This window comes from Bos grunniens, chromosome 17 (assembly GCF_055505025.1).
Source record: "Bos grunniens cultivar Pamir isolate PY7600 chromosome 17, Bosgru_T2T1.0, whole genome shotgun sequence".
In the NCBI taxonomy this organism is placed as follows: domain Eukaryota; kingdom Metazoa; phylum Chordata; class Mammalia; order Artiodactyla; family Bovidae; genus Bos; species Bos grunniens.
The window spans coordinates 44537469-44681647 of NC_141181.1; the positions used below are offsets into that span (position 1 = coordinate 44537469).

Here is a 144179-nt window from a genome sequence, read left to right on the forward strand (position 1 = left end):
TTGTAGAAATTGACAAATTAGGGGACAGTCCTAAGATGGTGGAGGAATAGGATGGGGAGACCACTTTTTCCCCCACAAATTCATCAACGTTTGAACACTGAGTAAATTCCACAAAATAACTTCTGAATGCTGGCAGAGGACATCAGACACCCAGAAAAGCAGCCCATTGTCTTCGAAAGGAGGTAGGAAAAAATGTAAAAGATAAAAAGACAAAAGAGGTAGGGACGGAGATCTGTCCTGGAAAGGGAGTCTTAAAAAACAGAGAAGTTTCCAAACACCAGGAAACACTCTCACTGGCGAGTCTGTGGCAAGCCTTGGAACCTCAGAGGGCAACATAACCAGGAGGAAAAATAAATAAATAATTAAAACCCACAGATTGCATGCCTAATGGCAACTCCCTGCGGAGAAACAGTGCAGACGCTAGCATCCGCCACTAGCAAGCAGGGGCTGGACCGGAGGCGTGGGTTGCATTGATTATGGTGAGGACCGGGCCTGAATACCCCGAGGGCAATCTGAGGGAAGTAACTTGAGATAGCAACCCAGACTGTGGAATAGCTATCCTGCAAAAAGGCCTAACCTAAGACTGCCAGGCCTGCTCACAGAACAAAGGACTGAGCAAAGCTAGCTGGCTGCGGACCGGCCCATCCCCTGCTGGAGACAGGCAGGTGAGGGCAGCCAGAGCCGGAAGGGGGCAATTGCGGCCACAGAGAGGCATCCTCTACAAGCAGGCTTCATTGCTAACCAAGACTTCTTGGGATTCTGGACGGTCAACATCCGCTGGAAGGGTCACATCCAGAGATCAGCTATCCAGAAGAGACACACAGCACATCTGAGAAGGTGCGTCAGTTGTACACCCAGAAAACCAAGTGGCAGGGATGGGGGAGGCGACAAGTCGCAGCCCCCACGTGGGGGCAACTGCGCTTGCCAAGCACCTGGTCACCTGAGCTGCTCGGACTGGGGAAGGGCACAAAACGCAGTCCCAACCAAGTCTGCGCCTCTGTGGAGTATCCAAGAACCTGAACCTGAGCAGCTTAGACCTGGGAAGTGCATAGAACTCAGGGCCCGCCTCAGACAGTTCCCGGCAGAGCAACCTAGAGCCTGAGCAGGGTAGACGGAAAGCACACACGCTGTGAGCGGGGTCAAACCCAGTGGGGCCGAGACACTGCAAGCACACGCCAGTGTTATTTGTTTGCAGTGTTCCTCCTCCCCACAGCACGACCGAACAAGTGAGCCTAAAAAAGTGACCACCACCGCACCCTTTTGTCAGGGTGGAAATTAGACACTGAAGAGACCAGCAAACAGAAGAAGCTAAAACAAACAGAGGGAACCGCCTTGGAAGTGACAGATGTAATAGATTAAAACCCTGTAGTTAGCACCAACTACATAGGAAGGGGCCTATAGATCTTGAGAAGTATAAGCCGGATCAAGGAACTATCTGAAAATGAACTGACCCCACATTGTCCGCAACACCACCAGAGAAAGTCCTAGATATATTTTTACCATTATCATTTTTTAAATTAAATTTTTTTTTAAATTTTAAGTCCTCTATTACTCCTTTAATTTTCATTTTTATAACCTACTATTACTTTGCAAAAAAAAAAAGACCCTTTTTTTAAAAGCAAACTTCATATATATATATTTTATAATTTTTGTGACTTTGTTTTTTTCTTTAATATTGTATTTTTGAGAATCCAACCTTTACTCCAGATTTTTAATCTTTACTCTTTGTTATTTGTTATCAATTTTGTACCTTTAAGAACCCAATCTTCACTACCCATTTTTACTTGGGAGCAAGATTACTGACTTGACTGCTGTCTCCCCCTTTGGACTCTCATTTTTCTCCACCAGGTTGCCTCTATCTCCTCCCTCCCCATTCTCTTCTCTGCCCAACTCTGTGAATCTCTTTGTGTGTTCTGGGTTGTGGAGAACACTTAGGGAACTGATTACTGGCTGGATCTGTCTCTCTCATTTTGATTCCCCCTTTTATCTTCCTGGCCACCTCTGTCCCTTTCCTCCCTCTTCTCTTCTCTGTGTAACACCATAAACACCTCTGAGGGATCCAGACTGTGGAGAGCACATAGGGAATTGATTACTAGCTAGCTTGCTCTCTCCTCTTTTGATTTCCCCTCTTCTCCTCCTGGTCACCTCTATCTCCCTCCTCCCTCTTCTCTTCTCCATGTAACTCTGTGTACCTCTCTAGGTGTCCCTCACTGTGGAGAAACTTTTCATCTTTAACCTAGATGTTTTATCATTGGTGCTGTATAGATGGAGAAGTCTTGAGGCTACTGTAAGAATAAGGCTGAAAACCAGAGGCAGGAGGCTTAAGTCCAAATCCTGAGAACACCAAAGAACTCCTGACTCCAGGGAACATTAATTGATAGGAGCTCATCAAATGCCTTCATACCTACACTGAAACCAAGCGCCACCCAAGGGCCAACAAGCTCCAGAGCAAGACATAACCACACAAGTTCTCCAGCAACACAGGAAAATAGCCCTGAGCTTCAATATACAGGCTGCCCAAAGTCAAACCAAACCCAATGACATCTCAAAACTCATTACTGGACATTTCATTGCAATCCAGAGAGAAGAAATCCAGCTGCACCCACCAGAACACCGACACAAGCTTCCCTAACCAGGAAACCTTGACAAGCCACCCATCCAACCCCACCCACAGCAAGAAACCTCCACAATAAAGAGGAACCACAAACTGCCAGAATATGGAAAGGCCACCCCAAACACAGCAATATAAACAAGATGAAAAGGCAGAGAAATACCCAGCAGGTAAAGGAACAGGATAAATGCCCACCAAACCAAACAAAAGAGGAAGAGATAGGGAATCTACCTGATAAAGAATTCCGACTAATGATAATGAAAATGATCCAAAATCTTGAAAACAAAATGGAGTTATAGATAAATAGCCTGGAGAAGGCAATGGCACCCCACTCCAGTACTCTTGCCTGGAAAATCCCATGGATGCAGGAGCCTGGTGGGCTGCAGTCCATGGGGTCGCTGAGGGTCGGACACGACTGAGCGACTTCACTTTCACTTTTCACTTTCATGCATTGGAGAAGGAAATGGCAACCCACTCCAGTGTTCTTGCCTGGAGAATCCCAGGGACAGGGGAGCCTAGTGGGCTGCTGTCTATGGGGTCGCACAGAGTTGGACACGACTGAAGTGACTTAGCAGTAGCAGTAGCAGCCTGGAGACAAGGATCAAGAAGATGCAAGAAAGGTTTAACAAGGACCTAGAAGAAGTAAAAAAAGAGTCAAAATATAATGAATAATCCAAAAAATGAGATCAAAAACACTCTGGAGGAAACCAACAGTAGAATAACGGAGGCAGAAGATAGGATATGTGAGGCAGAAGATAGAATGGTAGAAATAAATGAAACAGAGAGGAAAAAAGAAAAACGAATTAAAAGAAATGAGGACAACCTCAGAGACCTCTGGGACAATGTTAAATGCCCCAACATTCAAATCATAGGAGTCCCAGAAAAAGAAGACAAAAAGAAAGACCATGAGAAAATACTTGAGATAATAGTTGAAAAATTCCCTAAAATGGGGAAGGAAATAATCACCCAAGTCCAAGAAACCCAGAGAATCCCAAACAGGATAAACCCAAAGCAAAACACCCCAAGATACATATTAATCAAATTAACAAAGATCAAACACAAAGAACACATATCAAAAGCAGCAAGGGAAAAACAACAAATAACACACAAGGGGATTCCCATAAGGATAACAGCTAATCTTTCAATAGAAACTCTTCAGGCCAGGAGGGAATGGCAGGATATACTTAAAGTGATGAAAGAAAATAACCTACAGCCCAGATTACTGTACCCAGCAAGGATCTCATTCAAATATGAAGGAGAAATCAAAAGCTTTACAGACAAGCAAAAGCTGAGAGAATTCAGCACCATCAAACCAGCTCTCCAACAAATGCTAAAGGATCTTCTCTAGACAGGAAACACAAAAAGGGTGTATAAACTCGAACCCAAAACAATAAAGTAAATGACAATGGGATCATACTTATCAATAATTACCTTAAACGTAAATGGGTTGAATGCCCCAACCAAAAGACAAAGACTGGCTGAATGGATACAAAAACACGACTCCTATATATGTTGTCTACAAGAGACCCACCTCGAAACAAGGGACACATACGACTGAAAGTGAAGGGCTGGAAAAAAGATATTCCATGCAAATAGAGACCAAAAAAAACCAGGAGTAGCAATACTCATATCAGATAAAATAGACTTTAAAACCAAGGCTGTGAAAAGAGACAAAGACACTACATAATGATCAAAGGATCAATCCAAGAAGAAGATATAACAATTATAAATATATATGCACCCAACATAGGAGCACTGCAATATGTAAGGCAAATGCTAACAAGTATGAAAGGGGAAATTAACAATAACACAATAATAGTGGGAGACTTTAATACCTCACTCACACCCATGGATAGATCAACTAAACAGAAAATTAATAAGGAAACACAAACTTTAAATGATACAATAGATGGTTTAGACCTAATTGATATCTATAGGACATTTCACCCCAAAACAATCAATTTCACCTTTTTCTCAAGCGCACATGGAACCTTCTCCAGGATAGATCACATCCTGGGCCATAAATCTAGCCTTGGTAAATTAAAAAAAAAAAAAAAAGAAATCATTCCAAGCATCTTTTCTGACCACAATGCAGTAAGATTAGATCTCAATTACAGGAGAAAAACTGTTAAAAATTCCAACATATGGAGGCTAAACAACACACTGCTGAATAACCAAAAAATCACAGAAGAAATCAAAAAAGAAATCAAAATATGCATAGAAATGAATGAAAATGAAAACAACCCAAAACCTGTGGGAAACTGTAAAAGCAGTGCTAAGGGGAAGGTTCATAGCATTACAGGCATACCTCAAGAAACAAGAAAAAAGTCAAATAAATAACCTAAGTCTACACCTAAAGCAACTAGAAAAGGAAGAAATGAAGAACCCCAGGGTTAGAAGAAGGAAAGAAATCTTTAAAATTAGGGTAGAAATAAATGCAAAAGAAACAAGACCATAGCAAAAATCAACAAAAACAAAAGCTTTGTTGGTTCTTTGAGAAGATTTATTGGTTTGAGAAGTTTTGTTGGTTGTTTGCTGGTTCTTTGAGAAGATAAATAAAATTGACAAACCATTAGCCAGACTCATCAAGAAACAAAGGGAGAAAAATCAAATCAATAAAATTAGAAATGAAAATGGAGAGATCACAAAAGACACCCCAGAAATACAATGGATAGTAAGAGACTACTATCAGCAAATATATGCCAATAAAATGGACAACCTGGAAGAAATGGACAAATTCTTAGAAAAGTACAACTTTCCAAAACTGAACCAGGAAGAAATAGAAAATCTTAACAGACCCATCACAAGCATGGAAATTGAAACTGTAATTAGAAATCTTCCAGCAGACAAAAGCCCAGGACCAGACAGCTTCACAGCTGAATTCTACCAAAAATTTAGAGAAGAGCTAACACCTATCCAGACCACCTGATCTGCCTCTTGAGAAATTTGTATGCAGGTCAGGAAGCAACAGGTAGAACTGGACATGGAACAACAGACTGGTTCCAAATAGGAAAAGGAGTTCATCAGGGCTGTATATTGTCACCCTGTTTATTTAACTTATATGCAGAGTACATCATGAGAAACGCTGGACTGGAAGAAACACAAGCTGGAATCAAGATTGCTGGGAGAAATATCAATAACCTCAGATATGCAGATGACACCACCCTTATGGCAGAAAGTGAAGAGGAACTAAAAAGCCTCTTGATGAAAGTGAAAGTGGAGAGTGAAAAAGTTGGCTTAAAGCTCAACATTCAGAAAACAAAGATCATGGCAACCGGTCCCACCACTTCATGGGAAATAGATGGGGAAACAGTGGAAACAGTGTCAGACTTTATTTTTCTGGGCTCCAAAATCACTACAGATGGTGACTGCAGCCATGAAATTAAAAGATGCTTACTCCTTGGAAGGAAAGTTATGACCAACCTAGATAGCATATTCAAAAGCAGAGACATTACTTTGCCAACAAACGCTCGTCTAGTCAAGGCTTTGGTTTTTCCTGTGGTCATGTATGGATGTGAGAGTTGGACTGTGAAGAAGGCTGAGCGCTGAAGAATTGATGCTTTTGAACTGTGGTGTTGGAGAAGACTCTTGAGAGTCCCTTGGACTGCAAGGAGATCCAACCAGTCCATTCTGAAGATCAGCCCTGGGATTTCTTTGGAAGGAATGATGCTAAAGCTGAAACTCCAGTACTTTGGCCACCTCATGCGAAGAGTTGACTCATTGGAAAAGACTCTGATGCTGGGAGGGATTGGGGGCAGGAGGAGAAGGGGACGACAGAGGATGAGATGGCTGGATGGCATCACTGGCTCGATGGACGTGAGTCTCAGTGAACTCTGGGAGTTGGTGATGGACAGGGAGGCCTGGTGTGCTGCGATTCATGGGGTCGCACAGAGTCGGACACGACTGAGCGACTGATCTGATCTGATCTAAACACCTATCCTACTCAAACTTTTCCAGAAAATTACAGAAGAAAGTAAACTTTCCTCTAATACCAAACCTAATACCAAAACCTGACAAAGATGCCACAAAAAAAGAAAACTACAGGCCAATATCACTGATGAACATAGATGCAAAAATCCTTAACAAAATTCTAGCAAACAGAATCCAGCAACATATTTAAAAGATCATACATCATAACCAAGTGGGCTTTATCCCAGGGATGCAAGGATTCTTCAATATCTGCAAATCTATCAATGTAATACACCACATTAACAAATTGAAAAATAAAAACCATATGATTATCTCAGTAGATGCAGAGAAAGCCTTTGACAAAATTCAACACCTGTTTATGATAAAAACTCTCCAGAAAGCAGGAATAGAAGGAACATACCTCTACATAATAAAAGCTATATATGACAAACCCTCAGCAAACATTATCCTCAATGGCGAAAAATTGAAAGCATTCCCCCTAAAGTCAGGAACAAGACAAGGGTGCCAACTCTCACCACTACTATTCAACATAGTTCTAGAAGTTTTGGACACAGCAATCAGAGCAGAAAAAGAAATAAATCAAGTTTAGAAAAGAAGAAGTAAAACTCTCACTGTTTGCAGATGACATGATCCTCTACATAGAAAACCCTAAAGACTCCACCAGAAAATTACTGGAGCTAATCAATGAATATAGTGAAGTTGCAGGATATAAAATCAACACACAGAAATCCCTTGCATTCCTATACACTAATAATGAGAAAACAGAAAGAGAAATTAAGGAAACAATTCCATTCACTATTGCAACAAAAATAATAAAATACTTAGGAATATATCTACCTAAAGAAAGAAAAGACCTATATATAGAAAACTATAAACCACTGGTGAAAGAAGTCAGAGAGGACACAAATAGATGGAGAAATATACCGTGTTCATGGATTGGAAAAATCAATATAGTGAAAATGAGTATACTACCCAAAGCAATCTATAGATTCAATGCAATCCCTATCAAGCTACCAACAGTATTTTTCACAGAGCTAGAAAAAATAATTTCACAATTTGTATGAAAATACAAAAAATCTCAAATAGCCAAAGAAATCTTGAGAAAGAAGAATGGAACTGGAGGAATCAACCTGCTGACTTTAGGCTCTACTACAAAACCACAGTCATCAAGACAGTATGGTACTGGTACAAAGACAGAAATATAGATCAATGAAACCAAATATAAAGCCCAGAGATAAATCCATGCACCAATGGACACCTTATCTTTGACAAAGGAGGCAAGAATATACAATGGAGAAAAGACAATCTCTTTAACAAGTGGTGCTGGGAAAACTGGTCAACCACTTGTAAAAGAATGAAACTAGAAACTAGAACACCAGGGTTTCTCTGGCGGCTCAGATGGTAAAGTGACTGTCTGCAATGCAGGAGACACAGGTTCAATTCCTGGGTTGGGAAGATCCCCTGGAGAAGGAAATGGCAGCCCACTCCAGTATTCTTGCCTGGAAAATCCCATTGACAGTGGAGCCTGGTAAGCTACTGTCTATGGGGTCACAAAGAGTCAGACACGACTGAGTGACTTCACTTCACTTCACTTCAGAACACTTTCTAACACCATACACAAAAATAAACTCAAAATGGATTAAAGATCTAAACGTAAGACCAGAAACTATAAAACTCCTAGAGGAGAACATAGGCAAAACACTCCGACACAAATCACAGCAGGCTCCTCTATGACCCACCTCTCAGAATATTTGAAATAAAAGCAAAAATAAATAAATGGGACCTAATTAAAATTAAAAGCTTCTGCACAACAAAGGAAACTATAAGCAACGTGAAGAGACAGCCTTCAGAATGGGAGAAATAATAGCAAATGAAGCAACTGACAAAGAATTAATCTCAAAAATATACAAGCAACTCCTGCAGCTCAATTCCAGAAAAATAAACGACCCAATCAAAAAATGGGCCAAGGAACTAAACAGACGTTCCTCCAAAGAAGACATACACACGGCTAACAAACACATGAAAAGATGCTCAACATCACTCATTATCAGGGAAATGCAAATCAAAACCACAATGAGGTACCGTTTCACACCAGTCAGAATGGCTGCGATCCAAAAGTCTACAAGCAATAAATGCTGGAGAGGGTGTGGAGAAAAGGGAACCCTCTTACACTGTTGGTGGGAATGCAAACTAGTACAGCCACTATGGAGAACAGTGTGGAGATTCCTTAAAAAACTGGAAATAGAACTGCCTTATGACCCAGCAATCCCACTGCTGGGCATACACACCGAGGAAACCAGAATTGAAAGAGACACGTGTACCCCAATGTTCATCGCAGCACTGTTTATAATAGCCAGGACATGGAAGCAACCTAGATGTCCGTCAGCAGACAGAAAGATAAGAAAGCTGTGGTACATATACACAATGGAGTATTACTCAGCCATTAAAAAGAATACATTTGAATCAGTTCTAATGAGGTGGATGAAACTGGAGCCTATTATATAGAGTGAAGTAAGCCAGAGAGAAAAACACCAATACAGTATACTAACGCATATATATGGAATTTAGAAAGATGGTAACGATAACCCTTTAAATGATAATTTAAAAGTTATGTGCATCAAAAACTTCAAAATAAAATGAAAAGTCGAGTTATCTGCTAAAAAATAAATATGGGAAAATTATAACCAATAAAGAAGTAGTATCCAGAAAATATAAAAATGCCTGTATATGTCTTGCCTGTATGCGAGACAGCAAAAGAGACACAGATGTATAGAACAGTCTTTTGGACTCTGTGGGAGAGGGCGAGGGTGGGATGATTTGGGAGAATGGCATTGAAACATGTATATTATCTTAAGTGAAACGAATCACCAGTCCAGGTTTGAAGCATGATGCTCGGGGCTGGTGCACTGGGATGACCTAGAGGGATGGGATGAGGAGAGGAATGGGAGGGGTGTTCAGGATGGGGAACACATGTACACCCATGGCGGATTCATGTCAATGTATGGCACTGCAAGGAGATCCAACCAGTCCATTCTGAAGGAGATCAGCCCTGGGACTTCTTTGGAAGGAATGATGCTAAAGCTGAAACTCCAGTACTTTGGCCACCTCATGCAAAGAGTTGACTCATTGGAAAAGACTCTGATGCTGGGAGGGATTGGGGGCAGGAGGAGAAGGGGACGACAGAGGATGAGATGGCTGGATGGCATCACCGACTCGATGGACATGAGTCTGAGTGAATTCTGGGAGTTGATGATGGACAGGGAGGCCTGGCATGCTGCGATTCATGGGGTCGCAAAGAGTCGGACACGACTGAGCGACTGAACTGAACTGAACTGAACTGAACTGACAGGGTGCTCGGGGCTGGTGCACTGGGATGACCTAGAGGGATGTAATGGGGAGAGGGGTGGGAGGGGGGTTCAGGATGGGGAACACATGTACACCCATGGCAGATTCATGTCAATGTATGGCAAAACCAATACAATATTGTAAAGTAATTAGCCTCTATTTAAAATAAGTTTATATTTTAAAAAACACAAAACATAAATCATAAAGAAGACACTGACATAGTTAATTATATTAAAATTTAAAAATTATGTGCATCGAAAACTTCAAAATAAAATGAAAAGTCGAGTTATCTGCTAAAAAATAAATATGGGAAAATTATAACCAATAAAGAAGTAGTATCCAGAAAATATAAAAATGCCTGTATATGGATAAGAAACAGATACCTAAAAAGAATGGACATTTGACTCAAATGGAAATGCTAAACCTCATTAGTTTATATGGAAAATACAAATTTAATCTTAAAAACATTGAACTGATACATATATCTCTGGCTTTCTCATTTTACTTGCTGTGTAATAAAAACATTGACCAAAATAAAAACAAAAAAGAAAGAAATTGACAAGTTAATCGAGAATTTGTACAGAAATACAAAGGACCTAGAATAACCAAAGAAATTATTTAAAAAGAATGAGGTTAAACGGCCTACACTACCTAATTTCAAAGTGCACTACTATAGAAAAATACTAATAAAATTTTGGCATGAGGGTGGATATAAATCAATAAAACAGGATAGAGAATTCAGAAATCGACCTACAAAAATATTGTCAATTAATTTTTGACATGAGAACCAAAATAAATGTGGAAAAGACATTCTTTTAAGTGAAGGGTGGTGTAAAAACTTGGTATTTGTATGGAAAAAGTCCTCCCCTTACTTCACATCACATTGAGAAATAAAATGTATCACAAATTTAAAATAGAAAAGCTAGAACTTTTCAGTATCTGAAAGAAAACAAGGGAAAATGTTTATGACCCTTGGCTAAACCAAAATAGAACAAAATACATGAATAATGAAAGAAAAACTAAATTGGACATAATAAAACTTTAAAACTTCCACTCTTGGAAACACCATTAAGAACATAAAAAGGAAAAAAAAAAAAAAAAAACATAAAAAGGTAAGCCATAGACTAGTGTTAAGTAACAATATGTCTATCTGACAAAAACTTGTGTCCAAAATACAAAGAACCCATATAATTCATAAGTTATATAGTAAGAAGAAAAAATGTGCAAAATAATATGCCAGATGCTTCACAAAAGAATACATACAGGTAGCCAGTAAACTACTCTACACATGCACCAGACTCTACACATGGACATCACCAGATGGTTGACACCAAAATCAGATTGATTATATTCTTTGCAGCCAAAGATGGAGAAGCTCTATACAGTCAGCAAAAACAAGACCAGGAGCTGACTGTGGCTCATATCATGAACTCCTTATTGCCAAATTCAGACTGAAATTAAAGAAAGTAGAGAAAACCACTAGACCATTCAGGTATGACCTAAATCAAATCCCTTATGATTATACAGTGGAAGTGAGAAATAGATTTAAGGGACTAGATCTGATAGAGTGCCTGATGAACTATAGATGGAGGTTCATGACACTGTACAGGAGAGACAGGAATCAAGACCATCCCCAAGAAAAAGAAATGCAAAAAAGCAAAATGGTTGTCTGAGGAGGTCTTACAAATAGCTGTGAAAAGAAGGTAAGTGAAAAGCAAAAGGGAAAAGGAAAGATATAAGCATCTGAATGCAGAGTTCCAAAGAATAGCAGAGATAAGAAAGCCTTCCTCAGCAATCAATGCAAAGAAATAGAGGAAAACAATAGAATGGGAAAGACTAGAGATCTCTTCAAGAAAATTAGAGATACCAAGGGAACATTTTATGCAAAGATGGGCTCAATAAAGGAAAGAAATGGTAGGGACCTAACAGAAGCAGAAAATATTAAGAGGTGGCAAGAATACACAGAAGAACTGTACAAAAAAGATCTTCATGACCCAGATAATCACGATGGTGTGATCACTCACCTAGAGCCAGACATCCTAGAATGCGAAGTCAAGTGGGCCTTAGGAAGCATTACAATGAACAAAGCTAGTGGAGATGATGGAATTCCAGTTGAGCTATTTCAAATCCTGAAAGATGATGCTGTGAAAGTGCTACACTCAATATGCCAGCAAATTTGGAAAACTCAGCAGTGGCCACAGGACTGGAAAAGGTCAGTTTTCATTCCAATACCAAACAAAGGCAATGCCAAAGAATGCTCAAACAACCACACAATTGCACTCATCTCACACGCTAGTAAAGTAATGCTTAAAATTCTGCAAGCCAGGCTTCAGCAATACGTGAACTGTGAACTTCCAGATGTTCAAGCTGGTTTTCGAAAAGGCAGAGGAACCAGAGATCAAATTGCCAACATTCGTTGGATCATTGAAAAACCAAGAGAGTTCCAGAAAAACATCTATTTCTGCTTTGTTGACTATGCCAAAGCCTTTGACTGTGTGGATCACAATAAACTGTGGAAAATTCTTCAAGAGATGGGAATACCAGACCACTTGACTTGCCTCTGGAGAAACCTATATGCAGGTCAGGAAGCAACAGTTAGAACTGGACATGGAACAACAGACTGGTTCCAAATAGGAAAAGGAGTACGTCAAGGCTGTATATTGTCACCCTTCTTATTTAACTTATATGCAGAGTACATCATGAGAAACGCTGGGCTGGAAGAAGCACAAGCTAGAATTAAGATTGCTGGGAGAAATATCAATAACCTCAGATATGCAGATGACACCACCCTTATGGCAGAAAGTGAAGAGGAACTCAAAAGCCTCTGGATGAAAGTGAAAGTGGAGAGTGAAAAAGTTGGCTTAAAGCTCAACATCCAGAAAACTAAGATCATGGCATCCCCACCACTTCATAGGAAATAGATGGGGAAACAGTGGCTGACTATTTTTCTGGGCTCCAAAATCACTGCAGATGGTGATTTCAGCCATGAAATTAAAGGATGCTTACTCCTTGGAAGGAAAGTTATTACAACTAGACAGCATATTAAAAAGCAGGGACATTACTTTGCCAACAAAGGTCCATCTAGTCAAGGCTATGGTTTTTCCAGTGGTCATGTATGGATGTGAGAGTTCGACTATAAAGAAAGCTAAGCTCTGAAGAATTGATGCTTTTGAACTGTGGTGTTGGAGAAGACTCTTGAGCGTCCCTTGGACTGCAAAGAGATCCAACCAGTCCATCCTAAAGGAGATCAGTCCTGGGTGTTCATTTGAAAGACTGATGTTGAAGCTGAAACTCCATACTTCGGCCACCTGATGCGAAGAGCTACTCACTGGAAAAGACCCTGATGCTGGGAAAGATTGATGGCAGATGGAGAAGGGGACGCCAGAGGATGAGATGGCTGGATGGCATCACCGACTCAACGGACATGGTTTGGGTGGACTCCAGGAGTTGGTGATGGACAGGGAGACCTGGCGTGCTGCCACTCATGGGCTCGCAAAGAGTCGGACACGACTGAACGACTGAACTGAACTGAGGCAGTAAACCCATGCAAGGGCTTCACTGGTGGCTCAGTCAGTAAGGAAAGAAAGTGAAAAGTGTTAGTCACTCAGTCGTGTCTGACTCTTTGCAACACTATGCCAGTCTCCTCTGTTCACGGACTTCTCCAGGCAACAATACTGGAGTGGGTAGCTATTCCCTTCTTCAGGGGATCTTCCCCACCAAGACGTTGACCCTGGGTCTCTCACATTGGAGGCAGAATCTTTACCTTCTGAGCCACCAGGGAAGCCCCAGTGCAAGAGACCTGGGTTTAATCACTGGTGTGGGATGATCCCCTCGCGAAGGAAATGGCAACCCACACCAGTATTCTTACCTGGGAAATACCCTGGACAGAGGAGCCTGGCAGGCAACAGTCCATGGGATCGCAAAGAGTCAGACATGACTTGGCAACTAAACCAAACCCATGTAAAGATGCTCAATATCATCAGTCTTTAGAGAAATCCAAGTCAAAACCAGGAAATAGGACTTCACAGCTGGTAACATGACTAAGAAAAGATAATGCTAGTTATTGAGGATTGGAGAGATTGGAACCTCATAGGTTGCTGGGGTCGTTATAGAATAGTACAGCCGCCTTGAAGGAGGTGGCCATTATCTTCATTACCTCCAGGTAGTTTGGCCTCAGGTCAAACAACAAGGAGGGAACACAGCCCCACCTATCAACAGAAAATTAGATTAAAGATTTACTGAGCATGGCCCTGCCTATCAGAACAAGATCCAGTTTCCCCCTCAGTCAGTCTCTCCCATCAGGAAGCTTCCATAAGCCTCTTATCCTTCTCCATCAGAGGGCAGAAAGAATGAAAGCCACACTCACAAAAAGCTAACCAATCTGATTAGGCTCTTGGACCACAGCCTTGTCTAACTCAATGAAACTATGAGTCATGCCATATAGGGCCACCTAAGATGGATGGGTCATGATGGAGAGTTCAGACGAAACGTGGTCCACTAGAGAAAGAAATGGCAAACCACTTCAGTATTCTTGCCTTGAGAACTCTATGAACAGTATGAAAAGGCAAAAAGATAAGACACTGAAGAATGCATTTCCCAGGTTGGTAGGTACCCAATATGCTGCTGGAGATCAGTGGAGAAATAACTCCAGAAAGAATGAAGAGACGGAGCTAAAGCAAAAACAGCACACAGTTGTGGATGTGACTGGTGATGGAAGTAAAGTCTGTTGCTGTAAAGAGCAATATTGCATAGGAACCTGAAATGTTAGGTCCATGAATCAAAGCAAATTGGAAGTGGTCAAACAGGAGATGGCAATAGTGAACAACATTTTAGGAATCAGCGAACTAAAATGGACTGGACTGGGTGAATTTAACTCAGTTATATCTAACTATTGTGGGCAAGAATTGCTTAGAAGAAATGGGAGTAGTGATCATAGTCAACAAGAGTCCGAAATGCAGAACTTGGAAGCAATCTCAAAAAATGACAGAATGATCTCTGTTTCCAAGGCAAACCACTCAATATCACAGTAATCCAAGTCTATGCCCTGACCAGTAATGCTGAAGAAGCTGAAGTTGAAGGGTTCTATGAAGACCTACAAGACCTTTTAGAACTAACCCAAAAAAGATGTCCTTTTCATCATAGGGGACTGGAATGCAAAAGTAGGAAGTCAAGAGATACCTGGAGTTAACAGGCAAATTTGGCCTTGGAGTATAAAACGAAGCAAGTCAAAGGCTAATAGAGTTTTACCAAGAGAACTCACTGGTCATAGCAAACACCTTCTTCCAACAACACAAGAGAAGACTCTACACATGGACATCACCAGATGGTCAATATCAAAAGCAGATTGATTATATTCTTTGCAGCCAAAGATGGAGAAGCTCTATACAGTCAGCAAAAACAAGACTGGGAGCCGACTGTGGCTCAGGTCATGAACTCCCTTTTGCCAAATTCAGACTTAAATTGAAGAAAGTGGGGAAAACCACTAGACCATTCAGGTACGACCTAAATCAAATCCCTTATGATTATACAGATGGTTGGATGGCATCACCAAATCTATGGACATGAGTTTGGGTAAGCTCCAGGAGTTGACAATGGACAGAGAAGCCTGCCATGCTGCAGTCCATGAGGTCACAAAGAGTCGGACATGACTGACTGACTGACTGACTGAACTGAGCAGCCACTTTGGAGAACAGTTTGGCATGTCTTCAGAATGCTAAACTTACAGTTACTATGTGACCCATCAGTTCCACTCCTAGGTAAATAACCAAGAGAGTTGAAAACCTGTCCAGGCAAAAATGTATACCAAAATGCTCAGCATCATAATGGCCTAAAACTGGATGAAACACAGATATAGTAAACACAGGTATAGTAATTCACAACTTATGGGTAGATAAACACATTGTAGTCTAGCCCTACAAGTCTAGATGGTTAAACGAATTCAGACACAAAAGAGTACAGTCCACATTATAAGACTCCCACCTATAAAATTCTAGAAAGCGTAACATGTAAAGGAGAGAGTTAGGTGGTCACCTGTGGCCCAGGTGGGAGAGCAGTAGGCTACAGACAGGAGCACAAGGGAATCCCTGGGAATGACCCATGTCTTGGTTGTAGTGGTGGCTCCATGACTGTCTTCATTTGTTAAACTCATTGAACTGGACTCTTTAGCTGGATCCAGTTTGTTGTGTGTAAATTGAACCTCAATAAAGGTGTTTTAAGGAATTAGAAAACCAAGTATTTCTGGGAAACTAGAAAACCTGCAGCTCCAAGCAAATGCAAATAACAATAGTATAATGGTTCTTATTTTTTTGTAATTCATCTTCATTTATAGGGGCTTCCCTCATAGCTCAACTGGTAAAGAATCCACCTGCAATGCAGGAGACCCCGGTTCGATTCCTGGGTAGGAAGATCCGCTAGAGAAGGGATAGGCTACCCACTCCAGTATTCTTGGGCTTCCCTTGTGGCTCAGCTGGTAAAGAATCAGCCTGCATGCGGGAGACCTAGGTTCAATCCCTGAGTTTGGAAGATCACCTGAGGAAGAGAAAGGCTACCCACTCTGGTATTCTGGCCTGGAGAATCCCATGGACTGTATAGTCCATGGGGTCACAAAGAGTCAGAGCAACTTTCACTTCACTCACTTTACTTCATTTATAGACAGCTTAATACGAGATAGCCAGTCTGTGAAGCCCTTTAACACATTAGAATATTTCTATCCATAACCCTATGAGGAGCTTAATATCATTCACCCTACAGTTAAGGGAACTAGAGTTTGGAATTTTTAAGGAATTTGCTGCAAATCACATAGCTTGTAAATGGCAGAGCTTTGTACAACAGCTATCAAGTATGGCAGGCCTCAGATAAGATAAAGGCTGATGGGAGAAGTTTTTATAAAATCTGCTATTCTAATATAAAAAAATAAATATGCTCTGCTGTTGCTATTTCCTCTTGAGACAAGTTCACTTAGAACTCCATCAACAACATCCTCTAGATGTCTCCATCTTTGTATTATCATCGTGTTGGTGACTTGATACCGTTTGTTTGTTTGTTTGTTTGTCATATAGGCTGGGTTTGGTCTCTGTTGTTGCATACAGGCTTTCTCTAGTTGTGAAAGTGGAGGCCACTTTCTAGTTGGGGTGTGTGGGCTTCTCATTGCGGTGGCTTCTTCTTGTAGAGTATGGTCTCTAGACACTCAAGCTTCAGCAATTGTGGCACATGGACTTAGCTGTTCTATGACATGCGGGACCCTCCCCGACCAGGAGTCAAACCGATATCCCTTGCATTAGCAGGCAGATTCATAACCACTGGACCACAAGGAAAGCCCTGATTTCTTGGTATCTTAAAATGACACAGCTACTAAGTGGAAGCTAGGTTCTAACAGGAAGAAAGTGAGCTAATCATGTTAAAGTATCATGGAACACATGAGTTACAGCACATTTTGTCTGCACAGCAGTTTGTGTGTCCTTTTTATCTCATGAGTTCAGAGTGGCTTGTCCCCAGGGACCAGTAAGAAGTGGAGGCACCCAGATCACCTGGGCTCCAATATGTGCAGGTTTTCTGCCACTCCTTACTGCCTACACATCTGGCTGAGGGTCCTGGCATGCTCCTCAGGGTAATGGGAAAGCACTGAGTAATCCTAAGAAAGGCCCAGCATCTTGGCCTCCAATGCTGTAGGCACATGGGGAATCAGAAAATACTTTCTTTATACTCATCCATTATTGAAGCACACATTGATTTCATCTGTGGAATGGTTTTCTTGTTACATGGCAAGAAATGGAAAAAATTGATTTAGTTAACTTTGTCCTTAAACAAGTTGCAAGCTGGCTATGTGTCTAGTGTCTCAGCAGCTGTACTGGCCCTAGTTGAAAAAGCAATGGTGTATATAAACAGCTAGTAGTTTAGAGCGGCAGGATGTTCTAATAATGAGATAAATTCAAGTGCTAGAAGGGAATAGAGATTCCACAGATTTGGGGCCTTGGAGGGCTGGAAAAGCTAGCTGCTTTTGGCTCCATATATTAGGAATTAAGTTTTAGATATTTTTAGTGACAAAGCTCCCTTGTCACACAGCCCTGTGGAAGGAGATTGGATTGAATTGTGTCCTCCCCAAATTCATGTGTTGAAGTCATAACCCCTAGTATCAGAATGTGACCTTACTTGAAAGAAGGGTATTTATAGAGGTAATCAAGTTAAAGTGAGGTCCTTAGGATGACCCCTGAAGTAGTACCACTAGTGTCTTCAGTTTAAAGAAAAAGGAGGGGGTGGGATTTGGGCACAAAAATACAAACAGAAGTAAGATGGTAAGAGACACAGGTGACAGAGGGTCCACAAGTCCAGGAGGAAGGCTAAGACAGGCCCTTCCCTCACAGCCCTCAGAAGGAACCCCTCCCAGCCACACCTTGGTTTTGGACTTCCACCATCCCGAACTGGGAGACGATAAGTTTCTGTTGCTTAAGCTCACACTCCATGGTGCTTTGTTACAGCAGGTCTAAGAAACTAAATGCTGCTTTATTTGAAAGTACCACCCCACAGGCACTGCTAATCCCCTTTACCTGATTCTTTTTCATTTTTCCACAGTGCTTATTACCTTTTAATCTATCATTCTATCTACCTATCTATTATCTGTCTTCCCTGCCAGCATGAATGCTTCACTTTAATTACTCATGTACAGCTCAGAGTGGGTGTTCAGCAAATATTCATTCAATTAATTGAATGAATTGATGAAGAAGCCAACATCCATCCACTGAACCTGGAAAGGGGGCTGCCACAAATGTACAGCCAACCTGTACCTGAGCATACACAGTGTTCTTTCATCTGAGAAGGCAGGAGATTTGTTGGATAGTGACTTGGCTGTGCCTGCCGCATGGAGGTACATGCTAACAGCTGTCACTATTTATTATGGAGGCTTTACATGGAACTTGGCAAGCAAAGCCTAAAATGTACATGCAAGACCAAAGGAGGAAGAAGAACTGAGGCCCTGTTGAAGAACAACAATAAGAAAGGGCTTTGACCTACTGCTTGTTATGGCTTGCTGTAATGACATAATAACAAGACAATGATAAAGCATAGTGTGGAGCAAAAGTTGGCAAATAGCAGACCATAAGTCAAATCTGGCTGCTGTCACAGTTTTTCTGGCACACAGCCATATTCATTTTATGTAGTATCTGTAGCTGCTTTTGTGCCTCAGTGGCAGAATTCAGTAGTTACGATAGACGATGGCCTGCAAAGCCTAAAATATTTACTAACTGATTTTTAAAATTATTTATTTATTTATTTTCACTGCACTGGGTCTTCATTGCTGCCTGTGGGCTTTCTCTAGTTGTGGTGAGTGGGGACTACTCTTCATTGTGGTACACTGGCTTCTCTTGTTGGGGAACATGGGCTCTAGGCTCAAAGGCTTCAATAGTTGCAGCATGTGGGCTCAGTAGTTGTGGCTCAAGGTCTCAATGAGTGCAGATTCAGTAATCGTGGTGCTTGAGCTTAGCTGCTCCACATCATGTGGCATCTTCCTGGCCCAGGGATCGTACTCATACCCCCTGCATTGACAGATGGATGCTTATCTGCTGTACCACCAGGGAAATGCCCTAACTGTTATTGGCTGAATTGCGTTCCCCCCAAATTCCTGTGTTGAAGTCCTGATCCCCCATAATTCAGAATGTCCCTTCCTAGGATCTTTCAAGTTTAAACTTAAGTCAAAATGTGGATATTAGGTTGGGCCCTAATCCAATATGACTGGTGTCCTTACAAGAAGAGGAGATTAGGACCCAGAACTGCATGAGGGATGGCCTGTGTAGACAGGGGGAGAAGCTGGCAGCTACAAGCCAAGGAGAGAGACCTCAGCAAAAATCAACTCTGTCAATGCCTGTATCGCAGATGTTCAGCTCCAGAACTGTGAGAAAATTAATTTCTGTTATTTAAGCCACCTTCTGGTATTTTATTATGGAAGCTCTAGAAAACTAACACAGTGGCCTTCTATAAAGAAAGTTTGCAGACCCCTATTAGAGGCAAAAATATCAATGGAACAAAATAGAGACTAAGAAACAGAACAGCAGTGTCCAGCAGAACAGTAGTGGCCCCTGGAAGACGTCCACATCCCGATCCTGGAACCTATGAATATATTATCTTGCACAGCAAAGGGGAACTACGTTTGCTCTCAGCCCACCTTAAAATAGATTATCCTGGATTGTTGTGTGTGCCTCATGTGATCACATGAGTCCTTAAAGTGGAAGAGGCAGAAAATGAGCCAGAGTGATGCGGCGTGAGGAGGACTCTGTTGCTGGTTCTGAGAGATACTCACGGCCTTTATAACCTGGAAAAGGTAAGGAAAGGATTTTCCCCAAGAGCCTCCAGAAAGGAACGCAGCCCTGCTGTTACTGTTAGGTAGAAAGTTAGGCATGAGCAACTAGAGGTGGCTAGCTGGAAAGGATGCAAGCTGATCTCTAAACCCCACCCCAGGCACGCCCGGGAAAGCTCACAGATACGCTACCAAAATAACCACAGTGACTTTTCCAACTCCTGCACGTGTGCCCTAGGCACACAGTGGATACAAACTGACCATAGGGGCTTCTTCAATTCCGGCACATGCACCCTTGATGCATAACTGTGTCCTCAAGTAACCTTATGCAGCTAGGAGCCCTAAGCGTTCATAAATATTTTATACATATATACATCTGATATTAACAGACTGAATTATGGGAAAGACAAGCACTATAAAGTCTGTTGTTACGTAACTTGCAACTATCAAAACTTTCAGTCCACCCCCAGGTAGATGAATATGTAAAAACTCTAATGAATACGTAAAAACTGTATTTCACGTATGCTCCGACATGTCCCCTTACCTGATTGAGCATACACCCATTTGTATTTTGCATAGGGCAGAACCAAGAGGAGGAGAGGAGGAGACAGGGAGTATAAAAAGGGAAGCCAAGAGGGACTGTGGCCACTCTTTCGTTCTGTCCGCTGTTTAATAAAAGATCTATCTGCTTGAACTGTAAAGTGAAAGTGAAGTCACTCAATCGTGTCCGACTCTTTGTGACCCCATGGATGGTAGCCTACCAGGCTCCTCTGTCCATAGGATTTTCCAGGCAAGAGTAGTGGAGTGGGTTGCCATTTCCTTCTCCAGGAGATCTTCCCAACCCAAGGATCAAACCCAGGTCTGCCACATTGTAGGCAGATGCTTTACCATCTGAGCCACCAGGGAAGAGCCTGTAACTGAACTGTAATCAGTCTGTTGTTTTGAATCCTTGCTACAATGAGAGAGGGGTCAAGAAATCCTGCCTGAGCTGTAAGTAGTCTGTTGTTCCAAATCTTTGTTATAACAAGGCAAGAACGAAAGGAGAGAAGTAAAACAGACCTGACATTACCAACCAGGGTTTTTGGCCTCCGTAGTCAATAGAAATTGATCAGAGGCCAGACAAGGAATTCAGAACTTCTACTGCAGCAGGGAGGAGTGAGAACAGGTAATAGGTTCCCTTGCTCACTCCCTAAGGTGGGCATGAGCTGGTTCCTTATAGGGGGTGACAGTAGGAGTGTGACCAGGAGTCGGGCTGGAGGGCTGGCTTAGGTGTTTTGCCCACCCCTTAGGTGGTGTTGTGAACAAGGGGTCCAAGCAGTACCCTGCTTTTGCTCCCAGCTCTTCAAAAGTGGCATTTGGGTTTTTTGGTCTCCTTGTATCGTTTGTCTAGAATTTGCCCCAACTTCCCAGATGTGCAGTTGTTTTTAGTTCCATAGAGTTTCTTTGTACCTTGTTGCTTGAGGAGAGGTGTGTCCAAGTGCAAGCATTGCAGTTAAGGGTCCCAGGTCCCAGCCTGTCTCACTGTCAACACTTTGATTTAATCCAAAAGATCTCTGTTGGAACTTTGACCTTCAGAAGTGTGAGATAATAAATGTGTGTAGTTTTAAGGCACCAAGTTTGCGGTGATTTGTTATAGCACCACAGAAAACCAAGACAACACGAGAACTTAGTAGATTACAGAGATTGGTTAACAAACAAGTGGGCAAAGGATGCTAACTCCACATTTCAGCATAGAACTTGTTGTTCAGTCACTAAGCCGTGTCTTAGACTTTGCGATCCTATGAACTGCAGCATGCCAGGCTTCCCTGTCCTTCACTATCTCCCTTTGTTTGCTCAAACTCATGTCCTTCCTTTCAACATTTAATATTTAAAATTTAATTTAAATGTATTATGAGACAACAGTTTTTTCTATTCTTTTATAACTATCTCATTGTTCAAAAAGACCAATTCGCTTCTTGATGGAGCAGTGAAAAATATTTTTATTAAATCTCAACTCTTGAGTCCACATCTTTTTAGTATCTTTGCAACAAGTATTCTGTGCTGTATCCTGAAATTCCATAGTAGTCTCCAGGAAAATCACCTGTGTGATTATATGAATTGGGAGCTGAACTTTGATTGAAAGAAAAACTGAAAGATAAGGCAGACATGGGGATGTGGCAGACATCTCAACAGTCAACCAAATAAGCTGTCACTTAAAGGGAAACAAAGACAGCATTTTTTGCCAACATAAAACTAGAGTTTTCAAGTGAAAATGGAATTTTGGAAATCTTGTATCTGCCTCTGTAAACTTCACAGATTCTCAGTACTTTAACATCAGTGATCATATTGATGAATAGCAGCTTTCATATTGTACAATGAAAGGTGTCAACATCTGGAAGATATGCATTAGTCGATGAACCCATATTTTCCAAATGACCAGTGTATGATGTTACGAAATCATGCCTGATAAAACTAGCCATTCAAAGTCCAAGACAGACCAATGAGTTTTAATAGAGTAGAAAAAGTTTACCTATATGGTTTTAGATGGTATACTGCAACTGACCTATGCCTGTTCAGCTTTTACTAAGAAGTAAAATTATCTAAGTATATTAAAATACTGTCCTTTTCCAACGACATACCTATGTGAAGCCAGATGTTTTAATATACTTCCACAGAAGCAACATATACAACCAGAGTGAATGCAGAAGCACATATGAGAATCCAGCCGTTTTACATTAAGCCGGACAGTTAAAAGATTCTCCCATCCCCACCCCCAAAGGAAAACAATGCCATTCTGAATTTTTCTGGAAAATAAATTTAATTTACATAAAAATGTCCCTTATACAATGAAATGGATCTTTTTGTTATTAAACTTTAAATTAGTACTTCTGCCATCGGAAAGCAAGAATCAAAATATTTTAAAGTCAACGCACACCCCTACCCACTTTGCGCTATTGCCATCAATTCTTTTAATCCTCTGTATTATTGAAAGCCCCCAAACACCCGCCCAAGGATAGGGCCGGGAACCCCGCGATTCGCGGCTGCAGCGCCCCCTCCCGGCGGCCCTTGGCCGGAGCCACCCCCGGAGGAGGGATGACCGCGGAGGCTTCTGGGAGTTGTAGTTTGTCCTGCCCGTGGGTCTCACTGACGCAATTCCTGTGCGTCCCTAGCAGCCGCCATCCACTCGGCACCAGCCGGGGAGAGCCCTGTTCGGTGGGCCGAGTCCCATGCCGGTCGCGGTGACCTGAGCTGGTGCCGGCCGACCTCGGCTGCCCGAGGGCCGTCGCCGAAGCGCTCAGAGCGGGTGACTCAAAGTCGAGAGGGAGAACGAGCAGATCTGGTTGCAAGATCCAGGAGGTCAGCTGGGAGCGCGTCTCCCCCGCATTCCCGCGCTACCAGTTCAGGGCTCGGGGGAGCGGTGCGCGCCGATTCCCTCCAAAATCAAGGGGGCGGGACCGTGCAGACTAGTCTGGCCTCCCTTACGCCTGCCCTGGCCCAGTCGCGTGTGTGTAGGTGGGGACGAAGGTGGGGAACGCCGCGGCTGCGTGAGAGGAGAGAGGTGCGCGTCCTCAGGGATCTAGAGGGTCCCGCGTGGGCGCGGGCGCGGCGGAGAGATCTGTTCCCTGACGATTCTCTCGTCCCACAGCCATCGGGTTCTGCCACTCTCTTGCAGGGAACTCAAAACTGGCTGTGGGGATGGCCACCAGGGTCCGGACAGCTGCCATCTGGGTGAGTAGGGATTTTCTTTCGTTTCTGAAAAACTCCCTAAACACCGACATGTGCTCATCCGTCTCTTCCAGGGTTGGCGTTTGCATGGAGTTCCCTCTCCCCATCCCGCTGCCAAACCACTGGGCCTCCTTTAGGTAACGTTAGGCCGTCCAGAAGCGCTTCTTGTCATCAAACTGTTAATTTACTAACTTCAGTCTCTTTTCTGCCAATTCTGTACCTTGAACCTTGAGTTTAAAAGACGTAATCATCCATCTTCCAATTTCTTCGACACACATTTTCTTAGTTGTTACCTTCTGTGTCTAAGATTTCGGGACCTCATTTGGGAAATTACACGTTTGTCTCTTTATTCAACAGTTTTATTGTCTTTTGTTTGCCGGATCCTGGGGCAGGTGCTAAGGGTGCAGAGATAAGTCGTTCTTGCCTTGGAAGAGTCGTGATCTGGTAGGAATGATGGGCAAGAAAATGTACAAGCACAGTGACACCTTAGGGGTCCTCTGAAAACAAGCTGTGAAAATGTGTGGGGACCTACAGCACAGGGTCAGTTTTGGAAATAAGGACACTCCAAGAAGTGCCTCAGGGATTAATAAGGGAGTCTTAAACTGTGATTTGAAAGGTAAGTGAGGTGAACAAGGGACAGCCTAGGAAAAGGAAGGAGCTTGCAAATTTTAGAGGCTTCAAGTGATCTAATATGTTGGTGAACTTTGAACACTACAGTTGCTGAAATGTAGAGTTTAGGATTTTGCAGGGGATGGTGGTGATGGAGTGTAAGAAATGAGGCCAGAGCCATAGGTAGAGATTGGATCATAGAGGGCTTTGAGGGTCACATTAAAAACTTGAATTTGGGGACTTCCCTGGCAGTTCAGTGGTTAGGGCTCGGAACTTTCATCACTGTGACCCCAGGTTCAATCCCTGGTTGAGGAACTGAAATCCCGCAAGCCACAAGGTGCTGCCAAAAAAAAAATTAATAAACCTTGGATTTTATCCTCTAGTGGAGAAAGACTCACTGAAGTGTTTTCCAAAGGAATTTTGGATGGAGCAGTCAACATCAGGCAAGTGATGACGAGGCTTAAGTACACTAGTGGTTTTGAGAAAAGAGACACAGAGTCAGAAGCAAGTGGACTTGGTAACTAGTTGGATGTTGGTGAGGGAGCAAGAAGAGCCAGGCATAACTGCTGGAGGTCTACTCTGTGGGCCTGGGTTGGGAGGTACCATTTCCTGAGTCCACAAAGACTATCAGAGTTGTTCAGGAGAGCCAGGTGGACATTTCTGTTGGATATGGTGGTACCCTGCAGATGCTGGTGGACAGATGGGTAGGCATGTGTCTCAGTTCAAAGGTCTGGACAGGTTACAATGAATAGGTCCAGCTAGGTGAGCTCAAAGAGCAATTGTGCCCTTGGAAGAGGACCAAGGGCAGTGTGCACATGATGAACAAGTGAAGACAGTGGAGGAGGGGCTGAAGGTTGAGGAACCCATCAGAAATGAGAGAAATGGAGAGATTTGTGTTTCAGAATCAGAAAAAGAAACCTCAAAAATGGTTACCTATGAGGTGGCCCAGAGAGGTTAAGTAATGTTACATCAGAGAAGTTCAGGTTGGATATGGTGGTGATGGTAGTGCTGGGTTTTGCTATTTCCAGAGCAGAGTGTGAATGTAGATATGTGTTGGACAGAAGTGGAAGAAGTGGGGTGGAGGGAACAAGTTGGTTGCCAAAATGGGACTCATCAGTAGATAGCCAGGTAGGCTTCATCAGTGTGTCCTGTTGAGTGGGAAGAGAGTGGAGGCTTGAGGAGAATCCAGTGAGGTACCATGGTACAAAATCAGTCTAAAAATCAGTAGGCTTCCTGTTTATCAGTTTATCAGTTAGCTTATTTACAGTGGTGATAAAACAGTTCAATTACTATGAACCTAAGCAATGCAGGGTACTTACACAAAGAAAACTTTACAACTTCAGTAATATAGTGTCTGCACTTCCCAGCCATGGATCTCAGCACTTTACAGATACAAACTAATCCTCACAGCAACCTTATGAGGAAGACAGATGACACAAATGATGAAGAAATTGCTTAACAGGAAATGTCATTGTTATGTTATACATGGAATTAAAATTGGTTGATGTGAGATTGGGTGCTTGGGGAAGGCCTCATGGAGGAGGTGACGCCAGGTCTGTGGTACCAGAGCAGGCCAGCCTTGGGAGAAGCAAGTGAATGAACTTGCAGAGTGGGAACAGCCATGGCCTAGGCCGCGAGGTGGGGGAGGTTTGGTGCCTTTGTAAACAGGAAAGAAAGTCCCCTGTGGCTGTGGTTGTGGGGGAGGGGAGGGGAGGAGACAGACAAAAGGATGTCAGAGGCCCAGTCAGACTGGGAAGCTGAAAAAAGCACAACATGACTTAACTTGGTTTTTCAAAGCCCTTCTGGCTGCTAAGTAAAGTGTAGGTGAAGTAGGGCAGAGGTGACCGGGGGTCCAAATGAGAGGTGGCGGGTGTGCTGTCTAGGGCAGTAGAAATGGAGAACCTAGATAAAATTGAGGTGTGTTTCAAAGTCGAATCCTCTTTTCTGAGAATCAGCTTACGCTTGTCAACTAGTCCATCGTCCCCCTTTTTTGCTTTTTTTTAACTGCATTGTCTTTGTTGCTGCACATGGGCTTTCTTGAGTCTTGGTGAGCAGGGGCTACTCTCTAGTTGTAAGTGTTTGTGCTTCTCATTGCAGCAGCTTCTCTTGTTGTGAAACATGGGCTCTAGGGCCTGTGGCACACGGGCTTCGTTGCCCTGTAGCATGTAGAATCTTCCCAGAGCCCTGATCGGACAGTGTCCCCTGTATTGGCAGGCAGATTCTTAACCACTGGACTACCAGGGAAGACCTAGATGTGTCTCTTTTAAATAGCATCATTCTTTTTTTTTTTTATAAATCCGTCTGTCAGTCCTTTTACTTAACTGGACCACTTCTTGATCTTGATCACTAATCTAATTACTGATATGTTTGAGTTTAAATTACCGTCTTACTATATTTTTTTCTATTTATTATATCTGATGGTTTCTTTTTTGTTTCTTCTCTCTTGCCTTTTTTATACTGATAATTTTTTATTCTTTTTCTCTCTTTAAGCAGTTTGGAAATCAAACACATTCTTTCTTTCTTTTTTAAAAAATTGAATGTATTACTTTGTATTCAAGTATAACTGATAACAATGTTGTGATAGTTTTCAGGTGGACAGCAAAGGTTCTCAGCCATACATACACATGTATCCATTCTCCTCTAAACTCCCCATCCCATCCAGGCTGCCATGTAACATTGAACAGAGTTCCCTGTGCTATAGTAAGTTAAACACCGTTATTTCTTATTTAAAAGGTTTTTTAAATTTAAGTTTTTATTTTGACATAGTTTTAGATCTTAGAAATGTTGCAAGAATAATACAAAAGTTATTTTATACCCTTCATTCAGATTCCTCAATACTAAAATTTTACCGGACCTGCTTTATTTTCTCTCACTCTTCATTCCTGGCTCCTCTCCTCTTTTTCTCTCCACATACATACAGTTTTTTTGTTTTGTTTTGTTTTTTAACTGAAAGTCATTTGCAGGCATGATTTTCCTTTATCTATAAATATTGCAGTTCTTACCAATGAGAATAATATTTTACATAACCACTGGTTCAGGATATTAACATTAATACAATGTTGTTATTTCATTTACAGGTCTTATTTCAATTTTGCCAAATGTTCTTTATAGAAATGTTGGGAATACTGTCCTTGATAGGTAAAGAATAACTTAAAGTGTGCATTGCAGTGGGTTGTCCTAGATCTTTCATCTAACCTGGAAATGATAGCTTGCAGTGAATGGTATCGGATTCATGATCTCTGAAGAAGATTTAGCTTTGGGATCAGGGACCAGCCTTGATTACTCAGAGCTTTTGTGTGGCAGAAGTTTTATGACAGTGAAAGGAACAGAGAAAGCTTCTGACGTAGACATCAGAAGGGGGATGGAGAGTGCCCCCCTCGCTAATCTTAGCAAGGGAGTTATATACTTTTTCAATTGGTTATTACAGTAAATCAAAAGAATGTCTCAAGTTTGTAAAGGTCTTACCAGACCCACTCCCACAATTTACATTTTATGATAATGGGATTAGAACTAACAATAGAAAAATCTTACCAGACCCACTCCCACAACATACAGTTGCTTAACATTTTATGTGACTAAGATGAAGGAATGTAGAAAAAAATGTTTGTCCTTTTCTCCTTGAGAGCCCCAGACCCCTTTCTCTTCCCAAAGCACCCCAGACTTCTTATCAACCTACCTAAGAATTAACTCTCTCAGAAAGTTCCTCAGTCTTTCTTGTCAAGACATAATGGTTATGGACTCCAGGGCATTTTGTGGAATATTCCTCAGTTTGGGGTTGTCTGCTGCTGCTTCTGATTTGTTTCTGAAATGATGTGTTCTACTCTGTCGCATCAGGGCACTGGTGACTGCTGGTGTGAACTTGACTCACTTGGTGAAGGTGGTGTCTGTGCTTTCCTTGTAAAGTTACTCTCTCTTCCATTTGTAATTAAGTATCAGTTGGGAGATAATGAGACTAAATAAATATCTTCTTACTCCTCAAACTTTTGCCCACTCATTTAGCCCCCATGCATGATTCTTCAATGAAGTTTTGTTTTGTTTTGTTTTTTAAGAAGAAAAAGCTGTCTTTATTTGCTGGTAGTTTGTTATTATATACAGAAAATCCTAAAGACTCCACCAAAAGAGTGCTAGAGCTAATAAACAAATATATTAATTTGCAGGATACAAAATTAGTTTGCAAAAATCAGTTGAAGTTTATACACTGACAATAAAATATCAGAAAAAGAAATTTATAATTTCATCAAAAAGAATAAAGTAGGAATAAATTTAACCAGAAATTGAGAGATCTATACACTGAAAATTCTAAGGCATTAATTAAAAAAAAGAAGGCACAAACAATGGAAATAAATTTACCTTTGAACAACATGAGTCTGAATTGCAGGGAACCACTAATCTGTGGATTCTTTTTCAATAAATACATGTGCCAGTACTACCCAATCTTCAGTTGGTTGAATTTGTGGATGTAGAACTGCAGATACTCTGGGCCAGCTGTAATGTTACATGTGTGAATTTTCAACTACATGGGAGTTGATGCCTCTAACCCCCGTGTTAGTCAAGGGTCAACTACATATTCCATGCTCATTAATTGGAAGAATTAATACTATTAAAATGTCCATACTCCCCAAACAACCTACAGATTCAATGCAATCCTTATCAAAATTCTAATGACATTTTCACAGGGATATAAAAAAATTCCTAAAATCTATTTGGAACCACAAAAGACTACAAATAGCCAAAGCAATCTTGAGATAGAATAACAAAGCTGAAAGTATCATACTTCCTGATTTTAAACTGTATTACAGTGCTATAGTAATCAAAACAGTATAGTATTGGCATAAAAACAGACACATGGATCAGTATAACAGAATGTGTGTATGTGTGCTCAGTTGCTCAGTCATGTCTGACTCTTTGCAACCCTGTGGACTGTAGCTTGCCAGGCTCCTTCTGTCCGTGGGATTATCCCAAGAACATGAGTGGGTTGCCATTTCCTTCTTCAATATAACAGAATAGATAGTCCAGAAATAAATCCATGCATATATGATCAGTTTCCTACAGTGGAGCCAAGAATATATAATGAGAAAATAGGTTCTTCAATAAATGGGGTTGAAAAAACTGGACAGCCACATAACATAAACAGTGAAACTGGACTCCTATTTTATACCACAGACAAAAATCAATTCAAAATACATTGAAGTCTTCGATATAAGACTGAAATGGTAACACTAGAAGAAAAATAGGAATAAGCACCTTGATATTGGTCTTGACAGTATTTTGGATTTGAAACCAAAAGCAAACTTAACTAAATGTGAATCAGTTCAGTCGCTCAGTTGTGTCTGACTCTTTGCTACCCCGTGGACTGCAGCACACCAGGCTTCTCTGTCCATCACCAACTCCCGGAGTTTACCCAAACTCATGTCCATTGAGTTACTGACGCCATCCAAACATCTCATCCTCTGTCGTCCCCTTCTCCTCCCGCCCTCAATCTTTCCCAGCATCAGGGTCTTTTCCAATGAGTGAGTTTTTTGCATCAGGTGGCCAAAGTATTGGAGTTTCAGCTTCAACATCAGTCCTTCCAATGAACACTCAGGACTGCTCTTCTTTAGGATGAACTGGTTTGGTCTCCTTGCAGTCAAAGGGACTCTCAAAAGTCTTCTCCAACACCACAATTAATACATCAAACTAAAAAGCTTCTCCAAAGCACAGGAAACCATCAAAAATGAAAAGGCAATCAGTGGTGTGCATATATAGAGAGAAGGCCACATGAGGATGTGGTGAGGAGATAATGACTTTAACAAGCCAAGGAGAGGGGCCTCAGAAGAAACCAAATCTGTCACCTTGAACTTGGACTTCCAGCATCCAGAACATGATATCTGAATTAAGCTCTTAGAGACTTGACGCTTCCACTTCAGAGGGCACAATTTCCATCCCTTGTTGGGGAACTAAAATCCAGGCAGAAGCACCTCTGTGCTGCTGTCTCCAAGGGCTGCATCCCACCTTGGCCTAAGCCCAGCAGCCCCACAGTGCCCAGGAAGCCCCAGCAACAGCCCATCTCCTCTTGTGTGAGTTTTTTTGTACTAGTTGACAAATGAATTTAATTTCATTATTCTTTTACACTCATTAGATACCTACCTACTGTTGGAAAGCTGTGCCTCCCCTTCCCCTCATTTTTTAACCTGCTCTGCTGTTTCCTTTTAGACTCTAGTGCAGCTTATGGTAGACTTTCTTGGTCTGCGTGTCACCTACTTCTCACTTGCCCACCTGTCTCTCCACACTACTTGTAGAGAATTTCTTCCAGTTTGTCTTTTCATTTACTAATTCATCCTAGTGTTGGCTCCTTAGTCGTGTCCGACTCTTTGCGACCCCAGTGAACTATAGCACGCCAGGATCCTCTGTCCTTAGAATTCTCCTTAGTGGGTAGCCATTCCCTTCTCTAGGGGATCTTCCCAATCCAGGGGTTGAATCCAGGTCTCCTGCATTGCAGGCACAATCTTGACCGGCTGAGCCTCCAGGAAGCCCAGTTTATCCTAATTTGCTATTAAACAGATTTTGGTTAATGTGGTTTTTTCATTCCTGTAAGTTCTTTTTAGTTCTTTTCAAATGTGCTTGCTAGGTCATTGGTCCAAACCCTTGCCAAGTCATGCAGCTTGCCTTTATATCTTCAAATCTAATATTTGATTTATAACCAGCACCCTTCAGTTGGACTGTCTTTTGGCCCCGAGGTTTTCTGTTGTTTGTTGGTTCTTGTTCATGTCATTGTGTTTTCTGAAAGCTTTTCTTGTGGGCTGGTCATTTGTTCTTAAAAATATCTTCTAAGGAAAAATTTTAAATGTGGGATAAGGGTACCTTACTCCAAAATACTTTGAAATATTTTGAAGCAGTTTCAGTTATTTCATCTGTATGTACTTCACCAGGCATTAAAAAACCTATGTTTTCTTAAGTAATTATAATACTACTATTTCACCTAAGAAAATAATTCCCTGGTGTCATGTAATACCTGCTTTTTGTTCAGATTCCTGTTTCCCCTTTTAATGTTGCAGTTTTTCAAATCAAAATCCAAACAAGGTACACACTTCTTACTATTACTCACTTTAAGTCTCATTTATTCCAGAGTAGCCCATCATTCATTCTTTTCTCCCACCATTGTCGTTTTAAAGATGCTGAGCCATTAGTCCCATAGAATATCCTTCATTTTAGGTTTATCTTTGTTTTCTTATGGTCACTTTAACATATTTTCTGTCACCAGCATTTCTAGTAAACTGAAATTTAGCTTTAAAGACTTTTAGATTCATTTATTAATGTTTGGGGGCAAGGATTCTTGTTGATGCCTTGTTTTGTCACCTCAGGAAGCACGTTGTCTGGTTGACTCACTCTTGACGATGCAAAGATTGGTTGGTGGGGTCAGGGGGTGATGTTGTAGTGGTGGTGTTGGAAAGTGTCCCATCAACCTTTTCTCATAGTTTTCCTCCTTTAATGACCTTCCCTTCAGCCAGTTGTTTCACGGTATTTACAAAGTAGTGACTTGCTAACTCTATCATACTTTCCATATTAGTAGCAGAAGTTTTCTGAATTTACAACCCTTCTCTTAAAAAGAACATTCCTTCATTAATAGAACTATTCAGTAATCCAGAGACACAGTTTGGATAGGCTTGGCAGATACATGCTTAATTTTTTTTCCTTTAATTGCCAGTTTTCACTAAGGGGATGGTGCCCTAGTTACCTCCGTCAGTGACAACAGTGAGTTTTTTGTTTATTTATTTGCTTATTTTTGGCTGCACTGGGTCTTTGTTGCTGCACGTGGGCTTTCTCTAGTTGCAGAAAATGTGGGCTACTCCACTTGTGATGCTTGGGCTTCTCATTGTGGAACATGGGCTCAGTTGTGGTGCACGAGCTTAGCTGCCCCATGGCATGTGGGATCATCCTGAACCAGGGATGGAACCTCTGTCCTCTGCATTGACAGGAAGATTCTTAACCACTGGACCACCTTGGAAGCCCACTGATTTTTTTTTCTATTTTTTACATTTGAATATGATTAAGAAACTCATACATCTTAATACATTCGTTTAGTTTCAATCAGTTGCAGTCAGTATTCTTTTAGCAGGTTACACTGCCCCGGCATTAACCAAAGGGAGCCTTTTCAGCTTGACTCTGAGCCTTTTTTGAAAGACTGTTTGTCTTAGCTGGCTTTCTGGCTTTCCTGATTTTGGGCCCAAGAAGATGCTCAGGGCTCCTTTGAGTATTTCCTGTCCCAGATGTGGAATCAAGCTTTTATCCAGGAATCTATTCCTTTTAGTAGGGAATGTGCTTGGGGACCTCAACTGATACTGGAATGTCATTACCTCTAGGCTCTTTCAGTAAGGAGACCTAGGGATCTTTGGAAAGCAAAAAAATTACAGTTCATATTGATGTTTCCAATTCAAAGTATAGAGTTTTCCAATTTTTTTTTTAATTACTCTCTTTGGGGTGGAAGTAACCCAGTTGTTCACTGTGAGATGAATGGATAAACAATGGAGTGTGTATGTGTATATTCAACCTTAAAAAGAAATGAATTCTGACACATGCTACAATATGGATGAACATTGAGGACATTATTTTCAGTGAAATAAACCAGTCACAAAAGGACAGATACTACAACATTCTACTTACGTGAGGTTCTGTTACTGAACCAGGTTTGTTCACCTAACATGCAGTGAGCCAAATGCTGGGATGCTGAAGTTTGTAGCAGAGAGAGTTTATTCATGAGCCAGCCAAGTGAGGAGATGGGAGAACAGATGTCAGATCTCTCTCCTTGAAGGCGAGGGACTTGAAATATTTATGGGATAAAGAACTGGTGGTGGTGGTTTAGTTGCTAAGTTGTGTCCAACTCTGCAACCCCGTGGACTGTAGTCTGCCAGGCTCCTCTGTTCATGGGATTTTTCCAGGCAAAAATACTGGAGTGGGTTGCCATTTCCTTCTTCAAGGGATCATCTTGAAAGTACAGGGAAAGGTGATATTGGAGGTAGGGAAAAGATAGGCAGACCTATCTCAGTTACATGCTTCTTTATGGAATACGTGTTCAAAAATAGAAGCACTTGGCATGATTTGAGGTGGAATTTTTGACCCTCTGACATCAGAAGGTCATTCATTGGACATGTGTGCAGGACCAGTTTTTAGAGTTAGTGGTCCTAGCCAGTCTTGGCTGCCTTGAACTGGATGAGCGCTGACTCCAGGTTTCTGAAAAACATCTTAAGAGCTCATTACTATGACCCATGTATCAGAGGTGTTACCTAGGGGGCAGTTAGGGAATCAAGAGATAATTAAGGCAAACTTGGTCAGTGAGGGTGGCTTATAAGTAGAGGCGTTTTTAACAAGCTGTTCCCTTAGCTACTGTTCTGTAAGACAAGCTCAAGAATTTCTGTTGGTCATTTAATCCTTTCTGTTAATCCTATGGGGCATGGTTTCAGTTCCTAGAGGAGTCAGAATCAGAATGTATGATCCATGATGGTTGTCAGGGAGCCATGGTAGGAGGAGAATGGGAAGTTGTTGTTCAGAGGATGTAGTTTTGCAGGATGAAGAGTTCTGAAGATGAATGTGAATGCTGGTAATTGTTACACAGCACCATGAGTGTACTTCATTGCACTTAACTGTTTACTTAAAAGTGGTTAAGATCATAAGTTTTATATTATGTATTTTATGTTATCACAAGATGAGTTGTGACTCTTACCTCACCCAATACAAAAAATTTTTACTCAAAATAGAACATAGACTTAAATGTAAGAGCAAAAGCATAACATTTCTAGAAGAACTCACAGGGGAAAATATTCACACCTTTCTCTGAGGCTAAAGTTCTTAGAAAGCTCTTTTATAGACTGTGCTTTTGGAGTTACAAATGGACAACACCAGGATAAAAACTTTTGAACGTCAAAGTCACTATTTAGAAAATGAAAAGATAAGTCACAGACTGGGAGATAGTATTATATTTGCAAATCATGTTCCTAATAACGGATATGTCCAGAGTGTATGAAGAACACTTACAGTTCAATAAGAAGACATAACCCAGTTTAAAAAATGGGCAAATTATTTGAAACAGACACATCACCAGAGAAGATGAATAGATGGGAAGCACCTGGAAAGATGTTTAACATCATGAGTCATAAGGGAAATACAAATTATTATCATAATGAAGCTCCACTTTATACCCTCTAGAATAGCTGTAACCAAAAAGAAAGTGTTGACAATGATGCAGAAAAATTGGAACCACTACAGACTGCTGGTGGGAATATAAAATTGTGCAGTCGCTTTGTAAAGGTTAAATATAAAGTTAAATATAAACTTACTATACAATGCAGCAATTTTACTTCTTGGAATTTACCCACGGTAAAGGAAAACATGTTCACACAAAGATTTGTATAATAACTCAGGACTGTAATCTAAATGTGGATTAAGTCGTGAATGTACAGACAGAATGGAACACTATTCAGCAATAAAGGAGCAAACCGCTGGTGTGTCTGTAACATGAATAAACCTCCAGAGTGTTGTGCTGAGTGAAAGAAGGCAGGCACAGTGTCTAGTATGGTCCCTGTCATATGAAACGTCCAGATAATGCAGATCTGTGGACAGAAGCAAGGCAGTGATTGCCTGGGGATCAGAGGTGTGAGAATGACCTTGGTTTCAGAGGAATCCTTGAGACAGTAGGAATGCTACAAACCTGGATTAAAACTTCCACTTACTAAAAATCATTGAATTTAAAAAAATACTCGTTTATAAAAGCTTTATTGGGGTATGATTTATATACCATAAAACTCACCCTTTTTAAAAAATTAATTCATTTTTTGCTGCTACTGCTGCTGCTAAGTCACTTCAGTCGTGTCCGACTCTGTGCGACCCCATAGATGGCAGCCCATCAGGCTCCCCCATCCCTGGGATTCTCTAGGCAAGAACACTGGAGAGGGTTGCCATTTCCCTCTCCAATGCATGAAAGTGAAAGTGAAGTCGCTCAGTCGTGTCCGACTCTTAGCGACCCAATTGCTTTACAGAATTTTGCTGTTTTCTGTCAAACCTCAACATGAATCAGCCATAGGTATACATATATCCCCTCCCTTTTGAACCTCCCTCCCATCTCCCTCCCCATCCCACCCCTCTAGGTTGATACAGAGCCCCTGTTTGAGTTTCCTGAGCCATAGAGCAAATTCCCGTTGGCTATCTATTTTACATATGGTAATGAAAGTTTCCATATTACTCTTTCCATACATCTCACCCTCCCCTTCCCTCTCCCCATGTCCATAAGTCTGTTCTCTATGTCTGTTTCTCCATTGTTGTCCTGTAAATAAATTCTTCAGTACCATTTTTCTAGATTCCGTATATATGTGTTAGAATATGGTATTTATCTTTCTCTTTCTGACACATTTCACTCTGTATAATAGATTCTAGGTTCATCCACCTCATTAGAACTAACTCAAAAGCCTTCATTTTTATGGCTGAAAACTCACCCTTTTAAAGTGTACCTTCATTTTTAGTTTTCAGTTCAGTTCAGTTCAGTCGCTCAGTCATGTCCAACTCTTTGCCACCCCATGAATCGCAGCACACCAGGCCTCCCTGTCCATCACCAACTTCCAGAGTTCACTCAGACTCACGTCCATCAAGTCAGTGATGCCATCCAGCCATCTCATCCTCTGTCGTCCCCTTCTCCTCCTGCCCCCAATCCCTCCCAGCATCAGAGTTTTTTCTAATGAGTCAGCTCTTTGCACGAGGTGGCCAAAGGACTGGAGTTTCAGCTTTAGCATCATTCCTTCCAAAGAAATCCCAGGGCTGATCTCCTTCAGGATGGACTGGTTGGATCTCCTTGCAGTCCAAGGGACTCTTAAGAGTTTCTCCAACATCACAAAAGCATCAATTCTTCGGCACTCAGCTTTCTTCACAGTCCAACTCTCACATCCATACATGACCACTGGAAAAACTATAGCCTTGACTTAGTTTTCACAGTTGTCTAAATATTACCATCTCCAATTCCAGAACATTATCATTATTTCCAAAAGAAACCCTGTCCCTATTCAAAACACAAAAGAAACCCTGTCCCCATTCAAAACCCACTGTCCAAAAGAATCCAAAAGAAACCCTGTCCCCATTCAAAACCCACTGTGTATCCCCTCCTTCCCCTGTCCCCTTGTCAGCCATTTAGCCTACTTTGTGTTTTCATGAATTTCCCTTTTCTAGACATTGATATAAATAGAATCATATCACATGTGTGGCCTTGTGTATCTGGCTTCTTTCATTTAACAAGCGTTTTCAGGGTGGCTTTGTGTTGGTCTCAGCCTGTCAGTAATGATGCTGTGACTAGGAATGCCTTGGGCGGGGGCTCACCTGGGCCCCACTAGTCACAGCCCCCACAGACATTTCCCCAGTGAGCCAGTGCCATGGTTGGACCTGCCCTTGTGCTTCTTACTGTGATTACAAGATGCATCTCAGCAACAACCATCAGGGATCTTTAAAAACATAAAGTTTATTACTGAGCACCCTGGGAGTAGGTGGCACAACAGGGCCACACAGCAGAGAAAGAGCAAGAATGTGGACTTGGAGTTCTGCCTATATTTGCATCACTGGGGCTTGCCAGTTCATTATTTATTGGTGAATTTAAAATATAATTAAGAATTAAAGGCACAGGAAGGGAAGAGCGGGATCAATCACATGAGCAGTCATCCAGGTCACCCAGGGCTTTCTACAAGGGGACTGTCAAGGCGGGCAGCCTGGCTCTTTATCTAGTTGTGTGGCTGGAAATGAACTTACCCAAGACTGATGTCTCTGAAGTGGTACCTCAGAAATCAGAAGCTTTTGGTACAATCAGGCATTTGCATTATAGTCAAAAAAAGCTAATTGGCTAATTGTCAGGTACCTGTACAGTGTAGTACAGAAGTTCATCATATAGTAGCATTCTTCAGTGCTTTATTCCTTTTTATGGCTAAATAATGTGTAGATCACATTTGGTTTATCCATTCATCCATTGATAGGTATTTGACTGTTAGAGTCATGCCATTAAAAACATTTGTGTGCAAGCCTTTCTGTGGACATAGGCTTTTAATTCTCCTGAGTGGATACCTAGGAATGGGATCTCCAGGTAATACAGTGATTCTGGGTTTAACACCTTGAGAAACGTCCAAGCTGGGTCCAAAGTGGTTGCTCCATTTTACATCCCCACCAGCTGTGCAGGAAGGTTAAAAACTTTACTCTTGTATCTTTTTGTCATGTGCTAGATATCTTGGGTCATTATAACAGTGATATAACTGTCATGTCCTATAGCGAACATAAGATGGTTTTAAAATAATAACAATTTGTTACTACTGACAGGGGTACTAAATGAAGTTTAGTAAGTCTTTATACCTCATTTTATCTGAGGAATACATAGTTAAATACCACATGTTAAGGTCAGGAAGAAATATGATTGTCTCTTACAGTTTTGTTTCCAGTTGTATAAACAAATGTATTTGTTGACATTTATTTTCCACTTTAGTGATTGCCTTCCCTCCTCCTTTTGATCATGTAAAATATTTACATGATTCAAAACTAGTAATGGAAATAAAAACAAAGGTAAACAAATGGGACTTAATTAAACTTAAAAAGCTTTTGCACAGCAAAGGAAACAATAAACAGATTAAAAGACAAACCTCAGAATGGGAGAAAATAATTACAAATGGAACAACTGACAAAGGATTAATTTCCAAAATAAACAAGCAGCTTATGCAGCTCAATACCAGAAAAACAAACAACCCAATCCAAAAAGTGGACAAAAGATGTAAACAAACATTCCTCCAAAGAAAACATACAGACGGCCAACAAACACATGAAAGGATGCTCATCGCTCTAATGAGAAATGCAAATCAAAACTACAATTAAGTATCACCTCACACTGGTCAGAATGGCCATCAATAAAATATCTACAAACAATAAATGTTGGAGAGGATGTAGAGAAAAAGGAACCCTCTTGCACTGTTGGTGGAATGTAAATTGATACACTATGGAGATTCCTTGATAAACTGGGAATAGAACTACCATATAACCCAGCAGTCCCACTACTGGGCATATACCCTGAGAAAACCAAGAGACACATGTACCCTGGTGTTAACTGCAGCACTATTTACAATAGCTAGGATATGGAAGCAACCTAGATGTCCATTTACAGGTGAATGGATACAGAAATTACTATACATATATACAGTGGAATATTGCTTGCTTGCTCAGTCGCTTCAGTCATGTCCAACTCTGTGCGACCCCATAGACGGCAGCCCACCAGGCTCCCCCATCCCTGGGATTCTCCAGGCAAGAACACTGGAGTGGGTTGCCATTTCCTTCTCCAATGGAATATTACTCAGCTATATTTGAGTCAGTCCTAATGAGGTAGATGAACTTAGAGCCTGTTTACAGAGTGAAGTAAGTCAGAAAGAGAAAGACATATATTAATGTATGTGTATGGAATCTAGAAAGATAGTACTGATGAACCTGTTATTTGCAGGGCAGCAATGGAGATGCAGATGTAGAGAGCAGACTTGTAGACACAGTGGGGAAAGGAGAGGGTAGGATGAATTGAGAGAATAGCATGGAAACATACATTGCCATATGTAATATAGAAAGAAATGGAAATTTGCTTTGTAGACACAGAGAGCTCAATTTAGTGCTCTGTGACAACCTAGAGGGGTGGGATGGGGTATGAGATGGGAAAGGGGTTCAGGAGGAAGGGGACATATGTATACCTGTGTCTGATTCATGTTGATGTATGGCAGAGGTCAACACAATATTATAAAGCAATTGTCCTCCAATTAAAAAAAAATGTATAAAGTAAAAAGATGGAAGCATGCCTGCATCCAGACAAGCTTCCATCTCTCCTACTCTATCCCTTCCCTCCTCCAGAGGTAATCCAAGTTTCTAGTTCATCTTAGTGATTCTTTTGGAAGTAAACACATACATACCTGACCTGACTCAACACTTAGCCTTGTCAGGAAGCCTTTTTTCTGCCTCTTTGCCCTGGGTTTCGTAGAGCTCAATATGCCCTGTATTCTAACGTGTTTCACCCATTTTTACACCTTGTATTTTGTTGTTAAAACAGCTTCTGGTATGAGCGTCCTCTGGGCCTTTCCTTCTGACTGCTTAATGCCTTTCTGCCCTCCCTTTGCTCCCCTTTCCCTCTCATCTTCTGAATCTCTTTTCTCTTCATCCCTCTCTTTGCCTGAATGTTTTTTTCTTACTTCTGCTGATTAATTTGGTCTCCGTTTCGCAGTGAAGACCCAACCTCCTAGGAGGGACTGTTTGCCCATCATTTCTCAGCAACCCCAGCACTATTAGGTCACTTAGTGACTTTGGGAACATCTTTTTTTAGTCACCTGCAGCCCTGTGCCTCAAGGGTTCAGATTCCATTTGGGAGGTGCTCTCTCTTTGGTGGGGGCTTATGTACTGGTGACTTTGGAGATTGGCACCTGTGGCCCCTGCTCCCCCCAGCAATGCAGTTAGGTTGCATCTGCTAGATTCTGAGGTTTGTGAGGAGCCCTGTCACCTGGGTCCATTTGTCTGTGCATGTCTCTGGCTTTTACTATTCTGATAAGGCCTCTTGTTTCTATTGGGAGATTAAAAGACTACACTGCCACCCTGATCTCACCCTACTCTCAATGTTTCATAACAAAAAGTAAGACTCAGTGAGAGAGATTAATTGAGTTGTTCATGGACATCCAGATATTGAGAAGAAACTCTACTGAAACAGACTGTTTCATCCAAGATCTATTTCCAGTGTCCACCCACCTAAAGTGAGTGAAAGTGAAAGTCGCTCAGTCATGTCCGACTCTTTGCTACCCCATGGACTATACATACCGTCCATGGAATTCTCCAGGCCAGAATACTGAAGTGGGTAGCCTTTCCCCTTCTCCAGGGCATCTTCCCAACCCAGGGATCGAACCAGGATCTCCTGCACTGCAGGTGGTTTCTTTACCAGCTGAGCTATGAGGGAAGCCCAGAAAACAGGGTCATTTACTCCTTAGCACCTGGCATCATGTTCTTTTTAAGTGTCTGCCCAAAGTTGTTTAAATCTCAGGGTGGTTGCTGCCCTTTTGGGGTTCCTGGGGGTCTGTGCAGAGTCTGGGTGGGAGGCTGTAGTCAGTGTGCTGGGTCCCCTATTTCCGTTTACTCTGACTTCTGTCCTCTCAGCAGCACTGGCCACAGTCTGCAGAACCCCCGAGGCAGCCAGGGTGAGTGCATTCACTAGCAAAAGAGACCAAGGTTAGAAATGTGCTCTCAAATGTGTGCTTGCTCTTGGGTCTACAGGTGCCACCTCTCCAGGAGCGAGACAGTTCATGCAATGTGAGCAGAAAGCTCCAAAGTGAGAAATCCATCCTGGATCAAGGGACCCCTGACCAGAAGCCTCTCTCTGGAGGACCCCGGCAGAGGCCCAGGAGACCTGGGGTCCTGGAGTGGCTGCTTATTTCCCAGGACCAGCCGAAAGCCAAGAAATCCTGGGTGAGTCCTTGTTTGTTTATTTCCACTTCTTTTCTTTATTCCTTTTTAATTTTTTTTTTGGTAGGGAAAGGGATGGAGGTCCTTAGGTGGGAAGGTTAAAGTAACTTTCTCCTTAGGTCATGGAAGGTCCCTGAAGTCCCCTGTTTCCTGGTTTCCGCAGACTCAATTTTCAGCTCCTCCACCCCGTAATTTTTTAAAATGCATATTGTTCTTTTTATGTGTTTACAAAATGTGTATCATTATTGATGTGAATCCATTTTTAATATATCTTCATGGCATGTACATGTGTATCTCCTGCTCTATTGCTTATATTTTTCATTAAGCACTTTGATTCATTAAGCACCATCCTGTTAGATGACCATCAGCAGTGTCTGGGGCTTCCCTTGCCTCACATTCTCTGTCACTTTTAAGTGCTGTTATTCTTTTTAATTTGAGCCATTCTGGTATGGTGGTATCTCTGTATGGATTTGCTTTGCATTTCCTGCTGGCATGTTTTTTGGATATTTTGTTACCTTACGTGGATGTTTTATGCCTTTTCTTATCCACTAAAAGGCGTTTTTATATTCTGGAAGCTTCTTAGAAATGCTGAGTTTCAGGCCCCACCTCAGTCCTGTTATTTCACACTTTTGTTTTAACATGATTCAGTGATTTGTGCACATTGACGTTTAAAGCAAACTTGATACCAAATCCACATTCATGTTTTACCTGCAGTGCTTCTTTCACCTCCAGTATTTTGTTTTGACAGTTTTCAAACACAGGGCAAAATTGAAAGCATTTTACAGTGAACATTTGTATACTCATCACCTTGAATTTACCTTTAACATTTTTATTGTATTTATCACGTTGTCCATATTTCCATCCCTCTGCATCTCTCATCCCATCTTATTTTTGGTGTATTTCTTAATATGTTTCAGGCATCAGCATGCCTCCCTCTAAATACTTCAGTTTGCATAGCATTAACTGTTGTTCAGTATTTGTTTACAAGCTGTTGTTGGGTTTTTTTTGTTTTGTTTTGTTTTTTGGCCTTTTCATTCTGTTAATGCTGTCTTTTGATGAACAGCTGTTTCTAATTTTAACTTAATTTAGTTTTTATATATTTTTTATTACTTGTGCTTTTTGTGTCCAACCTCAAAACGTTTTTCTTATCCAGAGCTCATGAAGACATCATTCTTTGTTCACATTTATCTTTTCACAGGTAGACTTATCATACATGTAGAATTATTTATGTTTGGTGTGAGTAGGAGTCAAGATGTGTTTTTTTCATCATACTGTCTAATTGCCCCAGTCTCACTGAAGTGATTGACCTCTCCCTATGTCTTGCAGTGCCACCTTGTTGTATATCAGGAGTCCATAAAAATGGTTTGGTTTCACAACTCATTCTGTTCCATTGGCCTACTTTTCTATCCTTAAGCCAGTTTCACACTATATTTATAATGTCTTGCTATCCAGATGCTTCTGGTTTTGGTTATGAATGCTGTCAACATTCATGTGTGGGTTTTTGTGTGAACATGAGTTTTCAGATCAGTTGGGTAAATATCTAGGAGCTTGCCTGCTGGATTGTATGGCGATTCTGTTTAGCTTTGTAAGAGACTGTCTTCACAGTGGCTTGCAGTTTTGCATTCCCACCTGCAATGAATAAGAGTCCTTGTTCCTCATACTGACCAGTAGTTGGTATTGTCAAGTTGTTAAACATTTCACCATTCTAATAGAAGTAAGGTGGTATTTCATTGTGGTTTTAAGTTGCATTTTGCTAATGGCTGACTAGTATTATTGAGTATCTTTTATATGTGTTTTATTCTTTTTATATCTTTGGTGAAATATCTGTTAGAGCTTTCCCTCATTTTAATAAAAATGGATTGGGTTGTTTTCTTGTCACTGTTTTTTTTTTAATTCTTTTTTTTTTTTTTTACTGAGGTATAGTTGATTTACAATATTTCTGTTTTGTAAATAAGCTCATTTGTACCCTTTTTAAAGATTCCACATATAATTGATAATATATATATCTCTCTCCTCTGACTTACTTCACTCAGCACGGCAATCTCTAGGTACATCCCTGTTGCTGTAAATAGCATTATTTTGTTCTTTTTTATGGCTGAGTAATATTCCATTGTGTGTGTGTGTTCAGTCACTCAGTTGTGTCTGACTCCTTGCTACCCGATGGACTGCAGCACACCAGGCTTCCCTGTCCTTCACTATCTCCTGGAGTTTGCTCAAACTCATGTGCATTGAGTCCATGATGCCATCTAACCATCTCATCCTCTGTCACCCTCTTCTCCTACACTCAATCTTTCTCAGCATCAGGATCTTTTCCAGTGAGTCAGCTCTTCACATCAGGTGGCCAAAGTATTGGAGCTTCAGCTTTAGCATCAATCCTTCCAGTGAAATATTCAGGTTAGATTTCCTTTAGGATTGACTGGTTTGATATCCTTGTTGTCCAAGGAACTCTCAAGATTCTTCTCCAGCACCACAGTTTGAAAGCATTCATTCTTCGGCTATCTGCCTTCTTTATGGTACAACTCTCACATATGTATATGACTCCTGGAAAAACCATAGCTTTGACTATATGGACCTTTGTCAGCAAAGTGATGTCTCTGCTTTTTAATACACTAAGTTTGTCATAGCTTTTCTTCCAAGGAGCAAGTGTCCTGTAATTTCATGGCTGCAGTCACCCTCTCTAAATATGTACATACCACATCATTTTATCCATTCCCCTAGATTGCTTCCATTTCCTGGCCTCTGTAAATAATGCTGCAGTGAATATTGGGCTACATGTATCTTTTCAACTTACAGTTTTCTCCAGATATATGCCTAGGAGTTGGATATTTGTGTCATATGGTAATTCTCTTTTTAGTTTTGTAAGGAACCTCCATACTGTTCTCCATAGTGGCTGTACCAGTTTACATTCCCATCAACAACACAGAGTTCCCTTTTCCCCACACCCTCTCCAGCATCTAGTGTTTGTGGATTTTTTTTATGTTGGCCATTCTTACTGGGGTGAGATGATACCTCATTGTAGTATTGATTTGCATTTCTGTAACAATTAGTGATGTTGAGCATCTTTTCATGTGCTCTTTGGCTATCTCTTGTCATTGATTTTTAAGAGTTCTTTCTTACTCGAGATTTAAATCCTTCGTAAGTGATTTCCAAATATTTTCTCCCTGTCTCTGGTTTGTCTTTTCATTTCCATGACAACAACTTTCACAGCAAAATATTTTAATTTTGGTAAAGTCTGTTTTCTAAATTTTAATTTTTTTAAATGGGTTTTGCTTTTGGTATCATATCTAAAATTTCATTGCCTAAACAAAAGTGCATGAAGTAAAATTTTTTTCTCTGAAATTTGTATAGTTTTAGTTTTCACATTAAGTCTATGATCCTTCTTATGGGGTATGTTTTGAGTTTCCTTTCTTAATGTCTGTGGATGCACAATGGTCCAGCACCATTATAAAGCACCATTGTTGTAAAGATGATCCTTTCTCTGTTGAAATGCTTTTGTGTCATGTTAAAAAACAACAACAAAATCTTCAAGAGACAGTGTTTATATGGGTCTGTTTCTAGGCTCTCATTTCTGTTCATTGATTTTTGTGTCTAATTTTTCACTAGTATCATGCTATCTAGATTTCATAGGAAGTTTTAAATTGGGCTAGTGGCAAATGCTTAACCTTTGTTCCCTCAGAATCGTTCTGGCTGTTCTAGTTTTTTGTCCTTTCATATTAATTATGGAAGAGCTTGTGGATAGCTACAAAAAACTTATTAGTAAATCTATGAATCAAATTAGGGAGAATTCACATCTTAACAATACCAACTTTTCCAACCTGTGAACACCCTGCATCTTTTCATTTTTTTAGATCTTTGATTTTTTAAAACACCGTATTTTAGAGCATACATATCTCTACATACGTATTTTAACATCTTAACCATTTTAAGTGACATTTCAGTGGTATTAAGTTTATTCTTTTTATTTATTTATTTTTGGCTGCACTCAGTCATCATTGCTTTTGTGAGGGCTTTCTCTAGTTATGGTGAGCGGGGGCCTCTCAATGCGGTGGCCTCCTCTGTTGTGCTCCTAGAGCTAGTGCTCTAGGCCTGGGCTTCAGTAGCTGCAGCACACTAGCTCGATAGTTGCAGCTCTCAGATTCTAGAGTGTGGTGGGCTCAGTAGTTGTGGTGCACGGGCTTAGTTGCTCTGCAACGTAGGGAATTCCTGGACCAGGGATCGAACCCATGTCTTCTACTTTGGCAGGCACACTCCTGTCCCCTGCCCTACTAGGGAAGTCCTTCAATACATTCATAAAATTGGCAATGATAACTATCATCTGTCTCCACAACTCTTCCTCTTAAAAAACTGCAGGTCTATATCATCAAAACCATAACTCCAAACTCCCCCCTCTCCATAAGCCCTGGCAAGCACCATTCTACTTTCTGTTTCTATGATTTTGACTACTCTAGTAGTACATACTGGAGAAGGCAGTGGCAACCCATTCCAGTACTCTTGCCTGGAAAATCCCATGGACAGAGGAGCCTCATAGGTTGCAGTCCCTGGGGTCGCTGCGAGTCGGACACGACTGAGCAGCTTCACTTTCACTTTTCACTTTCATGCATTGGAGAAGGAAATGGCAACCCACTCCAGTGTTCTTGCCTGAAGAATCCCAGAGACGGGGGAGCCTGGTGGGCTGCCGTCTATGGGGTCGCACAGAGTCGGACACGATTGAAGTGACTCAGCAGCAGCAGCAGCAGTAGTACATACAGTACTTGTATGTATATAGACATACAGTAATTGTCGTTTTGTGACTGACTTATCTCACTTGACATAATGTTCTCAAGGTTCTTCCTGGTTATATTGCAGGACTTTCTTCCTTTTTAAGATAGAATAATAATTTGTTGTGTGTGTATATCACATTTTGTTTATCCATTCATCCATCAATGGATACTTGAATTACTTTCACGTTTGAGCCTCTATAAATGAAAATGCTGGTATAAGCATGAATGTACAAATACCTCCTTAAGACTCTGCTTTCACTTCCTTTGGAGATATACCCAGAATTGGAGTTCCTGGACCATATAGTAATTCTAATGTTTAATTTTTTGAGGCGCCGTCAAACTGTTTTCCACAGCAATTACACAACATTATATCCCCACCAGCCATGTACAAGTGTTCCAGTTAATCTGTATCCTTGCCAACCCTTGTTAATTTTCATGGTATTTGAGAGCCATCCGTGTAAGATGAATCTCATTATAGTTTTGATTTTCATTTTCCTTATGATTAATGATGTTCACCATCTTCATGTGTTTATTGGCCATTTGTGTCTTCCTTGGGAAAATGTCTATTTACATCCTTTGATCACTTTTGAAGAATTTTTTTTCGTTGAGTTTTAGTTCTGTATGTATTCTGGATATTAACCCCTTATAAAATATGTGACTTACAGATACTTTCTCCCATTTTGGGAGTTGCCTTTTACAATGTTGATGTTGTGTTTTGATGCAAAAAATTTTTAAATTTTCATGAAGTCCAGTTGATTGGTATTTTCTTTTATTGCTTGTGCCTTTTGTCATATTCAAGAAAGCACTGTCAAATCTAATATCGGGAAGCTTTTGATGCTATGTTTTCCTCTGAAGAGTTTTACATAGTTTTAGGTTTTACATTTAGGTCTTTGATCTATTTTGAGTTTGTTTTTATATATGGTATTAGATAAGGGTCCAACTTCATTTTTTTCATGTGGATATCCAGCTTTCCCAGCATCATTTAGTGGAAAGACTTTTCTTTTCCCATAAATGATCTTGGAACCATTGTCAACAATCATTTAACCATATATGCAAGGGTTTGTTTCTGATCGCTCTTGTATTCCATTGTTAACCTCTATGCAAATACCATGTTGTATGTCAGTCTTTCAGTCTTTATGCCAGTTTCACATTATTTTGGTTACTAGTTTTCTACTAAGTTTTGAAATTAGGAAGTATGAGTCCTCCAACTTTGTTCTTTTTCAAGATTGTTTTGGCTATTCAAGGTCCTTTGAGCTTTTTCATATATTTTAGGATGGGTTTTTCTATTTCTGGAAAAAATATTGAAATTTTATTAGGGATGGCATTGAATATGTAGATCACTTTGGATACTACTAACATATTATTAAGGAACATAAAGTATGTTTCTCTTTATTTATGTCTCATTTCTTTTAACAAGATTTCTAGCTTTCATTTTATAAGTCATTTACTTCCTAGGTTAAGTTATTACTTCTTTTTAAAATTTTATTTATTTATTTATTTTTGTTTGCACTGGGTCTTTGTTGCTGTGCATGGGCTTTCTCTAGTTGCGGAGGGTGCACAGGCCTCACTTCCTTGCAGTGCACAGGCTTCTCATTGCTGTGGCTTCTCTTGTTACAAGCACAGGCTCTAGGTGCGTGGCTTCAGTAGTTGCAGTTTGGGCTCTAGGTTGTGCTGGTTTCAGAGTTGTGGCACAGGAGCTCATTAGTTGTGTCTCGGTCCCGAGAGCACACACTCATTAGTTGTAGCACATAGGCTTTAGTTGCCCATAGCATGTGGAATCTTTTCAGACCAGAAATTGAACCAGCATCCCCTGCATTGAAAGGCAGATTCCTATCCACTGTACCATCAGGGAAGTCCAAATTATTAGTTCTTTATGATACTGTTATAAATAGAATCATTTTTATAATTTGCTTTTCTGATTGATCATTGTTAGTGCATAGAAACGAAGCTCATTTTGGTGGGTGACTTTGTGTCCTGTTATTTGCTGAATTCATTTATTCTAACTAGGTTTTGGTGTGTATGTATGTCTATGGAATCTTTAAGGTTTTCTACATATAAGATGATATTGTCCATGAACAGAGAAATAATATTACTCGGTTTCTAATTTGGATCCCTATTATTTCTTTTTCTTCCCCAGTGGCTCTGACTAGAACTTCCAGTGCTGTGTTGAATAGAAGTGATGAAAGCAGGCATTGGTTCCTCATTCCTGACCTTAGAGGAAAAGCTTTGTCTTTCACCATTGAGTATGATGTTCACTGTAGAGTTTTAAGATATGACTTTTATTATGTTGAAATACTTTCCTTCTGTTCCTACTTAATTGTTTTTATCATGAAAGAGTGTGGAATTTTGTCAGTGCTTCAATTGAGATAATCTTTGAGATAATCATTTTTTTAACTTCATTCTGTTAATGTGATGTATTACACTGAGCAGTTTTCCAATGTTGAACCATTCTTGCATTCCAAGAATAAGTCCCATTTGTTATGGTGTATAATCTTTTTAGGAAGCTATAACATTCTGATTTGAATTTATGCCAGCTTAACTTCAGTGACATACAAACACTGCTCCTTTACCGATCTGTCCCAACTCCTTTTGGTTGTTGATGTCATATGTTTATACACTGTGTGCCCCAAATGATAAACAGTTATTTCAAATGCATTAGTCTCTTACAAGTATATACAGGACGAAATGTAGAGTTACAAATCAAAGTTAAAATAATACTATCATTAATGATTACACAGGTATTTACCTTTGTTCAGATCTTTATTTCTTCAAGACAGCTTCTAGTTATTGTGTAGTGTGGTTTCATTTCACCTGCAGGACTCCTTTGAACATTTCTTTTCAAACAGGTCTAGTGGTAGCAAACTACCTTTGGTTTTTCTGGGGATGTATTCATTTCTACCTCACTATGAAGCACAGTTTTGTCACATACAGAATTCTTGACTGATACGTTTTGTTTGTTTGTTTGTTTTTTTCTTTTAGCTCTTTGAATATATGGGTTCATAGTCTTTTGGTCTCCAAGGGTTCTGATGAGAAATCTGCTTATAATGTTACTGATGAGCTCTTGTATGAAACAAATCATTTCTTTCTTGATACTTTCAAGGTTCTTTCTCTCTTTGTGTTTGTCTATTGAAAATTTGAGTGTATATGTTTCTTTAAGGTTTCATCATTTTTGGAGTTTGTTGAACTTCTTGGATATTTATATCCATGTCTTTCATCAAATTTAAAATTTCATTTTCAAATTCATTGTTGCCCATTGTTGAAAATTTTAGCCATTCTAGATATGTAATGGTGTCTCACTGTTTTAATTTGTAGTTCCCTAATGATATATAATGTTGAGCACCTTTTCATGTGCTGCTTTGCCATCTGTGTATCATCATGCTCAGATCTGTTGCCCCACAAAGTAGCTGCTACTTACAGCTGTTGCCTTTATTCCACCAAATTTTGACATATCTTTTCTTCAGTGGTGGCTCCTTTAGTCCCCTTTCATGGACTCAGCCTAATGTATTCTTCCCTTATGCCCATGTTCTCCACATGTTCTTTTGTCTTAGCATCTTTGACTCCCTATTAAATTTTTACATATTTAACCTTTGTTTTTCTCTACAATGCTGAACACTTCTTGCAGGCAGGACTGCCTTTCCTCCATTTTATATTACCTGCACTAGGTTGAATACCTGACACATGGTGTTCTCATGTGTTGAATGAAAGGTTAACTGATTTAATGCATATTGATGGGATATTTTCAATAAATTTTGCTTTTCTCCTAAAATATTAAAGAATATAAATAATGGACAGCCTTGGTTGGCTTTTATGACAAACTCAGTAAAATGATTTGAGATTGAATAGGGATCTGCTATTTCAGGGACCATTGTCATTCATGGATGTGTTTGTGGACTTTACCTGGGAAGAGTGGCAGCTGCTGGACTCAGCTCAGAAGCACCTGTACAGGAGTGTGATGTTGGAGAACTTTAGAAACCTGGTGTCCCTGGGTATGTACTGCCCCCTTGAAAGGAGTGTGTGTAATCTGTAGGCTTCCTCTTCTTGGTGGCTGAAAACTGGGGCATTTTTGTAAAATACTGGGTGATTTGGGGCTTATACTTAGAGGCCAAGTTTTCTTATTCTTCCTTTGGCATCAGAATATGCTGGTTGAATGGTGTTTACTTTGTTAGAGTGCAAAAGGGCAGCTTCATCATGTCACCTCTAAACTAAATTTTCCCAATTTTTCTGAATCCCTGGGTCCTAGGCATTCTTGATCTAGATTGTCTATAATTTTCCATTCACAGGATATCAATACACCAAACCCAGTATCATTTTCCAGTTGGAACAAGAAGAGCTGTGGATGATGCACAGCCCAAGTCAGGGCCATTCAGGTGAGTAACCAGAACATTTAGATCTTTTCCTCCTTACTCAGAATCAGTGTGAGGTCTGACCTTTTGTTCTCTTTGTGTTTGTACTTTTATGTTATTTATAGCCATCTTTTGCTCATTATTTCTTCTCTGGTATTCTCAGCTTCCTTCTTTTTTTTCTGAGGTAGTAGACTCATTTCATTATGCATTTAAGCAGCTTTATCTCTTTATCTCACCTCATGTGACTTTCACACCCTTTCTAAATAAAGTTAATCTTCCTAATATTAGAATTGTTTCAGCTGCAATTTTTAATTAACCTTAAATCCACCTATAAGATGAAGTGATTCATTATCACATATTACAAAATGTCCTAAAATGGGCCAGCTCTAAGGATGACTAAGTGATTGACTCATTAAACTGCCACAGGTCTACCCCTTCCTTGCCATTCTAATTATGTATTTTCCTCAAATTTCCTCCCTCGTAGTCATCAGATGGCTATGACAGTTCCAGACAATACCTGCAAATGTACCAGTGACCAGTGGAATAAAGACTGTTCCTTTTTATCAGACATTAAAATCTATTTCAGGAAACCCCAGCAGACTTAACCATGTTCAGTAGGCTAGATTTTTATCACATACCCTGTGTAAAAAAGACTGGCAAGGGAAATGGCAAGCCATCACTGTTGGCTCAGATAAATCATGCTTCCCCTTCGGCAGCGGGTATGGAGATGGGTCTCCAGTTTCCTACCTGAAGCACATGGCCTAAAGGATGGAGGTAGAACATAAAATCAGGTTTCTGCCAGCCAGGAGAAGGGCAGCAGAACTGTCAGCTAGGCAGAAGCGTCCACCTTCACCTTCCTTTTTGGTGAGGAAGCATCCAGTCACACCCTTCTTTCCACCCATCCATCTTCAAAAATACTCTATCCACCCCTCTTTTCACTCTTACACTATATTAGTACAAGTCTAGATCCTTGTTTCTAATCAGAGCTGGTAGTAGTTTTTCACAGTCTGGTGATCTCTAATTAAAATTATCCACATTCATCTCAAACCCTAATAAAATAATGCTCCAAATTCTCCAAGCCAGGCTTCAGCAGTACATGAACCATGAACTTCCAGATGTTCAAGCTGGATTTAGAAAAGGCAGAGGAACCAGAAATCAAATTGCCAAATCCATTGGATCATTGAAAAAGCAAGAGAGTTCCAGAAAAACATCTACTCCTGCTTTATTGACTATGCCAAAGCCTTTGACTGTGTGGATCAGAACAAACTGAAAAATTCTTAAAGAGATGGGAATACCAGACCACCTGACCTGCCTCCTGAGAAATCTGTATGCAAGTCAAGAAGCAATAGTTAGAACTGGACATGGAACAACGGACTGGTTCCAAATTGGGAAAGGAGTACATCAAGGCTGTATATTTTCATGCTGCTTATTTAACTTATACACAGAGTACATCATGCAAAATGCCAGGCTGGATTAAGCACAAGCTGGAATCAAGATTTCTGGGAGAAATATCAATAACCTCAGATTCGTAAATGACACCACCCTTATGGCAGAAAGTGAAGAGGAACTAAAACGCCTCTTGATGAAAGAGGAGAGTGAAAAAGTTGGCTTAAAACTCAACATTCAAAAAACTAAGATCATGGCATCCAGTCCCATTACTTCATGGCAAATAGATGGGGAAACAGTGAAAACAGTGACAGACTTTATTTTTGGGGGGGCTTAAAAATCACTGCAGATAGTGAGTGCAGCCATAAAATTAAAAGACACTTGCTCCTTTGGAGAAAAGCTGTGACAAATTTAGATAGCATATTAAAAAGCAGAGATACTTACTTTACCCACAAAGGTCCATTTAGTCAAAGTAGTCCAAACTACTGGTTTTTTTAGTAGTCATGTATGGATGTGAGAGTTGGACTATAAAGAAAGCTGAGTGCAAAAGAATTGATGCTTTTGAACCGTGTTGTTGGAGAAGTCTCTTGAGAGTCCCTTGGACTACAAGGAGATCAAACCAGTCAATCCTAAAGGAAATCAGTCCTGAATATTCATTGGAAGGACTGATGCTGAAGCTGCAACTCCCAATATTTTGGCCACCTAATGCGAAGAACTGACTCATTGGAAGACTCTGATACTGGGAAAGATTGAAGGCAGGAGGAGAAGGGGATGACAGGATGAGATGGTTGGATGGCATCACTGACTCGATAGACATGAGTTTGAACAAGCTCTGGGAGTTGGTGATGGACAGGGAAGCCTGCAGTGCTGCAGTTCATGGGGTTGCAAAGAGTTGGACATGTCTGAACTGATCTGCATCAAAAGAATATTTATTTAGACATGTGAAGAAGAGTCTGTGGTGGATAAATTCTAAATTTGTGAAAGATAAACAGAGAAAACTTGGCAGCTAAGTAAAACAACTCAAGAGAAAAAATGATTTATGAATGAAAACCAACCATGGTACACCTGCATGATTTACCTGTGAATAGAAATTACATGGTTGTGAAGATGTAAAACCTGAAGACTGATTTAAGCAAAAATATGAAATAGCTTGATTAGGATGGTGCAAGTATGGGAAGAGAGTGTGTATATCATGGGGAATATTAAGGGAGGAGGATGAAAGGAATTAAATCTCTACCCTACCCCCTGATTAGGAGAAAATCAAGTACAACAGAATAGGCTCTTGTTTAGAAAACATGGAGGAAAATGCCATAAGAAAGAGCTAAGAGACAAAACTTTTTTCCTCTAAGGAGAATGAAAAACAGAGAGGCAAGGTGAACAGATGCTGTTTAAACATTAACTACCCCCTCCCCCCACCAAATTCCAAAAATACAAAATAGATAAAGATCAAGACACAGGTCTGAGTTCTTATGCACAATGACAAATATTTGGAGGCTGAATAGAAGCGAGAATGGGTAAAGTTGACCTATTAATAGATATACCAGAGTAACATGCTGACAAAGGTGAAGGACAGAGCAGGGCATTGAGAGAACACAACAGAAAGTCAGCTTTGAAGAAGCAACGTCACAGGGTCTTAATCATCATACCAGGTTTCTCTACATCCTAAATCTGAATCCTTATTCATTTGTACAGAAACCTCCGAATTATATATGTTGCCAAACATCAATTCCCACTTAGGGCAGTATCATGCTCTGAGGAATGAAAATTTAATTTTGCTCATTTTTTTCCTTGTACTTTCTCTTTCTTTTTTTTTAATTTTGGCTGCACTGAATCTTCATTGTGGCATTCAGTTGGATCACATAGTCTTAGTTGCCCTGCAGTATGTGGGATCTTAGTTCCACAACCAGGAATCAAATCAGCATCCCCTGCATTGGAAGATTGATTCTTAACCACTGGGCCACCAGGGAAGTCCCTCCATGTGCTTTCCAAAGAAGCTATTGTACAAAATTTTGAAACTCAAAGCTGTATTTATTATCAGATTTCTATGCCTATTTTCATGTTTTGATTTGTTTCGTTTCTGCAGGTGCCCAGGAGTTTGTGTACATTTACATTTGAGATTTTATTTATATTCAGAACTGATATCGGAAACTAAGAAAAACCTCATGACATGGAATTTTTAAGGCAATTTTATGCTATACTATGATCATGTCACTATTTATAACATATGAGTATTTTCATTTCTAGACGAAGTCTGGGAAATTGATGGTTGTGTGGAATGGCATCAGGAAAATCAAGGCAAGCTGGGAAGTATGGCAGAAGGCTATCCCTGTACTGCTTTTGGAAAACTGTGTCTTATTACTGCAAATAATGCTTCTTCAAGACAGAGACTTCATAAATGTGTCACAAATGGGAAGAGTTTGAAATGTAATATAGGTCTCAGTAATAATTACGCTGGAAAGAATCCTAATGACATTCATGCATTGAGGGAATCATCCTTCCTTTCTAAACATGAACAAGCTGTTATTGGCATAAAATACTGTGAAAGTGATGAATCTGGAAAAACTGCCAACAGAAAGCCACTGCTTATTTGCCAACAAATGCATATGGGAGGAAAATCGTTTGAATGCAATTCCTGTGGGAAGGCCTTCAGCAGCAAGTCGAACTTTGTGGTGCATCAGGAAACTCATGAAGAAGCAAAACCCTACAAGTGTGATGGATGTGGGAAAGACTTCAGCAACAAGTCCTACCTCGTTGCACATCAGAGAACTCACAAAGGAGAGCAACTACATGAATGTAGTGATTTGAAAACTTTTAGTTTCAATTCACAACTTGTTTTACATCAGAGAATTCACACACAGGAGAATCCCTATGAATGCTGTGAATGTGGGAAAGTCTTCACTAGGAGAGACCAGCTTGTTTCCCACCAGAGAACTCATTCAGGACTGAAACCCTATGGATGTCATGAATGTGGGAAAGCTTTTGGTTTGAAATCACAGCTCATTATACATCAAAGAATTCATACTGGAGAGAAACCCTATGAATGCAGTGATTGTCAGAAAGCCTTTAATACAAAGTCTAACCTCATGGTACATCAGAGAACTCACACAGGAGAGAAACCTTATAGTTGTAGTGAATGTGGGAAAGCTTTTACTTTCAAGTCACAGCTCATTGTACATCAGGGAGCACACAGTGGTGTCAAACCCTATGGATGTAATCAATGTGGAAAAGCTTTCAGTTTAAAGTCACAACTCATTGTACATCAGAGAAGTCACACAGGAGTGAAACCCTATGGATGCAATGAATGTGGGAAAGCTTTTAGGAGCAAGTCGTACCTCGTTATACATCAGAGAACTCACACAGGAGAGAAACTCCATGAATGCTGTGAATGTGGGAGAGCCTTCAGTTTTAATTCACAACTTGTTATACATCAGAGAATTCACACAGGGGAGAATCCCTATGAATGCAGTGAGTGTGGGAAAGCCTTCAGTCGGAAATACCAGCTCATTTCACACCAGAGAACTCATGCAGGGGAGAAGCCCTATGAATGCAGTGATTGTGGGAAAACTTTTGGTTTGAAATCACAGCTCGTGATACATCAGCGAACTCATACAGGAGAGAAGCCCTATGAATGTAGTGAATGTCAGAAAGCCTTTAATACAAAATCAAACCTTATTGTACATCAGAGAACCCACACAGGAGAAAAACCATATGGTTGTAGTGAATGTGGGAAATCCTTTACTTTTAAATCACAGCTCATTGTACATCAGGGAGCACACACTGGGATAAAACCGTATGGTTGTAACCAGTGTGGGAAAGCCTTCAGTTTGAAGTCACAGCTCATTGTACATCAGAGAAGTCACACAGGATTGAAACCCTATGGGTGCATTGAATGTGGGAAAGCTTTTAGGAGCAAGTCCTACCTCATCATACATACAAGGACTCACACAGGGGAGAAACCACATGAATGCAGTGAATGCGGAAAATCCTTCAGTTTTAACTCACAACTTATTGTACATCAGAGAATTCATACAGGTGAGAGTCCCTATGAATGCAGTGATTGTGGGAAAGCCTTTAATAGGAAAGACCAGCTTATCTCACATCAGCGAACTCATGCAGGGGAAAAACCTTATGGGTGTAGTGAGTGTGGGAAAGCCTTTAGTAGCAAGTCATATCTCATTATACACATGAGAACTCATTCAGGAGAGAAACCATATGAATGTCACAAATGTGGGAAAGCCTTCATTTGGAAGTCACTACTCATTGTACATGAGCGAACTCATGCAGGGGAAAACCCTTATAAATGCAGTCAGTGTGAGAAATCCTTCAGTGGGAAATTACGGCTCCTTGTACATCAGAGAATGCACATGAGAGAGAAGCCCTATGAATGCAATGAGTGTGAAAAAGCCTTCATTAGGAAGTCTCAGCTCATTGTACATCAGAGGACTCATTCAGGGGAGAAACCCTATGAATGCAGTGAATGCGGAAAAACTTTCTCTCAGAAATCAATTCTCAGTGCACATCAGAGGACTCATACTGGAGAGAAACCCTGTAAATGCACTGAATGTGGGAAAGCCTTTTGTTGGAAGTCACAACTCATTATGCATCAGAGAACTCATGCAGATGAGAAACATATTGGTGAGTTAAATATCAGAAACTTTTTCTCAAAAGTGAATTCACCGGAATTCCTAGAAAATTCATACAGAGGAGAAACTTTATAATTGGAATCATTGTACACCATGTATGTATGGCATGTGGAAAGGAATCCACAGAAAGCTGTTTTTTATACACACACACACACACAAATCAGTAAATGTACACAGGAACTGTATGAATTCAGTGAACCCTCTGAAAGTTCTTAGCAGGAATTCACAACATGTCTTTAATTTGTGCAGTTGAGGAACAATATGAATGAAGTGAATATCAGAAACTCATTTCTTAACATGCTAACATCTGCAAAGAGTTAATTCCATAATGCAAATGAATATAGAATACAGTCCTTTAAAATTCATAATTTATTGGAATTAGGATTTTAATGAGAAAAAAGTGTTAATTGAATGTATTGCAGGCATCAGAAGCTAATATGTTGGAGAAACCATGGTATAAAATTAGGGAAATTCTTCATCTAGAAATGACAGGCTTCTAATAAAAAAGTAAAATTTTGAATGAGTGAAGATCTATGAATATTTTTTAAACCTCTACAGGAAGGTTTACTATTTTGATTCATCTGGAAAAAAATTTTCCCTTATAAGTTTAGGGGAAATTATGCTTCAAATTATGCTTCTAAACTCTTAGGGAAAGCTTGTAAAAAAATAACTATCCAACTATCAATGATAGACATTTTATAGAATATAAAGATTTTCTTACCTGAGTAAATGTAATCATGATAATAATAAGGATCACATCAGAAGCCCTGCAGCAATGTTTAGGTGTTTTCTTCCTTTCTGTACTATAAAATGTGTTTTGTGGACTTTGACATATTCTTACGGATGCGACATTTGATAAATAAATTAACTAGATAGCAATACTGTTTCCCAGGGATTTATACTCTGCATAGCAACATCTTTCTTTAAAATACAACTTGTTACTAGAATAATATGGCATATAAATGCATTTCAGTACTTTAAAACTTCTACTATTGTTTTGTACTCTCTGTAAATGGACCTGAAAGCTCTCTCTTCAGTTATATAATCAGTATAGCTCACGCTTCATGTGATTGCATATCTGGAATCTGTCCTGTCCTCTTTGATTAGAATACCTTGATTTCCTTTAAGAGAACTGACAGTGTATGCAATGTATACATGATCAGATCGTCATTCAGGGTACCCTACCAGGAGTTGGCTGAGATAGTCCAGAATTTCAATTTTTAATGGACTCTTTAGTACAGAAAATTAAACTTAGCTTTTGTTCTCAGGTAACATCTTGCTGCAAATATTAATTAGTTCCTTCTACATAGATTACCCAGAATAGCTTTAGTTGTTGTCACTTCTTAATTCTAGTTCGCTTCTCTCTTAATTTGAGCTATCTGGTATCCTCTCAGTACTTTTAAATGATACCTTTAAGTGATGCTGCTGAAGTGTGCATGTATACCTGTAGATTCAGAGCAGTGAAAAGTCATTCTACCAGTGGCTTAGTTACAAAATCAGTTTTTTTAATAACCTCACCAATTACCTTTTATGTATTAGCATTAATCTGGAAAGAGCTAGAACCCTGAAAATAAGTTTAGGGCTATCTTGGAGGAATACGAGGATTTAAAACTGCAGATACTTCTGAAACACCCACTACTTTGTGCCCTTCAGTGTGGAATCCCATTGCTTACCCAAAGAAACTGTTTCTTCCATGAAGGATATAGTTACTGATTTCTGAATCCCTAATCCTTATGCAGGATCCAAAGTAGAAACTTGGAGTGAAGAATGATGACTCACAGAAAGGAAGAGAAAGCTTACATAAGGAAAGAATTTCAGATATTTGCTATAGTCTATCCCCTAAACTTGGAAAATGTCATGAATGTGTATTTTGTCATTGATGTTCCAAGGAAGATACATGCACATAATAAAGAATAAACATATTCTGTGTCCCACTCTCCAAGGTCTATTAGATTCTAAAGGTGCTGTGTTGTGTGATGCATTCACATGCAGCCTCCTCCAGTAGACACCAGAGATGTCAATGTAATGTTGGAGATGTAAGTCAAGTACTGTGTGAAAGGATATTGCTGGATTGCGCTTGATCTTAAATGGAAAGTTTTCCAGGCGAATGAAACTGAGCAAAAATGAATAGATTTTTATAAGCAAAAAAAGTTAAAAATTGAATCTCTGGCTTGAAAATCTACCTAGTTCCTCTAACTCTGCCCTAGCCCCAGAAAAGAAAGATGTATCTGAGACTTTCAGTAATAGTTGATATTTTTCAGGAACATTAAGGGAACAATAATTCTCATGTTTTACAGTGTATGCACAGGAATTAGACATTTTGGGGGAAAATGACAAAGTCATTTGCGAACATGTAATAGATTTTAAAATCCTAAATGGAATTACAGCAAAAATGGATCCAATAATGTATAGTTTTTATTTCGTTAAGTCATGACATTATTTAGTATAGCAGACTGTTAGTAGTGAACCCAATATTTTATTACCAACAGTATCACTGTATTTTTCATAATGTTAATGTGCCCAGCTACATTTTTGCATCCTCTTTGTAGTTAAGTGCAATCGTGCTGCTAATTCTGAATAATGAAATGGAAATAGAAGTTACTGAGGAATAATGTAAGGTTTTTCTGAAGAAAAACATGTGAGGGAAACCCCCTGCTGCTGCTGCTGCTGCTGCTAAGTCACTTCAGTCGTGTCCGACTCTGTTCGACCCCATAGACGGCAGCCCACCAGGCTCCCCCATCCCTGGGATTCTCCAGGCAAGAACACTGGAGTGGGTTGCCATTTCCTTCTCTATTGCATGAAAGTGAAAAGTGAAAGTGAAGCCACTCAGTCATGTCCGACCCTCAGCAACCCCATGGATTGTGGCCTACCAGGCTCCTCTGTCCATGGGATTTTCCAGGCAAGAGTACTGGAGTGGGGTGCCATTGCCTTCTCCAAGCCCCCTAGTGTCCTTTAATCTTTTCTTTTTAATATGCAGTATGCCAGATGGTGGGAGACTCAGCAGCCATCCTAGAACCTGAATTCCTCTTGAGGATGGAAGCCATCTGCTTGAGTGTAGTAGAGAGAGAAGAGTGATGTGGCTCTCTGATAATGATGGAGCTGCTATACCACCCCTAGACTACCAAGTCTGGGCATCTTTTTACACAAAAGAGAGATGAACTGTCTTGTCCAAGTCTTTTTTTTGTTGTTTTTGGGAGGAGACTTGGTTCTGTTATGTGCACCTGAATCTGATCCGAATTAAAACTTATTAGGATGCTTGGAAGATTTAATATTTAAAAATCTTTTTGTAAAATTAATCACTAGGTGGGGGGGAAGCCATGAGTAGTATCTCAGTGTGTGTAGATAAATCAGTTGATGGGCTATAATTCCCATAGGTGATTTTAAATTATTATTAAGTTAGAGATAGAAGTTAAATCCTTTGCAAGTAGTATGTTCCCAAAACTGAAAAATGTCATACTTTATGATAAAACAGTAATTTAAACAGTATACCTTTAAATTAAGAACATTTAAAGCATGCTCATCAATTTTATTGAGCAATCTAATGGCAGTTCTAGTCAATATGTGAGAACAAAAAATTGTAAGGAATTGGGGTTTGGGGTAGAAACAAAAATCCAATTGTGTGGAGATGTGGTTGTCTATTTAGAAAAACCAAAATAAACTATAGATAAATACTTAAACTACAGGCTTTAAGGCAAGATGTTTTGTACAGCTATGAAAGCTGTCAGTTTGACTGTAAGCACAAGCAGACCTCTACATCTCTGTGCTCAGATTGACCTGCCCTCAAAATATCTGAAGGCAGTTTTGCAGTGAATCAACCAAAAGCTTCAACAAACCTTAGTTGAAATACAGATCAGATTGAGTCATCTTTACCCTATTTCCCAGTCTAAAAGCTGACACCCTTTTCTGGAAATGAATATATATTCAGAGCAGAATAAACATATATTCAGGGCAAAGGAAATTATCAGGAATATATAAATACCTTATCTAATGAAAAATATAATTTTACCAAAAAGATGATTCTACATGTGCAGGCACTTAAAGCATCAAAATCATGCAAAAACAAAGCTTTATATACTCTTACCAGTTTAGTTGGACACTTCAACATTTATTTCTCAGTAGCATAACTTGGTTGAGAAGGAAATGGCAACCCACTCCAGTGTTCTTGCCTGGAGAATCCCAGGGACAGGGGAGCCTGGTGGGCTGCCATCTCTGGGGTCGCACAGAGTCGCACACGACTGAAGCAACTTAGCAGCAGCAGCATAATTTGGAGACCAAAAACAAACAAGACTGTGGAAGCACTGGGTAATGCCATCACGAACTAAACTTGGTAGGCACATCTAAAACATCTGACAGCAGAACACACATTCTTTTCAATTGCACATGAAGCATTAATCAATACAGACTATATCCTGGGACATTAATTATAAAATTTTTCAAATAATTGAAATCATACAAGATGTCTTCAGACTGTAATGCAGCTTTACAAGAAACCAATTGCAAAAAGAACAGGAAAATCCCCAAACACTTGGAAATGAACACAATTCCAGTCCTAGATATTTCAAGAAAAATATGGAAAATAAACATACACAAGTTAAAATACAACATTGACTTCTTTTTTTTTTGAGATGCAGATAAAGCAGTGCATAGAGAGAATATCACTAAATGCTCACATTAAAAAAGAATAAGGATCTCACATCAATAAATCCCACCATAAGAAACAAGAAAAAAAACTAGTAGATCCCAGGGTAAATAGGAATGAAATAGTAAGGATAAGACCAGAGACCAATAGAACAAACAAACAAATGGGGAAAAAAGGAAGGGAATAAACAATGCAAAACACAAATCTGACAACAGGTGAAATGGACTAAATTTTTGAAAGGTAGAAACTACCAATAAAGGTAATCCAAATAGTGCTACATTAATTAAAGAAATTAAATTCAGTTTAAAATCCCCCAACAAAAAAAAGGATCAATGCCACGTCCAAGGAGTGGCAGCTGCGCGGGCACAGGAGGGCCGAGAGGAGCTACTCCACATTCAAGGTCAGGATGGGTGGCTGTGAGGAGATAACCCCTCATCCAAGATAAGGAGCAGCGGCTGTGATTTGCTGGAGCAGCTGTGAAGAGATACCCCACGTCCAAGGTAAGAGAAACCCAAGTAAGATGGTAGGTGTTGCCAGAGGGCATCAGAGGGCAGACACACTGAAACCATAATCACAGAAAACTAGCCAATCTGATCACGCAGACCACAGCCTGTCTAACTCAATGAAACTAAGCCATACCGTGTGGGGCCACCCAAGACAGATGGGTCATGGTAGAGAGGTCTGACAGAATGTGGTCCACTGGAGAAGGGAATGGCAAACCACTTCAGTATTCTTGCCTTGAGAACCCCATGAACAGTATGAAAAGGCAAAATGATAGGATACTGAAAGAGGAACTCCCCAAGCCAGTAGGTGCCCAAAATGCTTACTGGAGATTAGTGGAGAAATAACTCCAGAAAGAATGAAGGGGTGGAGCCAAAGCAAAAACAATACCCAGTTGTGGATGTAACTGGTGATAGAAGCAAGGTCTGATGCTGTAAAGAGCCATATTGCATAGGAACCTGGAATATTAGGTCCATGAAACAAGGCAAGTTGGAAGTGGTTAAACAGATGGCAAGAGTGAACGTCGACATTCTAGGAATCAGTGAACTAAAATGGACTGGAATGGGTGAATTTAACTCATGACCATTATATCTACTACTGTGGGCAGGAATCCCTTAGAGGAAATGCAGTAGCCATCATGGTCAAAAGAGTCCAAAATGCAGTACTTGGATGCAATCTCAAAAACGACAGAATGATCTCTGTTCATTTCCAAAGCAAACAATTCAATATCACAGTAATCCAAGCCTATGCTCCAACCAGTAACACTGAAGAAGCTGAAGTTGAATGGTTCTATGAAGACCTACAAGACCTTTTAGAACTAACACCCAAAAAAAGATGTCCTTTTCATTATAGGGGACTGGAATGCAAAAGTAGGAAGTCAAGAAACAACTGGAGTAACAGGCAAATTTGGCCTTGGAGTACAGAATGAATCAGGGCAAAGGCTAACAGACTTTTGCCAAGAGAACACACTGGTCATAGCAAACACCCTCTTCCAACAACACAAGAGAAGACTCTACACAGGGACATCACCAGATGGTCAACACCGAAATCAGATTGATTATATTCTTTGCAGCCAAAGATGGAGAAGATCTATACAGTCAGCAAAAACAAGACTGGGGGCTGACTGTGGCTCAGATCATGAACTCCCTATTGCCAAATTCAGACTTAAATTGAAGAAAGTAGGGGAAACCATTAGACCATTCAGGTATGACCTAAATCAAATCCCTTATGATTATACAGTGGAAGTGAGAAATAGATTTAAGGGACTAGATCTGATAGAGTGCCTGATGAACTATGGACAGAGGTTCGTGACATTGCACAGCAGACAGGGACCAAGACCATCCCCATGGAAAAGAAATGCAAAAAAGCAAAATGGCTGTCTAAGGAGGCCTTACAAATAGCTGTGAAAAGAAGAGAAGTGAAAAGCAAAGGAGAAAAGGAAATATATAAGCATCTGAATTCAGAGTTCCAAAGAATAGCAAGGAGAGATAAGAAAGCCTTCCTCAGTGATCACTGCACAGAAATAGAGGAAAACAACAGAATGAGAAACACTAGAGATCTCTTCAAGAAAATTAGAGATACCAAGGGAACATTTCATGCAAAGATGGGCTCGATAAAGGACAGAAATGGTATGGACCTAACAGAAGCAGAAGATATTAAGAAGAGGTGGCAAGAATACACAGAAGAAATGTACAAAAAAGATCTTCATGACCAAGATAATCACGATGGTGTGATCACTCACCTAGAGCCAGACATCCTGAAATATGAAGTCAAGTGGGCCTTAGAAAGCATCACAATGAACAAAGCTAGTGGAGGTGATGGAATTCCAGTTGAGCTATTTCAAATCCTGAAAGATGATGCTGGGAAAGTGCTGCATTCAATATGCCAGCAAATTTGGAAAACTCAGCAGTGGCCACAGGACTGGAAAAGGTCAGTTTTCATTCCAATCCCAAAGAAAGGCAATGCCAAGGAATACTCAAATGACCACACAATTGCACTCATCTCACACGCTAGTAAAGTAATGCTTAAAATTCTCCAAGCCAGGCTTCAGCAATATGTGAACTGTGAACTTCCAGATATTCAAGCTGGTTTTAGAAAAGGCAGCGGAACCAAAGATCAAATTGCCAACATCTGCTGGATCGTGGAAAAGCAAGAGAGTTCCAGAAAAACATCTATTTCTGCTTTATTGACTATGCCAAAGCCTTTGACTGTGTGGATCACAATAAACTGTGGAAAATTCTGAAAGAGATGGGAATACCAGACCACCTGACCTGCCTCTTGAGAAACCTATATGCAGGTCAAGAAGCAACAGTTAGAACTGGACATGGAACAACAGACTGGTTCCAAATAGGGAAAGGAGTACGTCAAGGCTGTATATTCTCACCCTCCTTATTTAACTTCTATGTAGAGTACATCATGAGAAACGCTGTGCTGGAAGGAGCAACAAGCTGGAATCAAGATTGCTGGGAGAAATATCAATAACCTCAGATATGCAGATGACACCACCCTTATGGCAGAAAGTGAAGAGGAACTAAAAAGCCTCTTGATGAAAGTGAAAGAGGAGAGTGAAAAAGTGGGCTTAAAGCTCAACATTCAGAAAACTAAGATCATGGTATCTGGTCCCATCACTTCATGGGAAATCGATGGAGAAACAGTGTCAGACTTTATTTTTTGGGGCTCCAAAATCACTGCAGATGGTGACTGTAGCCATGAAATTAAAAGACACTTACTCCTTGGAAGTAGTAATGAATCCTTGGAAGAAAGTTATGACCAACCTAGATAGCATATTAAAAAGCAGAGACATTACTTTGCCATCAAAGGTCCGTCTAGTCAAGGCTATGGTCTTTCCAGTGGTCATGTATGGATGTGAGAGTTGGACTGTGAAGAAAGCTGAGCGCCAAAGAATTGATGCTTTTGAACTGTGGTGTTGGAGAAGACTCTTGAGAGTCCCTTGGACTGCAAGGAGGCCCACCCAGTCCATCCTAAAGGAGATCAGTCCTTGGTGTTCTGTCCTTGGAAGGACTGATGCTAAAGCTTAAATTCCAATACTTTGGCCACCTCATGTGAAGAGTTAACTCATTGGAAAAGACCCTGATGCTGGGAGGGATTGGGGGCAGGAGGAAAAGGGGACGACAGAGGATGAGATGGCTGGATGGCATCACCAACTGGATGGATTTGAGTTTGAGTAGACTCCGGGAGTTGGTGATGGACAGGGAGGCCTGGCATGCTGTGATTCATGGGGTCGCAAAGAGTCGAACACGACTTAGCGATTGAACTGAACAAAAAAATATCCAAGCTCAGGTCATTTCACTGGTCATTGCTATCAAACATTTAAGATAGAAGTAATTCCAATTCTATACAAACTCTTTCAGAAAATAGATGACAAATAAATATTAACTCATTTTATGAAATTAGCATTACTCTGATTTTTTAATGAAAGATTCTACAAATGTTCTTTATGAACACAGATGTAAAAATCTTCAACATTAGTTAATTTACTCCTGAAATATGTAAAGGGTAATACAAGATAAACTGGAGTTTATCTTGGGAATAGGAAGCTGATTCAATTTCAGAATTCGATCACTAATTCATACTGGAATAACTACAAAAAATCGCATGATCACATCAATAGGTGTAGTAAAAGCATCTGTTCAAGTTCCACAGCACCCATTAAAAAAATAAACAAAAAAAAAAACACCTCAGCAGGACTTCCTTAGTGGTGCAGTGGATGAGAATCTGCCTGTTAGTGCAGGAGACACGGGTTTAATCCCTGATCCAGGAAGATTCCACATGCTGTAGAGCAAATGAGCCTGTGCAGCACAACTATTGAGCCCATGGTCTAGAGCCTGTGAGCTGCAACTACTGAGCCCCCATGCTGCAACTACTGAAGCCCATGTGCCTAGAGCTTGTACTCCACAACAAGAGAAATCACTGCAATGAGAAGCCCTCACACCACAGTGAAGAGTACCCCCACTCACTGCAACTAGAGAGAGGCGGCACAAAGCAACAAAGACTCAATGCAGCCCAAAAAAATTAAATAGAAACCTCATGTGTAATGTTAAAAAAACAACAACAACACCAGCGAATCAGGAATAAGAAGTTGCTTCCTCAAACTAATGAAGCACATCTGGAAAATGTCTGTAGTTCATGTAAGGGTGAAAATAAACAGCTTCCCCTAAAATTGAGAGCAAGTAAACTATATCCACTCTCACCACTCTGTTTCAACATTGTACTAGAAGACTTAGCTGATTGCATTAGGCAAGAAAGAAAAAAGGGTAGATATTAGAAAGAAAGAATAACAACCATACTGAAAGACAGCATGACTGTCTTCAAGAAAACTCCTTTTAAAACTTTACCAAAAAAAATCCACCATAACAAGTCAATTAAGCAAGATAGCAAAATATAAAATCAACATTCAGTTGAAGTATGGCAAAACCAATACAATATTGTAAAGTAGCCTCCAATTAAAATAAATTTATATTAAAAAATAGAAATTAAAAAAATAATAAAATCAACATTCAAAACTCAGTTCTGTTTTTACATACTTGGAATATACAATGGGAAATTTGAGTTAAATGCACCACTATTTACGACAGGACCAGAAAACATGGAATAATTAAATGTAAGTCAAGTGAAATGCTGAGAACAGCAATGAAGAGGGGAGTAATGCCGGGAGCCGGCATATTGCATATTGAGTGCATATTGCATACTGAGTGCAGCACTTTCCACAGCATCATCTTTCAGATCTGGAATAGCTCAACTGGAATTCTATCACTGCTGGGAGCCAGTGAGGAACTCCGCCCATGACAAAGGTCATGAGGAAGGAGGCTCGGCATATGCAAAGGCGGGATCGAGCCTCAGGAGTCCCCCTGGAAATTCTCGAGCATATACCCCCAAAACCAGAGTCTGCCTACTTTCTGCTTTGTGCCTTCACCTACACCTCTGACTTTACGGGGGGCTGTCCCCCACTACCTCTCTGAAAAAAGAGTTAGCTTACAGTTCCAGTTAACAATTCCTGGGTGTGACAGTGTTTAACCTACAAACTCCTTTGGAAATCCTCTAGCCTGCCTGAATAGGTTTTTCCGGCCACATGTGATTGTTCAGAGCCTCCCAACTGTGAGAGGCAGGAGATGTTCTAAACTGTCTAAACACAGATTCTTTTGAGTAGTTAAAAGATTGATTAGAAATTGTATTGGTGAGGGATTTTCACTTGTTGGGCCAATGTTTGCTGCTAAGTTTCCATATCCCTTACCTGCTGTGTCCCTGGCAGTGTATTGATTAATATAATTGGTGTAAGTAGTAGCTTTAATGTTTGTAACCTGTTAATTCTTTTTCTTGTTATAGCCCACCACACCTTTGCTCTGTAGGAATGCAACTTTATCTAATGCTTTTGGAGGGTGGCTCCTGACCAATCACCTTTAGAGAAAAATAAGTTTTCTGAAGAAAGGGTCTTAAAATGTTAACAGGCCTCCGGGCCAGAAGATGATGCAAATCACCTAAGCTTTTGCATATGATAAGTTTGCAGGAAGAAAGCCTGGCTTGCTGCCTGACTCTATCCCTTCCCCCATTATCCTCTATGCATAACTTAAGGTATAAAAACTACTTTGGAAAATAAAGTGCGGGCCTTGCTCACCGAAACTTGGTCTCCCCATGTCGTTCTTTCTCTTACCTTCTGGCTGAAATATTCAGCCTCTTTTCTCCACTGAATTTCCTCACTGAGCTATCCTTATTTCAGCCTCTTTTCTTCACTGAATTTTACTGAGCTATCCTCATTCTATTACTCTTTATATCCTTAATTAACATTTAATTAAGCAATTGTTTCCTGATCTTCGCCTACGCCGTCTCTCCTTCGAATACCCTGGATCAGCCGAGGCTGGTCCCCGGCGGAGTAACAATGACCTAGATACTGAAAGGATGTGCCCTGTTAATGGACTGAAGGAGTCAATGTTGTTAAAGTGTCAGTGTTCTCCACACTAATTTTTAGATTCAATCCCTTTCCTATCAAATTCCCAGGAAGATCTTCTGTGAAAACTGACAAACATCCTGAAACATATGTGAAATAGCAAAGGAACTAGAATACTCACAGTTTTGAACAGGAAAAACAGTCCAAAATATACACTATTTTATTTCCAGGCCTATCATAAAGTTACAGTAGCTATAACAGTATGGACTTCTGAAAGGACAGACATATCGATTAGTAAAACAGAAGAGAGTCCTGAATAAAACTACCCACTACACAGTGAACTGATTTTTGTCAAAATTACAAAAACAGTTCATTGGAAAAAGGATAGTCTTTAAAAAAATGGTGCTGAATCACTTGCACATCTATTTGAGAAAAATGTATATGTATCTTGGTCTATACTTATACCATATACAAAAACCAATTTTCTGAGGAGTATACTAGAGGTTGAGCTTCATCCAGTTAAAGGATTGATGGTGAGCATTTAAAATATTTAATTTCACATCTAAGACTAAAATGAGGGTTGAGCAGATGGAAGAATACTATACAAAAATATATTCTGGTAAAGTAAAAACATGAGTAAGCATAGAAAGAGGAAAGAGAGGGTTGGGGGAAATAAGATACTTCCATTAATAGGAAATCAAAGGATACCTCTTTAATTCTTAGGCTGCTGATAATAAAAGGTAGAGAAACGTGAGATTCAGAGCACTGGAAGATGATATAAAAGTAACAACTGGAACAAAAATATGAAGCCTAAATTACAAAAGAAATTACTTGAAAGAAAATAATGCAACACAGGAAAAAAAATAGTAAAGATAAATAGGTTGCACTGAAATAACAGGGAAGGGCAGGAGAGAAACCATTTATGATGGTAGAATTCCCATGATATACAGAAGAAATGATGAAGTTGGAAGATTGTCATTAGGCAGCCACTATAGTAAGGATTGTTTCAGGCAGAAATTAATGAACGCTAAAACTTGTAAACAAAAATGTTACGAGGAACAAATACTTGTCTCAAAGTATTTTCCTCTCAGGTATTTCTTAATTACAAAAGCAGTATTTTTAGATTGAGAAATTTCAGAAATTAGGAAATATTTTTACACAGATGATGGTAAAATACAATGCTAAAACATGTTTGAAGGAAAATGCATAACTTTATTAAGAAAAAGGTTGAAAACTAATTATCTAGCCTTCTATTTTAGGAAGTCACAAAAGAAAAGCAAACTCAGAGAACATAGTAGGAAGGCAATAAGGAAGATCAGACATTGATTAAACAGGAACCATACGTACAAGAGAGAAAGTACCACAGAAAGTTGATTCTTTGATTAATTCACTTCTGATCAAGAAAGAGGAAAAAAATACCTTGCCAGTAACCAGTATGAAAAGGGATATCACAACAAGATTTTATATGAAAGAAAATAAATGTATTAGAAGGTTATGCAATAGGCAAACATATTTGATAGTTTAGATGATAAGGACAAATTCCTTAGAAATCCCAACATTAATAAAATGAGCAAAAGAAATTAAAAAATAGTACTAAATCTATTGAAGACATTGAATCCAAAATCTAAAACCTTTCCACAAAGAGATTGAAGCCTAGCTGACTTCACTAGTAAATTCTTCTGATTTAAAGAAGAAATAATTCCAGTTCTATAAAAATTTCCAGGTAATAGAAAAAGTGAGAGAATGCTTCCTGATACTTTTTACGGGACCTGCGTAACTTTGGTGCCAAAATCCAACAGACACATTAGGGGAAAAAAATGAAAATGTAGACATTTATTTCTCATGAAGAGAGATGCAAAAATCCTAAAAAGTGAATTAGATGGAATCTAATGATATGTAAAAACTACATCATGATCAAGTATGGTTAAAAAACAAACAAAACCCACTGTGATCTAACAGTTACAGAATAAGAGAAAAACCAACTCAAGAGGTGCAGAAGACAGCTGCCAAAATTAAACAAGCATTTATAGCAAAACCTCTTAAAACTAGTAATACACAGGTACTTCCTTAATCTGACAAAGCATATATATCCACAAAAGAAATCTATCATAGACATGTCATGTTGCACAAACATCATGATTTCATTTCAAGTGAAGTATTTAATGCTCTCTCCCTGCATACAATAAATAAAATTATAACTATTACCTCTTTAATTTAACATCGTAAATATTTTTGTCCTAACCCATACAATATGTTTTTTTAAAAATAAGGTTGGAAAGAAAGAAAAATAAGTCATTCCTACACAATATGTTTATGTACTTAGAAAATCCAAAAAAGTCTACAAATAAAACTTACATATTTAAGTGAATTTAGCAGAGTTGCTAGGTAGAATGTCAATACGCAAAAGTCAACTGTATTTCTATATATTACAAAACAATTAGATAATGGAACTAAAAGAATCATGGACAACAGCATCAAAAATATTAAATGATTAGAAATAAATCTAAATAAAGGTTTGAAATTAAACAAGTAAGATCTATTTTGTATTTGTGGATTGGAAGACTCAAATTGCTTTCAAGCATTGCCCAAATTTATAAATTCAGTGCTATCTCACAGTCCTAGTAGATGCATTTTTGTCAAAATTAACAAGCTGATTCTGAAATCCATGTGAAAATGCAAAGGGTGAAGCATAGCAAACACAAAGAGGAAGAAAATTGAAGGATACACACTGAACATTGACTTAGTGATTGTTATAATAGTATAGTTTTGTGTAAAGGTAGACAAACAGACCAATGGAGCAACAGACCAGAGAACCCATTAGCAGACCCCCACATGTGCCATCATCTGATCTCAGACAAAAAGTGACACTGCAGTGTGGCAGTGGAAACACTGTGCAATAAATCAGGTAGGCCAATTGGATATCCTCTGGAGGGAACTGACACTGCCCCCCCCCTCATACCTCACACCATAAGTTAAAATTATTTCTAGGTGAATTGTACACCTAAATGTGAAGGGGAAAATTAGACCTTCTAGAAGCTTATGGTGGGGGAAACTTGTAGCTTTTGAGAAGGCAGGTCAAGTGCAAAAACAGGAAAAGTTAATGTTTGGTGACTTAAATCAAGGGTGGTTACCATGGGGGATAATGACTGGACATGGGCATGAGAGAGCCTTCAAGCATGCTGTAAGTGGTGAGGACACAGTACCTGCACATGAAGAAATCAGGTAAGCCCTAAAGATTCGTGCACTTTATATAAATTGTAAAGATAGAGAATCAAAACATCAAGAACATTCACAATGTGCTTTCATTTTCTTGGACTTGTATGTCTGTTCAACTTTTCACATGTAATATTATGTTAATCTAAAACATTTTTGGTTAAATATCTAGGCTTTTTTTAAACAATAAAAATAGATAAACCGATTGATTTTTTTCACGCTCTGCACAGAGTAAGGAATCAGCAACTCCGGAGAAGATGGGTTCCTCAAACACAGGGACACTCTTTCGTCTGTGACGTCAGTGTCCACAGTGGACCTGGAGCGTGACCAGCATCGGGAAAGTGGCCTGAGTGATGAGGATGCAGTTTACACAGGACTCCCCTCCTCCTCTCCCACCCTCCAGTTCAGGGTGCTTCCAGGTGACAGGACAACCACACACCTCAAATCCACCCTCTGCCAGTTCTGTGACTGTAGACCAGTGACTTAACCTTCTGATGGGTATCTTGTCATTTGAAAATGAGGGCAAAATACCCACCTCACAGAGTCACATATGCTCAGTAAACAGTCTCTGGGCTCCAAGACCCTGTCCCCACCTCGTCCCTTACTGAACACCAGCAGGAGAGAAGGGTTGCACCAGGTCAAGTGGGTCTTATTTGGGCACAGCACCACTGCCCAGCCACCTCTGAGCATGAAGCAAAAGCAAAAATCAGTAGTACTCATCTCGTCTTCAAATTTTTTGTGTGTGTTAATTGTAAATTCTCTGGCAAAAAAAAAAAAAAAAATGTGTTTTTTAAATGCAAATCAAAACCACAATGAGGTACCATTTCATACCAGTCGGCATGGCTGCGATCCAAAAGTCTACAAGCAATAAATGCTGGAGAGGGTGTGGAGAAAAGGGAACCCTCTTACACTGTTGGTGAGAATGCAAACTAATACAGCCACTATGGAGAACAGTGTGGAGATTCCTTAAAAAGCTGGAAATAGAACTGCCTTATGACCCAGCAATCCCACTGCTGGGCATACACACCAAGGAAACCAGAATTGAAAGAGACACATGTACCCCAATGTTCATCACAGCACTGTTTCTAATAGCCAGGACATGGAAGCAACCTAGATGTCCATCAGCAGACGAATGGATAAGACAGCTGTGGTACATATACACAATGGAGTATTACTCAGCCATTAAAAAAATACATTTGAATCAGTTCTAATGACGTGGATGAAACTGGAGCCTATTATACAGAGTGAAGTAAGCCAGAAAGAAAAACACCAATACAGTATACTAATGCATGTATATGGAATTTAGAAAGATGGTAACAATAACCCTGTATGTGAGACAGCAAAAGAGACACAGATGTATAGAACAGTCTTTTGGACTCTGTGGGAGAGGGCAAGGGTGGGATGATTTGGGAGAATGGCATTGAAACATGTATATCATATGTGAAATGAATCGCCAGTCCAGGTTCAATGCATGATACAGGATGCTCGGGGCTGGTGCACTGGAATCACCCAGAGGGATGGTATGGGGAGGGAGGTGGGAGGGGGGTTCAGGATGGGAAACATGTGTACACCCATGGCGGATTCATGTTGATGTATGGCAATACCAATACAATATTGTAAAGTAATTAGCCTCTAATTAAAATAAATAAATTTATATTTTTAAAAAATAAATAAATAAAAAATAAAAATACTGTGTTAAAATACTATTTATCTTGATGACTGAGTTGTTTGGTTCCTCACTTGCCTCCCCCCGGTGCAGGCCTTATTTGGACAGTAAAGTTCTCCAGCCTAGGCCTTACAGATCCAGACTTCAGGGAGTGTGGGGCACCCACATGCTGGTCATGGCCCGGAGTGGTGATGCTGGCACCCAGGGTGATGAAGGAGATGTGCCACAGAGGCCCTGCACAGGACCCAGAGAAGGGGGCTGTACAGCTTTGTTCCCTTGAAAGACCTGTAGCTGGAGTGCAACTCATCCGAGCTTGAAGGAGAACAGGGTCTAATCCTCTAGCAGGGCTGGCAGCCTCAACTGCCTCTGAGTCAGTGTGTGGGGAGGGTCTTCCCGTTCCCCGCCCCCATCTACCACCTGCCTTCTTCCAAGAAAAGAAGGGCAGCTGAGTCACTCTTTGAAGCTCTTGCTTACACTTCCTCTGTCTTTCACAGCATTCTGCCTGGGATGTAAGGTATCCCCTCTTCTTCTGTCCAGCATTGCTTTCCCAGGGTGTTCCCCAGACGGCCTGCTCCCTGGAATTCTGTGAACCCAAGGAGGGGCCAAAGAACTACTCTCCAACAGCTACAAGCACCCAATATGCAGACAGACATTCAACAAATCTGATACCTCCACCCTACCCACCAGAGGTACTTACCCTGGGGCTTTCTAGAAGGCATCCTGGGGCAGTGAGGGTGGGGCAGGAACTCCTTCAGGGAGACTCTGGGGATGAAGGTAATTCCCTGGATGGAAGAGAGGGATTTAGGGTGAAACAGGGGTTCTTAGGAGGCCCTATCCAGATGAGCTTAAAGTCTTTTGAGGATCAGGGATTTTAAAAAATGTGTTCAGGTAATCATTACGGGGGAAAGTACATTAATGGCCAGAAAATTTCTGAACAGAAGTCATAAAGGAGAAGTTACCTTACCAAATTTTGAATGTGTTAAAAATGAAGAGGGTAGGTAAGAAACAAAGTGATGAAAAAGAAGATAGCACATGAAGAGTTATTGATTCATTTAATGATCTCAATCCAGTTGAGGTAGGAGATAGATGGGCTCCAGGTTAGACATTTACAACTGGCCTCCTGTTTGCCTGTCACGGGGCAGGAAGAAGCAGGCTTCAGGTTGGATACTTATAACTGTTAGCATTTTCTGAGACAAGAGATGGGTGGGCTCCAGCTGAATTTACAATCAGCCTCCTGCTTGCCCTCCAAAATGGAAGTAACAAGAGAAACAGGGTAAATAGCCAGTCTTTGTCTCTTGTGAACACCTTAAGGTAATAGTCACGGCAACAGTCAAGGTAATAACCATGGCAAGGACAAAGAGGTGCAAACCCTGTTTTGAGTAAAGGATTAAGGAATCTGCACACCCACCCCCCCAACTCTTCTTTGGGACAAGGGAGACGCTACACCGAGGCAGAAAAACTCCTTGGGGTCAAAAGTCAGGGGAAAATTCCAGACCATAATGAGTCTTGCTCTTCCCAGAAAACTTCACTTTGAGATCCATCTTGGCTGACAGGTGTGTGTGCACCTGAGGGGAGGGTCTTGAGACAAATTAACTGGAGCGAAGGGGGACAAAGCAAGATGACTGCCCTGAAGGAAGGCAAAAACCTGGAAAACTGCCCCCTTATGAGGGATTTAAACTTCCCAAAGTCAAGATTCTCTCTCTGAGCTCACCCGTGTACCTTTCCACATGTATTTTCTTTTCAGTAAACTTTCTACTTTGTGATTTAACTTCTGCCTTCTTGCCTGAATTCATTCTTGACTAGTCAGGCAAGGACTAGGGACTCTGGCCCTAACTGCTGTGGCCCAGTGGTTAGGACTCCTGGTCCGGAAAACTAAGATTGTGCTTCCGGCCACTGCTTACTGCAAGCAGCTGCTTACTACTGGATGCATCTGAAATCACAATGAGGAAAGGCCTGTTTTTACAAATAATAAACTTCACCAAAGAGAAGAGAAGGTACAGAGAGGGTCAAAGTCACAGAGCTATTAAACAATTGAACTGGGAGTCCACACCAGGTAGCCTGGGTCCAGAAGAGAACAGAAAATCTGGAAACAGCAGGTCAGTATGCTTTAGAATGCATAATGTGGTGATGACTGCATTTCAGACTAGAGAGCATGGAAGAAGAAAGGCAGCATCTATTTATAGCGGGTGTTGGATACTTAAATTTTGGCCTACCTTTTGTTGGAAGGTTAGACCTCTATCAAAAATGAAGTTTATGAAGAGTTTGCCCTGATTTAGAATACTTAAAATTATTATGTGCTTAAGAATATAAGCTTTTGAATGACAGTTAAAGAAGCCACTTACTACTGGAAAGTGTTTTAAAATTCACTAGATCTATTCCCTTATTAGTAACAAGGGAACGTAACACTCGCTCAGAGGAGGCTTGGGAGGCTCAAATAAGACGTTTGTAAACAGTAACTTTTTACGTGGCAGCCAAAAATAGTCATTGATTTTATAGCAACAAATTAGAATCATTGCATTTGTTAAATTAAATTTAATTTTATAATATGGGTACTTGGACATTTGGGGTTCCATTGAGGTTTTAACTTCACTGGTACTTAATGGGTGGAGAGCAACCAGAAAAGTTGTCACTGAACTCCCAGCCGGCCCTGGAGAAAGGGCCTGAGATAGCATTCCCACAGCAGCAGGGATTCCTGCAGCAAACCTCTCATTTCCTCTCTGTTACTCACATTCCCTGTGTATACTGAATCATGGGGGAAGGTGTGCTTCCTCCTCCCCGTGGTCTATGGTTTGTTTGTTTTTTCACTTCTTGAAATTTAAAACAAGAAAAACCGATTATCTTTTTATAAAAATTAGAAAACATCAGTTCAATTCAGTTAGTCGCTTAGTCTTGTCCGATTCTTTGTGACCCCATGAATCGCAGCATGCCAGGCCTCCCTGTCCATCACCAACTCCCGGAGTTCACTCAGACTCATGTCCATTGAGTCAGTGATGCCATCCAGCCATCTCGTCCTCTGTCGTCCCCTTCTCCTCCTGCCCCCAATCCCTCCCAGCATCAGAGTCTTTTCCAATGAGTCAACTCTTCGCATGAGCTGGCCAAAGTACTGGAGTTTCAGCTTTAGCATCATTCCTTCCAAAGAAATCCCAGGGCTGATCTCCTTCAGAATGGACTGGTTGGATCTCCTTGCAGTCCAAGGGACTCTCAAGAGTCTTCTCCAACACCACAGTTCAAAAGCATCAATTCTTAGGCGCTCAGCCTTCTTCACAGTCCAACTCTCCCATCCATACATGACCACGGGAAAAACCATAGCCTTGACTAGACGAAACTTTGTTGGCAAAGTAATGTCTCTGCTTTTGAATATGCTGTCTAGGTTGGTCATAACTTTCCTTCCAAGGAGTAAGCATCTTTTAATTTCATGGCTGCAGTCACCACCTGCAGTGATTTTGGAGCCCAGAAAAATAAAGTCTGACACTGTTTCCACTGTTTCCCCATCTATTTCCCATGAAGTGATGGGACCCGATGCCATGATCTTCGTTTTCTGAATGTTGAGCTTTAAGCCCACTTTTTCACTCTCCTCTTTCACTTTCATCAAGAGGCTTCTTAGTTCCTCTTCACTTTCTGCCATAAGGGTGGTGTCATCTGCATATCTGAGGTTATTGATATTTCTCCCAGCAATCTTGATTCCAGCTTGTGTTTCTTCCAGTCCAGCGTTTCTCATGATGTACTCTGCATATAAGTTAAATAAGCAGGGTGACAATATACAGCCTTGACGTACTCCTTTTCCTATTTGGAACCAATCTGTTGTTCCATGTCCAGTTCTAACTGTTGCTTCCTGACCTGCATACAAATTTCTCAAGAGGCAGGTCAGGTGGTCTGGTATTCCCATCTCTTGAAGAATTTTCCACAGTTTATTGTGATCCACACAGTCAAAGGCTTTGGCATAGTCAATAAAGCAGAAGTAGATGTTTTTCTGGAACTCTCTTGCTTTTTCCATGATCCAGCGGATGTTGGCAATTTGATCTCTGGTTCCTCTGCCTTTTCTAAAACCAGCTTGAATATCAGGAAGTTCACGGTTCATGTATTGCTGAAGCCTGGCTTGGAGAATTTTGAGCATTACTTTACTAGCATGTGGAGCGCCGAAGAATTGATGCTTTTGAACTGTGGTTGGAGAAGACTCTTGAGAGTCCCTTGGACTGCAAGGAGATCCAACCAGTCCATTCTGAAGGAGATCAGCCCTGGGATTTCTTTGGAAGGAATGATGCTAAAGCTGAAACTCTGGTACTTTGGCCACCTCACGCGAAGAGTTGACTCATTGGAAAAGACTCTGATGCTGGGAGGGATTGGGGGCAAGAGGAGAAGGGGACGACAGAGGATGAGATGGCTGGATGGCATCACTGACTCGATGGAGGTGAGTCTGAGTGAACTCCGGGAGTTGGTGATGGACAGGGAGGCCTGGTGTGCTGCGATTCATGGGGTCGCAAAGAGTCGGACACGACTGAGCGACTGATCTGATCTGATCTTACTAGCATGTGAGATGAGTGCAATTGTGCGGACATTTGAGCATTCTTTGGCATTGCCTTTCTTTGGGATTGGAATGAAAACTGACCTTTTCCTGTCCTGTGGCCACTGCTGAGTTTTCCAAATTTGCTGGCATTTTGAGTGCAGCACTTTCACAGCATCATCTTTCAAGATTTGAAATAGCTCAACTGGAATTCCATCACCTCCACTAGTGGATAAGCCAAAAAATAAACAAATAAATACAATTTAAAAGCCAAATAAAAATAATAAAAACAAATAACAATGTGGCAGATATCATTTTATGTCTTATCTTTTCAAATGGGCTCTGTACCACTCACCCTGGTTTTGTAACAGGCTGTTTTCATGCTACAATGTATTACAAGTTGGGTCATCTAGCATCTTCCTGGGCATAACTACTAATTATCTTCCAGGAGCTCATCCTCTTTCTGCAGTGTGATCTACTTAGCAAATCTCCCACCAGATCTTTGGATTGTTTCCAGATTGTTCTGGAATGTTTCTCTTTTGCCCAAAGTCTTGCATAATCTTAGGCATGAGCTTTGCCCTCAAGAGAATTTTTACCTAGACCATCATTTAAAAACCAATGTAAAGGGGCTTCCCTGGTGGCTCAATGGTTAAGAATCCTCCTACCAATGCAGGAAAGGTGGGTTCAATCCCTGATCAAGGAAGATCCCACATGCCATGAAGCAGCTAAGCCCTTGTGCCTCAGCTGAGCACTGAGCCCACACTCTGGAGCTCTCAGAGCCCTAACTACTGAAGCCCTGCACCTAGAGCCTGTGCTCTGCAACAAGAGAAATCACTGCAGTGAAAAGCCAGGGAACTGCAACTAGAGAGAAGTGCCACACACACCTTCCCCTCCCCACCCCACACCCCCTGCATTCCCCTCCTGTCCCACTAAAGAAAGGCCCCCACATCAAGAAAGACACACACACACACACTCACACACACACACTCACACACACACACTCACACACACACACACACTCACACACACACACACACACACACAGCCAAAAATGAATGTATATATAGGGCTTTCCCTAGTGGCTCAGATGGTAAAGAATCAGTCTGCAATGCAGGAGACCTGGGTTTGATTCCTCATGGGGGAAGATCCCGTGCAGAACGGAATGGCAACCCAGTCCAGTATTCTTGCCTGGAGAATCCCATGGACAGTCCATGGGATCACAAAGAGTCCCTGAGCAACTAACACTCCTCCTGGTTTCATCTCTAGGGCACCTTCCACTTGCTGTGCAAAAATCACAGGACTGTAACCTGCACAGGAGAGACCCCAGAATTGTCCGAGCAGGTGAGGGCAGTTCTGTGGTTTCCTCTGCATGTGAACCAGGGGCTTGGAGAACTCAGGTCCCCAGGCCCCCACCATCACAAAGGCTTCTCCACCCCGCGGAGCTGAGCACCCAGGATCCCACAGGGGTGAGATCCACAGGGGCCTCTGCTGCGACCTAAGCTCCTTGAAGGCGCTCCCTCCCACGCAGTCCAGCGGGTGCACATCTACCCATGCACAAGAGAGGTCAGAGTTTCTGCCCCACAGGCTGTGACCCCAGCAGGGCTTTGGCTCTGCAGAGCTCTAGGCCAGTGTTGTGGGGTCAGTCCAGGATTACAGCTTCCTCCTGCTGCAGGGGTGGGGATCATGGGACCTTCTTCTCCACCCCAGCCCATGACTCTCAGGCTCCCTTGCTTCTGAGGCCCAAGGATACGCAGAGCCAGGCTGGATGGCGCTGCCAACTCACCGCCAACCTCTCGGTTCTCGGGCAGCCCTCCTGAATGCCACGCACATTTGCTGGAGAACCTCTTGGCTCACCAAGAACCACCAGAACCCCCTGAACCCAAGTGGGCCCCCAAAGCTCCTGGATTTAGGGGCCAAAGGCCAGCGTTGTCCAGCCCAGCTGACACAATGATTGACTGAGGCCTCGATACTTTGTAGTGACTGCACCTCCCCAACTCCTCTCCAGAGGTGCAGCGGGAGCACACGCGGAGCCTGGAGGGGTGGGGGGAGCATAGCAAGTTCCGGGGCAGGTTCCTGACAGTGAAGGCCTTCCTCAGAGAAGAGAGTATTGCACTGCCCCACTCTCCGTGCCTGTCCTGTGACAAGGCCAGACTTCTCCTCCCAATAGATGTGAGTGAGGTGTGGGCAGCCTCTGGCCTCTCTGAGTCTGGGGTTTGCACAGAGGCACGTGAGCTGCAGAAGAGCCTCCTGGCTGCAGGGTGCCTTCCCCTGGATTGCAATTGATTCTTCTTGCCCAACAAATGTTCTGTTAAAGTTTAATGTTTTGAGCCATGCCGCCCCTCTATTTACTTAACTATCCTGGACACCTTCCCTTCTCAAACCAGGCCCACATTTCGCTGCCCAAGGGCACTAATCCACACACCAGGACTCTGGTGATCGGCACTCAAATCCTTTCTAATGGCTCTGTTTTATCGGAAGCGTCCTATGAGCATCTCTGCCCTCTGCTCCTCACCTGGTCGTTTTGCCCCAGAATCAAGGAATTTCCCTGGAGATGAAAGCAGCGGTGTCAAGCACACAGGCCCTGGGGCTGAGTGGGCTCGGTTCCCAGCACCCCTAACCCCCTTCGGTGAGGACTTTGACACCCAGGACTGTCACCTCCAGGAATGGGCCCTTGATCCTAGCCTCCCCATCGTGTTGGTCAACAGAGGTGATACAGCGGGAAACTAAGCCAGGTTTGTGCCCTCAGGGCTCACAGGATAGTGGGAGAGGCAGAGGAATAAAGGGGCACTTCCAGGTAATTGCTGGAAGATGGGGTGAAGTGGGGAGCCCCCGAGAACCTAAGACCCCTTTAGAGACCCTGGCAACTTTCCCCACAGGGGGCATCTCAGCTGAGACCACCTTACTCTGACTCTGCCCCTACAGCCCAAGTGTCCCCAGGCTCACTGCTTCCCTCCACCCCCCCCCCCGCCGCCACCCCATCGCCCAGCAGCCCCATCCCATCCCATCCATCTTCATCCCCAGAACCACAAGGCCGAGCATCAGGAGTGACAGAAGGCCACTCGCCTTCTAGGGTCCCTAAAACTCAGACCTTTCAGTTTTAAAGCATTTCTTTGTTTTGAAACGATAGAAAATTTACACAAAGTTGAAAATGCAAAACAAAGATCTTTTTGTCTTTGAATCATTTGAGAATAAGTTAATGACCAGATACCACATCATCCCTTCACTATGGGTGAGAGGAGGAGAGAGACCACCTGAAACAGCAGGAGGGTGGCGACCTGGAGCTCAGCCAGGAGGCCCCGCCCCTCAGGGGCGCGTCCAGGAGTAGTGACAGGAGCACATGCACTGGAAAAGATTGCAGCCTTTAAGGGGACCATTTGGGTTTGGTGGGGACAGAGAAGGGTGATACAATGACTGCAGTCTAGGCACCTTGTTATCTGAGGAGCAACAGGCCTCCCTGCATTAGTAGCACTAAGACCATTATCCCAATGAATTCTCAACAAACAGCCCCGCTGAGCTGAGAAAACAGGCTTGGGGATGTCAGCTGGCTGCTCACAGCCATGAGGTCAGAGCTGAGGAACCTCCAGAGCGTAGACTGCTTGCCTTTCCCTCTGAGCTTCCTGAGGCTTGATCTGCCCCTGACATGGAGGGAGAGGGCTGGGTGAAGCTCCTCCCTTCCTAGTTAGGAGACAGTGAACAGGGCAGATGTAATCAGTGGGGATCCTGCTGATTTCAAATAAAGACTTGGGTTTTCTTTCACATTGTAGGGAATTTTGAGACTTCCCTTATATAGATCCCAGGTTCAGCAAAAGGACAAAAAGCAAAGATACACATGGTCCAGTGCTAAGTGAAACAATATTTTTTTTCTCTACTGTTCAACAAATTTGTGAAGAGTGACTTTCTGCCCTCTGACATTGTTAGTGAGGGAGGAGTGGACGTCAGTTCCCTTGGGAGTGGGATTGAGGGGCACTCTAGTTGGAAAACCCCGGCAGGGCCCCAGGGGGCTTCAGATTCAAGATGGGGTTCCAGGCCCGCCCTGGTCATCTCAGGCCCTCCACGACCACTCTCAGATCAGACTGGCCCCAGCGGTTGGTGGCCTGGGACATCTGCCCCATGGCCAGGGCAATGGAGTAGCTGAAGCATCCACCGGCTCCTCCAGGATCTCCTGGGCAAGGTAGCCAGGCCCGGAGGCATCAGGAGCAAACCTGGCTATCACTACAGGGTGCCTCCACTGTAGTTATGCTCCCCAGGTCAGGCAGAGGACCATCTGCACAGAATCGAGCCAGAAAGGGAACAAGATGACACCTCAAGGGTGCGTGGATAACATGGGGGGCGAGGAACTTGGTTCCCAGTGCTCACCTTCCCAGCCTGCCAGCCTTGGTCTGGGTTGCTAACGATGGATGAACAGACTTCCAACACCTAACAACCTGCTCCTGCCCCCTCATCTCCTACCTTCCCCCACCTCTCTCTCTCAAACACACACAGGAACTGACCAGATAGTTGGGCTGCCCATGTGGAGTTATAGCTGTGGCCTGGGAGGTCTGGCCAGGGCTGCCCTGTGTTACCTTCGGGGGCCTCTTGTCAAATGACCAGAGGTATTGGAGGTGAAGGCTGACCTTGTGTCTGAAATGGCCCCCACTCTCAGCTTTCCAGAAGCTGGGGCCCAGAATGTCAGGCCACAACATGAGAACAGGTCGCTACATTGAGCACCTCTGGTCAAGTGAGTAGGGATAGCCAGCTGGCTCTAGAACGTGGCTGCTGGGTTACCACATTTCAAGTTCTGTTTTGCTGTGTCACCGAGGAAGTCAGGTCACTTCTTCCTTCAAACCCACTCAAAGCCCCGTCTTGACTGCACAGCCCTCCCCACCACTTCTTGGGAATGGAACCAGGATCCTGCTTTGAGAAGGCAGTTCTCTATCCTGGAAAAGCCTCCTGGGTCCTCCCCAGTCTCCAGGCCTGCACAGTGGGGACCAGACCAGTGTCTACTTCCTGGGGACACCATTGGTGGATGTGAAACAATGCCTTCAACATCTGTGTGCTGGTGTCACATGTATCTGAGGCACAGATCATTATTACAAGAAGGGTTGGACACAGCAGGGAATACCTCTCAAAGCAGGTCTGGGTTCCAGCCAAGTGATCTTGGGAAAGTCATTGTCCACTGTTCTCATTTCCAGGTCTGCACCTTCAAAGGGTAGAAATCAGAGGAGATTCAGATGTTGTCATCCACTGGCATAAACTTTCCAACCCTCCCTGCTTAGATTCAGGTCCTGTGCCTCTTGGTCCATTTGCTGGGCAGGCTCCACAAGAACTCTCAGTGACAGCTGCTTCCAGGTGTGTACATCCCTATGTGACACTGACATCCTCGTGTGAGCAACAGAATGCAGCCCAGGTGATAGGATGTCACATCCATTACAATAAAAACTGCCACTCCCCTCTTACTTGCTCTCTTAAGTTCTCCCTTTCTCCCTCTGTTCCTCTGTTAGCATCTCTCCCCTTCTCTGTCTCTCTCTGTGTCTCTCTCACTCGGTCTTTTTCTGGAACTGGGAGAGCAACCACAGGTGATTTGAGCTGCCCTGTATGGAGGCCCCATCGGGAAAAATCAAGGGAAAGTCGCATCTAACAGACAGATAGGAACTAGGCTGTCAGTTCAAACAGAATCCTGACAACACCCATGTGAGTGAACTTGGGAGCAAATCCCCCCAGAAGAGCCTCGGTTAACATGGCTGCCCCAGCCTGTGAGGCACTGCAGGTCAGTCAGAAGCACCCAGCTAAATTGCGTCAAGATTCCTGAGTCACAGAAACCGTGAGGTGTTAAGCATGTGTCGTCTGAAGATACAAGATTTGGGAGCAATGTTGTTTATGCCTCAGTTTTTCTCTCTGATACTTGGCAATACTAACTCTACCTCCTGCAATATTAGGGAAAGTATTAAAGAGTGAATGTCTGAAAAATGCTTGAACCTGGTACATCTCAAGCTCTGTGTCTATATGTTATAAATATGTGTTTATCATTATCTAACACTGTTTGCGTGCTCTGGAGGGTGGGGACTAGTGCCTGGATGAATGTAGAAAGCACCGCGTAACACATGATGGATACTTGAATGACCAATATGTTAAAGATGTGAAGTTATCTTATGCCTCACTGGCCTCTCAACACACATGTAATGAGCTGAGTCAGACCCCAGATCTGGAGGGAGAAGGGGCTTTTCATGGTTTGTAGCCATAAGTCAGTCTTCCTGGGATCTTCTGGGGTAGGGAGGGGACTCCCTGGATGGGATTAGAGGTGGTTTTCTGGGTCATCTGAGCCTCTTCTAGGGGATGGACAGAATCAATGAGCCGAGGACAGACCCTTGCCACAGCCCAAGGCCTGGAAGTCAAAAGGAGAAAGGAGACATCACCTACTCAGACAGAACAGCAAGGTCTGGGAGGAGAATCTTAGGGTCTGTTCATGTCTATGTATGGATTGGAAAAGAATTTCCAGACACGGGGTATTTCAGAAGGGAGTGAGTTTATTAAGAACAAAGGGCAGAGATAATGAGAAGCACAGCATATATGAGGAAGAATGAGAGGAGAATAGAATTTGTTAGAGCAGAAAATACTGTTAGAACACAGGCTGGCTCAAGGAGAGCTGAACCCTCTTGTGGGCTAATAGCCAATTTTTATAGCCTCAAGACAAAGAAAATTCCTACTGGAAGTGTAGCGTTAGGTGATTGGTCAGGATGCTATAGGGTGGATATTTTACCTAGTATGGAGTCGAAGAAGGCCAGTTTAGGTTAGAGGAGCTCATGGCAACAGTTGCTATGGGACTCAGTCAGTTCTGGATAATTTTGTCCTGTGAGCTTGGTACAGGGCTCCACACCTGTGACCTTGGTATAGGACTCCACAGGGTCCATTTTGCCAACTGCTTGGAAGGCTATAGACTCAGAACTTTGAATGATTCATTTTGACTTTGGAAATTCACCTTTCGTCTTTTTCTGAATTCTCTGTGTGCATATGTCTTAAAAGAGTAAACCTTCTTGTAGAGTGTGAGCTATAGGCCTCAACGGGACCAGGAGAAGGACCTCATCTCCCAGGTGCAGCTGGAGGGCTGTTCCTGGTTCCAAGACCACCATGGTCCTTGAATGCTGGGAATCAGCCACCCCTAGGGGAGAGAGGCTCAGACTGGGGGAGGTGAGGAAAGGGAGGGAGGGAGCTGCCAGCCACTTTCCTATCCCCTACACCAATTACCTACTGCCAGAATATTTTTCAGCCTTTAAGAGGAAGGAATTTTTGACATACATTAAAATATGGATGAACTTGAAGACATTATGCTCAGTGAAATAAGTCAGACATGAAAGGATAAATACTGTATGATTCCACTCATATGAGGTCCCTCAGTCAGTCAGTCAGTTCAGTCGCTCAGTCGTGTCTGACTCTTTGCGACCCCATGAATCGCAGCACACCAGGCCTCCCTGTCCATCACCAACTCCCGGAGTTCACCCAAACTCACGTCCATCCAGTCGGTGATGCCATCCAGCCATCTCATCTTCTGTCGTCCCCTTCTCTTCCTGCCCCCAATCCCTCCCAGCATCAGGGTCTTTTCCAATGAGTCAACTCTTCACATGAGGTGGCCAAAGTATTGGAGTTTCAGCTTCAGCTAGAGGAGTGAAATTCCTAAAGAAATGGTAGAATGGTGGGTGGCAGGGGCTGGGGGAGGGAGAATTGAGATTGAATGTTTAATGAGGACACCATCTCAGTTCTGCAAGATGAAAAGAGTTCTGGAGACAGTGGTCGTCAAGGTTGCAAAACAATCTGAATATGCCGAATACCACTGAACAGTACACTTAAAAATTATTAAAGCAGGACTTTCCTGGTGGTGCAGTGAATAAGAATCCACCTGCCAATGCAGGGTTTGATTCCTGGTGCAGGAAGATTCCGCAGGCCTCAGGGCAAATAAGTCCATGTACCACAACTTCTGAGCTCGCGCTCTAGGTCTACATGCTACAACTACTGAAGCTCTGGTGTCTAGAGACCATGCTCTTCAACAAGAGAAGCCACACAATGAGAAGCCTGCACACAGCAACTAGAGAGTGGCCTCCGCTTCCCACAACTAGAGAAAAACCTGCACAGCAACAAAATCCAGCACAACCTAAACAAATAAAAAAATAAAAATTTTAAATATTAAAAAAAAAGAATCCCACCCACCCAAATATTTCTGCTCTGTCCTGCACCATCTTCTTCAAGTCTGTTCAGGACTCACTGGGGCTTCTTGGTCCCTGGGTACGTACCCAGCACATTAAAGATCTTCTCCTCTTCTGTGAGCATACCCCAGTCCTTGTCCTATTTCCTGCAGCTCACAGAGTCTGCACCCTGGTCCTTTCTTTTACCTGAGGGACAACTGGGCAGGCACAGAGGATGAACCACGGAGAAAATGTTTCCCTGGCCTGTGGCAGGAAGGAGAGAGAAGTGACAGAGTGTGACATTGGGAAAATTCTCCAGGTGCTATCAGGGCGTGGAGCCAGGGGATTTGTCAGCAAGGACTAGTCTGGTTGGTGGGCTTGGTGGTTAACTAGGAGGAGGGCCAGCATAATACAATCGATGTGTTGGTCATCCAATCAGAATCAACCTAATGAGGCCCAAATTAACGCCATCTATCCTCTGACTGATTCACTAATAACAATGTTTGTATCCTATCATCCTGATTCCATTTATTGGCTACAGTTATTATTCTTTACATATCTTGTATATTTTACATAGTAAAGATGAAGTGATTTTTTAAAATGACCCTCCTTCAAAAGTTTCTCAAGAGTATTGAATTAATAACAGAAGTCAATGAGCAGGAAATTCCTCCTAAAATTATCCTTAGTCTCTGGTTTTGACTCATCATAATTGATAAACTATCTTGACTTCTGACTTTTTTCTTGAGATTATTCTTTTTAAGACTGTAGGAGTGCAGCCTCAAGGCATTTGAGGCATAATGGTGGGAATATTTGATTTAGAAAGTGTGTGTGTGTGTGTATGAGAGAGTCTGCTACATCTTGGGGTGAGGTTGAGGTAGATAGACTCTTTCCCATGGGAACAGCTTTGCTGAGCTCTTTCTGTGGACTTCATTTTTTCTTATGGCTTGAACCAGCACAGTCCAACAATAGCTTTAAGCACTTTATATTTTTAGTAGCCGCATCTTAAAAAGTAAAAACAAACAAGTGAAATTATTTTAATTGTATATTTTAACCCATTACAGCTAAAGATATTTTCATTTGTGAATGCAAACAATGTAAAAATTAATAATGACATATTTTACTTTTTCAGTATTGAGTTCCTGAAATTTATTTTGTGCTTTTCATTTGCAGCACAGTTCCAATTTGTGAGACATAATTTATCCAACATACCTATTCCATATTTAGATTGTAAGGTTCACAGCTATAAAATGTGATTCATGTGTTTAAATTGACCCAAAGATACTTAAACATTTTGCACTTAAGGACCATGTTGGATGAATAATGAAAAGGTCCATGCTTGTCCTAGTAACAAAGTCGTCATTGTGACCTAACCAAGGGAAGCACCCATAGAATGGTGAAGTCAGACGGTAGTGTGAGGAGGTCTGAGGAGTTGGTTGGAGGTGAGGCCGCAGAGACACGTGATGTAGATCACCCTTCTCAATGGTTCACAGCTAAGGGGCAGTAGTAGAAAGACTGTGGTTCAGGAAGTTCCTGGGAAGACTAGGTGAAGGCTTTCCATGTAGTTTAGAGAGATTTGTAGGTACTTAAATGCTGAAGGAAGGATTCGGTGGAAAAGGAGAGGCTGAAAGTAAAGAGGGATATATTGGGATGGTGAACTTACTAAGAAGGAAGAAGAAATGAGGATCAGCATTGGAAGATAAAAGATGCTTCTTTAAATATAATTAAAGGAACTTTGAAAATGATGGAATCTTAGAGATAGTTGCAGATTTGGGGACTACTGTGGTAAAATTTCATTGTAGTAGTTAACAGCTTCTCTGTGAAATATCAGGCAAGTTAAGGGACATGGGATGCGTGTGATGGAAAAAGGAAAGTGGAGAAAACCTGAAACAGACTTTGGGGAAAATCCAAAAGTAAATATGCCAACACATAAAAAGAAAACAAAATTTCCAGGCATTATGGATGCTTTCCAATCGATGCAGATGATTTTGGACTTGCAGTGGTAGTAAAATATCATGTTGTGTGCTTTCCTTAGCAGTTACCATAAGACCAGCAGTAGCTATGGTAAAGGCAGTCAAGTGTCAGGTTTGAAGTTTGTTGTTGTTGTTTGTTTTTTTTTTTTTTTTTTGCAAGACAGATGTGATGAGCAGTAAGGAATTTTGGATTATTCCAAGAGAATTACTGAGATCATAGTCCATGGAACCCAGGACTGATATGACTAGAAGGCAAGAAATTAAGATGAAGATATGGTGATCTGGTATAACAGGATCTTGAGGAGCAGGTATCTGTTGTAGGAGTCTTGGAAAAAATCACAGACCAGAAATTAGTAGTGAGTTAATAAGTTTTCTAAAGTATTTATTTAGAACATGACCAACTGGGTGGAGATAAACATCAGGGATATGGGTGAGTTGCTAAGGGTGGGACAGTTGTTAATGTCACTATATTCTTAAGCTCTAAAGCAGCTATGAACAAGTGTCAGTGGGTTAACCAAATGAAGTCACATGACACTGAAGCATTTGGGATTTAAAAAAAGACTGAAGACCATGTGACATAAACTACCCGAACTGGTGCAGTTGAGAGTGATAAGGACAAAAAAGAATATAGTCACACTCATAAAGGAAGGGGTGAAGGAGGTGAAAGAGTTCACCTTACAAACTATGAAGGAGGAATGAGCTGGGGTAACCCTGAGGTTTGACCTTGAGCTTTCTGTTCTTGACTCAGATCTGCTTGATGATGTTCAATCTAACCCTGGAGGGACAAAGAGAGGCTGAGAGTACAAAAGAGCCAAAATAATGGTCCCAGAAGGCAGATTTCATTTATCATTTGGATTCAATTTCATGGTTTTTCATAGGGTACAAGGAGAAGAAGTATGATGGTGAAGACTTCACAGAGGAAGCATTGTGACTGTGGAAAAGTATCCAAACCAAAGCCTGGTTTAAACATCTCAATCCCTTTGAGGATGTCCAGTTACATATTCAAGAGACCAGTGACTAGAATCACATCCCATCCCAGCAATGAGGTCAGATGTTATCCCTGGGAGGAAACCTTGGACAACCCCCAACAGCTGTACTGGCAGAAGAGACTGCAAGGACTCCAGGCTTGCAGCAGCGCAGGGGAACTGTTAAGTCCTCTGGATCTAGCCAAAGCCTTGCAAAAATTTGCACCAAGTTGTCCAGGTGAGTCCCTGCCAGGGGTACATACAGGTGGTCCAAACTCCAGCCCCATGGCCACCCCGGCGTGGTCTTCAGATTTGTCACAGACCGTTCCAGGAGCTGGTTCTGGCACCCCACAGGTCCTTTGTGAACAGTGTCTGGTAACTGAGGAGGATATCAAGAATCAGGAAAGGAGAGTGAAGACAGTAAGAGAGAGACTGGCGATAGCAATGGTTGCTGACAGACTGGCTGGCGAGGCAGAGAAAGTGTGGGGCCAAGAAGGATGCCCTGGGCCAATGCTGTGAAGAAGAGAAGATGATGCATGTGAAATTTCACACAACACTTTATTAACATCTCTTTGCAGTGTTCTTGCTTTGAGTTCTTGAAACTTAAGATATACTAATACTTTCCTCCATTGTAAATTCTGTATGACAGAAAATATAGACAGGGATTTCCTTTCGAGGTGGAAAATTGAGTTCTCTCATTTTTAATTACTATGTATGTTGTTTGTATTTGAAAGTTAACAGAGTCATCAAAGTCATAAGATTACTCAAGGTTTTGCTCTCACAGTTATGAACTCCTTAGTCTGAATTACATTTTTTGTGTGTGTTTGTAATATTTCCCAAAAAGATTCCCAAACATCTCATTAAAAAAATTTTACATCTATATTCTCAAATAAGATATCTCTTTCTATTTTTCTGACTTTTGTTGCATATGAATTCAGAAGTGCACATAATCTGAAATACCAGACTTTCCCTTGTTTTCTAGACCTACTTGTGTTTGAAATTTCATTCATGAAAATTGACATGTCATTTGGGAAAATGATGCTGTCAAGAGGGACTGTTTTCAGCATCATTAATAAGAAGCCTGGACTTGTTTATATATATATATATATGTCTATTTGCCTGAACACATGTGCTGCTGCTGCTGCTAAGTCGCAGCCCACATAGACGGCAGCCCACCAGGCTCCCTCATCCCTGGGATTCTCCAGGCAAGAACACTGGAGTGGGTTGCCTTTTCCTTCTCCAATGCACGAAAGTGAAAAGTGAAAGTGAAGTCGCTCAGTCATATCCGACCCTCAGCGACCCCATGGACTGCAGCCTTCCAGGCTCCTCCGTCCATGCGATTTTCTAGGCAGGAGTACTGGAGTAGGGTGCCATTGCCTTCTCCAGAACACGTGTGCTCTACTATTCAAATTCTTTTCATCATTACTTACTTTTTCCTGGTGAATTTACCAATTTCTGAGAGAGAGAGAGATGTTTTTTTAAAAAACAGAGTATCTGTATTTATATCTTCCCTAAAAATGAGACATTTTTAAATTGAATCTTCTCTAGAATGTGGCAATCATCTGGGACTTTAGTTAGAATGCCTTATTTTAAAACCAGTAATTATTTAGATACACTAATTTTTTTCTCTTCCTCATGATTCCTTTTATGTTTTGCCGGGTTCACATTTCATCATCATGATATACATTCTTTACTGGTTCTTTCACAGGTGGCCCTAGGGAGATCAACTTTGGGTCTGCCAGTATGTTGGAAAACGCCTTATTTCTTTCTCTGACAGTTTGGCTGAGTGTTTAATTCACTTTCTAAGTAATATTTTTCCTTCCTCACCAAGTTACTTAATATCTGACCTTCCATATCTCTAGCTATAACATGGAAATAAAACCTCATGGGGTGATGAGCATAACCGAAATGATGCAGGCAGAGTTTGCCCATCATGCTGCTCAGCAGGTACCAAGCGTCAGCAGACAGCTCTTATCATCATTGTTGCCATCTTCAGAGAATGACTGCTTAAGAATGAGCAGCAGAAGCTCATGCCTGAAAAGGCAGAATGGGTGACATTAGTGTAATTTTAATTGTTCGTCCTTGGGCATCTTCAGCTTTGGTTGTCTGCATGAGCTGTAGAGATAGTGCCGTCTCTTCAGTAAACTCAAGGCAAAACAGTACAGCTTGCTTTATGTCTGGCATGTTTGTACTACTTGTAGAGGAGCCTCTGCTTTAACTGTCTGAATGGATTCTGTGTGGAAAAAATGAAAAAAGACTGCTTTGTTTTTCCCTCAAATTTTCTTCCCTGAGTTTATTCATCTTTACATCCAAAACAGACAATTTTTATAGCCTTGGTGTTACCCCAGGATTCATGCTTCCCAGAGACCTAGTCATTCCAGTTTCAAGTCCCAGTAAGTAGGGTGATTGCCTCCATATTCATGACTTGCTCCTCCTGTCATGGCCTGTTTCCCATCTTGAAGGACCCAGGAGGGGTCTGGATCTGGAATCTCTCTTAGGCAGTTTGAGACTGCTGGGGCTTTGGGGTGGAGGTGTGGAGGAACAGTGATGCGGGTCATGGCATAGAGTCCAGGGGCACATGTGCTCCAAGGTTTCCTGGGAGGGGAGATGATCTTGCCTTGAGGTCACATTTCAATTTCATTTGAGGCCATGTCTGTTTCTGTTTCACCAATCCTGATATCCCTGAGGGATGACATGGCATGAATCCACAAGACCCAAGTCACAGTTTCCTTGAAGATTTAATGGAGAGAATAATGTTTATATGGATCCCTGTGAACTAGACAGGATCCAGGTCAAGAAGGACCCAGAAATGTGTCCAATGCCTCTGCTTTATTCTGTTCTAGCCAAACCCTTTGAACTCTGGATGGGAGAAAAGGGGACTCTGGGAGATCTCTTCTAGGTAACAGACCCAGGCATTTCGGCTGAGCCTCCTACATCTGGCCCTTGCTCTTACAGGGTGTTTCCAGGAAGTGATGTTCAAAATGCTAGATGGGGTGGGTATTAGCTCATGGGGTGGGTGTTCAGGTAAGCTTGGAGCAGTGTTGTTTACCACCCATATTGGAAGCATTCTGTATTTTCAATCATCAATGCTGTGTCTGTGCATGTCTGCGGATCATCAGTTTGGTGGCATTTCCTCCATTGGACCTTCACATGCTTCCCTTTCATGTCTCTACTTTCAAAGGTCCACTAAGAAAGGTCCATACCACCCTGACATAACCACACCACAAGACTGTGGAAAAGCACACAGTCATCCCAGGGATGGGGGTCGGGGTGGGGCGGGGGGTGCTGTAAGCTCATGGGCTTGGCCCCAGCTTCCCCATTAGGACCAGTTAGTAACAACATGACTAAGTATGTGAAGTAGTGATTGTCCAAGATCATAGGCCTCAGAACCACAGGGACCCACAAGTCCCACTGGACAGCAAGGAAAGTATGGGGTCATACACTGGCCAGGATTACAGTCAGATATCCTTATGAAGCAGAGCTCAAAAGGAGCCATCAGGACCGGGCAGGGAGAAGTGACTGCGACATAGCTGATCGGCTGACAAACCTTCAGGGAATTCCTGCCCTAAAGGGGATTGTAGAACAGAAGTGCAAGGATGCTGGAAATCTAGGTCACAGGGAACAGTGATATTTATGTAATGAGGTGCAGCTGTAGCCTCAAAAGCTGCATCACAAATCTTTACCCCTGAAGAGAAAATCATTGGGAAAAGGAATTCTGAGGTCATGGACAGGATCTCAGGAGGACTCGAATCTAGGCCTAGAAGGGCCTGAGGATGGAGAGTTCTACTGCCCTTAGTTTTTCTACAAATGTCCTTCCTCTGGCTTCATCCTATCTACTTGCACATCTTGATTTCTTTGCATATTTACCTCACTTAGAGCTAATGCAATTCAAGATATTAAATCAGAAAACTATAAATTCTTCATATTTGATCAAAAGAAACTTCCACAAGAGAAGCAGAAAGTGTCTCCTCTTCCCACAGAGCTGTCAGATGGTGGCCACTGTCCAAGTTCAGGACCCAGTCCCAGGAGGTGTTATTTAAACACATAAACGTTTCAGGTGTTCTTGTTCGATCTGTGAAAGTTTGAGGGGCAGCCTCTGCTCTTGGCCCAGCTGAATGACATGAAATGAATCAGCCCTCTGAGGAGGGAGACTTGGAGCTTCCTTCACCAGCCAGAGAGCTGGCCCTTCTCCCTTCACCCACAACAAGCTGATGAACCTGCAAGACTTCTTAATTAAAAGAAGAATGTCAAAGTCTGCATGTCATTTCAATGAGCACAGAATGGTGAAAGAACCAAATCACAACTCTAGGCTGTGAAAGAAACAGGATGTTAATATAATATTCAAACCTAGTGCATATTATTTACAACAAATAATATTACCCTTCCCCAGTAAGTAGGTGCAGGGGTAGAAATGTCATGAAGATGGGGTGCGAAGTTCTCCTCCCTCTTGGCCTTCAAGGATCCTCATCTGTGTGGGAGGTCTGGCCTGGTGCACCCCAAGTAACCAGTTCTGTCCCCACCACTGACAATGCTGCTCCACTTGAACTGGTTTTGGGAGTGTGATTTGCCAGTGGAACTGGGCTGTGTGCTGGGGACTGTTGCTGAGTAGAGGAGACATATAACTTGTAGGGGCCTCCCCAGAACCACAGCTCCCCTGCACGCTCTGCACTCTGTGCTGCAAGCCCTTGGTGAATGCTCAGCCAGCACCACTCCAGTTGCTCCTGCCATCCAGCATCCAGCCACCATCACTTGTTTCAAAGGAGAAAACCAAGTCCCAAAAAGCTGAGCAAGTCTCCCCATGGCAGGACTGATCAGCAGTGGAATTGGGACCAGAGTGCTGGCTGTTGAATTCCCCAGGCCCACATCAGCCTGAAGCTTTACCAGGGCCCTGGATGCAGCTGCTGCCAGCCCAGATGCTCACTCCCCACTGAGACGTTCAGCTCAGTTCAGTTGCTTAGTCATGTCCAGCTCTTTGCAACCCCATGGACTGCAGCACATCAGGCTTCCCTGTCCATCACCAACTCTCAGAGCTTGCTCAAACTCAGGACCATCAAGTCGGTGATGCCATCCATCCATCTCATCTGCTGTCCCCTTCTCTTCCTGCCTTTAATCTCTACAAGCATCAGGGTCTTTTCAAATGACTCAGTTCTTCGCATCAGGTGACCAAAGTATTGGCGTTTCAGCTTCAGCATCAGTCCTTCCAATGAATATTCACAACTGATTTCCTTTAGGATGGACTGGTTGAATCTCCTTGCTGTCCAAGGGACTCTTAAAAGTGTTCTGCAACACCACATTTCAAAAGCATCAATTCTTTGGCATTCAGCTTGCTTTATAGTCCAACTCTCACATCCATATATGACTACTGGGAAAACCATAGCTTTGACTAGATGGACCTTTGTTGGCAAAGTAATGTCCCTGCTTTTTAATATGCTGTCTAGGTTGGTCATAACTTTTCTTCCAAGGAGTAAGCGTCTTTTAATTTCATGGCTGCAGTCACCATCTGCACTGATTTTGGAGCCTCCCAAAATAAAGTCTGTCACTGTCTCCACTGTTTTCCCATCTATTTCCCAAGACGTGATGGGACCAGATGCCATGATCTTAGTTTTTTGAAAGCTGAGTTTTAGTCAATTTTTTCACTCTCCTCTTTCACTTTCATCAAGAGGCTCTTTAGTTCCTCTTCGCTTTCTGCCATAAAGGTGGTGTCATCTGCATATCTGAGGTTATTGATATTTCTCCTGGCAATCTTAATTCCAGCTTGTGCTTCTTCCAGCCCAGCATTTCTCATGATGTACTCTGCATATAAGTTAAATAAGAAGGGTGACAATATACAGCCTTGACGTACTCCTTTTCCTATTTGGAACCAGTCTGTTGTTCCATATCCAGTTCTAACTGTTGCTTCTTGACCTGCACACAGATTTCTCAGGAGGCAGGTCAGGTGGTCTGGTATTCCCATCTCTTGAAGAATTTTCCACCGTTTCTTGTGTTCCACACAGTCAAAGGCTTTGGCATAATAAATAAAGCAGAAATAGATGTTTTTCTGGAACTCTCTTGCTTTTTCAATGATACAGTGGATGTTGGCAATTTGATCTCTGGTTCCTCTGCCTTTTCTAAATCCAGCTTGAACATCTGGAAGTTCATGGTTCACGTACTATTGAAGCCTGACTTGGAGAATTTTGAGCATTGCTTTGTTAGTGTGTGAGATGAGTGCAATTTTGCAGTAGTTTGAACATTCTTTAGCATTGCCTTTCTTTGGGTTTGGAGTGAAAATTGACCTTTTCCAGTCCTGTGGCCACTGCTGAGTTTCTCAAATTTGCTGGCATATTGAGTGTAGCACTTTCACAGCATCATCTTTTAGAATTTGAAATAGCTCAACTGGAATTCCATCACCTCTACTAGCTTTGTTCCACTGAAATGATGATGGCGCTATTTTAAAACACAAACACTTCAGGGGATGTTGTTCAGTCTGTGAAAGCTCTGAGTGGCTGCCTCTGCTCTTCGCCCAGCTGAAAGACATGAGATGAACCAGCAAGGGTCTGCAGCACACAGTGCAGTGGCAGGTAGAGAGCCAGAGGGGCCCCTGATTCTAGGGGAGGCCCCCAAGATAATCCATCTCTTCTGTTCAGCCACCACTTTCCCAGAGGGAGCTCAGTACCAATGGCAGATCAGACACCTGAGGCCAGCTCAAGGTGTAATAGCAGGACCCTGCGGGGCCTACCCAGGACAGGCCTTCCCCCTTATCCTCTGCTTTAGCTATTCCCTCAAGTTCTCAGATAATAGTATTAGATGCAAATTTTCTGAGTTCTTTTGCAGATGTGAACCACCCCCCCACCACCACCAAATGGAAGATCTACTTGATGACCATAAGCACATAGCCCCAGGCCTCCTGGAGCCTAAGGACTCATAATCTGAACCACTGTGATACCACCCTGCTGCCTCACCATCAGCCAATCAGAGAATTGTACACAAGCTGATCATATACCTTGCAACACCGACCCCCCTTCACTTACCTTTTAAAAATGCTTTGCCAAAACCCTCAGGGAGCCGGGGGCTTTTCAGAGAATGAGCCACTTAGTCTCCTTGCATGTCCCTGCAATAAGGTTTTCACTGCTCCGAATGTTACCACCAAAATCTTGGCTTTCTCTGCCCACTTGGTCACTGCCTCCTGTACGATGTTATGAACCTCCATACCTAGTTCTTCAGCTATTCTGCTTAGCAGATCTAATCCCCTGAATCTATTCATCAGTTCAGTTCAGTTCAGTCACTCAGTCATGTCCGACTCTTTGTGACCCCATGAATCACAGCACGCCAGGCCTCCCTGTCCATCACCAACTCCCAGAGTTCACTCAAACTCACGTCCATCGAGTCGGTGATGCCATCCAGCCATCTCATCCTCTGTCGTCCCCTTCTCCTGCCCTCAATCCCTCCCAGCATTAGAGTCTTTTCCAACGAGTCAACTCTTCGCATGAGGTGGCCAAAGTACTGAAGTTTCAGCTTTAGCATCATCATATGGGATTTGAATGGCCCAGTGGTTTCCCTACTTTCTTCAATTTAAGCCTGAATTTTGCAATAAGGAGTTCATAATCTGAGCCATAGTCAGTACCAGATCTTTTTTTTTGCTGACTATATAGAGCATTTCCATCTTTGACTACAAAGAACACAATCAAATGGATTGTGGTATTGACCATCTGGTGATGTCCTTATGTAGAGTTGTCTCTTGGGTTGCTGCAAATGGGTGATTGTTATGACCAGCGTGTTCTCTTGACAAAATTCTGTTAGCCTTTGCCCTGCTTCATTTTGTATTCCAAGGCCAAACTTTCCTGTTATCCCAGGTATCTCTTGAATTCCTACTTTTGCTGTCCAATCCCCTATAATGAAAAGGACATCGTTTTTGGTGTTAGTTCTAGAAGGTGTTGTAAGTCTTCATAGAACCCGGTCAACTTTAGATTCTTCAGTATTAGTGGTTGGGGCATAAACTTGGATTACTGTGATGATGAATGGTTTGCCTTTAGAAACAAACCAAGATCATTCTGTTGTTTTTGAGGTTGCCCCCAAGTATTGCACTTTGGACTCTATCATTGATTATGAAGACTATTCCATTTTTTATAAGGGATCCTGGCCCACAGTAGTAGATATAATAATGGTCATCTCAACTACATTTGTCCATTCCTGTCCATTTTAGTTCATTGATTTTTAAGATATTGATGTTCAATCTTGATGTGTCCTGCTTGACCACATCCAATTTACCTTGATTCATGGACCTAACAATCCTGGTTCCTCTTTAAGATTCTTCTTTACCCCATTGGACTTTACTTTTACCACCAGACACACCCACAACTAAGTGTCACTTCTGCTTTGGACCATCCACTTCATTCTTTCTGGTTGTTGTTATTCAATCTCTAAGCCATGTCAAATTCTTTGCAACCTCATAGACTACAACACTTCAGGCTCCTCTGTCCTCCACTATCTCCTGGAGTTTGCTCAAATTCATGTCCATTGAGTTGGTGATGCTATCTAACCATCTCTTCCTCTGCCACTCCTTTCTCCTTTTGCCTTCAATTTTTCCCAGCATCAGGGTCTTTTACAATGAGCTCTTCACATTAGATAGCCAAAATATTGCAGCTCCAACTTCAGCAACAGTCCTTCTAATGAATATTCAGAGTTGATTTCCTTTACTATTGACTGGAGGAGGAAATGGCAACCCACTCCAATATTCTTGCCTGGAGAACTCCATGGACAGTAGAAAAGGCAAAAAGATTTTTTCTGGAGCTATTAGTAATTGCCTTCTTCTCTTCTCCTATAGCACACTGGACATCTTCTGGCCTGGGAGGCTCATCTTCCAGTGTCATAGCTTTTTGCTTTTCATACTGTCCATGAGGTTCTCAAGGCAAGATACTGGAGTGGGTTGTCATTTCCTCCTCTGGTGTACCACGTTTTATCAGAACTCTTCACTGACTCATCCATTTTGAGTGGGCCTGCACAGCGTGGCTCATAGCTTCATTGCAAGCCCCTTCAGCATAACAAGGCTGTAATCCATGAAGGGGACCAATCCTTTTACCACTCCCCAAACCTTTTCATGGGCTCCAAAATCACTGCAGATGGTGGCTGCAGCCATGAAATTAAAGGATGCTTGCTCCTTGGAAGAAAAACTATGACAAACCTAGACAGCATATTAAAAGCAGAGACATTACTTTGCCAACAAAAGTCCATATAGTCAGAGCTATGGTTTTTCCAGTAGTTATGTACAGATGTGAGAACTGAACAATAAAAAAAGGCTGAGTGCCAAAGAATTGATCCCTTCAAACTGTAGTGCTGGAGAAGACTCTCAAGAGTCCCTTGGACAGCAAGGATATCAAACCAGTCAATCCTAAAGGAAATCAATACTGAATATTCATTGGAAGTGTTGTAGCCACACGTTCCGGGAAACAAACTCACTCAGAAGGACAATGCAGATAGTGGAGTGCAGTTTATTACACCGGCAGGCCCAAGGCAGAGGCTCCTCTTAGCCAAGGACCCTGACCAGTTTTTGTGAAAACCTTATATACCCTAAGTGTATGTGCTCAAACCCACCTCCCCAAATTCCTTGAAACTAATCTGGACAAGGTAAAAGAGAGATACTATCAAAGTTAACCCATGATTCATGTGCGATAAGCCCAGATGGTTAAACAGTGGACATTTATCAATAGGCCTGTGGTCATACCCCGATAAGCATAAAGGGATTTATGACTTTGTTCTGTTACAGAGATAATTAGCATATTCTTTTAGGTGACAGAGATTCTAGGTACAAGTCCTGAGGCTCCTTCATCCAGGGGGTCTGGTTTTCCATTGGTATGTCGTTTCCATAGATACTAAGCATATAGCTCAAAGTCCACAGTCCAGCCCAAGATAGCGTCCTGCTTTCAAGATAGAGCCTGTTCTGTCTGTTTCCTCCTTCAGAAGGACTGATGCTGAAGCTGAAGTTCCAGTACTTTGGCCACCTGATGGGAAGTGCCAACTCATTGGAAAAGACCCTGGTGCTGGGAAAGATAGAAGGCAAGAGGAGAAGGGGACGACAGAGGATGAGATGGTTGGATGGCATCACCGACTCAATGGACATGAGTTTGAGCAAACTCCAGGAAATGGTGAAGGACAGGGAAGCCTGGCGTGCTGCAGTCCATGGGATCGCAAAGAGTTGGACGTGACTGAGCAACTGAACAACAACAAACCTTCCCTATTTATCTAAGAGGCTTGTAAATATTAAACAAAGGGGAAGCAAAGTCATCCTAGGGCGGTCTTGCTTGTGCCTTTGAGATGCAAATGTCCCACCTGGCCTTCTCTTACCTCTGCCATCTTTTTAAAATGCAAATTTTGAAGAGAGGGTGAAGTAATTTAGAAATTGACTCATCAAAGTTAAATAGAAATCCTAAGTATATATTTATCTATCTAGACAAGTGAGTTTTATTTGTTCTATCTGCCAGAAACCTAATTTTAATCCAACTTCTTTTGTAAACTGATGGGTTTTACATTGCTATACCTGACTATAAGGCTGAAATTTTAAAACAAGAACTATGAGGTCTGTTTGTGTGTTTATATATGTCCTTGTCTTTGGAGAACATTGCTGAAGTTAATTTGTAAATTAGCTCTATTTAACTGACCTAAAGAAAAGTAAGCATTTATAAAGCAGACAATTCTAACAAGAGAAATTAAGCTAAATAAATTTTAGGCTCACATAAACTGGGAAATGTATATTATTAAATTAATACATGGTATTAATGTTCAAGTTTGTTGATCTAATTAATAAAGACATGTCTTCAGAGTTATCAACATTAAGTATAATACTTTTACTGCACCTAGGTTTAATAAAAATTAAATGAAATCTTATTATATCTTTTGCAAATTTGTCAGAGAGAAAAATAACCTGATATGGTGAAACTTTAAAGTAAAAGTGAATAAGATAAGAGCTTTTAGATAAATTCCATAGGAATAATTGTGTTCTCAAAAAATCTAAAATAGTCTCTCCAGATTTTGTTAACTATTACTTGCCTCTTGGTTTTCACTAAAAATTGAGGTTTTTAAGAGTTGGGTATTCTAATTTAAATATGTAATTAAAGCTACTGAAAATAATAAAACATTTCACTATACAGTAGGAAAATGGGATACGTTTTGGGTAAAAAAGGAATTTTATACATAGTCAGGCTAAGATTAGATTATACTCAACTTGGTAAATAGATTTTGTTATTAAAAGTAGACTGATGCAGGACCAGACTTGGTCCCTGTTTGCTAAGAGAACAAGTTTCCTTAGAACGCTGTGTCTGATAACAGACTGTTTGAACTATATTGCCTTTAACTGATTTATATTTGTTCTTAAATACTCTATATGACCAAATTTTTTTAAAAAACATTTTTTTATATTTCTTACAAACTGCTATCAAATTCTAATTAAAGATATGTTGGGGAAGAGTGTAATTTCCTCAGTTCTGTCTGCCACAGCAAAGATTTGAAACAGCTGGCCAGTGTCGTAGCTCAGTTACAGTTCAGAGTTTTATTTGGCAAGCAAGGAAAGTACACCCCTGAGGCGTGAAGGCAGACTGACCCCATAGGAGTGGCCTCAATCCGCCCTGGCTTCCTCCTTTTATACGTTTGTCTCTGCCCCCTTGAGCCTGCCCTATGAAAATCGGGCTAGCCAAGAAGGGGGTGTGTTTGTTTCACCTGAAGTTCTCACACCAGTCCACAAATTTTCTTTTGTTCCACTTTCACAGGTTTTTCAGTTTGTCTTTTATTTTTTTTTTCTTTCTACCAAAAAACTAAATATGATTTATTTTGTACTTAACACTTTAACATTTATGTATTCGACATATAACATATAACATGTCATTTCCATTTGGTTGATATGATATCACCATCTTTTTAGAATTATTACTTTAATTCCCAGACACTCTTCAAATAAATCATTCCTCCAACAAACTACAATCAGAGTATCTCTAATGACTTGGCAGTCCATGGAAATTAAAGACAACATGAGGTAAATATAGACAAAGTCAGAATCAATCACAAATTCTAGTAAAGAGGTTTCATAATATAGAAACAAAGAAGGTACACTTCTATAGAAGCTAAATGTTCATTCATTCCTTACTATGGGCCAGGCTGGGGGATGCAAAGATCTATAAGGCACAAGACCCTCAGTCCTGTAGTGAAGCCTGCCCACGAATTAAACACAATCTGGAGACAGCAGGGGTGGTCTTGTTGATGTACCAATGGAGCCTGGTGCAGACTGTGATATCAGGAAGGAGGAGAGATTCTCCCTAAGAGGACTTAGGGGACCTGGAAGAAATGTAAGGGAAAGAAATCCAGTTTCTCTAAGTCTTGATTTATAAACAACAACAACAACACACTTTTCTGAGAATGGAGATGTGGCCCGGGAAATGGTACCTATGAAATGTACTCAGATTAGCTTTCAAACACAAAGACACTCATTGGTTGAGAAGCAGAACATAACTTATGCTAAAGAATAAACATTAAAAAAAAAAAAATTTGAGTGAAGCCCTAAGGGAGGCACTAAGATTATGGAGGAAAATTCTACAATTATATGGCTTCCATAATCAACTCTCTAGAGAAGGTAAGGAAAACTTCTAGGAGCAAGTTTAGAAAAGATCATTGGACAGTTGTGATTTGTCTTCTCTGGCATGAGGAAACAATCACCCTGGTAACGCAGATAATATGAACAACAGCACAACTAAAATCAGGTAGCCAAAGACATTTCCCATAATTCAAATGCCACAGTCTGTCCCAAGTGCACACGTCCCGTTCTTGTCCATTCAGGCTACCGTGATTGTCCAGTCGCTCTCTTCTCTTCCGTACTGAATATCAGTCAGTTTTTCTAAGATGCGGCTTGCAAGCTTAGGACCATTCTCCATAGTTGGAATGTGTATAGTCTCATCCTTGTACAGTGTAGTCGAAACAGGGCAAACAACACAGGCGGTGCCTGAACCAAACATCTCCCTCACCCGGTTCTCCTCCACAGCTGTGGTCAAGTCATCCATGGTGAGGTATCTCTCTGATACCTTAAATTCACCCCACTGGTGTGCCAAGTCCAGGATGCTCTGCCTCGTCACTCCTGGAAGAATGATGCCATCTAGCGGAGGAGTTGCCAGTTCTTCTTCTCCATCTTCATTTATCCAATAAAGAAAAAGATTCATAGTTCCAACTTCAGTTATTTGATTATCTTCTCCATAGAGCCACAGAACCTGCTGACATGCATTTTCCACTGCTTCACATTGGGCAAAAAGAGATGAGCCATAATTCCCTCCCATCTTGCAGTCTCCGGTCCCACCTTTCCAGGCTCTTACATACTTCGGCCCACAGGGACACAGGATTAAAGCTTCCAGTGGAAAAATAAGGTCCCATTGGGCTCAAGATTACAAAGAGCAGGGCTTTAGTCGGCTTCTTGATTCCCAGAGAAGACTCAGTTCCAATGAACGTAGGACGGATATATAGACTCGCAGATGTTGAGTAGGGGACCCATTCCTCATCCAATTTCACGAGCTGCTGAATACACTCTAAAAGCTCTTTCTTGTCAAACGCCAGCAAAGTTGCCCTCATAGCAGATCGGTACATCCTATCCATGTTGAGGTTTGGCCAAAACAGACGAATTTTATTATCTACTCCCCGAAATGCCTTCAACCCTTCAAATAATTCCACAGCATAATGGAAAGCCGATGAACCCGGATGCAGTGGGAGGTTTTGAAGAGGTTTGATGCGTGGTTTCTCCCATCCAAGCTCCAAGGACCACTCCACTGTTAACATGTGATCTGTAAAAACCGTTCCAAAAACCGGAGTACTGGAGTCTGGTTTTTCCTTTAAAATGGTGGCTCGTGTGATTATTAGATCTTCAGCCTTGAAAGTCTCCACCGCCTCTTTGGATCCGCCTTCTCCGGTACCTTCTGCGGAGCATCCATTATTGCAGTCCTGAGGGACGAGGGCCGCGGCGGCGAGGGGCGGGCTGGCCATGGGGAGCCTTCCGGGGCGCGCGGCAGCGGAGAGCGGCGGCGACACGCTGCGCCCGGCGCCACAAGCTCAGTTTGTCTTTTAGTCACCACCATTTTGAACTCATTTTTCCTATACTAACTACCTGACAGTTCTTTTGACTTCAGCTAGCTTTGGGATGCTTCAGAGAGCTCCTGAGGCATCTCGGGGGGGGGGGGGGGGGGAATATATATATATATATAATTGACTATAATTTCTTGGTATGTTAAGTTGCACAGAAAGCATTGTCAAATGAATGATAAGCCTCCTCAGATTATACAATATGAACAAATGTTATTAATATACATACTAGAAATTGTTCAAAGTTCCTGAAATTTGTATATGTCCTGGTATAATGTTATAATTTTAGTTGTTATCTTAAAATTTTGCATGTCACAACTTGGATAAGCTTCTTTGCCAAGAAGAATTGTAATCAGATCTTAACCTTTGCCTTTTTAAGACTTTTATCATCCATAGGCAGCTAAGCTGATGCTTTGCAAAACTGCCATATCTTCAAAAAGAGTCACAGAGGACTTCATTGCCTGTCTAGTAAATAAGAATCCACTTACTAATGCAGGGTCATAGGTTTGATTCCTGGTTCAAGAAGATTCCACATGAGGTAGACCAACTAAGCCCATGTGTCCCAACTACTCAGCCCACACACCTAGAACCTGTGCTCTGCAACAAGAGAAGCCACCAGAACCAGAGAAAGCACAGCAATTAAAACCCAGTGCAGCCAAAAATAAATAAATAAGCAAATAAATTTTTAAAAAAGAAGAGTCATTGAAAGGATGTTTCTGATAACTTTTAAATCATACTGCTAAACTCGGCAAGATATTTTAAAAGTCTAATGGAAACTCTGATTTCATAACACTGTCCAAAAAAAAAAAAAAAACAACTAATTATATAGGACTAAGTAAGCTGATAAATATAGTTGAATTTTTTTTTTTTTTTTTTGCCTAAAATATTACTGGTTTTTAATCTGTGCTTATCAAGATTTGTTAACAAAACTCAGCCTCTGTTCACTGGTGCCGAATAGAAACAAGAGAGAGTTTTGGGTGAAGTAGAAAAAAGTAGCTTTTATTGCTTTGAGCCAGGCAAAGGGGGCCACAACAGGCTAATGACCTCAAGACTGTGTCTTGGAGGGGCTACTGAGGAGTTTTATAGTGTTCACAGAGCAGGGCATAAGCAACCCATGTTCAATTCTCCATTTGGTTGGCATCAAGGTAAAGTTTGAAGCATCATCAACCTTCGGGTTTCAACCTGTCTAGGTTTACAGTGTTGCAGTCAGGAGAGAGTCTGCTTCCTGTAAAAACAACTTGGGCATGTGTGTCAGGCCTTTATCTGTATCTTTTAGGAAACTTGGAGTCCAGTAATTCTTCTATGTGGCCGAATTATAGTCTATATTGTTACCAATTCCACACCTCAACAGCTATTCTTTGTTTCCACATCTTCACATTCCCCACTTGTTAACTCTTGAATCAGCCTTAACCTCAAAAAAACAAGAAAACGGGGCTTATACATGGTTTCACTCCTCCCGGACAGGGAAGACTGCTGCCCTGTCCTGCCTGCCTTCTACCACATGTGGTGGGGTGTCGCTCCAGGGCTTCACTTCACATATGTAAGATCCCCCATCCATTAAACCACTGATGTCTCTGTGTCCATCTCTGACTCCAGGCTTTTTCTCTTGTCTTGAGGCTGGGCAAGCACAGGGCATGCAGGCCTGCAGGTGCAGCCCAACAATTTGTTTACCAAACATTTGCTTTTCCATCTGTGTGTGAATTGCCTTCCTCCCCTTTGAGGTCCCAAACCACCATCCCCCACACCTCCTCTTTTGTCTTTAGCTGAAGGTGATGTTTAACGGGAAGGTCTGAGCCACCACTGTAGCTGCCACCGCTGCACCTGCTGCTGGAGATCAGGAGAGCTGTGTTGTGCTTGTGTTCCATCAAGCACGTTTCCAACACACAGGGTGCAGACAGCGTACCTCGGGCTACTTCACTGCGTGTGGACAGGTGCCCCTCCAGTGAGGTTGCAACTGTGTACACCTGCTGACAGTTGTGGCACCTGTGGGTTTCTCTCTACAGGATGGAGTTGTGTGAGGCTTTCCCACAGCCTGGGTGTGCACATTTGTACGGCTTGTCCCTGGTGTGGATTTGGGTATGCTGCTGGAGGTGAGAGCGCTGGCAGAAGGATTTCCCACTGAAATTACAACTGTAGGGCTTAGCACCTGAGTGGATACAGGTGTGCTGGGCTGGGTGGGAGCTATTGGCAAAGGTCTTGGGACAGGGTGGGCACTTGTGGGGGTTGGCCCCAGTGAGTGACTTGGAGTGGATCTGCATCTCTGACCTGAGTAGAAAGTCAGGGAGCACATCCAGCACCTGAAGGTCTTGCTGTCTTTCTGATGACCATCCTCATCCTTAGGGGAAAAGACATACGGGTCATTCATCTTAGGCAGCCCTGATTCCAGCGCCTGGTTCTTCTTTCAGCCCCAGAGGCAGCCACAGTGCCAGCTCCACCACCACCTCCTTCCTCTGCTGGGGTCAACGCTACCTTCTTAGTGACGTCAGGGACTACCTGCAGGGCTTGTGAGCTGGGGGAAGAGCTAAGACAGTCATGAGAGCTAAATGGGGAAGGTCTGAGCCGATGAGGCTGTGGTCACAAGGGAGCCTGAGAGGGATGTGATAACCAAACCAGGATGCTTGATTGACTCACTTCTCTTTTCCACCTCTGAGAACAGGAGACTCCAGCGGTCATCAGATCTGTTGATGGCACAGGGAACACCATAATGTTCTGTGTAATGGACACTTGGCTGGTCTGTCTTGGATTCTGTGTCCATGCTGATGTCCAAGAGCAGGGACACCAAGGCAGGCACTGTCAGCAAGGTGGGGTAAGGGAGCAGAGCCAGCCCACAAGCCTTCTCTGGCAACAGCTGATCCTTCATCTTGTTAATGAAAATCATGTTCTCAGTCTGTCCTGAGGCCCATGCCAGGCCCCCCAGGCTTCACAGCTGCCACAGCAGCAGTAGCCACAGTCACCAAACTAACAGTCCCCTGGGGCAGTCTTGAAAGGTGGGGATGTGGGGACAGAAACTCCAACCCTCCATCCCAGCGTCCCTTTGACCTAAACCCCTATAAGACAGTGGAGCACCATAAGGACATCTGCCTCACTGTCACCTGCAGCCCCACCCTGGTGGTGTACCTGGCGAGCTTATAGAGACCTGTGCTGCTGTCCACTAGGAAGAAGGGGAGGAAGTCCTGGTCCCTTCTTTCCCCAACTCCTCTTAGTGGGAAAAGTCCTCTTCTTCTTGACAGACCATGGCTCCATCTCCCTGGGCACATCTCCGCAGGCACAGCCTTGGTTGACAGAATACCATCCTTCTTCCCAACTCCTCTTTGGAAGGAACGTCAGCCCTCCTGATGGGCAGAGTTCTGAGCTGGTGGTGTAATCGAGGAGCCTCCCCACCTAAGCAAAGGTTTTAAAATTGTAGGCTGGTGCTCAGGGAAGGTGTTCGCTAATGACCTCACCGAGACATTTCCAGCATGGGCACTAGCTCTCTCCTTACCCTCATAAAGCTCCAAACTCAGGCTGAGAAAGGACTAAAGGCTGGTCCTCCCAGATGTCAGATAAGAGGGACCCCTAAATGCAAGCAGCCTCCTGTTCTATTCTTGCTGGCAAAAGAATAGAGGTTCCTCCAGTACCCCCATCCCTGGGAGCGGTTGTCCTCCCCTCATGATCTCACTTAACTTCCTACCTAATGCTGGAAGGAGATGGGGAGTCAGATGCCCTTTATCTGTAAAGGGGCAAGGCCTTAGACGTGATTGCCAAGGGGCAGGAGATCCCCAAAATGGTCAAGGGGGCTTAGAAGTGTGGGTTATGGTTTTCCTTGGAGCTTCTCACCTTCTCTGCCAGCTGAGGCCCTGTACTCTATCTCCCCATTCCCAGTCCAAGGAGCTGTGGATTCTTTGTGAAACCACACAAGAGGGGCTGAAGAAAAGGGGGAGTTTAGGGGAAATGCGATGACTGGACTTACCTTCCTAAGACCCATAGTCAGTTTCCAGACACAGATTTATATATAAAAATTGATATATGTATATATACCCATTCATATGGCCATCTTTGTTGTAACCATTTCTGTGTTTATAAGTGCATTATCTCTGAAAAAAAGAAAAGGTGAGGTTTTAGAGTATTTTGGAGAGTTACACAGTTTTCTTGGGTATATCTGTTATTAAACATTTATGTGACCTCCTGGTAATCTGTTTTCATATCAACTTAAATCTAAGACCAGCCAGAAGAGGTGGAGGGAAATTCCTTCCTCCACATCAGCCAAACTTCCAAATTCTTCCTTAGCTCTCTGATCTACAACTTCTTCTCCCACCACCAGAATCCCTGTGTCTCCCTCACCTCGGCTGCAGTCCCCCTTTAATCTCTGTTCTCAGAAGCAACCTTCCATGAAACCATGTCCCCTAAAACTGAGCTCCTGTGCCAAGTTCATGACTAACCTCTCTATCCAAAACTTCACCCACTTTCTTGTCCCCTCTGACCTCAACCCTGTGCCCACTGAACACTCACCCCAGGGTCATAGTGCTGTTGCAGGTTTCATCATTAACATACAAAGTCAGGTTGTTTCTCCAGAGCAAGGTGAGCTCACCTACACCCGAGCCGTGGACCACTTGGCCAGAGGATTGCAAACCCAGAGATATTCTGACCTTCAAAACTATGATTAAGAAATATCACAAGATAACAATGAACTCCAACCTCTTCATCTCCTCTCTGCTAGCTGTTTTGCCTCTGATGACACAGAAACCGGTGAAACACACAAACATTAAAAATGGCAATTATGAGGGCTGTTTCCTCTAAGACCATCTGGGTCTGCTTTTCCTTCCTGCGTGCATTCTCTCCCTTTCCTAACTAGGAACTACACATGTCTGCTCTTTGGAACTCAGGAAAGGCCAAGGAGAATAAACCTTTCTCTACAAACAAGAAATGGGGGACATAGAGGGTCTTTTGTACCTGGGAGGGCCCTGCAGAGTCCTGTTTGGTTTCAACCTCCCCTCCCCTTTTCTTTGATCTTTCTCAGTCCTGAGGGGAGCACAGATGGGACAAGAAAGGGAAGAAGAAAGGATAGAAAGCGGGGTCATAAACTCAGCAGGGGAACTCAGTTTAGGGGGACTCGATTCAGAAGCTTGATTTAATGACCGCCTTCCTACCATGACTCCAGGGCTGAGCCAGGGGCAGGAGGGACAGCAGAATATTGCTTTCTCCCCAAAACTATCAACTTTCTGGAGACTCTTAGACACATGATTCCCAGAGAACAGATACTACAGGAAGGAGGGAGACGACTACTTTGTGATTTGAATATCAGAGCTAGGAAACTCAGAAAAGAGAGTGGTCAGGATTAACAGGAGCAGTCAGGAAAGGCTTCAACACACAGTGGGAACCCTGACAAAGGACCTCACCCAGGTCCCCGAAGTTAACATCAACAGTGATAAGTGTCTTGAGGGCCTGCTCCCTTGACATAAAGTGGTGAGGAAGCTCTTGACCTCTGTGATCTGTTTCCACAAAACCCATGACCCGTCTAATCATGAGAGAAACTCCAAGTAAATCCCAGTACGGGACAGCCTCAAAGGACCTGCCCAGTCCTCCTCCACAGGGTCATGGGCATTGAAACAAAGGGAGTGTCGAAAACTGTACAAGCCCAGAAAAGCCTGAACAGACATGATGACCACATGTCATGTGGTGCCCTGGATGGGATCCTGGAACATAAAAAGGCAGAAGGAAGGGAACTTGAATAAAATATGGATTGCAGTTCAAAATAATGTATCAGTATGTGCTCATCAATTGTGACAATTCTGTAGAAAACCAGAAAGAGAAGAAAAATTAAAGTCAAATAAGAGAAATCCATTGCTTCAAATTGGAAACCTAGATGATAATGATGATTTACTCATAAAAACGATGATTTCCTGGTAAACACACACATTAACAAAGTAGACCTAAAAAAGGACAATGTAAACAGACCACAGGAGTGAAGCGACCAAGCACACATCACAAACAGATCAATTAGTACAGAAAAGCTTGGGACGGTGCTTAGACATCTTCCACTGGAAAAGACCCCGGACCACGTGGGTTCACAGTTAATAGCTGAGTGTTAAGTGACCTTGAACAAATTCTGATTGCAATAACAAAGCTTGGTATGCTTACATATTTCATTTAGTGTAGGATGTCCATGTTTACAGAAGAAACTCACTTTATGTAGTATTACAAATATACTGCCTATTAAACTGTGACTTTCACAACAAAAAGGACAAGTTGTTAATGAGTTTACTTCCATTAAAACCAGAAAAAAAATTTAATATATTCTCATTTTGGTGTAAAACCCACATTTAAACTTAAATAATATAGTGAGTTTTAACACACACTTTTCAGTGTGTCAACTTTTTTCCAACAGCATCAACATAAGAATACTCTTTCGAGCAAGAACACAGGGGCACTGGCTCTCAGGTGGCTGTGGGACTGGCCTGTCCCTGTGTGCACGCACAGCTCTGTAGGAGGACCCCTGTGACGGCTTCTGTAAGAAGCACCACTCTGCACCCTGAGGAAGAACACCTTAACCAGGGATGCTTTTGTAAAATACTGTTGACCCTTGAAAACATAGGTTGGAACTGCTCGGATCCACTCACGTGTGGATTTTTTCCAATAGGAAATAGTGCAGAACTACACAATGCTGGGAAAGATTGAGGGCAGGAGGAGAAGGGGATGACAGAGGATGAGATGGTTGGATGACATCACCGACTCAATGGACATAGGTTTGGGTGGACTCCGAGAGTTGGTGATGGACAGGGAAGCCTGGCGTGCTGCAGTTCGTGGGGTAGCAAAGAGTCAGACACGACTGAGTAACTGACCTGATACTGATACACAATGCAAGTTGGTTGGATCTGCCAAGGCGAAACCAGGAGCAGGAGGGCGACCGTAAGTCATTACTCCCTTACGACCACAGAGGGTGGTTGCCCAATCCCCTGACTCAAGGGTCGCCTGTGGTCCTGCTGAAATTCTAGTGAGAAGGTAAAGAGAAGCCTGGGGCAAAACCCAAGGATGAAGGTCCAATGCCCACATCCGATACCACGTGTCCCACAGGAGCCACACCCGCAATCTGCCCTCCCGCCTGTGTCCCTGAGCTTGGGTTGGGACAGCACGGCTGTCGGAGGGTGGCATCCTGCTCAGGTGATGACACAGAGGTGCCCTGGGGCCCATGTATGGGGGGCGTGGCTCACCACAACCACAGCCACGAAGCTTTGGGTGACTTCTCACTTGGGCACCACCAAGGTCCAAGCAAGCTTCCCTCGTGGCTCAGACAGTAAAAGCATCTGCTTGCAATGCCAGAGACCCGGGTTCAATCCCTGGGTAGGGAAGATCCTCTGGAGAAGGAAATGACAACCCACTCCAGTACTCGTGCCTGGAAAATTCCATGGATGGAGGAACCTCTTAGGCTACAGTCCATGGAGTCGCAAAGAGTCAGACGTGACTGAGAGACTTCACTTTCACTTTTCAAGGTCCAAACATGTGAGTCCAATGAACACCATCACTGGCCACACAGGACAGGCTTCCCAGTGGTCTAACCCCGAGGGGCCCAGATTCACTTGAAGCCCCGCCTATGCACACACTGACCTGGGACTCCCCAGGGGTGGCTCCAAGGAGTGGCTCCATGCTAGTGTTTTTACACTGGGTTAGAGTTGATGGTGTCTGCACCTCACTTCCATCCACACCCTCCACTCTCTGGATATGAAGGACACAGTCTGGGCCCTCTGGCCCCACCAACATGGATACAGCTCTGCTGATGCTCCCACCACACCCCAGGGCTCCACAGGCTGTACATGGGGGGGCCGCCTGTCTCAGACAGAAGGAAGGGCTTTCCCCTCCTTTCCCCTTGGGGGGCTAGAGCTGCAAGTGCTTTCTGTCCAGGTCATAGGGTCCCTGAAGACCCTGGAGAGGTGCCCTCTGGCTCAGCACCTTTAATACTTCAGCACCTCCAACCCCAGAACAGTCTCCTCCCAGCCCTCACTGGGCAGAGGATTCCAGCCCCAGACCTAAGTCCTGCAGCCAGGAGGGGTGGGGTCTTCTGCCTGGAGTCCCCAGTAAGCCTGATGGGGTTGCTCCAGGAAGGGCCATGGCATCTGGGGCCAGCAGAGAGAGGGAGGTCGCTGGCAGAGACAAGAACACTGTTACAGGTTGAATGATGAACCCCAGAAATTCATGTGTTGAAGTCCTAACCCCCAGTACCTATGACTATGACATTATGTGGAAATGAGTCAAGATGAAATCATTCAAGTTGGCCCTAACCCTAGGGGTACTGGTGTAAAAAGGACATGAATGTGTATGAATTTGGACACACATACACACAGGGAAAATGCCTTGTGAGGGCTGGAGCTATGCTGTCCTAAGACAAGAACTCCAAGAAGCTGAGAGCCCTGAATCAGATCCTCCCCTGGTGCTCTCAGGCCTTGCCCACACCTAGATTGACATCCAGCCTCCAGGACCATGAGATCAAAAATTCCTGTTGTTCTAAGTCACCCAAATTGTGGAACTTTGGGGGTTTTGTTTGTTTTGGCTGCATCACATGGCTTGTGGGATCTTAGTTCTCCACCCAGGGACTGAACTTGCATCCTAGGCAGTGAGAGCTCGGAGTCCTACCCACTGCACCACCAGGGAAGTAATTCCTTGCAGTACTTTGTTACAGCAGCCCTAAGGGATGGACACCAGCACCCTCTGCTCTGTTCCTTTCTCTCCAGACCAGGGTGGGTGGTAGGAGAGGCAGACCCACTGCTGCGTGGGCCCTCTGGCCCTGACTGGCTGGGAGCTCTGGAAACAGCTCTCTGCTTCCAGGCGCCATGGGAGGATGAGGACAAAGAGGAACAGGGGTGGCACCCTGGAGCTTGACACTGCACCCTGCACCCAATTCCCGCACTCCTGGAGCTCTGAATGTCCAGGAGTAGCCAGCTCCACTCTTCACCTCCCTCCAGTCCTCTCCACCTGCCATCAGCAGTTTGGAACAGCCATGGTATCTTGATCTCAGTAGGGGAGACAGAGAGAGAGAACACTCCACCTGGGCACGGCCTCTCACTGGCGTCCATGGCCTTTTACAGACAGGCTGGCAGGACAGACTGTGGGGCCAACACTCCTCTTCTCAGAGGGGCCTGGATCAAGCCAGGAAGCAGGGAGAGAAGTGGTTGAGCAGGCAGCCTGATTGGCAGGACTCTGAGGGCAGAGCCCCATCCCCCCAGGTGCTGAGTGGAGGAGGGTAGGGGGAGGAGCCTCCTGCCTTCACCCACAGTTCTGACCCCACATAGGTGGCCCTCTGCAGGAGGTCCTGTCTGTCAAGGGTCAGCTCCAGACACTTTAGTCCATTTTCTCCAAAACAGACATGATGCAGCTGCCAAGTCAGGGCTCTAGGACTTTCAGGATAGAGCCCAGTGTCTGCAAAGGTGGGAAGGAGGAAAACGCCGTGGAGGTCCTCATGCAACCTGTTCACCATGGTCCTGCCTCTAATCTGACCAGCTGCCACACAGATAACTCCTTGCCGGGCACCCAGGCTCTGCTGACCATAGGAGAGATCTGGACAGGCCCAGAGCTCTGCGTGTTTCCTGGGAAAGTTGAGGGGTGGCACATCCCTTGGCAGCCCAGGGTGTTATAAGCCCTGACCCCTTACCCTAAAGTATGTTCACTAACTGTGCTGCCCTTCTGTGCAGAATTTGGATGAATGAGGGTGAGTGAGTCTAAAGAGTGTGCTTCATGTGGGGACAGCCTGTGTGGGTAAGAGCGAGTTAATGATGTGCGTGGACTCAGTTATTTGCACCAACCACCATGGGGTGAAGGGTAAACCATAAAGTTGAAAAGTGACTCTTGGTGATGGGGTGAACACTGTATGGGCATGTGGGGGCAAGTTGGTGATGTTTGAGATCCTAGAACTGGGAAATGAAAGTAAAGTGCTCATGAATTCTGAGAATTAGGTAAGCAGATTAGGGAGACCAATGAATTAGTTAATACAAACTTTGATGAGAAACAGATATTTGCATAGCTTCAAAGCACCGTCCCCTAAAATACTTACACAAAGAGAAAAGGAGTAACTTTATAGTGGAGAAGCTTGGCTGGGAACACCCTAACCAAGTGATGGAGATGAACACCAGCAGTAACAGGGTGAGCAAGATTCACATGAGGCCCAGAGGCTGCAGTAAGGACCAATCATCACTTCTGGGATATCCCTTCCAAATGCATACCCCAAATCACATGGTCACTTTGGGGGACATTCTGCACAGAAACTGGTTTGTAATCCCCAAGTCAAGGTCCCGGAAGTCCAGGAGAAACCAGGACTGTCCCAGGCGGGAGGGCATTGAGAGATTTTCTGAGTAAATGTAGCACATGTTGTGGAGTGGATGTGGATTCTTTCATTCAGGCCAATATTGGGACAACTAACTGGACTTCCTCCAGGTCTAGCAATTAGGACTGACTTCCGGATTTCAATGGAGGAGCTGTGGTCATGCCGAATGCCTTATCTGAAGGGAACACACAGAAGCATTAGGGGGATGATGGGCATCTGGTCAGTAACTTATTCTCAAATGGTTCAAAGAAAATGAGATACATTTTCCATTTTCAACATTTTCTTAAGTTTTCGACTGTTCCCAAATAAATGTTTTAAAACTGAAAGGCCCTAGTTTTAGGGACCTAGAAGGTGAGTGGCCATCTGAGCTGCACATCTGTCACTCCTGACACTCAGCCCTGTGGTTCTGGGGATGACAATGGGATGGGATGGGGCTGCGGGGGGAGCAGTGAGCGTGGGGGCCCTAGGGCTGTGGGGGCTGAGCACAGGCAGTCTCAGCTGAGACATTCCCTCCAGGAAAGCTCATAGGGTCTCTTTAAGTGTCCTTGGTTCTCAGCTGTTCCCCGCTTCACCCCACCTTCAGCAACTACCTGGAAGTGCCCCTTTATTCCTCTGCCTCCCCCACAATCCTGTGAGCCCCAAGGGCACAAACCTGACTCTATTACCCATTATATTACCTCTGTCAACCAACACGATGGGAAGGCAAGGGTGGGTCAAGGGGCTGCTCCTGGAGGTGACAGTCCTAGTTGTCAAAGTTCCCATTCAAGCGTGTCACGGGAGGACCAGGAGCTGCAACCAGCCTAGCCCTGGGGCCTGTGCTTCCCTGCCCACTGCTTCCATCTCGGGGCCAATTTCTCATTCCCGGGGCATAACACCAGGTGAGAGGCAGAGGGCAGAGATGCCCATGTGACACTGCTAATAAAACAGAGCCATTGGAAAGGATCTGAATGTCCATCACCAGGGTCCTGATGCATGAATTAGTGCCCTCACACTGTGAAATGTGGGCCTGGCCTAAGAGGGGCAGGTGTCCAGGACAGTTAAGTGAATGAAGGACAGGGAGTCAGAACATTAAACTTTTAATTGAACAGAACATTTGCTGGGCAAACACACTGAATCACAACCCTGGGCAAGGCACCCCCCAGCCTAGCAGGCTCTCCCCCAGTGCACGTGCCTCTGTGCAAACCCCAGACTCAGAAATGCCAGAGGTTGCCTACACCTCACTCGCAACATCTACTGGGAGAAGTCTGGCCTTGTCACAGGACAGGTGGGAGGCCCAAAGGGCAACATCCCCTCTCTGAGAAAGGCCTTCACTGCCCAGAACCCACCCTGGAACCTGACTGCAATCTGCTGCTGCCTGCATAGAACAGACCCACCTTTGACTTCTGACTTCAGGAATGTTTCTCAGATGCTTCTTCCAATACAGAAAGTTGACAACCAAACTATTCAAACAGGGCATGGGGGGCTCAGCAGAACCCCCAGGAAACTCTGGGGACCTCCTTCTTCAGTAGGGATAAAGCTCTGTTACTTGATTTGCTGGATGTCCACAGCTGCTCCCCTGGAGCACTGGCCAGGCTCCCAAGAAGCGGCTCAGCCCAGGCTACCCGCTGAAAGCTCCAGGAGCATCCTGGCTCCCCAGAAGGCGTCGCTGGAGGTCTGCCCGTCAGACCACTGCACCTGGGAAGCCAACGCAAGTGTCACATGCGGAGACGGAGACGCCCTTTGCCGCTCTGCCCTCCCACTTGGCACTCCCAACCCTGGGACTCACCCTCTGGACTCGGTAGGAAACCCTGCCCCAGAACACTCGCCTCCCAGCTCCCCTTCCATTGAAGTCCAGCCTCCAGACGTCCCTGGCTCACGTTCAGCTCTGCCCATTTTAGTCACCCTGAAGACCCAAGCTGGGGACCCAGGAGTCAGGAAGGAAGCCCACAGTACTTGTAGGAGGGTCTCACCTGGCTGGAGGGAGGGGGCTGGCTCAGCTCCACGGCAGACATGGGGCCAGGGAAGCCTGGTGGGGCCGGAGTCAGGTCTGAGGAGCTGGAAAAGGGACGGTGTCAGGACAGGCCCTCTGCCAGGCCCTGTTTGAGGGTCACACTGTCCCCTGTGAGCCCCATACTCGGAGAGCTTTCTACCTGTCTGAAGCCCTTCCAGGTGACAGGCTCTCTGGGAACAGCCTCCTCCTGCAAGGCGCTCAGGTGTGCAGGATGCTGGAGGGGCCTCAGGACACCTCAAGCAGGTGGCTCAGGTAGTCAGGGAGCAAGCACACCAGGGCAAGCTCACAGAAGAGGGGGTGGTGAGCAGAGACGTAAAGGGAGAGAAGGCCACAAAGGGACAGCCTGAGGCATGAAGAGGCCAGAAGGTGCTTAGAACCAAGTCAAGGAGAGCAGCAGCGGGAGCAGGGCAGGAGATAGGTGCAGCCACTCAGGACAACAGTCATGTAGGTCCTTGAAGTCAAACCACATCTACCCTGTGACCTAGTCACCCCACTGCTAGGTGTATACACCCCAGAGACACGAAGGCAAACGTGCAGGCCACCATGTGTGCAGCCAGGCACACACCAAACTCAAACCAGGAGCTCCCAAATGCCTCCAGCACATATGTCAAGCCACACCAAGACTAGGACTCAGCAAGAAAGAGGAAGGGGTGCTGATACACACAGGAGAAAGGGGGTTGCTACACACAGGAGGAGGGGTGTTGCTACACACAGGAGGAGGGGTGTTGCTACACACAGGAGGAGGGGTGCTGATACACACAGGAGGCGGAGTGTTGCTACACAGAGGAGAAAGGGTGTTGATACACACAGGAGGAGGGGTGTTGCTACACACAGGAGAAAGGGTGTTGATACACACAGGAGGAGGGGTGTTGCTACACACAGGAGAAAGGGTGTTGATACACACAGGAGGAGGGGTGTTGCTACACACAGGAGAAAGGGTGTTGATACACACAGGAGGAAAGGTGTTGATACACACAGGAGGAGGGGTGTTGATACACACAGGAGAAAGGGTGTTGATACACACAGGAGGAAAGGTGTTGATACACACAGGAGGAAGGGTGTTGATACACACAGGAGGAGGAGTGTTGATACACACAGGAGAAAGGGTGTTGATACACACAGGAGGAGGGGTGTTGATACACACAAGAGGAAGGGAGCTGATACACACAGGAGGAGGGGTGTTGCTACACACAGGAGAAAGGGTGTTGATACACACAGGAGGAAGGGTGTTGATACACACAAGAGGAAGGGAGCTGATACACACAGGAGGAGGGGTGTTGCTACACACAGGAGAAAGGGTGTTGATACACACAGGAGGAAGGGTGTTGATACGCACAGGAGGAAGGGTGTTGATACACACAGGAAGAAGGGGTGATGATACACATAGGAGAAAGGGTGTTGATACACACAGGAGGAGGGGTGTTGATACACACAGGAAGAAGGGGTGTTGCTACACACAGGAGGAGAGGTGTTGATACACACAAGAGGAGGGGTGTTGGTACACAAAAGGAAGGGGAGCTAATACACACAGGAGAAAGGGTGTTGATACACACAAGAGGTGGGTGTTGATACACACAGCAGTAAGGACAGGTCTCAAGCAGTTAGGCTGAGTGAAGGAAGCCATATAATAAAAAAAGGGCAGATGCTGTATGATTTCACTCATATGAAATTCTTAGAAAATTCAGCTAAAGAAAGCAGATCCTTGGTCCTGGGGAGATGGGAGTGAGGGGTGGAGGCAGATGGAAACAGCTCTGTGGCCCATGACCTAAAGCATAGTTATGGTCTGTGATGAATACATAAGTCACACTCAGAAAACTGTCATTTGTATCATCTAAACCTGTTGGTTTACTTTACACCCAGCGAAGCTGTTTTTAAATAAAGAATCAAGGGTATCAGATCAGAACAAAGATGAGCTGGAGCATCGGAGTCCAAGGGTGAGAAAACCAGTGGAGAGTCCAAGCAGCCCCGAGGGGGCCCTGTGGCTGCTCCTCTCCATAGGGCTTCTGCTCATAAACCCACATCATCTGGCTGTTACCACAAGCAGAGCCTGTTTCCTCAGGAGGCTGCTCCCCTCCTCTCGCATGTCCCCCAGTAATTCTGCCCTCACTGGGCACCTGATCTTCAGCTCCTAGATTTGGGAGACCCCAAACCCTGGGGACCCTGTCCTGTGACCCTCTATCATAGGTTCCCCCTTCACCAGAGGCCCAATACTCTCCTGTGAAATCTGAACCACTGTCACGCCCCCATACCACAGTCTGCAGCACATCCCCTATTCACAGCCCTCCCAAGCTCCTTTAAAATTATAATTTGGAATATAAAAGCAGGCTCTTGATGCTGTCCAGAAACTGAAACAATCTTTGGGGAAAAGAAAATGCCTGAAAGAGGCTGCTAGAGCCCAGGGAGACCTCTGGGGAAGCACCATCCACATGCCTGTATCTGCTCCCATGCTTGCAAGTGTTCTTTTGTCTGTGGGAAAAACTATGATCATGTAGGATGGGGGAACTGTTGAGGTTTCCAGAAATCCATAAGGAAAAGACCTCATCTACCCCGTGGCAGATGGTGAGTCTCCCGTCCAGGCATCACCCCATGAGTGGCCCATAGGAAGTGTCACCTGAGCCCGATGGCTCTGCACCTACCTCTGGTTGAGGATGAAATCGGGAGCCTGTGCCGGGGGCTGGGTTACCCGGAGGTTGCCTGCCTGTTGTTCTGCTTGGCTACCACAGGAACCCGGATCCTCCTCCAGGTATGTGCCCTGGGGTTTGATGCTGGGAGGGTCAGCAAATCCTGCAGGGGAGGAAACCCCACAACCCAGAGCTGGGAGACAGGAGCACAGTCCACGTGCCCAACACAGAGGTCCATGGAGAGGCAGCGTCCAGTCTGCCAGCCCCCGGCCTCAGCTCTGCGTTGAGGAAAGAGAAGCCACTTTTTTCCATCTCAGTGGCTTTTTCAGGCTTCCAGAGACCAAAACAATGTCATATTTCACTGGCTTCAAGTTTTTGTCATTCTAGACCTCACACCAGCCCAACAAAGACTCAGTATCCAAATCTGCCCACATTCACCACTGCCGTGTGAGGACAGACTCCTCGGTGCCTCCCTGCTTCACCACAGGCTGAGCCCAGCCACCCGCCACTTCCCTCCCCTTTTTCCTTGGGTTTCACCTTGACTTCATGTCAGTGCAAGGTGTCACTCCCTTGCCCCACCCTTTCTCTTTACTTAAATGTTGTAGAAACTCTCTCAGAGTGCCTTTTACTCTAAAAAGGAAAACCACACGGACTCGATCTGTTCCGGGTTGACATTTAGGAGCAAAGTAAGCTAAGCAAGAAGATTCACTTGTGCCCTAAGTCCATCTGGGCAATAAAACTAGCAAGCGTCCTGATCTCAGACCCCAAACAACGGTCTTCCCTCCTGTCTGCCAGAGCAACCATCTCATCTCTCAGCTGCTCAGACCTGCCGAACCGTTTGCTGTGTGACTGCCTCCATCTCTGTCGTATCTTCTTCCCACAGAACTTCAAAGATACTCTGAGGTCCATGAAATATGGTTAAGTGCAAATTTGAACAATTCAATTCACACAGAATAGATCAACGGGTTACAGCTTCTTCCTCTAAGAATAAGGAAAATAAAGAGCCCGAAGCCTAGAACAAAGGGAGTGTCATGGGCAGGGCAATTATCAGGTGGGAGGTGTCCATGTTCGGCAGATGCAGGGCACACGTCCAATGCCAGGGTGGTGGGTAGGGTGTCTGAAGGGAAGCCAGGGTGTAAGCAGGGGTCAAGGACCCTGAGGAGTTTGCAGAGAGGGAAGGAAAATGAGGTGCTCAGGTGGTCAGCAGGGAGCTCACCAATTCCCACAGAACATCACCCCTCACATAATGCTTGACATGGTGTGAAAACCAGCTCCCCTCTTCCCAGTATGAGGCTGGCCACTGCCTGTCCTGACTCCAGCCTTGTTAGTACACATGGACAGGAAAAGGTCTCAGAAATGAAAGACCAATCTGTTCAGAAGGAAAAACCACCTCAGAGAAATAAGTCTCCAGGCTTTTCCACTTTCAGGCCCCACCTCTTCCTGTTTCCAAGAAAGGACCTGAATCCACGATCCTAACATTTCCTCCTTCAGGCAACAAAGCATATTTACTGAAGCTTGTAAGCAGGATACTCAGAGAAGTATAGATATTGCATCTATAAAAAGTAACACAATCTATGAAGAAAGGAAAAGCAGAATTAAGAAAAGAGAGCTTGGAGTTCTCTTAAAATACGTAACGGTCATAATATCAGAAGACAGGACTTCCCCGGTGATCTGGTGGTTAAGAATCGCCTGCCAGTGCAGGAGATATGGGTTTGATTCCTGGTCCGGGAATTTTCCACATGCCAACTAAACCCATGAGTCACAACTACTGAACCCCACGTGCGCCTATGGCCCGTGCTCTGCAACGAGAGAAGCCACTGCAGTGAGAAGCCTGTGCACTGCCACCAGAGAGTAGCCCCTGCTCACTGCAACCAAGACCCAGTGCAGCAAAAACAAGTAAATAAATGCTTTTTTAATTAGATCAGAAGATAAATTTTAAGACAAAAGCATATACAATAAAAAGCAACTTTTTAAAGGTAAGCATTTTGGGAGATTGGCCCAGGATTTCCAACATCCAAATAACATTTGTGCTGTAAAGAGAGAACTGGAAGGAGGAAATTATCAGGAAACTATCAAAGAATATTACAGAAAATGCCTGGAGCTTAAAGAAGACCTTGCTCTCTCTCTAAATTGAAAGGCTTAACAACAAAGTGATTTTAAAAGACTCACACCTAGAACCATCCCTGTGAAATTTCAGAACACCAAGACTTAAAAAATAAAAAGCTCCAAGAAAGGAAAAATATGTAAAACATGTAAAGATCAGAATGCATCTGACTTAAAATGACAGCGCTGGATGCTGTACTGATATGTTGCTTTCAAATTTCTAAGGGAAAAAAGTGTTTTGAACTCAGAATTCTGTCCCTGACAAATCATTAATCAAGCATGAGGGAAGATTAAAGACAATTTCAAAAGATGCAAGGAATCAGAAAATTTACCTGTGGTCACCCTTTCTTCTAAAGTTAAAGACATTCTCTAACATAACAAGAGTCAAGAAAGAAAGAACAAGACTTGCAATTAAGGAAACACTGAAGTGGAATTTCCCTGGCGGTCCAATGGTTAAGATTTCACCTTCCAACGCAAGGGAGGAGGGTTTGATCCCTGATCAGGGAACTGAGATTCAACACTGAAGCAAACCCAGGCGCTCTCAGGATGATGGCTCCATCCCAGGCCTAGGCAGACTGCACTTGGATGGGGACAGGGAGAAGGAGGCTCCCAGCAACAAGTCTTCAGAGGTGATGTTTGAAATATTGGGAGAAGCTAAGGACGTGATAAAAGCAGACAATGTAAGAAAAAAGAAAGGCAACGAGAAATTGTAAGACATATATATATATATATATATAACCACAGAGGAGGGCTTCGCAAGTGGCGCTAGTGGCAAAGACTGCCGATGCAGGTAGACACAGAGATGTGTTTGATCCCTGGGTCAAGAAGATCCCCTGAAGGAGGGCACGGCAACCCACTCCAGTACTGCCTGGGAAATTTCAAGGACGGGGGAGCCGGCGGGCTACAGTCCATAGGGTCACAAAGAGTCAGACATGACTGAAGTGACTTAGCATGCATGCATAACCACAGAAGACTAAGAAATTTAGGTGACAGGCTGAATTCAGTGCCAATATCCTCCTTATGGAGGTCACAAGATGCTGTCATGTTTGGTGCACAAGATACATACCTGAATACATTTTCATTAAGGGTATGTATAGGTACAATTACAACTAAGAAAGAAACCAGGACAAGAGGGTAGAAGTCCGAGCAGCTCAGCCCTCCTCTGTGCTAGCAGATGTGGACAAGCTAGTCACAGGGACTGGAGGCAGGGCTGGCAGCCATTCCATTCCATTCCAACTCTTTCCTCACTATCCTATTTTTCAGTCATGTGCACATTTTATTTTGAAAACAAAAATAAATGAAAAAAACATCCAGCTGTTCGTGGGAAGAGACTGTTCCAACTGCACTGGTTTGTGGGTCTAATAAAATACATGGGATTCAGGCAGAAAGTCCTTGCCCCTCAAAATCCTGCCCCTTCAAATGAGACACAAGCCATCAAAGCATCTGATGTAGAAACACGTGGTCTGTCTAGAGTGGACCCACCTGTGGGGCTGGGCTCCCTGAGGGCGGTGAAGGACACAGCCAGAGCAGCGTCTGTAGGGCGCATGGTGAGGTCCAGCCCATGACTGTGGATCAGCTGCCCAGTCTGGAAGGAAACTTCCTTGGAGGATGCCAGTGCGAGAGACATCAGCCACGACTCAGGGGCAGCCAGAGAGGGATCCAGCATATCGTTGGCAGCAGCCAGAGGACAGAGACCAGGGCCAGAGCAGACAGGGGGCAGAGTGGCAGGATCATGGTTAGGTCCCTCCTGGTATATCTCACCACCCTGCAGAGACCTGGGGGACACAGGGAACACCACCCCTTGGTGGGCAGAGGCTCCCTCAGACCAGAGAAGTGGGGCCTGGGAGGATATTCCAGCTCAGCCTGGGAATCTGGGCTCAGATGGCTGTGGGGCCCACCACATTCCCAGTCATGCTGCCTTCACCATCCTCCCTGGGGCTGCAAGAGTAAAAAATATTACTGCTAGAAACCTAAGATACATTAGCAGTTTATTTACAAGTGCTTTCAATGAAGCATTGTTCTGCAATAGTGAAAGCTGAAAATGATTAGGAACAGCCTAACAGTTGAGGGACTATATGAAGGTGGATCCTAAAGGACTATCACACAGAAGTTAATAATTCAAAGAATCAATATTCCACAAACGCTCACTGTATCTCAGATGGCGCTCTTGGGCTTTTGTTAACAACTCCCCACCTCTATAATCTGTGTGATGACCTGCATGGCAGGGCTTATCACTGTCCCCATTTCACAGATGAAAAAAGTGAGACACCAAGAGGTCATGGGAACTTGCCTAAGGCCACATGGCTGGGTAGTGCTGGCCTGAATGTGAGGTGTCAGCTCAGGTAATGTCATGAGAGATGCTAATAACACAAGGGTAACAGGGAAAAGCGGGCACAGCCTGATGGCTTATACAGCACGAACATGACCCCTCGCTCAGACTCAGTCCCCCTGCTGGCCAGCACTCTTCTCACAGCAGTCTGTGCAGCGTCACAGGAGCGGCAAGGTAAGATGAGACACTGGGCTGTGGGAGGGACTTACTAACTTAGTGGTTACTAACTTAGAGATATACCAACCACACCAAATGCTGGAGATAAACAAACCACGAGGAAGGCCATTTGCCTTTAGGAGATAGTTCTGCATGTTCTTCTAAGTCTGTTTCCCCATTCTCCAAAATTTACATGAAGTCAGGCTGTGAGTCAGGCTCCAGGAAGCAAGTGTGCTGTACATGACGTGGGTTCCTTGCCAGTGGCTCCCCCTCCTACCTGGGATCACAGCTATCTCTGCCCTCAGCCATCACAGACTTGGTCCCAGGGTCTGGCTGGTGTTCCTATGCCCACTCCATTCCTGGTCTCCCACCGAGAGTGGGAAACTGAACAGGGAGACAGTCCCCTGGCCTATGTGCGTGGCAGTACCTGGGAGCCAGTGACTTGGGCATAGTCTCGTCTCCAGAGAAGTCTGGGGTCAGAGCCACCGGCTCCCACGGCCCTTGGGTGGTCTCCAGGGTCTGTAGAGGCCCACTTTTCTCAGGTCCTGCTAAAAGCCGATCAGAGGGGAAGGGAGGCTGGGTGATGCTTGGAGTCCCAGCCTCCTTCCCAGCAGATTGAGAGCAGTCACGCTGGCTGCCTGCTGCTCTTTGTTTGATCCTTGATCTGTCTTTGGTCTGAACTGAAACCCACAATTATGAACCCAGGCCACCCCAATTCTGGTGTTTGGCTCAACTCCCCGACTCCTGGGCCTGACCTCACAGTAATCGCTCAACGCAAAATGCTGCTGCAGCCCACCCGGGCCACCCTGAGCCCAACCTGACCCTTAGCGTCAGTGAGCTCACTTCCCACAGGGTGAGGTGCTGAACGTGCAGACTCGGACTGGAGGAGGAGGCCTGGCTGGTCCTAGATACAGGTTTTGTCAGAGGGGCCACTCACTTGACCACTGAGGCCTGTCCACAAGCCCAGAGCCAAGCTGGGGGTGGTCTGTTGGCTGCGGGGGTAGGTGCCGACTCGCCTCCCCCGACGTAAGGTCTTCTGCTGAGTCTGGGGCTGGCGCCGCACGCTGCATCAGGGCCCTCTGGCGCCGCCGGTAATTGGCAAACCAGTTGTAGACTTGCTCCGTGGTCAGGTGCGTCTCAGAGGCCAGGCCCTCCTGCCCCAAAACAACCCACCACTAGCCCACTCCCAAGCCGAGAGGCCAGAGCACCAAGGGGGCCAAGCCACCACCCAGTCACTCACAGCCAGGAGGGCTCCGCGCAGCTGGCAAACCAGATCCTCCCGAGGTGCCACCCAACCACTGACCCTTCACCCTTCCAGGCCAGAGCATATCGGCCATGACCAACCCTGCGACCAGGCACCTCTCAGATGTGAACTGGCACCACTGGCCACAGCGCCCTGCTCTGGGGGAGCCCAGCTGACTGGACGCGGGGAGGAGAGAGCAAGCCAGCTTTCTGAGCAGCAGGGTCTGAGGGGGAAGACTATTGCCCCCTCCACCTGCTCCTGGAGGGCACCCCCCTCCACCCCTCCTGCTGGATCCCCGGCCTCAGCGAGTGCTCAGTGAGTGTCTCCTGAAGTCACACGGGCTGACAGGGTATTAAGATGCTTGTGATGAAACTCACTCCCCAACCTGTGCAGGGTAGACATGCAAGGGCTGCCAACCAAAGGACGCCATCCCCAAGGGAGTTCAGGGTGGTCAGAGCCCACCATCGCCCTGGCAGATAGGCCACTAGGGAGGGTGTGGATCTACCCCCTAAGGTGGTGATGTCACCTAAGAGTGGCAAGCCCCCAAGGGCGTTAGTCCCCCACCTAACAGTGGGGGTGAACCGACCAAGGGTGGGCCTCCCCTAAGGACAGGGAGTGTTGGCGAAGGGGAGGGTGCCTGGCCATGCTCATATCTGCTCTTACCCGCTCAGCCTTGCTGGGGTTGGTGCTCACGCCCGAGGCAAAGTCCTCCAGCTTCTGGCGAACTTCTCTGGGGAAGTTCCGGCTCTTGAGACCATTAGGGCAGAGGGAGGCAGGTGGTGGATTCCTAGAGGAGGACACTGAGGAGGTGGTAACAGACCCCTGCTCCTCTGGATGCACCTGTTGTGCCCCCTGGACTCTTCTCCTTTCAGCGGCCACCCTCCTCCCCACCGTGTGCTGCAGGCCCTGGATCCAAGCCCTGAGCAGGGAGGGGCCTGGTGGTGCCTGGGCCCACACTCCACACTCTCATCAGGGTTCCCAGCACCCCTCACTGACCAGTGGTCCTGACTGCTGAAGCTGGATGATGAAGATATTGAGGTGGGTTATGCTATCCGCTTTACTGACTGTATAACGGAATTTTTTGCAAAAGAAAAAATGACAGGGGGCTCCCTGGTGGCTCAGTGGTAAAGAATCTACCTGCCAATTCAGGAGACGGATTTGATCCCTGGTCTGGGAAGAACGCACGTGCCACAGAGGAACCTAGCTCAGGCACCACAACTACTGAGCCTGTGCTCCAGAGCCTGGGAGCCACAACTACTGAGCCCCAAGCACCCTAAAGCCCATGCTCCGCAACGAGAAGCCACAATAAGAAGCCTGCAGAACACAACCAGAGAGTAGCCCCCACTCACTACAAGGATTCCCTGATGGTTCAGTTGGTAAGGAATCCACCTGCAATGCAGGAGACCCTGGTTCGATTCCTGAGTCAGGAAGTTCCCCAGGAGGAGGGATAGGCTACCCACTCCAGTATTCATAGGCTTCCCTCGTGGCTCAGCTGATAAAGAATCCGCCTGCAATGCGGGAGACCTGGGTTAGATCCCTGGGTTGGGAAGATCCCCCAAAGAAGGCAACGGCTACCCACTGCAGTATTCTGGCCTGGAAAACTCCATGGACTGTGTAGCCCGTGGGGTCACAAAGAGTTGGGCATGACTGAGTGACTCACTGCAACTAAAGAAAAGCCGCACAGCAACAAAGACCCAGCAGAGGCAAAAATAAATAGTTTTCTTTAAATGACATATAAGTGAACAACACCGGTTTTCTACAAGATTTGATATCCAAATACCTATTGAAAATCCCCATGAATGTCAAGAACACACCCCATACATCCAGTGAAGCTCAGTTTCCCACTTTTCACATCTTCCCCCAGCCTGTCCTGCCCGTTCCAGTGAGGAGAGAACACCACGTTCCGGCCAATCAGGCCAAGAGCCTGGGTTTATTATCTTACCTTCTCCAATACATTCAACCTCTCAGCAAATCCTCCTGAGTCCATCCTGACACAACCCATTCCCCAGCCACGGCCTCTCCCAGAACCTCCAAGCACCTCCTGTCTCTGCTCCTGCACTGACCATCATTTGTAACGTGTATCACCCCTCCTCATGCCCAGAGTGCCGTCCCGTGCTCAGGCCTCGTTCAGGTTCTGCGCCCTGTGCTGCAGCCCCCACCGTAACAAAGGGCCACCGAGCCACAGCCCTCTACTGAGCTTGTCCTGTCTGGCATTCCTTGCCCTGAATTAGGGGATCTGCTTTGTTCCCCAGTCTCCAGTCCGTCATGTACATCCAAGTGCAGCTCCAGGAGAGCCCCAGGGGCCTCTTCACAAACAGCAAACTGCTCCCCAAGTCACTTTGCTGAACCACCCTCAGGCAGGCCCTAAAAACCTATAGGGAGGGGACTGACTGCAACCCTTGACAACCTCAAGGCTGATAAACTTCTTGGCTTTGAGGACATATTTGGTGGGCACTCTGAGAAAAATTCTGTCTGACCCAAAGGAATCCATCCATCTCTTCCTCCATCAACTAGGCCCTTGGCCCATCAACTAGGCCCTTGGCTCAGCAACTCCTGTCACTTGGGCTTTTGGGAGCTCAGAGCGAGACCTGCAGCCCCTTCTGGATGGTGGAGCACACCCAAATAAGGAACAAAGGCTCTGCAGCTTCAACGTCTAAGCTGGAATCCTGCCTTTGCGTCTCTCTAGTGTGTAACCAGGTGAGTCACTAATTTGTCTGTGTCTCGGTGTCCTCATGCGTGAATGGTGATAATGGTGATGGTTAGAACTGGTAGTCGTAATGTTTACTTAGTGCTGATTATGGTCATAGTGGTGATTGTTAATTAACATCTGTTCAGCAGCTATCATGTGCCAGACTGTCTTCTAACCAGGGGCCCCCCTGTCCGATGATCTGGGATCTAATGTCTGATGATCTGAAGCAAAGCTGATGTAATAATAACAGAAGTAAAGTGCACAATAACTGTAATATACTTGAATCATCCCCCTTGCCCCTGCATACGCACTGGTCCACGGAAAAATTGTCTTCCACAAAACCCGCCGCTGGTGCCAGACTGGGACCGCTGTTCTAAGCACTACACACATCCACACGGTGCTTATAGCCCCCTCATTTCTATCTGTCTTTAAAAGGTCCTGCAGCCCTGAGGAGCTGCGCTGAAATCCCAGCCAGGCCACTGGCAGAGCCCAACCATGGGGACTAGCTGACATGAGGGGCATCCCTCCTCCCACAGGAGGAAAGTGAGGTCGGGTGCCCACCTGCTGACTCTCTCCCTGCAAGGTCCTCACTGACAGGCAGCGGCTCCTGGCCTGGGTCTTGGGAATGGCTCTCCGTCCTGCCCCGTGGGCAGAGGTGGGACAGTGTTCCCACAGCCGAGCAGGTGGAGAGGTGGCTCAGTGTTGGGCACTGACATCACTGTTTCATCTCGCCTCCCTCCCTCTACTTCACCTCAGCCCTTCTATAGTTCTGGAAGGCAAATCCCTCATGAGCCCCGGGGAATAAGTGCCAAGACCAGCACATACCTCTTCCTGCACCGGAACTTCTGCACCGGTGTCAGCGTGGACACGCCGAGCTTCTTCATGGCCAGACGGTAGTGGATGTCATTCCAGAGCTGCACCAGCTTGGGGCTGCCACCTGGCACCTGGCACCCCTGTGGAAAGAGCCTCCTGAGATCCGCACCCTCCCCTGCCCTGGAGCCCTGTTGTCCACTTGCCTGAGCCCTAAGACCAGCCACCCACTGGCTCCCAATGGTGAGGGCATGAGCTCCATGGCTGGGCTCCAGTCCCTACCAGGCTTGCAGGGAGCCCCTGGGGGGCACAGTTCTCCTCTACCCCCTACAGGTGAGGGGCAGGCAAGGGGAAAGCCACCTCTGGGCTATGGCCACAGCACACAGGAGGCAGAGCTGCGCCAAGGACCATATGAAAGATCAGATTTGAGGGGCCTGAGGCGTCACCCCTATCTTGTATGAGAGGCCTTTCCCACCAGCTGGGTGGGTCCCTGGGTCTCAGAGAGCACATTCTGAGCTGCAGGGGATGAAGGGGTCCTGGTCACACCACTGATGGCTCCCAGACCCAGTGGGACGTGGTCATGTGACCAGACTTTTGAGAGGGCCAAGGATGCTGAGGACAGGCCTGGCCTAGACACAGCCCCTGTGCTTGAACCCCAGTGTTCTCAGGACCATTTTGGTGAGGGAGGTGCTGAGAATCATTTAGCTTTCTTTCCACAGCAATAAAAAACCCATTTTGCTGGGTCGAAGCCTGCAGTCTCCTGCCAGGATAAAGCAGTAGACCCAGGGCACAACCTATGGGCAGGGAAACCACCTAGGGCCTCCCCACCTGCATGAGTGGCCCTGGGCAGGAAACGCCCTTTTCTGAGGTGGTGGCCCCATGGCTTCTCTCAGGTCTCAGAACACATTACTTTCTCAGGGGCGTTTCTGAGTGAGTTACAGTCCCTCTCCTGGGAGTTTTGCATCACATTTCATCCTTGACTGCCTACACAGCAGCTATGACAACTCTGTGTTCATCCATTTCATCTGACATCGCTGGAAATCTGAGTTCTCTTATGTTTCAGGTGTTGGGGATCCTTTAATGAGCAGAACTGATGCGCCCCCTGCTCCTGGGGCCTGCAGTGCAGGAGGGAAGGCAGACAAACACAGGTTGAAAAATAAACAGATTTCTACTTATGAGCTGAGGAAGGAGCCATAGAGGGGGATGAGGGCTCCTTTATATCCTTGACAATAAAGGAGGCACTAGCTGTACAGGGTGACATTTAAAGCAGAAACCAGACACGTAGGAAAGCTCCAGCCACACAGAATGGGGCTCCAGCCTTGGGCAGAGGAAATGACACCTGCAAAATTCAAAAGAAGAGGATCTCAGGAGCTCCAGAAACAGCAAGAAAGCCAGCATGACAAAGGGGGTCAGGAGGGGTCCAAAGACTGGAGAGCAAGCCAGCACTGATGGCAGGCTCTGGGTCCACCGCCTCAGCACACACCATGGTCCCATCTGCAGTTTTAAAACTCCCCCTGGCTGCTAGGTGAGGAACAGATGGAGGGGGCAGGAGAGAACATGGGGGTGCCGGCGGAGAAGGGAGCCAGGTGGATGTCACAGGGCTTGGGGGAGAGGGAGCAGAAATAGAAAGAACTGAAAGAACCGAGTATCTTGGAAGTAAACTCAGCATGACTTATGCATAGATGTACATGCATACATGCATATGGAGTGAAAAAGGAACACTGGCCCCCAAATCTCTTATTAAAACCTTTCGAGCCACACACAGTTTGGAATTCAGAACTTCACACATTTTAGGAAGTAACACAGGTATACACTACAGAATTTGCACCACTCCAGTATGATCTGGGCAAGCACCATCGTGCAACCAAATATACCAATATTTGAGTAGTAAAATGTACCGCAGTAACATAAAGTGGATAAAGACATCACTAGCTTCATGTGGACATAGCTCAGGTTTTCATGCCAAATAACTTGATGTTCAAAGTGCCACCAGAGGACTTACAGACATACTTGTGATTTCAGAGCTCCCGAATGCAGACCCACAGCCAGCAGACTGAGAGACTGGGTCTGTTTGCTTGTCTCACTAACTGGGATGCCAACTTTCCAAGCCAGGACCACGAAGATTCCAAAACTGGACAGTCTCATCTTCAGTTACCAGGCAAGTTAAAACTTAGTAGAGAGAGAGTGGACCATCCCAGCTTGGTTTATGGCACCTCTCCACAAGGTGACAAATGCTGACTCTGGGCATTTGTGTCGTGTTTAGGATGGTGGTGGCCGCTTCCCCTCTCTTCACACCCCCAAGCCCCAACCCCCATCTCACAGACCAGCTCTACCTCCAGCAGCCGGCAGGCGGCCTGGTGCTGCTCTCGCTGGGCCAGCACGCTGGCGCACACCAGGGCCACATCCGCATTGTCCAAGAGGTACAGGCGGAACTGGCTGTCCAGCACGGCTGTGACCAAGGACTGCACCTGGGTGGGGTCATCCTGGAGGTCCCGGCACAGCCTGCCTGCGAGGGTCACCAGCTCCGACAAGGGCAGGCTGGGGCCCTCGTTTCCCCTCAGCAGTTGCAGGAAGCTCTGCATTGCCAGGCGGGTTGGGCCTCTCTGCAAACAAGACGACAAGTCAGGACCACGGCCTGCCCATGGCGATCAGCTGACCGCACATCTATATTCAGCCAAGTCTGCCAGGCCTCTCCTGCCACAGGTACTTGTAATGTGGCAACAGCGAGAGAAGGCAGGTGCATCAGGGACCTGCAGTTTCCCATGAGTCCCCACAACAGTCCAGATCCTGGCTGTGTGTTGTGGCTGCAAGAGTCCTCCTCGCTCCTCACTCCTGGAACCTCTGTTCCCTTTGTGCCCCTTGCCCACATCATCACCTCTCTGTTTCTCACATTTTAAAACTACAATCTGACTGTGTATATATACACCAAACGGAGAGAGCTTCCTTATGGCAATATTTAGTCTGGCAGCGCTGCAGGAAGGACCCCTAGTCTCCACTGGTTTCTGAAAAGGACCGGGTGGAAGGAGGAACTGTAACCACCTCCCCAGCCCCACACTAGTGAGCACTTTCTCAAACATAAGGTCCAGACCTGTGTTCCAACTACCTGAGGGCTATGGAACAGGCTGCTGGCAGCCAAATTAAAGGATGTGTACTTAGCAGATGCTACCAAACCACTTTCCACACATGTAAGAATCTGAACAGACTTGCCACGCTCCCTGGCAAAGGGTCTGGCCTGTTTCCAGCTCTCGCCGCCCTGTACCACCTATAGATACGCGCGCGCTAAAGGGACGCAAGATGCGCCCTCGTCGCTGTTCCCAGACCTCAGCGCCTTGTCACCGGCTCCTGTCTCAGGGCCCTACCTTTCTTCCCAGCATGACGGGCAGGAGATCGGAGACCTCGCATCCTTCGAGGGACCCAGGTTTCCTCTGGGGCCCACTGCCCATCCCACCCCCCCACCAGGCTCCAGGAAGGGCAGGGAGGAGGTTAAGGGCCAAACTCACACGAAGAGGATCCTGGAGTTGGGGAAAGAAATGGGTTGGGGAGGGGTACCCGGAACACTGAGGGGACCCGGTTCCGCGGGGATAGACAGTTCTACTGCACCATCCTGCCTGGACACCCTCTGCCTGGCTGTGGCCCTGAGCCGCCCCACCTCTCCAGGTGCCCTGCTCCCCGTGGGGACCAAGAGGCCTCCCCAGGCCCCCACCCAGGACCACGAACTCAGTCACCATACCCCATAAACTCCCTCCTGAACGCCCCCTTCACCCACCTTCATCCAGACGCCCCCAACTCACCCCCTAGCCAGGCCCCGGTTCCCAGCTTCCACGCTCAGCACGCAAATACCCGGAGGCGGTTCCGAGGTGCGGTGGCTACAAAGTATCGAAGCCTTGGCCAATCACTGAGTACCTGGCCCGACGACCCTGGCCTCACCCTCTCTTCCTAAATCCGGGGGGCCTGGGGATCAGCCTGGGTGCCGGGGGGCGGGGGTGGGGGGTTCTAGTGGTTCTGGCAGTTCTTAGTAAGCCGAGAGGTTCTCGAGGGTCCATGGGATTGGGGGGCGGGGAGCTGCACGGAAGCCAAGATCTTGGGGGGCTGGCATTAAAGGCCCCAGAGCAGCAGGACTGGGTTGTAGGAGAGGGTGTCATGACCCCCAAACCCCTGCAGCAGGAGGAAGCTGTGACCCTGGGCTGACCCCAAGCAACCCCTGAAGCTCTACGGAGCCAAAGCCCTAATGAGGTTGCAGCCCATGGGGCAGACACTCCCCGCCTCCCCTTCGTGCCCGGAGGGATCCGCACCCCAGCCTGGGTCGCGCGGGAGGGGGATCAAGGAGCCGGGATCGTAGGGGAGGCCCCTGTAGATCCCACCTCCTGTGATCCTAGGGGTGCACCTCTGCCTTCACACGGTGGGGGTCTCAGAACCCGAGTTCTCCACGTCCCTGGTCCACACACAGGGGAAATCACTGAACTGCCGCTGTCCCTGCCCTGGCGTCTGCCTGGTACAGGTTACAGTCTTGTGAATTTTGCACAGCAAGCTGGAAGGCGCCCTAGAGATGAGACCAGGAAGACTTCAAGTAGAATTTTCTTTGTTTTTCCAGTTTTAAAGTCTTTAGTGCATTTGTTATAATATTGCTTCTGTTTTAAGTTTTGGGGTTTTGGCCTCCCAAGGCAGGTGAGATTTTAGCTCCCCACCAGGGATTGGACTGCATTCCCTGCATTAGAAGGCAAGATCTTAACCACTGGACTGACTGACAGGGAAGTCCTGCGTTTGTGTGTGTGTGTGTGTGTTTTATATTTTATTTATTGGCGCAACAATTTTCTCATTGTGACGCCAGGGTTTCAGAGTGTGCTGCACGTTCTAGAGCAGGTGGGCTGAGTAGTTGCTGAGGGCAGGCTTAGTTGCTTTGTGTCCTGTGGGATCTAAGTTCTCCAACCAGGAATAGAACCCGTGTGCCCTGCATTGCAAACCGGATCCTTAACCCCTGGACCAATAGAGAAGTCCTGTAAGTTGGTTTTTAAACGGTGGTGGAGGCAAAAGTTCTTTGATGCCAGAGCTTTTGCCTAAGCTTATGGGCAAGAAGACTTTGGCAGAAAGAGAAACATTTCAGTGTTTGTTCACAATCTGGAAACAATCCAAGATCTGGTGGAAGTTTTTGGTAAATACATCAAACTTCAGAAAGAAGGTGGGCTCAGTAAGGTTAATTAGTAGTTGTGCAGAGAAAGAGTGCCTCCTGACCCTTATTAGTGATACATTGTTTCTTGAAAACTGCCTGTTACAAAACAAAGTGAGTGCTATGAACCCATCTGAAAAGTACAGACACGAAATGATACATGCCATTTTGTTAAACACTGATTGCCACCTGGTGACAAATTATTTATCATTTTTATTTAACTTTTAAATTTTCTTCTTTTTGCTTATTCATGTTTTCTACTTTTTATAAAAAGATAATTGGTTTTTCTCCTTTTAAGGTTCTTTTCAAGAAGTGAAAGAAAAAACACAGATGAGGAAGCTTCCTTGGAGGAAGCAACCCCCACCCACGCAATATTCTAGAGCAGACACTGGTGAACAGAGGCAATGAGAGGCTTGCTGCAGGAAACCCTGCCACTGTGGGAATGCGTTCCCAGGTCCTTTCTCCAGGGCCAGCTGGGAGTTCAGTGACAACATTCCACCCATTAAGCTGGTTGCTGTCCACCCATTAAGCACCAGTGAAGTTAAAATGTCAGTGGAACCCAAAATGTCCACCTACCTACATTATAAAATTAAATTTAAATGCAATTCAACAAATGTTATGATTCTAATTCGTATCTATAAAGTCAGTTGTTGTTATTGGCTGCCAGATAAGAAGTTACTATTTATAAACATTGTCTTATTTGAGCCTCCCAATCCCCCTCTGAGTGAGAGTTATATTCTCTTCTTATGTTCTCTTAGTATGGGTCCAGTGAATTTTAAAATAGTTTCCACCTATAAGTGACTTCCTTTAAATGTAAGACTCAAAAGTTTACATTCTTAACTTAAGCACATAATTTTAAGTATTCTAAATCAGGGCAAACTCTTCACAAGCTTCATTTTTAATAGAGGTCTGACCTTCCAACAAAAGGTAGGCCAAGATGTGTTAAGTATTAAATAGATGCTGCCTCCCTTCTTCCATGCTCTCTAGTATGAAATGCAATCATTACCACATAATGCATTCTAGAGCATAAAGATCAGCTGTTTCCAGATTTTCTGTTCTCTTCTGAACCCAGGCTACCTGGGTTGGACTGCCAGTTCAGTAGCTTAAAGCTGTGTGACTTTAACCCTATCTATATCTTCTCTCCTCTTTGGTGAAGTTTATTATTTGAGATAATAACAGGCCTTCTTTGCTCTGGATTGAGAAACTTAAATGAGCCAATACTCTCACGTGCCATTTTCTTCATCATTTTGTTTCTTTCCTACACTGTTGATTTTTAACACCTTGAAAATCTGGTTAGGTAACCTCCCTCTTATGACTTCTGTTCAGAAGTTTTGTGGTCATCCATGTACTTTCCCCATAATGATTAGCTGAGTAATTTTTTAAAATTCCTGATCCAGGGACTCCCCTGGTGGTCTACGGGTAAAGAATCCACCTGCCAATACAGGGGACATGGGTTCAGACCCTAGTCTGGGAAGATCCCACAGGCCATGGAGTAACTAAGCCCACAAGCCACAACTCCTGAACCCATACACCTCGAGCCCATGCTCTGCAATAAGAGAAGCCACTGCAATGAGAAGACCTTGCACACAGCTAGAGAGTAGCCCCCACTCACCACAACTAGAGAAAGTCTGCATGTACCAGCAAAGACCCAGTGCAGCCAAAAAATACAAGCAACAAATAAAATCCCTGATTCACAGAAGGCTGGAAGCCCACCTAGATACAGCCTCCTGAACCCCTCTCTTCCAGCCAGGGAATTACCTTCATCCCCAGGGTCCCCCTGATGGAGTTCCTGTCCCACCCTCACTGCCCTGGGATGCCTTCTAGAAGGCCCCAGAGTAACTACCTCCAGTGGGTAGGCTGGAGGTATCAGATTTGTTAAATGTCTGTCTGCATATTGAGTGCTTGCAGCTGCTGGAGACCAGTTATTTGGCCCTGCCTTGGTTCACAGAATTCCAGGGAGCAGGCCATCTGGGGAACACCCTGGGAAAGCAATGCTGGACAGAGAGAGATTACTTGACATCCTTGGTAAAATGCTGTGAAGGACACAGAGTGTAAACAGGAGCTTCCAAGAGTGACTCAGCTGTCCTTCCTTTCTTGGAAGAAGGCAGGTGCAGGTGGGGGGCAGGGAACAGGAAGACCCTCCCCATACACTGACCCAAAGGCAGTTGAGGCTGCCAACTCTGCTAGAGGATTAGACCCTGTTCTCCTTCAAGCTCAGATAAGTTGCAGTCCTGCCACAGGTCTTTCAGGGGGTCAAAGCCATACATCCCCCTCCTCTGGGTCCTGTGCAGGGCCCCCGCAGTGCACCTTCTTCATCACCCTGGGTGCCAGTATCACCACTCAGGGCCATGACCAGCATGTGGGTGCCTGATACTCCCTGGAGTCTGGATCTGTAAGGCCCAGGCTGGAGAACTTTACTGTCCAAATAAGGCCTGCACCAGGGGGAGGCAAGTGAGGAACCAAACAACTCAGTCATCAAGATAAATAGTATTTTAACACAGTATTTTTAAAAACCACAACTTTCGCCAGAGAATCCATGATGAGCAAGATATTTTTTAAAAAAATTCTAAAGATGAGATGAATAGAACTGATTTTTGCTTTTGCTTCAGGCTTGGAGGTGGCTGGGCAGTGGAGCTGTCTCCAAACAAGACCCACTTCACGTGCTGCAACCCTTCTCTCCCGCTGGTAGTCAGTCAGGTGCTGGTTGGGGACAGGGACTTAGAGTCCAGGGACTGTTTACTGAGCATACATGACTCTGTGAGGTGTCCTTATTTCCAAATGACAAGATACCCATCAGAAGGTTAAGTCACTGGTCCACAGTCACAGAACTGGCAGAGGGTGGGTTTGAGGTGTGTGGTTGTCCTGTCACCTGGAAGCACCCTGAACTACAGGGTGGGAGAGGAGGAGGGGAGTCCCAGTGTAACCTGCATCCTTACCACTCAGTCCACCTTCCCGATGCTGGTCACACTCCAGGTCCACAGTGGACACTGACGTCACAGACGAATGAGTGTCCCTGTGTTTGAGGAACCCATCTTCTCAGGAGTTGCTGATTCCCTACTCTGTGTAGAGCATGAAGAAATCAATCTGTTTATTTCTGTTGTTTAAAAACAGCCTATTTAACCAAAAACGTTTTAGATTTACATAATATTACATGCGAAAAGTTGAACAGACATACAAGTCCAAGAGAATGAAAGCACATTGTGAATGTTCTTGATGTTTTGATTCCCTATCTTTACAACTTACATAAAGTGCATGGATCTTTAGGGTTTACCTCTGAGTTTTTCATGTGCAGACACTATCCTCACCACTTCCAGCACGTTTGAAGGCTCTTTCATGCCCACGTCCAGTCACTATCCCTCCACAGTAACCACCATTGACTTAAGTCACCAAACATTAGCTTTTTCTGTTTTTGCACTTGACCTGCCTTCTCAAAAGCTACCAGTTTCCCCCTCTTTAACCTTCTAGAAGGTCTCTTTTCCCCCTTTATATTTAGGTGTGCAATTCACTTGGAAATAATTTTAGTTCATGGTATGATATATGGAGGTGTCGACTCCCCTCCACAGAATACCCAGTTGGTCCAGCTCATTTATTAAAAAGGGTGTCTTCACCACTGCATTGAAGTGGCACTTTTTGTCTGAAATCAGATGATGGTACATGTGTGGGTCTCCTGGGTTCTCAAAGGATATGTCATTCATTGCTCTGTTTGTCTAGCTTTATAGAAAATTATATAATTTTAATCATGGGATAAGTTGATATTCAGTGTGTATCCTTCAATTTTCCTCCTGTTTATCTTTGCTATGCTTCACCTTTGCATTTTCACATGATTTTCAGAATAAGCTTATGGACAAAAATGCATCTACTATGACTCTGAGATGGCATTGAATTTATCAATCAATTTGGGAAATGTTTAAGAAAAATATCGAGTCTTCCAATCCACAAATACAAAATAGATCTCATTTATTTAATTTCAAGTAATATTTTGTAGTTTTCTATATAGAGGCTTTTCACCTTTCTTTAGACTTTTTTCTAATATTTTTGATGCTATTGTCAATGGTACTGTTAGGTCCATTATCTAATTGTTTTGTAAGATATGGAAACACAGTTGACTTTTGTATATTGACATTATGTCAATAACTAACAGCTCTGCTAAATTCACTTAATTCCAAGAGTTTATTTGTAGATTCTTTTGGGTTTTCTAAGTACATAAATATAGTGTGTAAGAATGACTAGTTTTCCTTCATTCTTTCTAATCCTCATACTTTTAAAAAAACTTATTGCACTGGGGAACACCAATATTCCTTGTTGAATTAAAGAGATAATAGTTGTAATTTTTTCTATTCTTATATGTAAGGAGAGAATAGTACATTATTTTTTCATCTAAAATTAAATTATGTGTTTGCATCATGAAGTATCTCTGAAAGATTTTTTTTGTAGATACGGTTTATCAGATTAAAGAAGTTCCTATTAATAGTTTTAAGAACTTTTGCTTTAAATACCTGTTTAATTTCATCAACTTTTTTTTTTGCATATTTTGAGTTGGTTTTTCTCCTTTCTTCTGTAAATGTGGTGGATCACAGTGATTGTGTGGTGTTGTTTTTTTTTTTTTAACATTAAACCATCCTTGAATGGATAGTATAAACCATACTTGATCATGATATGGGTTTTTTTACAGAATACAAATAAAAGTTTTATTGTACAAAATTAAGGCTTTCGTAGTTCATAGTTCACTAAGGCTAAACAAAGACCACGTAATTTTTTTAAATCCTTTCAACAATTTCACATACACTTCCCCTCTCCCCCAAACTATTAAAATGGCCTGGCCAAATGTTATCAAAACAAAAACTATAAATAATACCAGTCCTTTAAAGACAGTTATCCCAAATGTTATTTCTTGGCATAGGTTATCATCATGGCATGGGACAATGTGATCTTAAATCCCTGTAGAGCATCTCTGGCAGCTCCAGCCCGTCCATCATTTTCAGATTCAACAAAAGCAATGTCAGTTCCTCTCAGGTCCTAAACATACTTCCCTAAAACCAAAGAACTGGTTAAACAACATGGATAATATCATCTCACTAGTCTCTTCTGGTAAATTATTAAGGAATAAAGTACTGTTTGGAGGGTAATCAGGGACCTGAGGATCAGTGCTGCATTTCCTTGGGTATTAGCTGAATTTGGTGTTCCCTGACCAGGCTTTTTGTCCATGGTTGGTTTTTCCAGTCAGTTCCACAGTTTTGGCTTTTTTCTTTTTTCAGCAAAAGTGCTACACATTTTATAATATTATGTCCGAATCTGTTTTTGCATACTGGATTCACATCAGTTTGCCATAACATGGAAATCCTTGTAACTATCTCAAGGCACTTGCAGATGAACTCAGTTCCTTAAATGTAACAAAGGCTTGCCACCTCATCTTCATGGTCTTTAAAGACACAGTATCTACCACGTGGCCAAACTGAGAAAACAGAACATACAGAAGTCTCTTCTTCCTTTTTGTCATTCATATTGTTAATGTAAATTGGATGATTTGGTGTGATTGTGTTTTGGGTTAGAGTGTTCAAATAGCCAGAGGGTTCTACCATGTCCTGTAAGAATCTCTCATGATATAATTTTTAAATATCACTAGATTACACCTGTTTATGACTTTTGAGTCTCTCTTCATAAAAAAGAAATGTCTACGTTTTCAATTTTTCTAATGTGCTTAGTTGGATTTGGCACCAAAGTTATGCAGGTCTCAAATATTTGGGGAAAGTATGCTCTAACTTTTTCTATTTCCTGGAATAATAACTCCAATGTTTACAGAATTGGAATTATTTCTTCTTTAAATGTCAGAAGAATTCACTGATGAAGTCATCTAGGCATCAAGCTTTTTTTGTGGAAAGGTTTTTATTTTTAGAATCAATTTCTTCCATAGATTTAGGACTAAATTGGTTTTTTTCTTATTGTATCCATTTTGACTTGTGATTTTTAAGGAATTTGTCCACAATATCTAAACTGTCATTTGTGTTTGCCTATTACAAAACCTTCTTTTACTTCCACTTATATTTTATATTAATTAATTTATTCATTCATTTACTTTGATGTAAATTCTATTGTGATATCCCTTTTCATTCTGGATATTGGAAATGTATTTTTTCCTCTTTCTTTTTTAAAAAAGTTTATTTATTTATTTCTGGCTCTGCTGGGTCTTTACTGTGCAAGCTTTTCCCTAGTTGCAGTGAGCAGGGGCCACACTCTAGCTGTGATGCACAGGCTTCTCATTGTGGTGGCTTCTCTTGTTGTAGAGCATGGGCTCTAGGGCACGTGGGCTTCAGCAGTTGCAGCTCCCAGCCTCTAGTGTACAGGCTCAGTAGTTGTCATGTGTGGGCTTAGATGCTCCTCGACATGTGAGATCTTCCCAAGTCAGGGATCAAACTCATGTCTCCTGCATTTGCAGGCAGTTGCTTTACCACTGAGCCACCAACAAGGCTCTTTTTTTCCTCTTTCTTGCTTCTTCTTGACCAGAAGTGAGTTTTACTAATCACAGGATCAACTTTCAGTAGTGTTTTTTCTCTTCTACGTTGGTTTTTTATTGAAAAAAAAATTGCTTTACAATGTTGTGTTAGTGTCTGCTGTACAATGAAGTGGTCAGCCATATACACATACATATATCTCCTCTCTCTTTGGACCTCTTTCCCACACCCCAACCATCATCACAGAGCACTGAGCTGCGCTTCCTGTGTTTTGTAGCAGGTTCCCACTGGCTATCTACTTTATACATGGTAGTGTATATATCATGCTTCCCAGGTAGCTCAGCTGGTAAAGAACCTGCCTTCAATGCAGGAGATGCTGGTTTGATTCCTGGGTTAGGAAGTTCTCCTGGAGAAGGGATAGGTTACCCAGTCCAGTGTTCTTGGGCTTCCCTGGTGGCTTAGATGGTAAAGAATCCGCCTGCAATGTGGGAGACCTGGGTTCGATCCCTGGGTTGGGAAGATCCCCTGGAGAAAGGCATGGCAACCCACTCCAGTATTCTTGCCTAGAGAATCCCCATGGACAGAGGAGCCTGGAGGGCTACAGTCCATAGGGTCGCAAAGAGTCAGACATGACTGACTAATCAACTAAGCACTGCATAGCACAATGTATATATCAATCCTAATCTCCTAATTATTCCCATAGTCCCCTTCCTCCCCTGGGTCCACATGTCCATTCTCTACATCTGTCTCTCTTCCTGACTTGGAAATATGTTCATCTGTACCATTTTTCTAGATTTCACATATGCATTGTTATACGATATCTATTTTTCTCTTTCTCGCTTACTTCACTCTGTATGACAGACTCTAGGTCCATCCATATCTCTAAAAATGACCCTACTTCATTCCATTTAGTGGCTAAGTAACATTCCATTGTATATATGTACCACATCTTCTTTATCCATTCATTTACCATTGGACATTTAGATTGTTTCTGTGTCCTAGCTACTGTAAATAGTGCTGCAGTGAACATTGGGATACATGTGTCCTTTTGAATTATGGTTTTCTCAAGGTATATGCCCAGTAGTGAGATTACTAGATCATATGGTAATTCTATTTTTAGCTTCCTAAGGAACCTCCATACTGTTCTCCACAGTAGCTGTATCAATTTATAATTTCACCAACAATGCAAAAAGTTTCCCTTTTCTCCACACCCTCTCCAGCATTTATTATTTGTAGATTTTTTGATGATGGCCGTTCTGACATGTGTGAGGTGATACTTCATTACAATTTTGATTTGCATTTCTCTAATAATTATAATTAGTATATTATAATACTAATTATAGTAACATAATAGAAATCTAAGATAGAAATATAATGATCATAATAGCGATGTTCAGTATTTTATCATGTGTCTTTTGGCTATTTGTATGTCTTTTGGGGGGAGATGCCTATTTAGGTCTTCCATCTATTTTTTGATTGGATTGTTTTTTTGATATTGAGCTCCATGAGCTCTTTGTATATTTTAGAGATTAATCCTTTCTCCATTGCTTCATTTGCAAATATTTACTCCCAGTCTCAGGGTGGTCTTTTAGTCTTATTTATGGTTTCCTTTGCTGTGCAAAAGCTTTTAAGCTTAATTAGGTCCCATTTGTTTAGATTTTATTTTCATCACTCTGGGAAGTAGGTCAAAAAAGATCTTACTATGGTTTATGTCAAAGAGTGCTTTTCCTATGTTTTCCTCTAAGAGTTTTTATAGTGATCAGTCTTATTACATTTAGGTCTTTAACCCATTTTGAGTTTACTTTTGTGTATGATGTTAGTATTCTAAACTCATTCTTTTAGATACAGCTGTCCAGCTTTCCCAGAACCATTTATTGAAGAAGCTGTCTTTTTTCCATTGTATATTCTTGCCTCCTTTGTCATATATTAGGTGACCATAGGTGTATAGGTTTATCTCTGGGCTTTCTGTCCCATACCATTGGTGTATATTTCTGTGTTTGTACCAGTAGCATACTGTCTTGATTACTGTAGCTTTGTAGTATAAAGTCAGGGAGCCTGATTCCTCCAACTTCGGTTTTTCTTTCTCAAAATTACTCTGGATATTTGGAGTCTTTTGTGTTTCCATACAAATTGTAAGATTTTTTGTTCTAATTCTGTGAAGAATACCACTGGTAACTTTATAGGAATTGCACTGAATATGTAGTTTGCTTTGGGTAGTATATTCATTTTCACAATATTGATTCTTCCAATCTAAGAACATGATATATTTCTCCATCTGTTTGTGTCATCTTTGATTTTTTTTCATCAGTGTTTTATAGTTTTCTGAGTGCATGTCTTTTGCCTCCTTATGTAGGCTTATTCCCAGGAATTTTCTTCTTTTTGTTGCAATAGTAAATGGGATTGTTTCATTAATTTCAATTCCTGTTCTTTTGTTGTTAGTATATAGGCATGCAAGAGATTTCTGTGCATTAATTTTGTATCCTGCAACTTTATCAAATTCATTGATTAGCTCCAGTAGTATTCTGGTGGCATCTTTAGGATTTCTATGTATAGTATCATATCATCTGCAAACAGTGACAGTTTACTTCTTCTTTTGCAATTTGTGTTCCTTTTCTTTTTTCTCTCTGATTGCTCTGGCTAGGACTTCCAAAACTACATTAAATAAGAGTGGCAAGAATGGACATCCTTGTCTTTGTTCTGATCTTAGAGGAAATGCTTTCAGCTTTGAGAATGATGTTAGCTAGAGAATGATGTTTGCTGTGGGTTTGTCATATATGGCCTTTATTATGTTAAGATAGGTTCCCTCTGTGCCCACTTTATCATAAATGGGTGTTGAATTTTGTCAAAAGGTTTTTCTGCATCTATTGAGATGAACACATTGGTTTTATTTTTTGTTACTATGGTATATCACATTGATTTATTTGCATATATTGAAGAACCTTTGTATTCCTGGTATAAACCCCACTTGATCATAGTGTAGGATGCTTTTAATGTGTTCTCTTTGCTAATTTAATGGATTCTCTTTGCTAATACTTTGTCGAGAATTTTTGGTTGTGTTCATCAGTGATATTGATCTATAATTTTCTTTTTTTGTTTTATCTTTGTGTGGTTTTGGTATCAGGATGATGGTGGCCTCATAGAACAAATTTGGGACTGTTCCTCCCTCCACAATTTTTTGGAAAAGTTTGTGGAGGATCAGTGTTAGCTCTCCTCTAAATGTTTAATAGAATTCACACATAGTCATCTGGTCCTGGACTGTTGTGTGTTGGAGGACTTTCAATTACAGTTTCAATTTCATTACTTAGGATTGGTCTGTTTATATTTCCTACTTCTTCCTGGTTCAATCTTGGAAAGTTGTAGATTTCTTCCAGGTGGTCCATTTTATTGGCTATAGTTGCTTATAGTAGTCTCTTAAGATCCTTCATATTTCTGTGGTGTCAGTTGTAATTTCTCCTTTTAAAAATTTTAGGAATTTTCCCTTTATTAGAAATTTTCCATTCCTAATTTTATCAATTTGAGTTCTCTCCCTTTCCTTTCCTTATAGTCTAGCTAAATAAAGATTCATCAATTTTGTTTATCTTCTCAAAGAACCAACTTTTACTTTTGTTGATCTTTGTTATTGTTTTCTTCGTTTCTGTTTCGTTTATTTCTGCTCTGATCTTTATTATTTATTTCATTCTACTAACTTTGGGTTTTCTTCATGCTTCTTTCTTTAGTTGATTTGGGTGTAAGATTACATTGTTTGAGATATTTTTTGTTTCTTGAGATTAATTACTATAAACTTATTAGAACTGCTTTTGCTGTGGTCCATTGGTTTTGGGTTATGTTTTTGTTGTCATCTGTTTCTATGTATTTTTTATTTCCTGTTTAATTTCTTCAGTATTATTTGGCAGCACACTGTTTAGTCTCCATGTGTTTGCATTTTTACAGTTTTTTTTTTTCTCTGTAATTGATTTCTAATTTCATAGTGTTGTATTGTGGTCAGGAAAGACGCTTGACATAAATTCAGTTTTCTTAAATTTTACAAGGCATGTTTTGTGACCCAAAATGTGGTCTATCCTAGAGGATGTTCCATGTGCAATTGAAAAAAAAAGTGTATTCTGCCATTTTGGGGTAGAATATACTATAAATATCAGTTAAGTGTATCTGATCTATTTTGTTATTTAAAGCTGGTGTTTTCTTATTTATTTTCTGTTTGATAATCTGTCCACTGATGAGAGGGATGTTAAGGTCCTCCACTATTATTGTATTACTGTCCATTTCCCCTTTTATGGTTGTTAGCATTTGCCTTATGTATTGATGTGCTACTATTGGCTGTGCTCAGTTGCATCTGACTCTTAGCAACCCAATGGACTGTAGCCTGCCAGGCTCCTCTGTCTTTGGAATTTTCCAGGCAAGAATACTGGAGTGGGTTGCTGTTGCCTTCTCCAAGGGATCTTCCTGACCCAGGGATCAACCTGCATCTCTTGCATCTTCTGCACTGGCAGGCAGATTCTTTACCACTAGTGCCACCTTGGGTGCATAAATGTTTATATCAATAATTGTTATATCTTCTTTCTGGATTGATCCCTTGATCATTATGTAGTCCTTACTTATCTCTTGTAACAGTATTTCTTTTCAAATCTATTTTATCTGATATAAATATTGCTACTGCAACTTTTAAAATTTTTCATTTACATGGAATATCTGTATATCCCCTCTTTTTCAGTATCCCTAGGTCTGAAGTCTCTTGTAGACAACACACATACAGATCTTATTTTTGTATCCATTCAATCAGTCTGTGTCTGTTGGGGCATTTCATCTATTTACATTTTAGGTAGTTATTGATATGAATGTTCCTATCACCATTTTCTTAATTGTTTTGGGTTTGTTTTTGTGAATCTCTTTGTTTCCTACCTAGAGAATTTCCTTTAGCTTTTGTTGTAAAGCTGGCTTGGTAGTGCTGAATTCTCCTTTTTGCTTGTCTGTAAAGCTTTTGGTTTTTTGATCAAGTCTGAATGAGATCCTTGCTGAATAGAGTAGTATCTGTTGTAGGTTTTTCCCATTCATCTCTTTAAACATATCCTGCTACCCCCTTATGGCCTACAGAGTTTCTGCTGAAAAGTCCGCTTGTAGCCTTAAGGGGATTCCCTCGTATGTTATTTTTTGTTTTATCCTTGCTGCTTTTAATACTTTTTTGTGCTTAATATTTGTTAGTTTGATTAATATGTGTGTTGGTGTGTTTGTCTTAGGGTTAATCATGTGTGGGACACTTTGCACTTCCTGAACTTGGGCGGCTATTTCCTTTCCCACGTTTGGGAAGTTTTCAACTATAATCTCTTCAGATATTTTCTCAGACTCCTTCTTTTTCTCTTCTTCTGGGACCTCTATAATTTGAATGTTAGTGAGCTTAGTGAGGTCTCTGAGACTGTCTTCAATTCTTTTTATTCTTTTTTCCTTATTCTGCTCCTCAGCAATTATTCCCACCATTCTATCTTCCAGTTCACTTATTTGTTCTTCTGCCTCAGTTATTCTGCTATTGATTCATTCTAGTGTATTTTTCTTTCAGTTATTGTGTTGTTCATCTCTGTTTGTCCTTTAGTTCCTCTAGGTCTTTGTTAAACATTTCTTGTATTTTCTCTATCTGTGCCTCTATTTTATTTCCAAGATTTTGGATCATTATTACTATAAGTTCTTTTTCAGGTATGTTGCCTATTTCCTCTTCATTTATTTGGTCTTATAGGATTTTACCTTGTTCCTTCATCTGTAACATACTTTTTTATTGTCTCTCTCTCTCTTTTTTTTTTTTTTTTTTTTGATGGGTGGGTCTGTGTTCCTGTCTTACTGTTGTTTGGCCGGAGGTTTCCAGAATTAGAATTTGTAGGCAGTTGGGCAGAACCAGGTCTGGAGGTTCAGATGCAGACTTCTGGAAGACCTCACTTCAATTAACAGTCCCTGTGGTCTAAGGTTCTGTTAGTTTAGCAGTTCAGACTCAGTGCTCCCATCATAGGAGTTCAGGCCTGACCTCTGGCCCATGAACCAAGCATGGCAAAATGAAACAGAAACAAAAACAAACAAAACAAAAAAGGAGGGGGACAACAACAAAGCATAAAAAGTAAAATAAATTTAGGAAATTAACTGATATATTAAAAAAATAAAAATATAAATGAAACAACCAGCAGAAATTGTAACAGAACCACAAAAGAAAAAAAATACTGGAAAAAAACCTTGGCTGTAGGCTCATGATCTGTACAGCCAGAAAAGGCCCTCGGAATGGTGGGGGCAGGGCCTAGGCCCAGCACAGCCCAGAGGGGACCCCAGGGTGCCTGCTGCTTCAAAGTATGGAGGATTAGGCCAGGGACCTCAGCAGGCTCCCAGGGGCAGAAAGAGTGGGGGGAAATGGTAGATGCATTCCCCTTGATCCTCCAATCCCTGAGGATCCCTCCCTGTCTAGCTCTACTCTTCCTTCCCAACTCCCTCTCACACCCCCAGGATTCACATGGCACCTGTCATATTTCCACTTCTCCTACCCTTTCCCACCCATCCATGTCTGACCCCCATCACTTGGGGGTTGCTCCCATCCATGTGGGTATCAAGGTCCCGCAAGTGTCTGGTTAGGTACCTTTGTAGTGAGGAGATGCAGATTCTATGTTCTCCCACTCCATCAACTTCTGTACATTGGTGGTGGCTT

At 43.2% G+C, this 144179-nt stretch overlaps 3 protein-coding genes and 3 pseudogenes across 15 annotated transcripts; 2 read left to right on the forward strand and 4 right to left on the reverse strand.

Moving 5' to 3' along the window:
* The first annotated feature begins 23275 nt into the window (after positions 1-23275).
* ZNF268 (zinc finger protein 268) lies at positions 23276-71575 on the forward strand. Of its 12 annotated transcripts, XM_086347019.1 has the most exons (7): positions 23309-23507; positions 23824-23879; positions 23951-24013; positions 40758-40949; positions 49566-49692; positions 49987-50073; positions 53680-58007. In XM_086347019.1, exons 5-7 carry the CDS (start codon positions 49581-49583, stop codon positions 56151-56153), a joined length of 2673 nt encoding a protein of 890 aa, XP_086203145.1. In that variant the 5' UTR covers positions 23309-23507; positions 23824-23879; positions 23951-24013; positions 40758-40949; positions 49566-49580; the 3' UTR covers positions 56154-58007. The 12 variants fall into 12 exon arrangements, with proteins under 12 accessions (XP_086203148.1, XP_086203146.1, XP_086203153.1 ...); XM_086347022.1 differs by lacking the exon at positions 23951-24013 and having other exon boundaries at positions 23276-23507; positions 57818-58007; XM_086347021.1 differs by lacking the exon at positions 23951-24013 and having other exon boundaries at positions 23294-23507; positions 53519-58007.
* Positions 71576-86090: 14515 nt separating this feature from the next.
* LOC147355253 (methyl-CpG-binding domain protein 3-like 1) lies at positions 86091-88478 on the forward strand. Its single transcript, XM_086347107.1, has one exon. It carries the CDS (start codon positions 87520-87522, stop codon positions 88105-88107), a length of 588 nt encoding a protein of 195 aa, XP_086203233.1. The 5' UTR covers positions 86091-87519; the 3' UTR covers positions 88108-88478.
* An 11280-nt stretch (positions 88479-99758) lies between these two features.
* LOC147355254 (branched-chain-amino-acid aminotransferase, cytosolic pseudogene) lies at positions 99759-101604 on the reverse strand (annotated as a pseudogene). Its single transcript, XR_015144390.1, has one exon. The product of XR_015144390.1 is annotated as a branched-chain-amino-acid aminotransferase, cytosolic pseudogene (transcript).
* Positions 101605-103443: 1839 nt separating this feature from the next.
* On the reverse strand, positions 103444-107154 carry LOC147355255 (zinc finger protein 384-like; annotated as a pseudogene).
* A 5861-nt stretch (positions 107155-113015) lies between these two features.
* ANHX (anomalous homeobox) lies at positions 113016-128499 on the reverse strand. Its single transcript, XM_086347108.1, has 9 exons — positions 128230-128499; positions 125912-126039; positions 123061-123184; positions 122092-122308; positions 121582-121702; positions 120152-120444; positions 116582-116729; positions 113905-113989; positions 113016-113629 (listed from the first exon to the last, which is right to left on the reverse strand). The coding sequence occupies exons 1-9, from the start codon at positions 128476-128478 to the stop codon at positions 113543-113545; spliced, it is 1452 nt and encodes a 483-aa protein (XP_086203234.1). The 5' UTR covers positions 128479-128499; the 3' UTR covers positions 113016-113542.
* Positions 128500-135865: 7366 nt separating this feature from the next.
* On the reverse strand, positions 135866-136961 carry LOC147355257 (U2 small nuclear ribonucleoprotein B'' pseudogene; annotated as a pseudogene).
* Positions 136962-144179: the final 7218 nt, after the last annotated feature.

Bases quoted from the DNA above. Each gene is read 5' to 3' on its own strand.
- LOC147355253 (XM_086347107.1), top strand. From the start codon at position 87,520: ATGATGGTGAAGACTTCACAGAGGAAGCATTGTGACTGTGGAAAAGTA.
- ANHX (XM_086347108.1), bottom strand. From the start codon at position 128,478: ATGCAGAGCTTCCTGCAACTGCTGAGGGGAAACGAGGGCCCCAGCCTG. The intron at 126,040-128,229 runs GTAGAGCTGGTC...CTCTTTCCACAG, and splicing joins CCGCCTGCCGGCTGCTGGAG to GGGTGCCAGGTGCCAGGTGG. The intron at 123,185-125,911 runs GTATGTGCTGGT...GTCCTCCTCTAG, and splicing joins AAGTTCCGGTGCAGGAAGAG to GAATCCACCACCTGCCTCCC.
- ZNF268 (XM_086347015.1), top strand. From the start codon at position 23,847: ATGGCCACCAGGGTCCGGACAGCTGCCATCTGG. The intron at 49,693-49,986 runs GTATGTACTGCC...TTCCATTCACAG, and splicing joins TAGAAACCTGGTGTCCCTGG to GATATCAATACACCAAACCC. The intron at 50,074-53,679 runs GTGAGTAACCAG...TTTCATTTCTAG, and splicing joins CCCAAGTCAGGGCCATTCAG to ACGAAGTCTGGGAAATTGAT.